Source organism: Pinus tabuliformis, chromosome 2_1 (genome assembly GCF_031772625.1).
Source record: "Pinus tabuliformis cultivar Carrire ecotype Pingquan chromosome 2_1, CPIR1, whole genome shotgun sequence".
In the NCBI taxonomy this organism is placed as follows: Eukaryota; Viridiplantae; Streptophyta; class Pinopsida; order Pinales; family Pinaceae; genus Pinus; species Pinus tabuliformis.
The window spans coordinates 204,962,538-205,106,716 of NC_142299.1; the positions used below are offsets into that span (position 1 = coordinate 204,962,538).

The window sequence follows — 144,179 nt, forward strand, 5'->3', positions numbered from 1 at the left end:
GATGCAGCCACAATACATTGCACTTGACTTACCTTCTCCTACTGAACCACGTATGCAGAGATGGGTTGACCATATGTCTAGGCATGCTGGCCAATCTCAGATTTCATTTTCTGATACCTTCTTCAGGTGGTTTGATCATCAGGAGATGGTTTATGCTGAGTATCCATATGCTGGCATGGATTTACGGGGTGATCCAGATTTAGTACTACCGGATGGCGAGCAGTGGGGTGCTATTGGTAATATCTCTGACCATATTGTTGTTTACTGTTTTTGTTTATAATGTCCTTGTGCTTTGTTCTATCAAGACTCTAATCAAACTCATATGTACATGCAGATGTTGGTCCTGTTCGTCCATTAGTTCGCCTGAGAGTACCAGCTGCTGCCCCAGCAGGAGAGGCCGCCGGAAGAGCTATTCTTCGCGACCTCGATGTGGCTGAGACTCTCACAGCTTTGCAGGAGCAGGTTGAGGGCCTCACTCTTGGTATACCAGATGTGAGGACTGACGAGCTACCTTTGCGGTTACAGCGGCATACTACTGGTCTACCCAGACGATGGACTCGTCTCCTACGCATGATCGCACAGGCTGTGACTTGCTATCATGAGCATCATTAGACTAGGGTGCCCCCTAGAATTTTGAGTTTTTGGGTCACGTGACCGATTTTGTCTTGGTTACAGAACATTATATGTAAACCATAAACAGCTATATATATTTTTGATTTTCGGAGTTTTATTCTGGTTGAGTTATATGATCCACATGTAAAACATTGATGATGTGTTTCTTTTTATAATGTTACAAATGTCTATCTGACACATAGTTTGCTAATGCGTCGGTTAATGTGTTTAAGTTTCTGGAAATATGTTGGTATTGAATAAGATCAAATTGTCTTTCAAAAATCTTAACCCTTAGGAACATGCGATAAATAGCTGGGTTTCGGACGGAATATATACCGTTGAGTTGTAGTATTACGAGCTGTGAGTCTAGCCTGACGATTAGTCAAAGTATACCATGAGTGATGGCATTAGAGAGAAGTTCTATCAACGCGCTATATTCAGCGATATTGTTCGTTGATCGACCAATACATACACCTCTGAAACTTACTAACTCGCCGCTTGGATCAAAAATGGCCCAGGTTGCGAAGGACAGGTTCCGCGAACTACGACTCGCTCCATCGGCATATCCAACACATGGCTCCAATGGGTTTGACATCTGCAATGAAAGGTAAAAAGGTGGATTACTCGACCAAAACAAACACTCTAGTGAAAACAAAAAATATAACAAAAGCATACTGGTTACTACTAGGCGTAGTAACGCTTGAGGTACAACCCATTACGAGGTTGCGCCAGTGGAATTCCATCATAATCTACCAACTCGTAGGCTCCCTTTGCTAACACCCGCTTAACAATATAGGGGCCCATCCATAAAGACTTAAATTTACCTGCTCCCAATTTGTCGGATTCTTAGTCGTAAAGCAAGACCAAGTCACCTTCTGAGAAGACACGGGGTTTGACATTTTTGTCGAACTGCGCCTTGACTCGTTTCTTATGGGCTTCGTTAGCCAAAGCGGCGTCACGATGGGTTTCATCCAATTGGATTAATTCCAAGAAACGAGCCTCTTCTTCTGAAGTTCCGGGGAGGAGATCAATTGCAAGTTTGAGAGACGAGATTTCACACTGGACTGGTAAGACTGCTTCCAAGCCATACACCAGTTGGAAAGGTGAGAACCCAGTCGCATTCCTTACCGATGTTTGGTAAGCCCACAAAGCTGAGTACAGGATTAGGTGCCATCTTCTTTTGTGAACTCCGATCATCCTTTGCAGCATGCGCTTCAGGACCTTGTTGATCGCTTCAACTTGTCCGTTGGCCTGCGGATAATATGGAGTAGAGTTGTCGTGAGACAGCCCTAGTTTGGCAGCTAATTCAACCATCATGTGATTGTGAAAATGCGATCCATGATCTGTGACTATAGCCTGTGGTACACCGAATCTGGCGACTACATGATTGAAAAAGAAAAGGGTAGCTGTTTCACCAGTATTATCTAATGTAGGCATCGCCTCGGCCCATTTGGTAAAATAGTCAACTGTGACTATGATATACCCATGCCCCCTGGTCGAGGTGGGGTTACATGTCATGAAATCGATGCCCCATTTGGCGAATGGCCCAACAGCAACTATTGGTTGTAGAGGTGCGGGTGGTATTCTGCTTTTGCTATCAAAAATTTGACAAGCATGGCAACTTCTGACTGTGGTTATGCAATCTTTGAACATTGTTGGCTAGAAGTATCATGCTCGTAATATTTTTTGTGTTGTAGCATATCTAGATTGATGCCCCCCACACGCGCCTGAATGACACTCATTCAGGGCTTTTTCGGCCTCCTCATGGGCGAGGCATCTTCTCAGAACCGTATCAATACCACGATGGTAAAGCGTATCACCGACGATCATGTAGTCTTTTTCTTGGTATCGAATACGTTTTTGTTCAGAGTGAGAGGTGTTTGGCCTGAATTTTTAGGTTTGGAGATAAATGATTATATCCCCATACCACTCATTGCTTGTAGATATCAAAAACAAACTTTCATCCACGATTGATTCTTCAGATGTTTCATCGTTGGACGACAATGGGAGATCGCATAATAATTCTGCGAAAACTAGAGCTTTCTTTGACTTGGATTTCAAAAATTCCAGATCAAACTCTTGAAGGATTGCTATCCATTTTGTATATTTTCCCCCCAGTAACTGTCGCGACAATATGTAAGTCATGGGGTTGCAATCTGACAGAATGGTAGTCTTCCGAAAGAGGACATAGTGTCGAAATCTTTGTATTTCTTGAATAGCTCCAAGCGCTAGTTTTTCAACGTAAGAATATTTGCTTTCTGTATCATTTAAGTTCTTTCTGTATAGAATGTTAAATTCCATCGACTTCTTGAACTAAAACCATTGCGATGGTCGTATCTGCTGCAGCCAGATACAGGTTAAAATCTCTTTCATAATCAGGGGCGTACATTAATGATGCTTTCCTTAGGGAATCTTTTAAAGCATCAAAGGAAGCTTGCGCGACCTGATCCCAGACAAAGGGTACCTCCTTTTTCAAGAGACGAGTATAACCTTTAGCAAGTTCAACGTAATTTGGAATGAACCTCCTCAGAAAGTTTGCTTTCCCTTGGAGTTTCTGAATCTGAAGCAAATTCGAAGGTGGAGGAAAATTTATGATTGCCTGGACCTTACACGGGTCGAGACGAATCCCATCCTTAGAGACTACAAAGCCAAGTAAACGACCAGAACTGACGCAAAATACACATTTGTGTGGATTGAGTCGTATCTTGTAGTGTCGGCAACATAGAAATATCGCTCTTAAATGTTACGGATGATCAGTCCGCTTTCGCGAATGAGCCGGAAGGTCATCGAGGTATGGTTGAACGATGTTTTTGATGTCATGGAAGGCATAATTCATTTCCCTCTGAAACGTCGCCCCCGCGTTCTTTAAACCAAAGGGTAATTTTTGATATACAAATGTGCCCCACGGACAAATAAATGCAGTCTTTGACTGGTCCTGTGGGCGGATATTTATTTGATTATACCCGGAAAATCCATCCATAAATGAAAAGATTTCGCATCCGGTGCATTCATCAATTATCTGGTCAATGAAGGGTGTAGGGTAGTTGTCTTTTGGACAAGCTTGATTTACATCCCTATAATCAACGCACACTCTAATTGTCCCCTGTTTTTTCATAACACAGACAATATTCGATACCCAATCGGTTAGAGGAATCGAGTAGATGAAACCAGCATGGAGAAGTTTTTCAACTTCTGCCTTAATGGCAGCGGCTTTCTTGGGGTGCACCTGTCTTAGCCGTTGTCGTACTGGTTTGACATCCGGATACATCTTAATTTTGTGTTCAACAATACTCGAGTCGATGCCTGGCATTTCACTGTATGACCAAGCAAAGACATCTCTGAATTCGCGAAAAAGAGCGTTATATATTTCCAGTTCTGAATGAGAACAACATTTGCCGACATAAATATTCTCCACAACATCTGATTTGGTCGAGATATTTATGGCCATAGTCTCCTTAATGTTGGACAAGTTTCACTCTGAATCCACCGTATTTACAGTATTTGATAGAAAATCAACTACTGAAGGATGGTAAAGGTCATTTTGAGTATCTTCTTCATAATTCGGAAGAAGAGAACGATGGTGGGAATCGTTCCATGGTGCTCCTTCAATTACCATAGCTTGGAGAATTCCTTCGTCGGTGCCATGCACTTGCGACCAAGGATCTGAAGGAGTACCGTATTCTCTAGAACTATCTATCCAAACGCTTGATGAGCATTGATTTGGGTTTGCCTCCCATGCCAGAAACATTGATTGCTATAATATTTCTATTGGGCTCGGGGGAAAAACCATTTCATGATCCATGTTGATATCGTTTTCTGAGATCTTTGCGGAAGATATCATGTTGCAGGTTCCTATTGATGCTACTTCCGCCAGATTGATTGGAGGTGGAAGAGCGAAAGTTCCCATTAATATAGGATCTTTTAGTAGGCCTACTCCGATATTCTGAAGCGAATGGGGGCTTCCATGGATCATGGGAATGCTTCCTGTAACTTGAGAACCATTGGGGAGGAAGTTTTGCTGGTCGACGATTGTAATCCCTCCCAGAAAGGGAAATGCAATATTTCTAAAATAGGTCGACACAACAGCTGCCATGGCATATATCCATGGTCGTCCCAGTAGGATGTTGTAATCAAGATTCCCATCGATGACTTCAACATCTATTTCTACTATTTTCCCTCCTAGTTCAACTTTCAAGTTATATAGGATACCGTATGGGGTATATTTCCTTCCATCTAATGCTTTTAATGTCGTCGCAGACCTCGACAAGGTTGGAGATCCTAAAGTTTTCCAGCAACTCATCGACATAATACATGTAGATGCCCCCTCATCAATAATCGTCCGGTGAACAGTTTTGCTGAGAGCTTTCACTTGAACAAGGAAAGCTAATTGAGCTGGTAACTGAGGATCGTACCCTTTGTGGTCGAAGGATACAAGATTGGAATCCTTTGGATCGATCCCACCAATGGCCGATAACAAAGCCTGCCTTTGGGATGGGTAATTTTGTAGTACTTCAAGAATCGACATAGCGGATGGAAATTGGGCCAAATCTTCCACTATGTTATAATGCTGCACCGCTCTAGCGCGTGGATTAAATGTTGACTTGCGTACTACTCCCTTCGGCGGTTTTATTGTTAATTCAGGGATGGTGGGTGGTACAGCTTCTGTCGAAGTTGTTGTCGAACTACTTGGTTATCTTTATCCTTGTTTTTCAACAGCTGCGGATTCCCGTAATCTTTGTTCCTTGTCGAAATCAAAGTATCATTCTGCTGTTTTGAAATTGACAACATTAGCACTTGAGACGGGGAAGCATTTCCACTTTCAACCAGATTTGTTCCTGGATTCGGAAACGGATTAGTTAACACTGCTGAGGTTTTCGAACTTTTAAAGAATTTCTTAAGCTCAGCTTTGTATGGACATTCTGAGGTCCAGTGATCCTCATCGCATATATGACACCCTGCTGGGGGTTTCCTATTTCCAGGAGGTTTTGAAGAAGCTTTTTCAGGAGATTGCTCATCCTGTTTCTTCTTCTTCCCTTTGCCTTTCTTCTTGCTTCATGGTTGTTTGGTTTCTTTGCCCTTATCTGTCGATACGACATTTACTTCCGAAGCAAGAAGTTCGTCTTTTGCATTTTGACCTGAAATCTTACGGGCTTTCTTGGATGTAGCCTTTGTCGATTTTGTGTCTGTCGTGCCAATCACGCCATCGCCGGCATGAGAGTCATTGTTTGATTTAGGAGGAGGAGGAATTGAGAATTCTGGTCTAGGGGCGTCAGGTATTTTGTCATAGAGCATGCCCGACTGAGTGTAAATCAAGTCCAGATATTGTGCACGAGTGATCACTTGCTCTTCCGTTACGATTCCCCCCTTTGCCACATCTTCTGTGATGGAAGGCAGTAACGACTTGATAAACCATTCAGCTAATAGCTGATCGGGAACGTACGTTTTTACCATCCTACGACGACGTCGCCACTCATGTATATGATTAGATATGTGAGTGGCTGTTGTCTGTTTAAAGTTGGGAAGCAGTTCTGTTCCCGTTTCATACCTTATTGGTAATTGAAAATGGGTTAAAAAGGTTGTGGCTAAGGTGCTGAAGTTGTCGAACGAAGATCTAGGCAATTCAATGTACCATTTTGCCGCTAGACCCGTTAACGTCCTCTGAAAAAGGCGAAGTCTTATCGAATCATCATTTAAGGTGTTTAATGAACACCATAGATGAAATGTCATCACGTGATTCGATGGATCTTCACCCGGATTTCCATTAAATTTAGGAATATCTGATGGAAGTTTATGCAGAATCGCTGGCCACCAAGGGGCGTAAGCAATTGGATCGTTTGTTAACCGGTTTAAATCAAGTAACTCTAAAGTTGCCACGAATGGTAACTGTTGATTCAGGTTAGGTGAAGCATACCCAGGATATGATGGAATTGCTTGAGCAGTTGGTCTTTGCATACCGGCATAATGCATTTGATGCTGGTATGTTTGGTAAGGTTGGTGGACTTGACCATTATAAAATGGTTGGTTTTGACCGTCTTGAATGTACGGCTGTCCACTATTCGCAAAGATCTGCTGCTCAGCACCTTGGTATACTTGTTGGAATTTTGGTTGTTGGTATTGCACCAGCCACGGTTGTGAAGCCATATGCTGTTGCCCGATACTAACCGTTTGACCAAGGTGAGGGGTAATTGTACCTGTCTGGACCTGTGTCGCCCCACTAGTCGGCGATTGTGGTTGAGTCATAGGGTCAAGGGGTTGTTTCATTACAACCTGAGAAACCTGAGGTTGGCATACAACAGGCAGTGCTTGAACTTGCGACACCGTCACAATAGCTGGCGTAGTCGGTATGTTCGACACAGGTACACATTGTTGCATCGAATACACAACTCTTGGTTGTTGAGGTAGTATAGGTACCCAACCACTTGAGGTAATTCCAGTATAACCTGAATGCTGTTGTGAATTCCCGTATGGATATCCTCCCAGAGGAGATAATGGAAGGGCATACTACCCCGCATATGGTGGTAATCTAGAACTCAAGGGAATTGTTTTCCCTTGGGGACCGTACTGCCCAAATTGACTTCCAAATGGGTCAATTTGTCGAGACTCAACATAAGAGTTTCCGGATATTATTCCGGATGAACAAACAGGAATGGATCAAACTGTCGTAATAGCCCCTGGGTGGGCTCCTTCTAGCGGTTGTGAGCTAGTCGGGACAGATGGTATGCCGACGAACATTGTCAGAGTGACAGTAGGGAGTTCTGTCGTTGCTGTGTCAGAAGACACAGTCCTAAATGTTGACGGTTGTTCAGACATTTGTAGTCTATCCAAAAGATTACCTAGTGATTCTATAGGGACTTCTGCTGGTGGTAGACTAACTTCTGATGTCGAAGGATATAGAGTGATCCTGACTCCAAAGTGCGTTGGAGTACTTGTTTGAGGATCTTCTACAATTTCTTCTATTGCAATCAGACCAGGTGGAAGGGGAAGACCGTCAGGTCCGTAAAATATTTGGTGTCGAAGAAGTAGCGACAGATGTTTGAAGAGTAAGACTCTCTGAACCGGTTATAGATGGAACTGGTTCAATAACACAAGTGTTTATTCTCAAACTAGGATCGGCACCACCGTCCTTCTGTGGTTGTTGAACTTCTTCTGTTGAGGCAGAGATTCTAGAAATGTTTGGAGTAACCAGAGTCTCGGATGTCGTTGGAAAACTTGTTCTAACTTTGATAGGAGACTTGGATCCGGTTAAACAAGTTCGCTTTGTCAGTACTGGTTTCGCTTCCGGAGACAAAGACGGTTGACTCGTAAGCCTCCGCGAACGACGGGGTTTAAATTGACTTTCTTCCACGATTGCGGATTACTCGATCAACTAAAATAAAAGGGAAAGTATGTTTCCGTATTAAATGAATTTTAGATGCTTTTGACATAACTCGTTTTTTCAGTTTTTAAGAGTCGAGAAAAAACAAAAGATGACTCTAGTCTCCTTCGATTTTTAATGAGCCTGAAGTGACAAGTGCTCAGATGGACCTTTTCTGTTAAGGAGTCTGAAAAGGAACGAAAGGGACTGCTCTGGAGGTCTAGGTAGAGGGAGTACCAAACCAATCGCAAAACTGCAGAATACTTTTTACGGTACGGCAGTCAATCTTCCTGAATGTTGTGTTCGGTGCATTGCGATCAATAGGGCGGCTGACACGGCTTCCTATGGATAAAAGGTTTTAAGCCTATAGGGGTCTCCCAATATATACTCGACGGTACGTGGGAGCACAAGTCCATACTGGCACTTATCGTCTCAAAGTGGAGGAATCACCCAACCATCAGTGAGGACAACAGTTACCAGGCTTTACGACGCCGGAATACGTCTCTAGCCTAGACCTCTAAATGTTGTGCGTTAAGTTACAAAGCGTTGTTAAGTTCATTGAATTTATTTTAAGTTGATCTTTCTTATGAAGTTTGCCTTTTGGGATCACCATGATATTTAGATGTAATTCCTAAAATGAAATCTAAATATTATAATCAAACTTTTATCTCTTTTCAGCAATGAAAATCCTAGCTACAAGGGAAAAGAAAGACACAATCTTTTCGCAAAGAGCAAAGAGCACACTGTAAATGAACTTTTCCTAAATCAAGCCAAACAGACTGTCAATATGCAAATGCACATGCGTGTGTTTTGTTTTTCACTTTCTTAATATTGATGGCTAAAAAGAAAGTTGTTGTACAAATCTGAATTCTCTTTCAAGTGAAAAACACAAACAAGCTTCTTTTCGAAATCAAAAGGTAGAGACGATTACGACACTTTATGATTTTGAAATAAACACTCGTTTCGACACTAGAAAGTCACAAATTGAAACCAAAGGCAAAAGTAAAAGCATAATCGACTGTCAATAGCAAATAAACTTTCCCCTATGATCAAAATCGACACTTGCGACAGATGTGAATCAAAGGACGACAGTATGACTATTCTACTTTTGCAATGGAAAACTGTAAATGACGTAACAAACAAACAAAAACATCTACAGTTTCTTTTATACAACTGAGGTGAAATATCAGCAAAGAAAAGGGGTTTTTAAACAGACACACATACTGATCACAGGCTACAAAAATCAGAGACAAAACTGAAAAAATTGAGCAAAGAACCTCAGCTGCACAAGGCTAGGCTGATCAACGCACCTGCTACACAGAGAAACTGGATTGCAACACAGGTTGCCCTCTCGAGAACTATGCTGAAATGCAGGAACTCTTCACAGTACCTGCGCTGGGGCAGAAACGAGAATTCTATCCGGGTTCTGGGTCACGGTTTGCAGTTTAATCTATGGTTTTTGGCCGAGTAAAAGCAATTAGTAATGCACAATCAGAGGGTAGATTTAATGAAGGTTTAAGAGCTATCACTAAGGGAAATTAGATCATTTGTGAATCAGCTGTTCAAATCATAAACAGATCCAGTGAATGGATTGAAGCAGCAGATGTCTACTTTGCATTCGTTAATGGCAAATGCAGTTCGATTCACTACTTTTAAGTTTATGAAACAAACAACAAGAGAAACACAAACAAACCAACTAGACGATCGTCCCCAGTGGAGTCGCCATTTTGTTAACGGGAAAAGTGTCTATTCAGAACGACCCTATCCCACTAAGGTGTGACAGTGACCTTAGAAACAAACAGAGAAAACTACTTTTATATTCTCCTTTATGAACTATAAACAAAGAGAAATAGGATGAACCAACCTGTGTCTTGCGATAGTCCTTTGATCCAACCTCTCTCCTCTTTGACAGCTCCCAGCTACCCGCTCGCTTACTTGCCCAGCTTCACCAAGTACCTGCAAGATCACAGAAGAAGGAAACTATACAAAGACATGGGTTTATACTCATAATAAGCTTAGGATCAGATTTAAGCTAAACATACAAATGTAACAAACATCAATGATACACAAGCATGTAGGAGAAACCCAAATAGTTTTATTGATATAACAAGAAGGTCCAGGAGGAGTTACAACCGATGATTCCTGATCCAGAATCAACCTCCCAGCAGAGAAGCTCCTCTTCACCTCCAACAAAGCATAAATCACCCAATACTCTGATATCTATCTCAAAACCAACAACAATTCTCTGCAATGTACAATATTCCAGCCTCTGGATCTCTTGGTGAGGGATCCATATATAGATGTATGCAAGGAGGATGAGTCAGCTCATGAATTGATTAGTGGCTTCTCTCTGTCAATTCTTGCTTCCACTTGGAGAATGAGAGCCTCTTACTCATCCCTGGTGGAATTTAGTGAGGCAAGTGTCATTGGAGAAGATTCTGGAAGCTTCCATTGTCTCTCCACCTCATGGAATGACTCTACCACTTGTCATTTCCCGCTCAACGCACCCTGGTAGTGCATTTAGGTGCGTTGCAACGCACCTAGCTCGTGTATTTGGGTGCTTTGCAACGCATCTAGCTAGTGGAGCAGCTGAAATGATCCTGATTTGACTAGTTCTGAGCAGTTTCTGGTGGAGAACTTCTAGCAGAAGCTATAATTTGTTGACCTTGTTCCTTTAGGAGTTATAACAACACTTTTAAGGACTTAGGAGCCCTTGGTTTATGGACATTTCATGCTTGGAGCTGTAAGGCACAAAAATGTCTATATCACCTAGGGTATACATCCAGCTGAAACCTTTAATATGAAGATAATCAGGCTCCACACCCAACAATATCCCACTTGGAGACTGATTATAGCAACTCCACCACTACTTCATTTGCTAGACAATGACTCCACTTTGGACCTGTTTGTTTCTCATCTTCTTCATCATACTTGAAGACCAATTGAAACTAAAAATATTCTCAGTTTTTCCCTGGTTACAACTTTTGTTAGCATATCTGCAGGATTCTGGCTAGTGTGTATCTTTTCCAGCTTCAATTGTCCATCTTCCAATGTTGACCGTATGAAATGGTACTTGAGTTGTAAATATTTAGTCTTGGAATGAAATGTAGAGTTATTTGCAAGATGTATGGCACTTTGGCTATCACTCTATAACCTGCCCAACTCCTGCTTCTTACCCAATTCATCCAAAAACCTTTGTAACCAAATCATTTCTTTACTAGACTCTGTAGAAGAAACATACTCTGCTTCTGTTGTTGAAAGTGCAACAAAAATTTGGATTTTTGAAACCCAACTGACAGTTGTTCCACCTATAGTAAATACATATCATATAGTTCTCCTCCTATTATGTCTATCACCCGCCATATCTGCATCAACATATCCCTGTAGAGCAATGTTTGAACTACCAAAGCATAATGCTTGATTTGTGTTACCTCTCAAATACTTGAGAATCCACTTCACCGCCATCCAATATTCTTTTCTTGGATTGTTTATATACCTACATACAACTTCCACTGCATGTGCAATATCAGGCCTTGTGCAGACCATTGCATACATTAAGCTTCCAACTGCTGATGCATATGGAACTTTAGACATATAATCCATGTCTTCTTAGCTTTTTGGGCACATATCCTTACTTAATTTGAAATGGCTAGCCAAAGGTATACTAACTGGTTTTACATTCTGCATATTAAACCTTTTCAACACCTTTTCTATGTACTCACTTTGAGACAATGTTAATTTTCTATTCTTCTTATCTCTAGTTATTCTCATACCAAGGATTTGTTTTGCAGCACCCAAATCCTTCATTGCAAATGAGTTTGCCAATTTCCTTTTAAGCACATTTATTTCCTGCATGTTATAACCTGCAACAAGCATCTCATCTACATACAATGACAATATAATATAGCTGCCATCATTTTTCCTTTTGAGATAAACACAATGATCAGAGTGACACCTAGTATAACCTTGTTCAGACATAAACCTATCAAATTTTGGATAAACTTCCTTGGAGCCTGTTTTAAGCCATACAAAATCTTCTTCAACCTACACACTAGTTTTTGCTTCCCTTTTACCTCATATCCTTGTGGCTACTGCATATATATCTCTTCCGCAAAATCCCCATGGAGAAAGGTTGTTTAAATCTAACTACTCAAGATGCAAATCTTCAGCTGCTACTAGACTTAGAATAGTTCTGATTGAAGTCATTTTCACAACAGGAGAAAATATCTCATCAAAGTCTATACCATTTTTCTGTGTGAACCCTTTCACCATAAGTCTAGCTTTATACCTCTTTCTACCTCCATCTTCTTCCTTCAACTTGTAAACCCATTTATTCTGCAACGTTTTTTTACCTATAGGCAACCTGACTAAGACCCAAGTCTGGTTATGTGCTAAGTGTTAACACCCAGGTTGTTCCCTATGACTCCCAAGGGAATACGGCCGGGGTAACCACTAACCAATCTTTTGATCACTGTTTCTAGCCAAAATGTGATCAGAGAGGGCTCTCTCTGTATGATTTGTATCTGTTTATGATAGGGTTTTAGGCTAGGTATTATGCACAGGCTTTGTTTGTGTTTTGGTTGAAGAATTTCTTTCAGGTCTCTGTGATGTGGTTTTCAAAGAGCCAAGTATCATTGGGCAATGGAGTCTATGGTTGTAGGTGTCTAGAAACCTTGAGATGAATTGGTGAAACTTATAGGGCCATTTGGATGCTTTATAGAACAAATTTTTGATTAATAACATGAACAGGTAAAACAAGTAGTGAAAGCATTTAAGAATTTTCACTCAGTGTTTAAGTATTTCCACCAAACTAGTTATGAGAAATGGATAGATGTCTCAGGGGCAAACTTGAATCCCTGGGAATGTCTATCACTGTAAAAGATATAGTTTTAAAGTGCAGCAATTAAGAATTACACTTCTGATACTGTATCTGAAGAAAACATGGATAATAGCTTAGTTTGAGTTCAGGGTAATCATAGATTAAATCTTGGAACCATTCTTCTACTTTGCTATTAAGTGTAAAGCATCTAATCAATAAAAGAGAACAAAAGACTCGAAAAACATGTAATACAGAGATTTGAGAAAACTTATTGTTTTATGAAACACTCTGGAATCCTGCAACATTCACCATTCATCACAACGCATCAAGGTACACCAAGCTTTGGAAATTCCATTCTCCCTTTGTATTATTTCTCTGAGAATTTTACAGCAAGTGAGATTTCCAAAAGGAAAATAACAACAACCCCTTAAGCTTCTGTGAGGGGTGAATATATACTTGCGATTGTTTACAAAATATCTAAGTTCTAAGTTATCTCAGACTTAATATTCTCACCAACTTCTGAGATATTATTATCAGAAATTTATTACAGCATTGAATACAAAATAAAGGCGTCTTAATGTTCTGTCAAAAGATATTTTAGCCTTTAAGAGCTGCTGTGGTGAGTAAATAACCCCGCTGAGTTGGCTCAGCATCTGTCTTTTCCTTGTGGACTTATCCACCAAAATTCTGTCTGTGCATGACTGCTCACAAACTGGAGAAAAATGAACGCTACAGGTTCTGGCCTGATAAGATTACCTGTGTCAAATTCCTCCATACTTCCTGTGTGGGCAATTGGTGTCTTATGATTGCCTCCAAAGTTTCATCTGCTTCTATATACTTAAAGAAATTTGGTGGTGTATCAAACAGGTGATCAATTTCATTCATAATAAAAAACAGGTTATCCACCCTATCATACAAATTCTGCCCTGATGCTGGCCCTGTTTCTGCTGAGGTACTGGGCTGTTTTGCAATTTGTGCTGCAGCATGGGCATCAACCCTTTTGATGTAATTTTCCAGTGTAAGCAGCCTTCCTACACTGCTTAATATGCTGGGGAGGCCTCTGTTTTGTAATGCCACAAATTTGTCCAGGAATTTGTTGATCTCGGTCTGCATATCCTGTGTTCTCCTCTCCAGCGTTCCAACTAGGTTTCTCAGTGTCAGGACTCTCTTAGCTACTGAAATTGTTTCAGTCCTGTTAGTAATTCCCATGGTGGCCAGTTGAGAGCTAGTTTTGTTATTCAAAATATTGATCATTCTGCTGGCAGCATCTGGCATGTGGCCAAGGCTTGCTCTAGCTCTCTGTATCTCCCTGTTTGCCTTGGTAATGAGTACTATTTGCTCATCCATAGTCTCAATGTACCGCCACTGATTGGTGATGGACCGACCAATGTTACCCCAGAGGACTGCTTTTAGTTCTGCTGTTACCTTTTCTAGTGCAAGCTCTTTTTCTAGTTCAACTATTCTCTTTTTTAGAGCTTTTACCTCTCTTTCCTTTGCTGCCTCATTCTGCTTGCTTTTGTCAAATTTTTCATTCACCTTAGCCAAAGACCTTTTGACTTCATCAAGCTCTTTCATTTGGGATTCAAGAACTTGGATCTCAGCTTGCAGCTTCTGTATATCCAGACTAGGAGTCTGCTCTGTTGGTGTAGTTGTTGCTGTAGATGGTGCTGTAGTTCCTGTCTGCTGAGGAGGAGGAGTAGTTGTTGGAGGGACTTCCTCAAGATTGATTATCACAGGAGGAGGCTGGGAGGGTTGGCCCTCTTCTTTTTGCTTTAATGCTGTTTGTAGTGCTGCCTTTGTAGCTTCTGATTGTCCTAGTTGGTCTTGAGTCTGAACTAGCTCCTTGTACAGGGATACCATTATATCTGTGGCATCTTTTTCCTGCCTTTGCTGGGCAACCTCGTCTATTTGCGGATGGATGGTAGCTGGGAGCTTGATTTTCTTTCTTAAGGCCGCCATGTCTGCATCCCTTATCTTCAAGAGTTCTTGGATACCTTTAACATCTTTAGGATCATGTCCTATTTCTATAATTACATCTTCCAAGGACTTGATCCTGTTGTCCTTGGCTTGTGATGATGCTCTCTCCAATTCCAGCTGAGAGGCTGTGTTATCAAGGCTGCTCTTCAATTTGTAATTCTCCAGTGTTTCATCTGCCAAGGAGGCATACACCATTTCACCAGTTTGTTTATGCAGTTCGATTTTATCCATAGGGTGTATGTCTTTAGCCAGAACCTCCATGTTGGTTCTTAGATAATCCGAGGTAGATTGAGGATGCAGCGTTGTGGGCATGAAGTGACTCATGATCATCTTGCCTTCACTTACATCAAAGGCAGACATGAGTCTTTGCTGATTGGTAGGAGCCAGGTTCAGCAAGTGATTGTATAGTTGTACTTTAATAGGATCACTCCTCCTCTTAATGTCAATAAATTGTTGTTTGATGCTTGACTGTCCTTCTCTGTGCTGGCTGGAGGAGCTGACCTCTCCTCCTATAGCTCTATCATGTTCATGCTGAAATGAACTGGCTGAGACTTCTCCACTGGGTGGGCGCATGCCCATTGCTTGCCTCACTGCTATGTCATCCTCTTGAGAGTCATTTAGTCTTTGTCTTTTCTCTCCCCAATTGATGGATGAAGTCAGGGGAGTCTCTCTATCTCTTTTCCTGGTCACGTCCTCCTTTTGTGGGGTTTGGAGGACCGAGGTATCAACAGTAGTTTCTGCCCTAGGAGGCACCACTGTCTGAGCCTGTTGCTCAGTGGAGCTTGGGGCATCAATCACTTTTTCTTGCTGCAAGGGCTGCTGTTCACTAAACTATTCCTCTTCTTGTTGCTGCCCTTGTTCCTGCTGCTCCATCTCTTCTTGCTGCTGTAGCAATGTATCCACTTGTTCTTCTGTCAATGGAGGTGGCTGCTCCACCTGCTTCCCTTTATCTTTGCTTGCTGTCTGTGGTGCTTTCTCGGCAGTTTTCTGCTGTGTTGCTGATGATGTAGTAGCTGCTCCAAGCTGTTTTTTGTATGAGAGAGGCACCTGTCCACACATTTCTAAGTCAGCTTCCTTTTGCATATTTCTAGCCTCTCTCTCAAGTAGCTCTTCATTAGAAATTTCCTCTTCTAGGGTACCCTCTTCCCAATTTGATGCATTGGCATACTGTTCAATCTCGGGTTGTCTCTTGTGTGCATAGCTACCCAATTTATATTTTATCCTCCTGAGGGAGACAAAATGATTGGGGTCATAGGGTATCCATTCAAAGCTGGTTTGTAGTCTGAGCCCCTCCAGGATATTGTCTGCCTCCTTCCACCCCGCCTCTTTTCTGTTATATAGGAAAGGACCCAGCTGGCTCCTTACCTTTAGCTGTGATTTCTTGTTTTTGCTCTGAAAATGGAGGTAGTCTGAGTTCCCAAACTGTCTGAAATATTCCAAGGCAAATAGCCTCATGGGGACATACCTTGGTAACCTAAAAGGGTTCAACTCACAGCCATATATCCTGATGACTGTGTGGTTTTGGTAGAGGTACCAATTACCAATGCTATAGGACTTATTCAAATGGAGAATTCTCCTCATGTCATCAGTTAGTCTAGGAGGAGGAGTACCTTGCAACACTGTTAGGGCTGGATAAATGAATAAATCAATGAACTCACAGTATGTATAAGGTGATACAGAGGAGTGATGAAAAACAGATGTCCAGAAGACAACTGACCTTGGACTTCCCTGGGCATTGAGTGGCTTCAAAGGAAAAGAGAAGGTGGCTGGCTGATAGAACAAGAATAGGTGGTATATATATGACGTATACCTGAATAGTCTCTCCCTCCTCAAGTTCATAAACTGCTCATGGATTTTTTCTGCAATGTAGGTTGCATAGTCATAGTGTACAGCTGGGGGCTTACCAGGAGAGAATAGAGACAACATTGCCATTATGTTGTCATCCACATCCTCCATTCCCTTGAATCCTAGGACATAACTGATTAAATCCACTAACATCCTGCCCAATTCATTCAAATATTGATACCCAATAGGAGGGGTTCTGACTGATTCAGAGCCTGGTTTGACAAACAACTGATTGATTTTAATGACTTGGTCACTTGACAGCTTGCTCCCTTTGTTTATCAAATTCTGCATATAGAGGGGGGTCAATTGCTTGGCAGTATGGAAGTGCAGCGTTTCATTTATGCTCTCTAGGGTAATCTGGAACAGGACTGAGCCTGTGTGGCTGATGACAGCTCTTTGGTTTGGGTCATAGCATTCCTGGCAGCTGTAGATCAATTATGGCATAAGATTTACTTGGGGGAGGTTGTAGATGGGCAAATTTGAATCCCAAATTCCCAAGATGTCTGCCCCACTCATGTGCTGGGCTTTCAACTCATTCAGCATCTGGATATTGTATTTGGAGCCCATAAGGAACCAGTCCAACATCTGATAATCCATGTCTCCCAGGGCTTTCCATGCTAATTCCTGGTGAGGAGCATTGAGGGGCTTGATATTCAGAGCAATGGGAGTCTCCATGATTCTTCAAAGTTCAACAATTGTAATAAAATGGCTGTAAAAGCACCAGCACAGAACAGAAGTGCTTTTTTGTAAAAATAGTCTTGAAATTTAAGTATCAGAGGAGGAGTTTATACAGCAGCAATTGAAATACTGCTTATATTAGGAGTCAAGGCTACTGTGGGTCTCACTATGTCCTCTTTCAGCGGGTGAATTGAGGCTAACAAGGAATTTGCCGGGAATACGCAGTGAATGTTGTTTTTGAGCGAAATTACAGGTATTATGGCTCGGCTGGTGATTTTAGACTTCACAGTTGCAAATGTGTACGTGCAGAGGGAAATGGCCGGTGTAAATATAGTTTCTAAGGTGTCCTTAGCCCTCTGAGTAACTTTAATTTGAATAACAGGCGTATGGAGGGCAGCAAACGGTAAATACCTGTTAATTGACGAACAGAGGTCGCATGGGCATGCACGGTTGGAGCTCTGGAGGTCGCCTTGGTTAATTGAGCAGGTTGGCGAAAATTTGGTCGTAAACAGTCATGCAGAGAGAACAGTAGAGTAATGCGCGAAAATGGGAAAAATAGACGTTTTTGGCTTAATATGGGCTTTTTTATGATTTTGGCGCTTTTTAGTGATGACGTCATCATGACGTCATTGGTGGGTCAAGGTCAAGTGACGTCAGCTGACGTCATCGGGTGACGTGGCAGTATACTGTTGGTCCATGAGGGATGGTGAGATGGCAGCCATGTCAGCGGCGAGGTGGACAAATAGCAGCGACAGGACAAGCGGATGTGACGTGGCGATATATAGTTGAAAAAAGGTTGGCGGTTAGGACCGTAGCTGTTACGGTTAAGGCTAGCCACTACGGTCTCTTGGGGCGGTCTGGGTACGGCGCTGAAAGTGTCAGGCATGGCTCCGAGAGCCTTCATTGCTTGACGCGTGGTCTACCCGTGATGTGACGCAACGTCACTTTCTCGGGTGGTAAAGGACGGCTGCGGGGGCTGCTCCGATATTGCTGTGGATCGTCGGATCTTTAAGATCTGATCCGACGGTGGGCGGAGCATCAACATGCTCAGGTTATATGCGTGGCGGAAAACTTTGGGTTGTGGGCTTTTTAATGGTTTTTCAATGTTTTCTATTTAAAACAAACAATGCGCTAACCTTTCGGAAATGTGCCAGAGGCGGGTTTTTTAGACTTTGGGTAATTTTTGCAAAGGTTTTAAGGGTAAAAGAGGGTTTATAAGGGTTTTTTCAATGCAAATGGTGGTTCGAGGAGCAAGTTAACTTGTAGCAAGGGGGAATGGGATGTGATAGGTTCACCAAGGTGACCAGAGGTCACTTTGGTTCCTTTTGAAGAAAATATGGCTATAATGCCAAAGGGAGGAGTATTTATAGAATTTGGGGCTTTATACACCATAGTGTTAATATTATTAGGGGAAAAGGTAAGATAGGGGAGCTATATAGTAGAATTAGAGGTTAATATGAATGAGGGGGGCAGATGAGGGGGATCTCACTGAGTTCATGTGAGACTGCTTTAGTTTAGAGGCTAGATCACAATGAAAAGTTTAGACAAGAAATGTGGTTTCTGAATGAACTAGAACCACCCTAAAACCATGGTCTCTCCATAAATTTCAGCTGAAAGGGAATGTTAGTAATGAGATGAAGGGGGAAAGGGAGGTTAGTCATGCTCCTTGCTGCAATTTGATGGTTTTAACCACTTTGTTCATTGATGGATTTTGCCTTGGCAAAACACCTTTTGACATATGTGCAATGGTGAAAATAGCCTTTCTGCAACCACACTACCTACCCAACTATTTTCCTAGCATTTTTTGTTTCTCCTTGGAGGGTGCACTTGGACTTGCAAACCCTTTGTTGCCTTTTCTTTTCTTTGGCTTTCTCTTTATTCTTTTCTATCTGCTTCTACCCTTATCTCTTCCAAGGTCCCAGATTGAGCTGTTGGGAACCCTTTCTTCTCTACCTGAACTACTTGTCTGCCAAGTTTAAGCTGTTTGGACAGACTTCTTTCTCTATTCTATAACTCAAAATTGAAACATGGCATGATCCAGTTTAAACTGTTGGATCATCCATAAAATTGAAATAAGGTCCTCAACATTTGAAACCATTTACACACCTCTTGTTCTCTAGGAAATATGGGATCTTTGTGCTACCAAAGCAGAGCATATTTGGACTTTCCTTGGCCAATCATGAAATATGAAACCTATTGGTATAGGTATCCAACAGTGGCTCCACATGGGGATGGTTTTTCTTTTGAAAGACCAAGAACAGCAGGTCAGATTGCCTTGTTCTTTGACTGCCCACCCTAATCTTTGAAATCTTCTGCATTGGTATGTCAAAATTGTGTGCTTCTTTCCTGGAAGACCTCTGATTCTATTTGCCTCTTGCTGGTTGGTGAATCACTTGGAAAACTGTATTTTACAATCTAAAATAGAAAGCAATATGTACATCTGCATATATACAATGAATCCTTGGATTCCACTCATAGTGAATAGTCAAAGTAGTGCTTCAGCATCCTGCCATTGACAGGACCTTCATCCAAGTCAGTTTCAGTCAAACTTTTGAGGAAGTAGGTGCTATTACCTTGCACTGCTTGGATAGCAAATGGTCCTTTCCATAACGAGTCAAACTTTCCATGTTTCCCTTTCTCTTCTCTTCTTGCATCCCACTTTAAAACTTTGTCTCCTACATTGAAATCTTCTGCTTTGGTTCTTCTATCAAAGGCCTTCTTCAGTTTCTCTTGTAGTATCTGCACTCTGCTGAAAACTTGTTCTCTGGTCTGCTGTAGGCAAATTACCTGGTTAATCCTTCTTTGCATGTCATTTGGCTCTGCTTGACTTTCTTGCAGAAGCTTCATAACAGGTACTCATAGTGATGAAGGAAATTTAGCTTCTAGTCCATAGACTAACTCATGTGGGCTGGTCCCAATTGATCTTTTAGTTGTTAGTCTATCTGCCCATAAGGCATTTACTAGTTTCTTATGCCAGTTCTTTTTGTTCTCTTCCAGCACTTTCTTTATGATATTTATTAAACTTTTGTTTGATGATTCAGCAAGGCCATTTCCTTGAGGATAGTAAGCAGTAGAATGGCCCAAAGTGATGTGAAATTTATGGCAGAAGTTCACCATTTTCTTGGATCTGAAGGCAGCAGCATTGTCTGTTATTATCTTGTCCGGGAAGCCAAATCTAGCCAGTATATTGTTCTCCAAAAACTGAATAATTACTGAATCATTTGCTTGCCTACATGGGGCAGCTTCAATCCACTTGGTGAAGTAGTCTGTTGCTGTCAAAATCCATCTGTGTTGCCCTGAAGATGAGGGATGAATTTCCCCAATGAAATCCAAGCCCCACTGTTGGAAAGGTCTCTCTGTTGCAATGGGCTTTAAAGGAAGTGGCAGCAACTGTCTTTTGCCTTCAAACAGTTGGCATTTGTGGCATGAGGCTGTAAATTTCTTAACATCAGAGAACATGGTGGGCCAGTAATAACCAGCCCTCAATATCTTGTCCACAGTGGACTTCCAGTACAAATGCCCACCACAGTCTCCAGCATGGAATTCTTGCATGATATTGTTAGTTTCATTCTCCATTAGACAGTGCAGCAATATACCTTCATGGTTTTTCCAAAGTAGATTTCCATCCATCACACAAAATCTGGATGTTTTCATTTTTAGGAACCTACATTTAGTTCTGGACAGTCCTGGGGGAGCACACAGGTTTTGTAACACATAACAGATATCAGAGTACCAAGGAGATTGTTCAAAGGCTACATTGATCTTTGGAGTCGCCAGCTCTGTTTCACTGTCCAGTTGGTTGATATCTAAGGCTTGGAAATTTGCTTCTGTCATTAATTTTGCCAAACCTTGTCCTTTTATCAGCTTCGTAGGTTTTATTTCAATGTCAAATTCTAGTATATTGGCAATCCATTTTCCTCTTCTACCCTCTAAGTTTTCTTGGGTGAGAATGTCTTTGACAATTGGACTTGGTACATAAGCCACAACATGGGAGTAAAGGATGTAAATCCTAAAGTCTTTAATAGCTTTGATCAAAGCATAGGCTTGTTTCTCCATTATTTGGTACTTTAGAGGGGCATCTCTAAGAACTCTGCTGAAGAAGGCAATAGGCTTCTCATTCCCTTGGTCATCTTTCTGTAATAGAACAGCAGCAATAGTATGCTGGGAAGCAAAAGAGAAGATGATAAAGTCTCTGTCAAACTGAGGATTAGTTAACACTGGGGTTCGAGTTAAGGCCAATTTTATACTTTCAAAGGCTTGTTTTGCTTCAACAGTCCATTTGACTTTTGAATCCTTTTTTAGCATATTGTTCAGTAATCTGATTAATTCTGCTAAATTTGGGATAAATCTTCTTAGAAAGTTGATTTTCCCTAAGAATCCTTGCAACTCCTTGACATTCCTTGGATGAGGCATTTGTAGGAGGGCTTGTATCCTATCTGGATCAATTCTTATGCCATCTTTTGAAATGATGTGTCCTAAGAGTTTCCCTTCCTCCAAACCAAATAATGACTTCTTGGGGTTTAAGGAAATACCATATTTCCTGCATGTTATGAAAATCTGTCTCAAATGTTTCAAGTGTTCTTGGTCAGACTTTGAAAAGGGTGTGAGATCATCTAAGTAAATGACAAAGAAGTCATGAATCTCTTTTGCAAAAGCAATGTCCATTGCTCTTTGAAACGTTGCCCCTGCGTTTTTCAATCCAAAGGGCATTTTTACATACTTGAAAGTTCCCCATGGGGTTGTAAATGCAATTTTGTCTTGATCATCAGGGTGTACCAGGATTTGATTGAAACCTGAGAAACCATCAAGCAATGATATCCTTGAAGCCCCTACTACTCTTTGAAGAATGTGATCCATTTTGGGTAAGGGGTAGTTATCTTTGAGTGACACTTGGTTCAAATTCCTTAAGTCTACACAAAGTCTAATCTCACCAGTTTTCTTTCTTGTAGGAACCAAATTTGAAATCCACTCAGAGAACCTGATTGGTGCTATGATACCAGCTTTGAACATTTTATGTAATTCCTTTTCAATGGAAGGAAGGAGCACAGGATTGATCCTTCTCAACTTCTGTTTGAATGGTTTTTGATTAGGCTTGAGGGGAATGGTATGCTGGATGAAAGAAGTATCATAGGACTTTAGATCCTCATAACCCCAAGCAAAAACATCTTGAAACTCTTTAAAGAGGTCAATGTATTTGGGCTTTTGATCAGGGGGCAAAGAAGCAGATAGTTTTATCATTTTGGGCTTGTCAATAGTACCAATGTTGCATTCTTCAACTACTGCATCTAATGGCTGCATCTTTGGCTTCCTAGGGACATCATTTGAATCAAAAATGTCCTCTAGTGGGGTGAGGCCTACTGGAAGGAAGTTGTCTTTGAGTTGTATGATTTCAGCTTCAGCGCTGCTCATCTCTTCACATTCAATTTGGTGAATTTGCTGAATGTTTTCATTGTTGAAAATGGTTGGACTCAGTAGTTCTTTTGCCGTCCTAGGTGACATTGGGTGAGCAGACTATTGAAACTGTATTTGTGATGGACATGCTCCATCAAGTATTTGTGATTGACTTGCTGACTCAAGCATTTGTGATTGACTTGCTCCTTCAATATAAATATTTAATCCTATGAACTCTTGTTGCAAGGTTAAAAAATTGTTTATTTGCATGTCATCCTCAAATACTTGCCATTCTTTGACATTGTTTGGAATAGAGGGTCTGTATTTGACCTCGGCTGTGAAACAGTTATTGGGTTCTAGTGGGAATTTGAAGGTGCTGGCAAATGTTGCTAAGCTATGTGCATGGAGATTGTGGCCCCTTGAAATTTTTGTGATAACAAACTCAGAGAAGGTCTCTAATATTTCAATTACAGCAGACCTGTAGGACCTCAATCTCTTGTCATTGGTGACAAAATTCCCTTTTACTTGTTGAATTACTAGATCAGAGTCCCCCATGATGGAGAGTTTAGGAGTTTGTAGTGATTTTGCTAGCTTTAGGCCCAGCAACAGAGCTTCATATTCTGCCATGTTGTTAGTGCATCTAAAATTCAATCTGTAAGCCCTGCCTTCTGCATAATCTTTCTCTTGGTTGTGTATCCACACTCCAGCTCCTGCCCCTAACTTGTTAACTGAGCCATCAAATTCTAGGACCCACAGGATGTCTTGCTGGACAGGAGATTTGAAGTTCTGTTCATGGGATGGCAATGTGAGCATGAGTTGAGGTTTCTTTTCCCATTTATTTTCTAGGGCAATTTCATCACTTTTTTGACAGTCTTTGACAACTAGAGGAGGGATAATGCGTATTGTTGGGCTGATTGATGTTTGGCAGGTGCTACTTGTTTGATCAATGTTTTGTTCTTGCACGAGTGTTTCGGTCCTGATGTCATTGTTTGAGAGGCCTGTGCTGTCATTGAAGAGGATAAAGGAGTCTATGTCCGAATGAACAACATATATTGGAAAATTTTGAGGCTTTTCTTCACTGCTGACCATATACTTCATGAGTGTTTCCCTGTAAAGTCTTTTTGGTTGCCCAAAGACAGAGATAGTTGCATATGACATATCTAATTGCAGGGAGCCTTGGAGCTTGGCTCCCCATGATCTTGATAACAGCATCCCATATTTGGGTGGGATATCAGCGACTACAACGTCCATTAGAATGGTTTTGTTGGGAAATTGAACCAGGGACACACATAAATCCTTTATTAGGCCCAAACATTTGACTTGGCTAGAATCAAAGGAAAATAGGTCTTTGTATGGTCTTGTTATATCCAAGTTCAATCTTTCCATGACAACTTTTGGCATAAGGTTGTGAGAGGCACCTGAGTCGAACATTGCATTATGCAGTATTTTATCATGTATATGCAAGCTGACATAAAATGGTAAAACCCCTGTGACTACTGTTTTTCCATCTACCTCTGGGCCAAACAGTAATTCTGGAGTATCATCTAGCACATTTACATCATCTTTGCGATTGGTGAGTTGTAGGGATTTCTTTATCTGTTGCTTGTATATGTCATGCTTGGCTAGCTCTGAGAGGGGAATTGCTACCTTTAACTTGCCAATCTCTGTACCTAGGTCAAAAGGCTTGTCAACTTGGGTTTTGGAGTCACGGGTAACAGTTCTTTCTTTGTTCATTAAATCTTCTTGTTGGATTTCATCTTGACTTTGAAACCTACCCCTTATACTCATGTCTTGAGGGGTGATATTTGGATTAGGGTGAGAGGACGAAGTTGCCATGGGCTGTTGTATTGGGGATAGTAGTTCAGTAACCTCCTCAACCACTACTTCTTTTGTAGGCAAGTTTGTTTTGTCATTAGGTTCTGTGACTGAGGTTTCTTTAGATTGCTGTTTCTCCTTTATCTTTTCAGGCTGATTTACATTCACAGTCCTACTCCTTAGTTTGTATTGTTTATGGACTTCATAGACAGCACTATCATATCCTTGTTTAAAATCAAAGGATTCCCCTGATTTAGTTTGGAATGTTTTGCTTTCATCCTCCTCATGGTCTTCTTGTGTTAAGAATACATGGCTTTTACCATCCAGACCCATTAAGTTAATTTCAGGATCTTCGTTGAGCTGATTGGCTGTGGAAGTTTCTGCATAGTTTTCTTGAAAAGGGGGTCTGATATATTGGTCAGCACTTGTCTTTCCTATGTTTGGGTTCTGAGTTCTCCTAAAATTCGGGTTTCTAGGAGGGTTGCTTTGTGATGCCTCCCATGATGATTTTCTTTCCACTGATTCCACTCTTTCACCCAATCTCTTCATGTTGTTTAGTATTGCATCCAGCTTTTGATCAAAACCCGAGGGTTCTTCTATGAAGCCAGTCTTCTTTTCTAACTTTGCCCTGTTCCTTTTGGCAATTAGGTTAGCCTCTACAGTGACTGCAACCCTTTGGGCTTCTGCAAGGGTTGGAGGATCTCTTTCTTTCAACTGATAGGCCATATCAGAATCAAAACCATCAGGGAAGTTATATAGGGCCAAATCAGGAGGGGGCCTTAAGTTCTGTGGGATAGCATTATATACATTATTGAACCTAGCACAATATTCCAAAACTGTTTCTTGGGGACCTCTTTTAATAGTGTTATATTCACCAAGTATGTGGAGTGGATCTTTCTTTTTCTCCCATCTGTTGGTAAACTCTTGGTACAGGTCCTCAGGGGTTGCTATGGAGTTTGCATTTAGGGATCTAAACCAAGTCCTAACATCCCCAGTTAAGCTTTGAACAAAAATTCTCATCCTGACACTGTCATCATCTATTTCATAGGTCTCAAAGTGGTCTTGCATCTTCTTAGCATGTTGGACAGCTGTCAAAGGGCCATGAGAGTCAAAAAATGAGATTTTAGTTTGGTAGTCTTGGGGTAGAACTGGAGCATTAGCTGGTATCTGCAGAGGTGCATACCTGTTAGCCATGTTTATGAGGTTTAAAGGGTTAACAGGAACAAGTGGAACAACAGGGATTACAGGTGTAACAGGGTTAATGGTATGGGTAACAAGCGGGGGACTGGTTGAAAGAGTATGTGCAGATGGTGAAAATGGAAGAGGAGGGCTTTGAGGTGTTGATGATGAACTGGGGGAACCAGGGGTGGACCGGAAAAGAACTTTGCAAGGAGTAGGGATGAGGATTGGTTGATCTAAAGTTATTTCTGAATCAGCAGGTTTCTCCTGCTTTTGATGTCTCCTTATGTTCTTTGGAATGATATTTGGGTTATCAACAATGATGGGTTGATTAGGGTCAGGGTTTGCCCTAGTGTGCCTTGGGTTTCTTTTGGGAGCCAGCTTCTAAGTATTCTTTTAGAACTTTATACAGGAGGTCTTATGTATGCAAGGACTGGATGAAAATTTTGGAAGGACTATATATATTTCAAAGCTAGGATGAAGATTCCCTAATTAGCTCTTCCCTAGAGCTGTCCCTGTGTTACAGAAACAGTCCTAAGGCCTCTTGGCTAGTTTCAGGCTTGATGGCAGCTTTAGAAGGTAGATAGTACTTGAAAAATTACAACAAAAGTCCCCAGTGGAGTCGCCAATTATGTTAACACCCAGGTTGTTCCCTATGACTCCCAAGGGAATACGGCCGGGGTAACCACTAACCAATCTTTTGATCACTGTTTCTAGCCAAACTGTGATCAGAGAGGGCTCTCTCTGTATGATTTGTATCTGTTTATGATAGGGTTTTAGGCTAGGTATTATGCACAGGCTTTGTTTGTGTTTTGGTTGAAGAATTTCTTTCAGGTCTCTGTGATGTGGTTTTCAAAGAGCCAAGTATCATTGGGCAATGGAGTCTATGGTTGTAGGTGTCTAGAAACCTTGAGATGAATTGGTGAAACTTATAGGGCCATTTGGATGCTTTATAGAACAAATTTTTGATTAATAACATGAACAGGTAAAACAAGTAGTGAAAGCATTTAAGAATTTTCACTCAGTGTTTAAGTATTTCCACCAAACTAGTTATGAGAAATGGATAGATGTCTCAGGGGCAAACTTGAATCCCTGGGAATGTCTATCACTGTAAAAGATATAGTTTTAAAGTGCAGCAATTAAGAATTACACTTCTGTTACTGTATCTGAAGAAAACATGGATAATAGCTTAGTTTGAGTTCAGGGTAATCATAGATTAAATCCTGGAACCATTCTTCTACTTTGCTATTAAGTGTAAAACATCTAATCAATAAAAGAGAACAAAAGACTCGAAAAACATGTAATACAGAGATTTAAGAAAACTTATTGTTTTATGAAACACTCTGGAATCCTGCAACATTCACCATTCATCACAACGCATCAAGGTACACCAAGCTTTGGAAATTCCATTCTCCCTTTGTATTATTTCTCTGAGAATTTTACAGCAAGTGAGATTTCCAAAAGGAAAATAACAACAACCCCTTAAGCTTCTGTGAGGGGTGAATATATACTTGCGATTGTTTACAAAATATCTGAGTTCTAAGTTATCTCAGACTTAATATTCTCACCAACTTCTGAGATATTATTATCAGAAATTTATTACAGCATTGAATACAAAATAAAGGCGTCTTAATGTTCTGTCAGAAGATATTTTAGCCTTTGAGAGCTGCTGTGGTGAGTAAATAACCCCGCTGAGTTGGCTCAGCATCTGTCTTTTCCTTGTGGACTTATCCACCAAAATTCTGTCTGTGCATGACTGCTCACAAACTGGAGAAAAATGAACGCTACAGGTTCTGGCCTGATAAGATTACCTGTGTCAAATTCCTCCATACTTCCTGTGTGGGCAATTGGTGTCTTATGATTGCCTCCAAAGTTTCATCTGCTTCTGTATACTTAAAGAAATTTGGTGGTGTATCAAACAGGTGATCAATTTCATTCATAATAAAAAACAGGTTATCCACCCTATCATACAAATTCTGCCCTGATGCTGGCCCTGTTTCTGCTGAGGTACTGGGCTGTTTTGCAATTTGTGCTGCAGCATGGGCATCAACCCTTTTGATGTAATTTTCCAGGGTAAGCAGCCTTCCTACACTGCTTAATATGCTGGGGAGGCCTCTGTTTTGTAATGCCACAAATCTGTCCAGGAATTTGTTGATCTCGGTCTGCATATCCTGTGTTCTCCTCTCCAGCGTTCCAACTAGGTTTCTCAGTGTCAGGACTCTTTTAGCTACTGAAATTGTTTCAGTCCTGTTAGTAATTCCCATGGTGGCCAGTTGAGAGCTAGTTTTGTTATTCAAAATATTGATCATTCTGCTGGCAGCATCTGGCATGTGGCCAAGGCTTGCTCTAGCTCTCTGTATCTCCCTGTTTGCCTTGGTAATGAGTACTATTTGCTCATCCATAGTCTCAATGTACTGCCACTGATTGGTGATGGACCGACCAATGTTACCCCAGAGGACTGCTTTTAGTTCTGCTGTTACCTTTTCTAGTGCAAGCTCTTTTTCTAGTTCAGCTATTCTCTTTTTTAGAGCTTTTACCTCTCTTTCCTTTGCTGCCTCATTCTGCTTGCTTTTGTCAAATTTTTCATTCACCTTAGCCAAAGACCTTTTGACTTCATCAAGCTCTTTCATTTGGGATTCAAGAACTTGGATCTTAGCTTGCAGCTTCTGCATATCCAGACTAGGAGTCTGCTCTGTTGGTGTAGTTGTTGCTGTAGATGGTGCTGTAGTTCCTGTCTACTGAGGAGGAGGAGTAGTTGTTGGAGGGACTTCCTCAAGATTGATTATCACAGGAGGAGGCTGGGAGGGTTGGCCCTCTTCTTTTTGCTTTAATGCTGTTTGTAGTGCTGCCTTTGCAGCTTCTGATTGTCCTAGTTGGTCTTGAGTCCGAACTAGCTCCTTGTACAGGGATACCATTATATCTGTGGCATCCTTTTCCTGCCTTTGCTGGGCAACCTCGTCTGTTTGCGGATGGATGGTAGCTGGGAGCTTGATTTTCTTTCTTAAGGCCGCCATGTCTGCATCCCTTATCTTCAAGAGTTCTTGGATACCTTTAACATCTTTAGGATCATGTCCTATTTCTATAATTACATCTTCCAAGGACTTGATCCTGTTGTCCTTGGCTTGTGATGATGCTCTCTCCAATTCCAGCTGAGAGGCTGTGTTATCAAGGCTGCTCTTCAATTTGTAATTCTCCAATGTTTCATCTGCCAAGGAGGCATACACCATTTCACCAGTTTGTTTATGCAGTTCGATTTTATCCATAGGGTGTATGTCTTTAGCCAGAACCTCCATGTTGGTTCTTAGATAATCCGAGGTAGATTGAGGATGCAGCGTTGTGGGCATGAAGTGACTCATGATCATCTTGCCTTCACTTACATCAAAGGCAGACATGAGTCTTTGCTGATTGGTAGGAGCCAGGTTCAGCAAGTGATTGTATAGTTGTACTTTAATAGGATCACTCCTCCTCTTAATGTCAATAAATTGCTGTTTGATGCTTGACTGTCCTTCTCTGTGCTGGCTGGAGGAGCTGACCTCTCCTCCTATAGCTCTATCATGTTCATGCTGAAATGAACTGGCTGAGACTTCTCCACTGGGTGGGCCCATGCCCATTGCTTGCCTCACTGCTATGTCATCCTCTTGAGAGTCATTTATTCTTTGTCTTTTCTCTCCCCGATTGATGGATGAAGTCAGGGGAGTCTCTCTATCTCTTTTCCTGGTCACGTCCTCCTTTTGTGGGGTTTGGAGGACCGAGGTATCAACAGTAGTTTCTGCCCTAGGAGGCACCACTGTCTGAGCCTGTTGCTCAGTGGAGCTTGGGGCATCAATCACTTTTTCTTGCTGCAAGGGCTGCTGTTCACTAAACTGTTCCTCTTCTTGTTGCTGCCCTTGTTCCTGCTGCTCCATCTCTTCTTGCTGCTGTAGCAATGTATCCACTTGTTCTTCTGTCAATGGAGGTGGCTACTCCACCTGCTTCCCTTTATCTTTGCTTGCTGTCTGTGGTGCTTTCTCGGCAGTTTGCTGCTATGTTGCTGATGATGTAGTAGCTGCTCCAAGCTGTTTTTTGTATGAGAGAGGCACCTGTCCACACATTTCTAAGTCAGCTTCCTTTTGCATATTTCTAGCCTCTCTCTCAAGTAGCTCTTCATTAGAAATTTCCTCTTCTAGGGTACCCTCTTCCCAATTTGATGCATTGGCATACTGTTCAATCTCGGGTTGTCTCTTGTGTGCATAGCTACCCAATTTATATTTTATCCTCCTGAGGGAGACAAAATGATTGGGGTCATAGGGTATCCATTCAAAGCTGGTTTGTAGTCTGAGCCCCTCCAGGATATTGTCTGCCTCCTTCCACCCCTCCTCTTTTCTGTTATATAGGAAAGGACCCAACTGGCTCCTTACCTTTAGCTGTGATTTCTTGTTTTTGCTCTGAAAATGGAGGTAGTCTGAGTTCCCAAACTGTCTGAAATATTCCAAGGAAAATAGCCTCATGGGGACATACCTTGGTAACCTAAAAGGGTTCAACTCACAGCCATATATCCTGATGACTGTGTGGTTTTGGTAGAGGTACCAATTACCAATGCTATAGGACTTATTCAAATGGAGAATTCTCCTCATGTCATCAGTTAGTCTAGGAGGAGGAGTACCTTGCAACACTGTTAGGGCTGGATAAATGAATAAATCAATGAACTCACAGTATGTATAAGGTGATACAGAGGAGTGATGAAAAACAGATGTCCAGAAGACAACTGACCTTGGACTTACCTCGGCATTGAGTGGCTTCAAAGGAAAAGAGAAGGTGGCTGGCTGATAGAACAAGAATAGGTGGTATATATATGAGGTATACCTGAATAGTCTCTCCCTCCTCAAGTTCATAAACTGCTCATGTATTTTTTCTGCAATGTAGGTTGCATAGTCATAGTGTACAGCTGGGGGCTTACCAGGAGAGAATAGAGACAGCATTGCCATTATGTTGTCATCCACATCCTCCATTCCCTTGAATCCTAGGACATAACTGATTAAATCCACTAACATCCTACCCAATTCATTCAAATATTGATACCCAATAGGAGGGGTTCTGACTGATTCAGAGCCTGGTTTGACAAACAACTGATTGATTTTAATGACTTGGTCACTTGACAGCTTGCTCCCTTTGTTTATCAAATTCTGCATATAGAGGGGGGTCAATTGCTTGGCAGTATGGAAGTGCAGCATTTCATTTATGCTCTCTGGGGTAATCTGGAACAGGACTGAGCCTGTGGGGCTGATGACAGCTCTTTGGTTTGGGTCATAGCATTCCTGGCAGCTGTAGATCAATTCTGGCATAGGATTTACTTGGGGGAGGTTGTAGATGGGCAAATTTGAATCCCAAATTCCCAAGATGTCTGCCCCACTCATGTGCTGGGCTTTCAACTCATTCAGCATCTGGATATTGTATTTGGAGCCCATAAGGAACCAGTCCAGCATCTGATAATCCATGTCTCCCAGGGCTTTCCATGCTAATTCCTGGTGAGGAGCATTGAGGGGCTTGATATTCAGAGCAATGGGAGTCTCCATGATTCTTCAAAGTTCAACAATTGTAATAAAATGGCTGTAAAAGCACCAGCACAGAACAGAAGTGCTTTTTTGTAAAAATAGTCTTGAAATTTAAGTATCAGAGGAGGAGTTTATACAACAGCAATTGAAATACTGCTTATATTAGGAGTCAAGGCTACTGTGGGTCTCACTATGTCCTCTTTCAGCGGGTGAATTGAGGCTAACAAGGAATTTGCCGGGAATACGCAGTGAATGTTGTTTTTGAGCGAAATTACAGGTATTATGGCTCGGCTGGTGTTTTTAGACTTCACAGTTGCAAATGTGGACGTGCAGAGGGAAATGGCCGGTGTAAATATAGTTTCTAAGGTGTCCTTAGCCCTCTGAGTAACTTTAATTTGAATAACAGGCGTATGGAGGGCAGCAAACGGTAAATACCTGTTAATTGACGAACAGAGGTCGCATGGGCGTGCACGGTTGGAGCTCTGGAGGTCGCCTTGGTTAATTGAGCAGGTTGGCGAAAATTTGGTCGTAAACAGTCATGCAGAGAGAACAGTAGAGTAATGCGCGAAAATGGGAAAAATAGACGTTTTTGGCTTAATATGGGCTTTTTTATGATTTTGGCGCTTTTTAGTGATGACGTCATCATGACGTCATTGGTGGGTCAAGGTCAAGTGACGTCAGCTGACGTCATCGGGTGACGTGGCAGTATACTGTTGGTCCGTGAGGGATGGTGAGATGGCAGCCATGTCAGCGGCGAGGTGGACAAATAGCAGCGACAGGACAAGCGGATGTGACGTGGCGATATATAGTTGAAAAAAGGTTGGCGGTTAGGACCGTAGCAGTTACGGTTAAGGCTAGCCGCTACGGTCTCTCGGGGCGGTCTGGGTACGGCGCTGAAAGTGTCACGCTTGGCTCCGAGAGCCTTCATTGCTTGACGCGTGGTCTACCCGTGACGTGACGCAACGTCACTTTCTCGGGCGGTAAAGGACGGCTGCGGGGGCTGCTCCGATATTGCTGTGGATCATCGGATCTTTAAGATCTGATCCGACGGTGGGCGGAGCATCAACATGCTCAGGTTATATGCGCGGCGGAAAACTTTGGGTTGTGGGTTTTTTAATGGTTTTTCAATGTTTTCTATTTAAAACAAACAATGCGCTAACCTTTCGGAAATGTGCCAGAGGCGGGTTTTTTAGACTTTGGGTAATTTTTGCAAAGGTTTTAAGGGTAAAAGAGGGTTTATAAGGGTTTTTTCAATGCAAATGGTGGTTCGAGGAGCAAGTTAGCTTGTAGCAAGGGGGAATGGGATGTGATAGGTTCACCAAGGTGACCAGAGGTCACTTTGGTTCCTTTTGAAGAAAATATGGCTATAATGCCAAAGGAGGAGTATTTATAGAATTTGGGGCTTTATACACCATAGTGTTAATATTATTAGGGGAAAAGGTAAGATAGGGGAGCTATATAGTAGAATTAGAGGTTAATATGAATGAGGGGGGCAGATGAGGGGGATCTCACTGAGTTCATGTGAGACTGCTTTAGTTTAGAGGCTAGATCACAATGAAAAGTTTAGACAAGAAATGTGGTTTCTGAATGAACTAGAACCACCCTAAAACCATGATCTCTCCATAAATTTCAGCTGAAAGGGAATGTTAGTAATGAGATGAAGGGGGAAAGGGAGGTTAGTCATGCTCCTTGCTGCAATTTGATGGTTTTAACCACTTTGTTCATTGATGGATTTTGCCTTGGAAAAACACCTTTTGACATATGTGCAATGGTGAAAATAGCCTTTCTGCAACCACACTACCTACCCAGCTATTTTCCTAGCATTTTTTGTTTCTCCTTGGAGGGTGCACTTGGACTTGCAAACCCTTTGTTGCCTTTTCTTTTCTTTGGATTTCTCTTTATTCTTTTCTATCTGCTTCTACCCTTATCTCTTCCAAGGTCCCAGATTGAGCTGTTGGGAACCCTTTCTTCTCTACCTGAACTACTTGTCTGCCAAGTTTAAGCTGTTTGGACAGACTTCTTTCTCTATTCTATAACTCAAAATTGAAACATGGCATGATCCAGTTTAAACTGTTGGATCATCCATAAAATTGAAATAAGGTCCTCAACATTTGAAACCATTTACACACCTCTTGTTCTCTAGGAAATATGGGATCTTTGTGCTACCAAAGCAGAGCATATTTGGACTTTCCTTGGCCAATCATGAAATATGAAACCTATTGGTATAGGTATCCAACACTAAGGAGTCCATCTCTTCTTTCATGGCTTGCTCCCACTTCTTCCTGGTTTCTACCTTCACTACTTCTTCATAACATTATGGTTCACTAGAATCAGTCAACAATACATAATATAATGAAGGAGAGTATCGTTTAGGGGGTATGCTTATCCTAGTAGATCTTCTAACACCACTTTTAGGTGTTTGAAGTGCTTGTTGTTGTTGTGGTTATTGTTCTGGCTATTGATCATTATGATTTTCAGGAACCATCACTTTTTTTGTGATCTTGTCAAACATTATGTATTCTCTGTTTTCTTTTTCCTGTTTCTTTTCCTGTTGTTGATCCTTATACAAAACCTTTTCATTGAATAGGACATCTCTGTTCCTAATGATTTTGTGTTTTTCATAATCATAAAAGCGATAACCAAAATCATTAACACCATATCCAATAAAGGTACATTTCTTTTATTTTTCCTCAAGCTTTGTTTTATTTTCTTTATTAATATGGACAAAGGCTTGACAACCAAAAATCTTTAAAAAGGAGTAGTTTACCTTTTTACCTATCCATGCCTCCTCTGGAATACCACCATCCAAGGAACTTGAAGGCCCTCTGTTTATTAGATAAACAACAATATCTACAACATCTGCCCAAAATTGTAAAGGCAATCCTGCATGCAATCTCATGCACCTTGCACACTCCATGATTGTCCTATTCATCCTTTCTAACACACCATTTTCTTGTGGTGTTCCTGAAACTGCCTTCTCTATGTGAATTCCATTTTCAGAATAGTACCTATCAAACTCTTTGCTACAATATTCACCTCCATTGTCTGATCTGAGACACTTCAACCTTTTTCCTGTCTCATTTTCAACCAAAGCTTTCCATTTCTTGAAAATATCAAATACATCAGATTTGTTTTGAATATAATAAATCTAGGTTTTTCTAGTTGCATCATCAATAAAAGTAACATAATAACAAGAGCCACCAAGAGATGATACCTGAGTAGGTCCCCATACATCTGTATGCACAGGATCTAATTTTTCACTCTTCTTTTTTTTCCCAACTCTAGCGAATCTGACTCTCTTCTGTTTTTCATAAACAAAATACTCACAGAATTTTAAATCAACATGCTTCAAACCTGGCAACAAATTTCTTGAGTGAATAATCTGCATCCCCTTCTCACTCATGTGCCTGAACCTATGATGTCACAATGTCATATCTTCTCCTATAGAGGTTAAAGCATTAACATAATTAGAAATAGCATTGCATACATACAATGTACCAACCTTTCCTCCTTTCGCTATTACCAGGGATCCTTTAGTGACCTTCCAGGTTTCATCTGTGAAACTAGATACGCAACCTTCACCTCCCAACTACCTTGTTGAAATCAGATTTTTCTTCATATATGGAACATGCCTTACCTCCTTCAGTAGCCATTGATTTCCATTCTATTGTTTTATGAAAACTGTACCCATTCCAATGATTTTACAGGGTTTATCATCACCCAATTGAACCTATCCAAAATCTCCTTGAACATAATCATGAAAATGTTTCTTATCAGGTGTGGCATGGAATGAGGCCCCTGAATCTGCCACCCAAGCATCAATAATATTTTCTAATGAAAGAATCAAATCATCTTGCAACACATCACCTGTTACATTCGCTTCATGATTAGTTTCTTGTTGTGCGTCTCCTTCTTTTCCCTTTCGAGACTTGCAATCTTTGTTCAGGTGTCCTTTCTTCCCATATTTCCAGCACACTATCCCTGATTTGGACTTGGATCTGCATTTTCTTGACTTACTATGATATCCCGGGCTCTTTCCTCTTTCTATTTTTCTTCCCCTAGTCTCTGCAGTCAAAGCATTACCTTATGTCCCAACGAAGCTTTTCTGTCGCATTTCCTCACTAAGGATTGTATCGACAACATCATCAAACTTTAAAGTACTAGATCTAGAAACAGAGTTACTAATGGCCATAACTAAACCATTCAAACTTTCTAGTAATGAGCACATAAATAACAGAGCCCTAACTTCATCATCAAAAGTTACCCCTACAAAACTCAAATAAATTGTGACTGTATTAAAATCATTTAAATGATTAGCAAAAAATCCACCTTCTGACATCTTCATAAGAAATACCTTATTTGAGGCCAAGGGTTTTTCATATAGTTTGGCCAATGTCGACATTAAACCCTTTGTTGTAGTTTCCTTTGAAATATTAAACACTACTGATGCCACTAGGCACAACCGTATCATTCCAAGTGCCTTTCTGTCGAGAATATTCCATTTTGTGTCTGTCATACTCGTCGGCTTCTTTGTCTTTCCGCTCAATGGTAGGTACAAATATCTCTGATATAGATAATATTCCATCTGCATCTTCCATAGCTAGTAGTTTTGGCCATTAAATTTTTTGACCCTAAACCTACCATCTTCCGCTATTGCTCCCACTCGAACTAGGAATCCTTCTCTCCTACGAGTTTATTAGCCAAATAGACCTTCAGCTCTGATACTAGTTGTTAGAAAATTATATATTGCAGAAATATAAACACAGAAAATTCATAAAACAAGAGAGACACAAATATATGTGGTTCACCTAGTTTGGGCTACGTCCATGGAGAAACAGCCAGTCCTTCTTTTTATATTACCCAGCAAACTGAAGAGATACAACCTACAGCAGATCCGTTGTAACTCCCCCTTTGCTCAAAATCTCCTCTCTCTTCCTCACTCAAAATATAGATCTACATAGACGCAATACAATTCCCTCATATATAGTGAGGGGTTGCCTTCTAGGGCAAAAAATATAGCTTAAACATAACTTCTACCGTCAGATCATCTGCCTAATTAATGACCCAAATTGACTAGAAATTACTATACTTTTATAAGGAAAATTTACATCTGTTTTTAGCTTCGGGGGTGCTGCCCTAAAGCCCCCGCTGGGGGACCATTGGCTCCCGAACCCCCCATCTAGGGGGGTTATCCCCCCCGCGTGGAGGGGTGTACAATATTCCTAGGTTATACATTCGGCTGAAACCTTTAATATGAATATAATCAGCCTCCACACCCAACACACAGTTTTTGGCCTCATAAGGGTGATGATTCTCAAATTAGGGTTTAAGAGATATTTCCTTCAGGTGAAGCTCAATGAATTTTCCAATCAATGTCTTAGGAAGACTCTAAACTGCATATATGAATGAGTACATTGCATTATGGTCATGTTTCTAGCACTTCGGGGTATGTCATGGGGAAGTGCAGGAGGTGTGACAAAATAATGTATAATAGATGCCCCCTAAAGCATGAAGGAAGAAAAATGAGTGATGGATGAGATTCTTTACAATATTTTTCAAGGACGAGGTCACACGCTATCAGAAGACCTACAAATCAAGGACGCATATACATATACATATTGGAGAACAAGACATGAATCTATAGCATGGGCGCAGCAATCCAGATAATAAGGACTATATGAAAGGATACATGGTATGGGCGTGGCCATCCAATACAGAAGGATCATCTGTAATCTAAGATCGAAGACATGGATGAAACCATTGAATATAGAAGGATCATCATCATAAATATAAAGTCCAATGGTATGGTCATAACCATACGTATAGCAGAAACATGTATACAATCATGAAAAACATATAACTCCATGAAACGTGAGTCATATTAGGCAAGATGCAAGGTCTTGCGCTCCATCCCGACATCAAAATAAAAATTCTGACATGCGAATGAATTTGTTGAAGTCGAACATGCTAGAAAACCACCTGATTACCGTCCAATGATGTGGACCATTAACGGGTACAAGAAAAACCGCCAATAATGACAATGGCTGTCAATGTACGACAATACAATCTTTGAATGTAATAATGAAGCCGAAGTCGAACACTCGTGGAATAACCTGATCAAAGGCCAATAGTGAAAACCTGTCGTTAGATGCGAAGAACTTGACATTAAGCCATGCAATCTCTAAGGTACTGAAAGGGAATTTCTAAGTCATATTCTTGGATAATGAGCTGAATTCGATAGGAAGTAACCCGTCGAAGGAGGGTCATATTGTATCCCCCATAATCGACATGGAATAAGGAATAAAGTGGAATAATTTTCAAGATTGTAGCAAAATACCAGACTATGTATAGGTAGTAAACTTTAGATAGGACTTCTCTTGAACATATTGGCAATACAACTCTGGAGTGTGGAAGCATTAGACTCAAAATAGGACCAAGGGTCATAATGACAAGGTGAAAATGTCATATGAGAGGAAAAAATGGATCACCTAAATCCGGAAGGACAAGTGACTGAGTGAGGATATCCCAAACCCAACACGAGAGTAGAAGAGTGTCATGTTCAAGAGAGACATGCTGCCTATACAAAGGATGTTTCATCCTCATTTTTCCCTGCTATTTCTAGTGAGTAACTCTTTATTTTTACACAAGCTTGAAGAGGATACCATCTGCTTGTCATATAAGTTCATCCATCGGATGAATCCATCCTCATAACTTTTAGGAGTCCTAGGAAGGAGAAACTCGGGATCATCATGGTGACAAGTATTTCGTCATTTTAACTTTTATGAGTCTGACAGAAGAGAAACTTGGTGTCTTTTTCATATTTAGATAGTTTGAAAAAGATACGAAAAATAAAACTCCATCAGGTCCCTTTTCATAATTTGTCTCTCGAATCTAAAAAGGTAGAAAACAATATTTGAGAGAACCTCCAAGCCATGTCCGACTAAGGTGTTCCTTTTTCGTACAATAGTCTATCTCAGTCCAGAAAATGGTTAAACTTATACTAAGTAGATGTCAATTCATTTACTTTTACGAGTTCGAAAAGACAAGTACTCAGTGATCTTTCCATATTTTTGGAGTCTGAAAAGAGTTGAAAGAGGACTCCTCCAGGAGTAACAATTGGTGTAAAAGGATAGAAACTGGTTCTGGTAATGATGGAACTACTCAAAACATGTAACAGTCAAGATACTGGCTAATAATACCACTCATTATAGACGTTCCTCAGGAAAGGGTAAAACAACCAAGTGAAATTGTACGATCAGCCAAAGAGATGATGACGATGGAATGAAATAACCAAGGCTCATTTGGTAAAAATAGGCTGATAAAAATGAAAATCACGAGATGCAAAGAGGGAAATGGTTTCATTTTTTCACAAGATTGAAACATGGGAAAAAAACTATGCTTTAATTTCTTGAAACATGGGAAAAAAATATTCTTCAATTGCTTGAAACATGGGAAAGAACTATGCTTCAATTGCTTGAAACATGAGAAAAAACTATGCTTCAATTGCTTGAAACATGGGAAAAAACTATGCTTCAATTGGTTTCAATTTTACACAAGCTTGAAATGGAAACAAACTATGCTTGGATTTGGTTTCATTTTTAAAAAAGCTTAAAACAAAGATAAACCATGCTTGAGTTTGGTTTTCATGCCCCCATCATAATCACTCAATTCGAGGTACATTCCCCCATGCTTCATTTCATTCACCTAAGTGGATGGAAAGAAGGTTCACTTACGAGATCAAGTGAAAGACTCGACTGGGTTTTTACAAGATATAATAAAAGACTCAAATTGCAAGGGGATTTGTTTCATTTTTTAATGAGCTTGACACAGGTAAAGGAACTATGCTCATGGGACCTATTTCATTTTTTAATGAGGTTGACATAGTAAAAGAACTATCCTCGTATCCCTTGTTTCATTTTTTAAGGAGCTGGACACAAGACAAGGAAATTTGCTCCATACACCTTGTTTCATTTTTTGGCGAGCTTGACACAAGTCAAGGAACTCTACTCCAATCCCTTGTTTCATTTTTTAAGGAGCTTGACACAAGACAAGGAACTATGCTCCTTTTCTTTTTTTCATTTTTTAAGGAGCTTGACACAAGACAAGGAACTCTGCTCCATTCCTTTGTTTCATTTTTTAAGGAGCTTGACAAATGACAAGGAACTCTACTCCATGACACCTTGATCACAACCCAAAAAAGGCCATGGATTCCAAGAGGCTCTCATTAGATGGGAGAACAACACTCTGGAAGGGATACATGTCTAGGGATCCAATGGAAAATTTGGGCTCCAATTCCCCTAGTACATGGTGTACTACATCACCTAATAGATTATTAGTACATGTGGGCTTAGAATAGGTGGCCACATAATTAACCTGTGGCAGGGGTGATACTGATTTCACATAAGAACCATTTAGGGTTGATGGTTGAGCGGGAGTTGATTCGGGACCAATGCAAGTTGATTAATGATCACAATGCTTCCTTCATGTGGGAAACACATCACTCCAAAGAGGGAAGAAATAAGAGCTCCCATGACGTAAACATAGTCATAGCCAACGAGTAGATTAAAATCCAATGGGCCTTGGACAACCATCACGTCTATAGAAATAGTATTCCCTCCCAAATTAATAGGCAACTTAGGAAGGATCCCTAACAATTGATTGGTTCCTCTGTTAAAAGCTAATAAATTCTAGATTACGGGGACAAGCTAAGGAGAACCTAAAGATTTCCAAGCAGTTGAGGATGGGATGCTAACAGATGCTCCCTCATCTATGAATGTGTTAGGTATGGCCATATGGTAAGCTTGTACTATAATTCGAAAAGGCACATAAGATGGAAGGTGATATCCTGTCAGTCAACTCCAATCAAAACAAGTGACTAAACTACTCGAAGGGGGTGTCGTGGGAATGTGAGAGCTTCCCTCTTGCTCTATGGGAATAGGAATATTTCCCTCCGGTTCATTCAAAACTTAAGAAACTAGAAGAACCTGAGCAGTATGAGGTTCACTCTCTACTAAAAAGGTATATTTAACTGAAGGTTGAGTGAAGTCTACCAGTTTCTCAATCAATGGTTGGTCGAGAACGGACTCATGAGACTCTCTTTCAGAGAGAGCAGGGTTGACCAAAGATGAATTTTGATCAATCACTGGATCAACTAGTGAAGGATCAGGGAAAATATTTTGATACCAACCGGAACATGAGGTTGAGAATCTGTAAGATTTTCCAACTCTTTGGAAGCTTCATCCATAAGAGGACAAAGGTGAATGGGATGATTACCTTCACACAACTTACAAGGAAATTTGACTTTTCCCTTTTTTCCATGAGCTTTACTAGTTGAAGGTTTATCACCAGCATGATTGCCAGAGGCTGATGACAAAGGTCAATGTGAACCTGTGGACCACACTTCTAAGACCTTGGGAATACCAGGACAATTCCGAAGAAGGTGGTCACCCTTACATAACATGCAAGGGAATTTTACTTTCTGGGGCTGGTTGGAAGATTTTCCTTCATTAGTTGCATTAGTAGAAATAGTTGTTTGGTTGCCCCCTTGCTTATTTTGCTTCTTCTTCTTTGTCATATTCTTCTTCTTCTTAGCTTCCTGGTTACTAGAATCCAAACTTTCACTAGGTAAAGAGGAAGAATGGGGTGAAGAAACAGGCGAAGAAGGCAAGGGGTCAACTTTAGGATCATCATGATGTTGATGTTGTTTAGGTGAAGGAGAACTTGGTTGAAAAGCAGTTGGAACACTTGGAACCACAAAGGTCAAAAATAACCAAAGTGGTAGACCAATGGTCAATCCAGGAAGGGACAACATCACCATATAGGGAGCACTAGTATTTCCAAAAGAAAGAAAAGGACATGGATTCCCATGAGAGGAGTTTCCTTGACTAGTAGACTTAGGAAATGTTGTCATTGGTATCAAGCTAAGATCTACTAAGGATAATTTCCACAAGAGGGATGTTGTTCCGCTGTCAATTAATTTTAGAATTTGAAACAAAAACTTTTCCTTTTCATGTTTTAAGAGTCGAGAAAAGAATGAAAAGGTGACTCTAGTCACTTTTGTTGGTTTAGCAAGCTTGAAAGGAAAAGTGCTTGATGATATTTTCAAATTTAAAGAGTCAGAAAATATAGAAATGACCACTCAGGTAACTCTAGGTAAAAAGGAGTACCAAGTAACTGTGAACTGCAATATACACCTCAGCAAATAATTTTACCAGGGACTTGACGTACGTGAAGGCAATGTCCTCGAATGCTATGTTCAGTGTATCACGTTTACAAGGTGGTAGACTTGACTTCCTACGGATAAAGGTTTGCAACCTATGAGGGTCTCCCTTTATATACTTGATTGTATGGGGAGCACAATTACATGCTAGAATTGTCTAATGCAAGAGTGAATGATAGCTGCTAAGTTTTAAATACATCAGAACATGTCTCTAGCCTAGACTACTAAGTATGAAGCATTAATTTTTCAAATGCTCCTTATATTGATTGAGATAAATTTTAAAATTAATATTCAATTATGTCTCAGTTTTGGGCTCAAAATGATGTCACATGAACACCTAAGATGCAACTATATGAGAAAAGGGAAACTTTTGTTTCAATGAAAGCTATACTAATCAAGGGAAGAAATTTCAGTCAATAATGCATCATGCAAAATGTATTCCACTAAATTTCTTGTCTTCCAAATGAAAAATGTGAAAATGAAATCTAATCTTTCATTTCACTAAATGCAATGCCAAAAGTAAAAATGATTTCCACTTTTCACTATCCTAAATGCAACTTTTTGAAAGAAAAATGACTTTGACTTTGCTAAGATGCATTTATATGAACTATGCTTTCCTTTTCGTTTTGAATGATTTGATGCACCTAATACAGTTTTTAGCTTCCAAAGATTGAAAAATTTGATCTATTTTCAATGATGAATCTCAGAAAATAACTTTTCAATGCAACTAATCTAATTCATTTTCACGAAAAGTAAATTTCGAAATACAAGCTAAAACAAATGCAAAATGAAGTTTTCAATGATTTCCACCAAAAAAAAAAAAAAACACTCAATCAATAAAAAAAACAAGAATCTCAATGACACCAATAAGCAGCAAGAAATTACCAATTGACTAGAAACCCTAGAACTCGGTCAAATTTCACTTCGAAGCCAATGAGACAAATTTTGCAAATTAATCTAGACAATCAATCAAAACATTGACAAATCCAAGCATACAGGATGGGAAAAGACCTTAGGGGAGAAGACACGCTAGATTCTTAGGAAGAAACCTAAAAAATTCTCACATTCAAGAATCATCGCTACTTTATATACGCAAACCCACGATTATCACTACTTTGTATAGGCAAACCCATGATGGAATCACTACTTTGTATAGAAAAAGTAGTGATGATTTCAGCGCGACAAAAAATGAAGAAGAAAAATTCATCGGGACTATAAAGGTAAAAACCATGATACCATCGCGACTGTTAAGGATAAACCTGTGATGGGCGAGGAATATGGGAAAAAAATTAAAAATATTCAATGAAAGAATCCAGACTTAGCACTCTAAGGCAGTTGTCAGTGATGATATACACCTAGATTGACGCAGACAAGCTGCAAAATTGCCGGTTGGTCAAACTAGACAAAAGATCAGGATGAAGGATTGAAAAGAAAGGATCATAGGCTCCCCAGCGGAGTCACCATTTTGTTAACAATGTTAATCCTATCTGCGGATAGAGATGATCCCTCTAGCCCATTGAGTGGGTCTAGCAACCAATGTGACAATCAACTAGACATCTTCTTAGGTTATAATTGAAAAGTAGAACGAAAGAGATGGCCTACCTCATTTTGATGCTATTCTAATTTCCTTTGTTGAGAGCCTCGAACTGCTTATGTCACGGGCATTTTCTTGCTTCTCTCAGTGTTTATGTACCTTCAAAAGTGACCAAGAGACAATAACGTATGCCAAAACCAATAACAACCTACTTAACTGACCAAGGAATGTCAAGCTAAATAATACATGAACATATATATTTTGGCAAGATGAACCAACAGTTCTATATTATTAAGAAATAAAGGGAAGCTTAAAAGAAAATCCTTGATGTTGAAAGGCTATCCTTGAGTGGTAATCCATGTCACTCTACAATAACTCCTTCTCCAAGTCTAATGAATAGCCTCTAGGCACAAGCTTAGAATAAGGGTGCAAATAGACATAGACCAACCCAGACTCTAACCTGACCAACCATTTGGGAATGGAAGAGGATGAATTTATAGGCTGGGAAAGGGAGATAGGACCTCTCCAAAGATAGGATTAGGTCCTTGTCTCAAGGAGTTATCTCATAGGGATAAGATAAAGAGGGCAAGTTGGGAGGATGTAACCTCCTCTATGTGAAACAACCTCCAGCTCGCTTCTCTGGAAGCTTCTAGATCACGAAGCTTCTCATCCTTGTTGGTTAGTTGAATTGTTTATTAATTAACAATCAAGTACCACATTAAATTGTCAACCTGGGAAAGTATTTTTATTTCAAAGGCTACTGCGTACTGTATGTACTTAACTCTAAAAGCATTAAAAAGTTGTAGTATACGTAATTCTCACGTTATGTCATAACAGTGTACTGTAAAGATAAAATGAAAGCAGTTAATTTAAGATAACAAATCCGAAAAGAAGAGTGATGGATGCTCTGTTATCAGAGGATCAAGACCCTATCCTCCAAGCAAGGACGTTCAGCACCTGCCCCTGTAACCAGATTGCTAATACACACTGAAATTCTAATTCACCGGTGAAGTACAACTTCAAACGATTAAAAAAACAGAGTGCCAACAAAAAGGAAATTATCAGAGGTAATGCTACAGAATCCAAAACAGAGTATCAGCATAAAGAAATCACCAAACACGCTTACACACTTGATAGAAAAGTAAATGGGTGAATCTTGTGAGGAAGGTGGGCCCGGTCCCTCTCACAAGATTCCTGAGAACACAACTGCTAGATTAGGTACTCAGAACAATCTTCTATTCATCTGCCAAAAGATCTAGTACAATAAAAGTTCAGACTTTGTTGTTGTCTTTTAAAAATTCCCCTTACAAAACTATTTCTCCCCTTCTCTAATGTAGATGTCTCCTCTTTATAGAGGAGACATCTATTACAATAGATTATCACAGTTCATTCAGTTAGCCAAAAATAAGAGTTACAGAATGCTGTTATAACAGTGCAACAGTATATTCTTTCTTGAGTTTATTTCTGTTACGCAGCTGGTAACCGAACTTCGACCATCCTCTTAGGATCCTCGTATTATCCTTCGTCGTTTCCCCATGGTTGCTGTTTTAGTAAACCCGTGTTGTTCCTGATACTTTAGCAACTGTAACTGTGTTTTTCCCTTTTTGGACAGTTGTTGATCATGCCGCGTCAGCGTGGAATTATGGAAATCTCCATATAGTTTCCACTTGTTGTTTCCAGTTGTTGCAAAAATAGCATTCTCCTGCTTTAGATGGTTGTCGTTGCTGGCTGTAGCAACTGCGTAGTTGCTGCTTCCGGTGTTGCAGCAACTGCGTAGTTGCTGTTTCTGGTGTTACAACGACTATAAATTATAATTCCTGCAGACTTTAAACAGTCCAGCGATTACTTGGCAACTTAATTAACTTTCCAAAGACAAATATAAAGATATTCATGAATATGCAATGAACAATTAAACATATAGATATGCGGAGAGTTACTTCGTACCTTGGGGTGATTAAGTCATTATACAATCAAATCTTTCAACCTATGACTGAAAAAGGATAATATTATGGCAAAAATATAAGGTCAAAATTGATCAATTCTGAGTCCTAACATCCCCCCCAACTGAAGAGATTGCATGTCCCTATGCAATGCTTACTCTGAGTCTGAGTCGGAGTACTGGGATGAACAGTGTAGATTATTGAGACAATAGTTATAGGAAGTGGCATCAAACTTCTTCCCGAACCCACAGACAGTCTGTATTTGCCTCCATGTTGCTGCTTCTTCCTTGTTGGATAATCCAAACTGGCCCTTATATTGTTCACCAGATAACCATAGAATTGGAAATTTAAATATGTAGCCCATCCAATTTTCAACACTGTGTTGCATCCATCTAACATAGTAAGGTACCCTTGAGAGTGCTACCTGTAAATTAGGTGGATTATAAGGGTGATATTCCTGCCTCTCCTTGGGGTAGTTTTCCCAAAACAAGTTATTTGCCTTGACAGCCAAGGGTGCCTTAGTTCTCACATAGTGTTGACAGTCTCTCAGGACCATTGCTTGTAGTTTCCTGACGTGGTCCTTCATTTCAGGATCACTCACCATTCTTAGATGTTGTGCAATGAAGGTGGCTACGTTCAGCGGTTCAGCTCTAATCCACAGAAGGCAATTCTGTTCATTATGTTGAGCTGAGGTAAAGGCGTTCTGCCATGTAAGTTGGTTAGCTTAAAAGGAGATGAAGGCTCTCAGCTGTATGTCGCCAACAACAGGTATCATATTCATGTTTCTTTCTTCGGACATGGCTTCATTATGGAGATAGATCTCACATAACAAATTTTGATCATTTTTAGGTGCCTCTGCAAAGGTTTGCATAAATTGCTCTGATGTAACCACCTGATGAGGTCTACCTTCTCTAACAGCCTTTATCTGTAAGATGTGAGTCTTTCCCTTAAAAATGTTGCATAATTGAAATAGGGTTTCCTTGTGGCAAGTATTCTTTGGAATAACTCAAACATCTGGGACAATCTGGCTTTCAGCTCCTTAATTTCTTTGTACTGAGCTCTACACTGCTCAAGTGCTTCCCGGTTCTTATATGCATAATTGAACCAGGTCCCCTTTTTCTATTGGAATGCTTTGCCTTGTGACAGCTCATATTCTCTCCACCATTTTCCTTTTAGTTCCTGAAAACTATCTGTTTCTGTGCATGCATCACTAACAGAGGGAAGTTTTGTTTGTGTAAAGGCATCAACAAGGGTAGTCTGCCTTGTGATAATTAGAGTCGGCCGGAATGATCCAATGTCTTCCTTTCCATTTCCAGCTACAATTTCTTCTTCATGTTCTATATTCTGTACTGATTCTTGTGTATTTTCTTCCTGTTCTTGTTCTATGGGGATTCGGGTAGGCCGGGGTGAGTCTGTGCCTTTTTCCTCATTTCCTCCTGTAACTATTTCTTCCTTTTGGGTATGTGGGGGTGAATCTCTGCCTTCTTCTTCATTTCCTGCTGTAGCTTCTTCTTCCTTTTGGATAGGCCGGGGTGAATCTCTGCCTTCTTCTTCATTTCCTGGTGTAGCTTCTTTTCCTTCTCGTTGCATGGGAGTTTGAATAGGCCTGGGTGAGTTTATATTTTCTTCTTTTTCTATGGCAGTTTGAATAGGCCGTGGTGACTTTTCCTCTTCTCTATTTTCGGTTACCTCCTGCATAGTTTCTGGAGAACTTGCTAGTTCTTGTGTGTCAGCAAGTTCTTTTGTTTGCTCTGGTGCAGTTTCTGGAGAACTTACTGGTTCTTGTGTGTCAGCAAGTTCTTATGTTTGCTCTGGTGCAGTTTCTGGAGAACTTACTGGTTCTTGTGTGTCCGCAAGTTCTTCTGTTTGCTCCTGCACCATTTCTGGAGAGCCTGTTGGTTCTTGTGTGACAACAGGTTCTTCTGTCTGTTCCTGCACCTTTTCTTGAGAGCCTGTTGGTTCTTGTGTGACAACAGGTTCTTCTGTCTGTTCCTGCACCTTTTCTGGAGAGCCTGTTGGTTCTTGTGCGACAACAGGTTCTTCTCTCTGCTCCTACACCTTCTCTGGAGAGCCTGTTGGTTCTTGTGTGAAAACAGGTTCTTCTGTCTGCTCCTGCACCTTTTCTGAAGAGCCTGTTGGTTCTTGTGTGACAACAGGTTCTTCTGTTTTCTCAGAGGGTTGTGGTGTTTCCATCTGTGTAACAACAGGTTCTTTTGTTTCCACCACAACAGCAGGAACTTCATTCATTAGTTCTGCCACTACCTTGTATCCTACTTGAGTAAACATCTCACCACAATTGGCACACACATATTCATTGTCCTTACTCGTGCTAAAATATGCAGGTTAAATTCATTTTGATAGGCTTCCTTGACCCTTATTATTTCCTCCTGGTAGTCCTGAATCTGGGACTTCAGAAATTCAATTTTTTCCTGCAGAGAAGCTATGGTAGGCTGAGCTTGTGGAGTAGCAGGTTCCAGTGGAGGCAAAGGTTGTGCTTCATCATTGGTTTGATCCCTTATACCCTCGACAGGTGGTTCTTGTGTGTCACCTGGTGTAGTGGCTGTTCCTTGTGTTGCAGCTTCTTGGCCAATATTACCTTGGGTGTCGGCAGCTGGTTCTTGTGTGTTAGCTGTCTTAAAATATGATGTCACGAAACTGTGAACACTCTGCATCTCAACCTCCGAGGGTGAGGTAGAGGAGTTTCCAGGGCTGGTGAGAGTGCGGGTTTTTAAGGTGATGGGTGGTGAGCTAGGGAGGGTATGGCTAGGAATTTCAGCTATTACAGACGACCGAGTCCTTTGCTTTGGTAGAGAAGCAGGGAATTCAGACATTTTTATTTTCCTGCTGGCTTTCTTTAAGATAGGGATGGTGGCAGAAATAGCAACTGCTTTAGCCGAAGCCCTAGTTCTTCTTCTTTTTGGTGGGGTTCCCTTTTTCTGCTGTATTTTCCGTTTGAGGAGAGTAATAGGGATGTTATCTTCAGAGTCATCAGTAGAAATACCAAGTATGGGAATGGAAGGATTGGTTCTATTGGGGGATGGAATTGTTTCTGCGAGTATTTCTACCGGTGATTGTTCATTTTCAGCAACTTGTGGGGGTGTTTCCTGGAGGACTTCTTTGGACATTTGTTCTGGAATGTCGTCTGTTTGCTGAGGGATTTCTACGGGTATTTGCTCAGGAATTTCCTCTGTTTGCTGAGGCATTTCTTCATCTTGCTGAGGTGTATCTTCAGCTTGGTGAAGAATTTCCTCTTCTTGATGAGGAATTTCATGTTATGGTTGTGGAATTTCTGCCTCTTGGTGGGGATTAATGGGGGGTGGAGGGTTATTTAAGGAGAGGCCTCTATTTATCAGCAATTGGGCTAAACGGTGGTGTTTCAGGGAAAGAAGCGGACGCTTTGCATTGACAATATAACGTGACATATTTTTGAGACATCTCAATAAATAATATGGCATATTTATCAACTGACCATTCCTCAAATGATTCAACAAGACAAAATCATGCTGGTAAATTACCTGGTACCGGCCTTCGCACGTCAGATATTGCTTCACAAATTCAGCAACTTTCGGCCACGATTGAGGTAATGACTGAAGTGCTATGCCTCTACCCTTGGGTTCTACCTGCTCGCCTGGTCGAAGAAAGTCCTACTGCGCATTAAGGATCAAGTGCTTCCTACTGAACCATCGTATGCCATTAGCTGGTAGCCCGGTAACTTGGGCTATGGGTTCCTCCGTGACTGGAATTCAAACTCCTTGAACGACAGAAAATCCCTCTGTTAAATTGCATGCAAACTTGAGGACTTGCTGCGCGTCGAAGTCTGGAAGTCTCGTGAAATAATCTATCCATCCCACTTGCAGAAAGATTTGATAAACCTCAGGATAGAGCTCAAGAAGTGCTGTTGTGCCAGGTTCATGTGTAATGAGGTTTCTTCCCATAGCTGTTATTTCAGTGAATTTCACAGTTCAGAGCCGAGCTTCCGAATTCAGTTCAGAGTAAACCGTTGCAAATGGTAACATGCCGTGATAAGCTGACTTTTACATATTACCGGGAGAGTTAAGGACGGCGGCAGTTGGCGTAGTATGTAATTATGAGAGCGCTTTGGTAATCCTCCCCCCCTACACGTAAGTGATATGATTGGAAGTATAATTATTTGGTAGTCCTATCAGCTTCTCCACATTAACTATTATTTAATGTCCATACATAATCATGCGTACCTTTATGTTTTACCTTTTTGGTTGCTGTGTCAAAAAGTCTTGTCTTATCTTTTGCTGGATCATAATGATTACCGCGGGTCTGGGAACATGGGAATACCGGCGATTTTTAATAATAATGACGGGAAGTGATAGTGGGGTATTGTAATCATCATAATAAGTGGTGTATTTCATAAAAATTCGTTTCTTGGGGGCTGAGGTGATAAGACTGGTGTTTTTGTAAATGAGAGGATTGCTAAAAAGGTATTACGGGATCGGGAAGTGGTGTTGCAGCAACGGGATTGGTGTTGCAGCCACTGGAAATGATGTTACGTCATCAGAAAAAGATTTTGTAATAACGTAAAAAGGTGTTGCAGCAACGGGGATCGGTGTTGCAGCAACAGGAAACGGTGTTGCAGCAACAGGAATCGGTGTTGCAGCAACGGGAATTGGTGTTACAGCAACGGGAGTTCCAAACCTGCAAAGTGATTCCTTTAAAGCTTTCGTTCTCAGCTATTTTCCACAGCTCAAATCTGCAAAATACTGAAACATAATACGGTAACCCTTGGCAGTGATTATTAGTAGTTAAATAAAAAGAATATCTAATCTAAAAAAAATGCATAAGTAAACAAAGATTTAAGTTCTTTGAGGGACAACAAGTTCCCCCGGAAAAGAATACTATTTAATTGCCATGCAAGTGGCTTTAAAATCTTCTTTAGAAACAAGCCTCTGATATAACCGAAGTCGATAGCCATTCACTAGTAACGGTGCTCTGCTTCCATCAATTGTTAAAAGTCTAACCGTCCCATTTGGAAAAGCAGCATTCACTTCATAAGGCCCTAACCACCTTGTTCTTAACTTACCTTGGAAATTCTCAAAACGGGAATCATAAAGTAGAGCCCAGTTACCTTTCTGAAACTGCTTTTGCTTGATGGTTCTGTCATGCCACCTGCTTCTTTGTTGTTGTATCATGGTTGTCTGATGGATGGCATCCAGTCTTTTCTCATCCAATTCTTGAAGTTGTTGTAACCTCACTGTCTGTGCATCAGTCAAATCAAGGTTAACAGCTAAAGCAGTTCTTAAAGTTTTGATCTCAAACTCTACAGGGAAAATAACATTCTTTCAAAAAACTAATTCATAGGGTGAAAAACCTGTGGTATTCCTCCAAGTAGTTCTATAGGCCCATAATGCCTCGGGCAACCTTTGAAACCAGTCCCTTCTATTTTCCTTTATTGTTTTTGTTAAGATGGCTTCTATGACTTTATTGGTGCTTTCTACCTGCCCATTTGCTTGGGGGTGATAAGGTGTAGTCATTTTGTGCTTAATATGATATTTCTGAAGCGTATTTTTGAAGCCATGAGAGTTGAAAGGAGGTCCTCCATCTGTGACTAATTCTCTAGGCAATCCAAATCTAACAAAGATTTCTTCAAATAAAAATGTTAGTACGGCTTCTTCATTAGCTTTCAGGAGTGCCCTAGCTTCTACCCATTTAGTCATGTAATATGTGCATACTAATATGTACACTCTTTGATTGGATGGAGGATTAATGGGACCTATAAAATCTAATGCCCATTTCTCAAAAGGTTCAAGAATTACCTGGGGATTGAGAGGCATTTCATCCCTGTGATTAGGCTGGCCCATTCTTTGACAGCTATCACAGGCCTTGACATATTTTCTAGCATCTTTAAAGAGTGATGGCCAATAATAACCCATTCTGAGTACCTTGTGTGATGTTCTTTTATCTGCAAAATGTCCTCCACAAGGGCCATCATGACAAGCTTTTAGTACATCATAAATTTCATCTTCACCAATGCACCTTCGGATTTCCTGATAAATTCCTGTATGGAAAAGACACCCACTTATCCAGCTGTACCTAGCACTTTGCTGGATGATCTTTCTTCTTTACCTGTGTGATAGGTGTGATGGTAATTTTCCTGCAACTAGATAATTGGCAATGTCTGCATACCAAGGTGAGTGAGCAGATACTGCAAATAAATATTCATCAGGAAAAGAATCATCTACTGGAGCATTTTCATTAGTTTTTGATCGAGAAAGGAAATCAGCAACTACATTTTCTTTTCCTGGCCTATCTACAATTGTGATGTCAAATTCTTGCAATAATAACAACCATCTGGTGACTCGGGCATATGTAACTGATTTATTCATCAAATATTTAATGGCCGAGTGATCAGTATGCACAAAAGTAGTGTAGCCAGTAATATAATGTCGAAATTTATTTATTGCATAAATAACTGCTAGGAATTCCTTCTCAGTGACTGTATAATTTAATTCAGCTGGTGTCATATTCTTACTGATAAAATAAATGGCATAGGGAATACTATTTTCTTCCTGACCCAAGACAACTCCAATTGCAGTGTCTGAGGCATCAGAGGATATATGAAAGGGTAGTGCCCAATCAGGTCCTCTCAAAATGGGAGTTGCAGACAACTGATGTTTAAGTTCATTAAATGCTTTTTCACAATCATCAGTCCACTTAAATTCAACATTCTTTCTTAATAGCACAAATAAAGGAGAAGCTATTTTGGAAAAATTCTTAATAAATCTTCTATAGTATCCAACATGTCCTAAAAAGCTTCTTACATTAGTTTGTGTTTTGGGGATAGGGAGAGTCTGAATTACCTGTATTTTAGCTGGATCGACTTGAATTCCTAGGAATGAGACAAAGTGACCCAATACAATACCTTGATTCATCATCATATGGCACTTTTCAGTGCTTAAGGCAAGGTGTGCTTCTATACACTGCTTAAGTACTTTTTCAAGATTCTGCAGTGCATCCTCAAAAGTCACTCCATAAGGAGTAAAGTCATCCATAAGTATTTCTAATGAATCATTTAGCATATCAGAAAAAATCCCTATCACTGCTCTTTGAAATGTTGTTGGAGCATTACATAGCCCAAATGGAAGTACCCTGTAAGCAAAGGTCCCCCAAGGGCTAGTAAACGTGGTCTTGTCCTGGTCTTGGGGTGCAATCTTAATTTGATTAATACCACTGAACCCGTCCAAGAATGAAAAGAATTTCTTACCTGCCAAATTATCCAATACCTGATCAATGAATGGTAAAGGGAAATGGTCTTTCTGAGTGGCTTTATTCAGTGCTCTGTAATCCACACATACTCTCCATTTACCATTTTTCTTAGGTACAATTACAAGTGGGGAAACCCACTCACTATCAGATATAGGGTATATAAATCCTGCATTCAAGAGTTTTTGAAGTTCCTCCTTCACAATTTCCCTTAGATTGGGATTCATTCGCCGCTGGGGTTGACAGACTGGCCGGGATCCTTCTTTAATATAAATCCAGTGAGTGCATAGCTCAGGGGAGATCCCTTTCATGTCTGTATAGTCCCATGCAAATGCTTCTTTATTTTCCTGGAGTAACTTTATTAATTATTGTTTTTCATTGTCAGTTAAATTAGGATTTATATTTAATGTTTTGCTAGGCTCAATTTCTATTGTTGTACTTTTGGAGGGGCTGCCTACTGTTGTCTGAAATAAATTCTTATCTTCCAAGTTCTGCTGAGTTTCAGATTCCAAGATTGCAGTAAAGTGGCTGTACATTTCTGGGTTAACCGAAGAAGGTTCAGAAATGAAGCTGCTGATCAATTCATCTTCGGTAGAATCTTTGAAAGTTAAGGCTTGTCCGATAGTCAATATAGGTTGGGTTTCTTCATCCTCATAATCTACCCATACAGAGCTGTCATTATTAATCATGGGTGTAGCATGAGGATAAAGGGTAAGCTGTTTTGTTTCCTTCCCATTAGAGATGGTCATTGATCCTGATCTACAGCTAATGAAAGAATCTGTTGTAGCCAGCCAAGGTCTTCCTAGAATCAGTGGATGACCCCCCAACTTTGTTTTAGTTTGTAACACCACAAAGTCGGCTAGGTAATTCCAGGATTCTACGGAAATTATTAAATCTTCAATGACCCCTTCAGGTTTAATTGTAGAGCGATCAACCAATTCTAGGATGGTTGGTGTTTCCCTAATAAAGTTTTTTAACTGAAGCAATTGTGTTGTTTCCAATGTCATAATATTTATTACAGCTCCTAAGTCTACTAGAACTTTAGAGACAAGAGTTTTTCCAACCTGAACTGTTACTGTAGGGTGACCAAGGTCACCATATTTCACAGGAGGATCTTTTTCTATCATTAAAGCAGTCAGTTCTCCCATCACATGAACTGTGAGGGGGTCCTTAGCTTTTCTTCCAGGTTTCTTTATGCATATATCTCTAACAGTCCTAGCATAAATGGGAACATCTCTTAGCGCTTGCAACAATGGAATTTTAACGTATAAATTCTGTAGTTCACCTAAAAGGTTAAAAGCAGGTTGCTCCAGTGTTTTAGTGAGAGCCAAACGTTCAGGGAATGGCAGATCTGCTGTCTGATCATTGTTGTTAGATGTTGATTCCACTGTTTCAACATTATTCTTAGCAGGTTTTTATTTTCTAACTTCCTCTTTATCATAGTCAGTGATGTCATCAATGATGGGTTCAACAATTCTCCCTGAACGAAGATGGATATCGTTACATTGCATGGGGAAGACAGGCTGATTTTGAATATCAATTACTTGCAAGGCTTTATTATTATTTGGGTTGGGGTTGGGTTGCACAAGCAGCTGCGGTCTAATTGCGTGGTTATTTGGAGGAGTATTAGATGGTAAGGAAAGAGATTGTTGTTGTTGAGGAAATGGCATCTGTTGGGCTATCCAACCTGGGTTCCATTGATTGAAATACGGTTGCTGGGGAGCCCAAGGATTCCATATGGTAGGATCAGGAAAAGGGAGATTTGGTTGTTGCATAGGTGGAAAACGCATTGTGTTAAAGGGTGGGTACTGCATTTGGTTTATGGGTGGGTAATTTGTTTGAAAAGGAGAATGATTATTCCAACGATTAAATGCTGTGTTAGAATTCATACCTTGTCTCTGTGGCCATTGCCTCCTCTGTGTCATCAGGTACACTGCTTCAGCCTCTTCTTCAGTTGACTGCAATGCTGCTTTAATTCCAGGCAGAGAGGGGCATTGCTGGGTCTCATGGTCCTTTTCGCAGATCGTGCAGATTGGTACCTTATCTTATGGGCATTCCCTGAGTGGGTGTTTTTCTCTGCATTTGGAACAAAAAATAGCTAGGGCAGCTTCTGCTTCTACCTGTTTCTTCTTTACCTACAGAGCATTAATTTGTGAAGAAAAAGAGCTTAACATCTCAGTTTTAAATTCTTCTAATAAATTACCTATTTCATCCCTTGTTGCTCCTTTGCTTGCTGACTTCTGAACTCTTGAATATACGTTGTCCCTGCTTTTTGATCTGCTTACTGCTCCTCTTGAAAATCTCATGTAGAGATTGATAATTTCATCAAATGGTTCCTTGGAAATGTCCCCTTTTCCCAGCATGTTTAACATGTCCAAGCAGTCATCGCGTACCCCTTTCAGCAATATAGTTTTCAGAATATCTTTACTCATATTAGGGTGGTCGGACCGCTGCAGATTATACTGCAATATTTCCACAAAATCTTCCAGATTCTCGTCCTCCTTCTGAACCATTTTAAACAATTCTTCCTTCCTTTCTCTTGTCCGGTAGTAATCTTGATACTTAGCCAGAAATATTTCTTTCATCTGATCCCAGGTAGTGATTGCCTGAGCTCCTAAGCTCATAAACCACCTTAACGCATTCCCTTTCAGTGTTGCTGGAAAAAGTTTTAGTTTCTGATTAGGGCTCACATAATCATAACTTCTACATAGTATGTCGAATTCAAAGAGGAATTCATCCGAGTCTTCAGAGGATAACCTGTGAAAGTTGGGTAATGCTGAAAGTGGAATGTTTTTCATGGGAGTTGCCCCTCTTGGGAGCTCCCCAATAGGGAATTCTAGGGTAGAGAGCGAATTTTCCCCTCTTCCTTCTGTTCTATTATCCTTCATTGGTATTTTTCCTGAATCACTTGCTTTATCTTCTGTATCTTCTGTTTCTTCAGGTTCTTCTACCGGTTCCTTAGTGTATTCTGGTACTTCCAGCTTCCTTTCATGTCCCAGTACTTCCTCCGTCTGTCGATCTGTTTGTGAGGAATACTAGATCTGAGGTCTCCAGGAACTTGTCCTCTGTGATGTTTCAGCCTTTGAGATGATTTCGTCAATATAAGTTTTTCTTCCTCCTCCGCCTTTGCCGCCTGTGAAATTAGGTTTCCTGCGTCCTCTCATGCACCTGTTATTCTCAAAAAGAAATCATCAATGCTTTTAGAAATCTCTAGTTGCCTTCCCCGGCAACGGCTCCAAAATGTTGGCTAGTTGAATTGTTTATTAATAAACAATCAAGTACCACATTAAATTGTCAACATGGGAAAGTCTTTTTATTTCAAAGGCTACTGCGTACTGTATGTACTTAACTCTAAAAGCATTAAAAAGTTGTAGTATACGTAATTCTCACATTATGTCATAACAGTGTACTGTAAAGATAAAATGAAAGCAGTTAATTTAAGATAACAAATCCGAAAAGAAGAGTGATAGATGCTCTGTTATCAGAGGATCAGGACCCTATCCTCCAAGCAAGGACGTTCAGCACCTGCCCCTATAACCAGATTGCTAATACACACTGAAATTCTAATTCACCGGTAAAGTACAACTTCAAACGATTAACAAAACAGAGTGCCAGCAAAAAGGAAATTATCAGAGGTAATGCTACAGAATCCAAAACAGAGTATTAGCATAAAGAAATCACCAAACACACTTACACACTTGACAGAAAAATAAATGGGTGAATCTTGTGAGGAAGGTGGGCCCAGTCCCTCTCACAAGATTCCCAAGAACACAACTACTAGATTAGGTACTCAGAACAATCTTCTATTCATCTGCCAAAAGATTCAGTACAATAAAAGTTCAGACTTTGCTGTTGTCTTTTCAAAATTCCCCTTACAAAACTATTTCTCCCCTTCTCTAATGTAGATGTCTCCTCTTTATAGAGGAGACATCTATTACAATAGATTATCATAGTTCAATCAGTTAGCCAAAAATAAGAATTACATAATGATGTTATAACAGTGCAACAATGTATTATTTCTTGAGTTTATTTCTGTTACGCAGTTGGTAACCAAACTTCGACCATCCTCTCAGGATCCTCGTATTATCCTTCGTCGTTTCCCCATGGTTGTTGTTTTAGTAAACCCGTGTTGTTCCTGATACTTTAGCAACTGTAACTGTGTTTTTCCCTTTTTGGACAGTTGCTGATCATGCCGCGTCAGCGTGGAATTCCAGCAATCTCCAGATAGTTGCCGCTTGTTGTTTCCAGTTGTTGCAAAAATAGCATTCTCCTGCTTTAGATGGTTGCCGTTGCTGGCTGTAGCAACTGCGTAGTTGCTGCTTCTGGTGTTGCAGCAACTGCGTAGTTGCTGTTTCTGGTGTTACAGCAACTATAAATTATAATTCCTGCAGACTTTAAACAGTCCAGCGATTACTTGGCAACTTAATTAACTTTTCCAAAGATAAATATAAAGATATTCATGAATATGCAATGAACAATTAAACATATAGATATGCGGAGAGTTACTTCGTACCTTGGGGTGATTAAGTCATTATACAATCAAAGCTTTCAACCTATGACTGAAAAAGGATAATATTATGGCAAAAATATAAGGTCAAAATTGGTCAATTCTGAGTCCTAACAATCCTATTTGTGAAAATTTCCTTTTTGGGATCATCGCAGGTACATGAGAAAAAAGAATGATGCCATCATGGGTCTGGTATAGTGCAGTATGCGACCATCATAGGTTTTAGCCTCATAAGGGAGATGATTCTCAAATTATGGTTTAAGAGCTATTTCCTTCAGGTGAAGCTCAAGGCATTGTTCCAATCAATCTCTTAGGAAGGCTCTAAATTTCATATAGGAATAATTACAATGCAATATGGTCATGTTTCTGCCACTTCGGGGTATGTCATGGGGAAGTGCAGGAGGTGTGACAAAATACTGTGTAACAGATCTGGATATCGACGACAGGATTAAATCAGAGATCAGCGGAATGATGTGTGAGCATATTACAATGTCGACGGGATTAATGTATCTAATATTAGTTATTGAATGGAATCATAGGTCGTAGCGGGAGACGTATCACAAGTCGGAAGTCGGAGAGGAATAAATATCGCATATCAGAGCAGAGGCCTTTATCGCATATCACAGATCAGAGTTTTAGCAATATCACAGTGTTTGTGATGTCACATATCGGAGGATGAGTGGGAACTGCCAAAAGTCAGAATTCAAAAGTCTGAGTTGAATGGATATCAAATATCAGAGATAGGAATGGGAGGTGCATCACAATATCAGAGTAGGGGACTTTATCGCATATCGGCGATCAGAGGTTTTGCATGGTGTCACATAACAAAAATATCGATATGGTATCTCTGATATGCTTGAGCGGAAGAGGATTACAATATATTGGGAGTCCTCTCATAGTGCTTATTATAATATGTTGAAATCTTTTAAAAGGGATAACACTATTGTCTCTTGGAGTTTATGTGTGTTTATCATTATAAAGGGCCAATATCATATGTATCAAGGTTTTGGTATCAGAGAATTCTAAAAGAGTTCCTCTAATGTCATAACTCTGAAAACTCCGATATGACTCTATTATAAAAAAGTTTCCCAACCAATAAACTACAACCACTTTATCAAAAGACACATCTCCTTATAAGCTAAAAGCCACTATTTGGAAAATATAGCCACTAATAAATAATGATGAAAAGCCACTATTTGGAAAATATAGCCACTAATAAATAATAATGAAGATCTTGGTCTCGGGGGCTATGTTTTATTCATTAATCTAAGATGTTTAGAAAAACTTAACTACAAAGTTTATAATCAAACTTAGGAAAACTATAAAAATAAAACAAATGTAAATAAAAAGAAAATTAGACTATAAATGAAGTAATCACATTCAAAGCCTACATGAAATGCAAAAAAGGGTCCACATGCCTATTATGATAAAATAAAATGGGGGTGTTGTGTTCTCACTACAACAAGTTCTTTATAAATATTTCTTTTCAAGTCAATTATCGATTGTAGTATAGTGAAGAATGAAGGAAACACAAAAATATTCAGTCAAATTAAACAAACCATATAATTATGAATTATGTTACATAACTAATGACTAAATATTCAGAAGAAACATGACAAAGCAATAAAAAATTCTATCATGTATGAGATCCATAATTATCCTTACCATCTAAGGATGAATTCACGACAATGGTTCCACAAATGAATATTAGATTAACATAAAAGAAACACAACCTTGAAACCACACACCACAGAAATCTCTGAAACTAGTAACAAAGTCTGCTCTGAACTTTTTTATTAAAATGTTTAAATACAGGGCCTCCGCCTATTCTCAACAATTCCCCCTCTTTATTACATTGTATACTTAGCCTTTAAATACCCTTTTTCCTAAGGACTATTGATATATCAGTGTTTTCATTCATGGCCATATGGATTGAATATATATATATATATATATATATATATATATATATATATATATATATATATATATATATATATACAGAAGAGAAGCAGTGGACCTAAGGAACAAGAGAAGCAAAACAATTGGAAGAAATCAGAAAAACATCAGAAGCCATCAGAAAGCCATCAGGGGCCAAATAAAAGGCATTGGAAGTTAAGAACAAGAGTGACAAGCCAAGGAGAAGCAGATCTAAAGAGAAGACTGCATATGCCCAAGAGTAAGAGCCAAAGGGAAGAAATAGTAATATTGTAGGAGCAAAGAGGAACATATCAGTGAACCCTAACCTCCGATCTCTGATCTCCAACTCCAACTCTGATCTCTGATTTGCGATGTGGACCTCTGATCTACGAACTGCGATATGGACCTCCAACTATCAATATGTGGACCCAATTGTTTTATCATATCAGTCTTAAATGTAAAATTGCATCCACCCTTTATCAGAGCTTTTGGAATGGGACCGCCGATAAGATCCACCGATCTCCAATTGAGATATGCCTTGTAGACCCGATTGACTTTATTATAACAAATTTAATGTAATGTTGCATTCGCCGCATAGGAACTTTCATATCACAAGTTTAAAGCCATGTCATGTTGAAACCTCCAATTGTGATATGCGTTGTAGACCCTATTACTTTATCATAACACGCTTAAATGTGATCATATCCCTCATGGAAGAACTTTCCTATCACAAGTTTTGCAAGAATGACATATTAAAACCTCCAATTGCAATATACTTGTGGACCTGATAGGCCTATCAAAACAATTTAATTGAAATATCACATCCATCAGAGGCCAAAGTATGATGCAGACCCGATTGGAGTATCAAACCAAATTTGTCAAAATCTCGCATCCACTACTTCAGATATTAGAGCTTGTGTAAAACTTAAAAATATCTTATATTCTTGAAGTTACAATATGCGGGATTAAAGTGATGATGTGGCATGTTGGACCTCCCGACATCTATTGTAATCCATCATAATATGGTTTTGATATTCTTGAAGTTGTGCTATGCGGGATTAAAATGATGATGTGGCATGTGGGACCTCCCGACATCTATTATAATCGATCGTAATATGGTTTCACATTTTTTAAAACCTATCCAAAGAGAAGACCACATATGCCCAAGAGTAAGAGCCTGTTGTCGTGAAAACACAACACCCCCATTTTATTTTATGATAATAGGCATGGGGACCCTTTTTTTTCATTTCATGTAGGCTTTGAATATGTTTACTTCATTTCTAGTCTAATTTTCTTTTTATTTACATTTGTTTTATTTTTATAGTTTGCCTAAGTTTGATTAAGTTGTTTGTTAATAGACTTTGTAAATAAATTTTTGTTTTAAACATCTTAATTATTTAGATTAATAAAACATAGCCCCCGAGACCAAGAAGTGTGCATAAACTTTAGGCCTTACTCATTAAACAAGTGGCTATTATATTATATCAGAGATATCAGAGCTTTGACATTATAGGAACCCTTTTAGAATTCCTAGATGTAAAAACCCTGATTCATAATAATGTGGAAAACCATTTTTATAAGACTCAGGAGTCTTTATTCAAACGTATTATACAACCAAATTTTGACCATTATAAAGTTGTTGTATTTTATTGGATAGGAGACTCACATACCACGTAACCCTTCTCTTCTCCCTTTTATCAGAGAAATCACATATCAGAGTTTTGTTATCTGTTACCACTTAAAATCCCTTATCTTCAAACTCCGATATCTTATAATCTCCAAACTCTGATATATCCATTCCTCTGATATCCCTTCTCGCTCCTCCTCTGATCTCCGATATCATGTAATCTCTGATCTTCGAGTTGCGATACGTCTCCTGCTCCGACCTCTGATTCCCTTCAATCGTCGATATTGAGATATGATAATCCTGTCGATATTGTGATATGCTGACATATGCCTCCGATTTACTCCCATCTCCGATATTCGGATCTGATATGCGAATTAACTTTAGTTTAATTAGAATGTTGTGTCCACTCTCATATCGAAGCTATTGAAATGTTACATATCTCAAAATTGTCGATTGTCGATTTGGTTACGGACTCGATATATGTATTAATGTTGATTAATAAGAATTTCGCGTCCGCCTTAATATCGAAACTTTTAATCGGAACTTTTGAATGAAAACCTCCAATATCAAATCACTGAAACAAAGTTGTGATATTATGGACCCAATTTTGATTTATGTTACGATTTAATTCTTAAATCGCATCCACCCATATCGGACCTTTTAGTGACACCTCTGAGAAACCTCAATCTCTAGTTATTGATATGGTTATGGATGTGATTGGTTTTATTATAATTTTGTGTGTCTTGTATCAAAGCCTTACTATATCGCAAGTTTGCAAAGTGTGTCATGTTGCGACTGTTTCAAAACCTTTGATATTATGGATCCGATATATTTATCAAAAAGAGTTGAATATAATATCGAATATGCTCCATATCGAAGCTACTCAATATCACAAGTATTTTGTGTGGTCTCATTTTAAAAGTTATGATATCCATACCTTTGATACCACTCCACATCTGACACTTGTCACTTCCATCTGGGGCCACTGCCATAATAATTAAACAGTATGTTTTCATTGGTTTTGCGGGAAGTTTGTTATGTTTAGATTTCAATACAGTTTTTGGCTAAGTTTAATAATAGAACTAATAAGCTCTGTTTGACTGAAACATGGATGAACTCAGGGTCCGCATATCCTATTGGCGTTGCTTTGCGCCTCTCAGTGCAAATGCTAGCTTATTATTGTGTAAAAAATCATACTACATAATGATTTCAAATTTTGTATATTTATTATAAATTTACAAGTTTTTAAATCATTTTTTCATCTTTTCTATGTACATATTAAATACTTTTTGAAGGTTTTCACAATTTGAGGAAAAAAAATTAATCTAGACCATGCTACAAATAAATCAAATTCATTCCCTCTAAACTTCTATACCAATGTATCTTGAGTGCTTGGTAGACTTCTTGGTAATCCCATGCAACTTGAGGGTGGGTCGTAACTTGAGGGTGCACTGATATTTTACTATTAAATAGCCATGGCTCTAGAGTTGAAAATCATGAAAAATTATGGTTATAATGGAAGGATTTTATTATTTTTTTTAGAGACGAGTATGATAATTTTATTAAAAAAAGAGTTGGGATCAGGCTCATAACAATCCTATTTTTTCAACAGAGTCAATATATTTTTTTGGTTTGAGATTGAGCATAAAGGATCAATCCAAACCCTCAAATGGTTATCCCATGAAACAAAAAAGTTTAATCCTTTCTCAATTGGTTAATTCATGAAACAAAAATTTTAATATTTTCTCATGAAACACGACCCTTATAAGACTTGTGAGTACCCGTAGGTCTTGATAGGTCTTATAGCAAGACAGGTCATTCACATAGAACTCGTGATTCTTAACCATACCTCTGAATACCCACAATAAACTCGTCTACCGAAATTAAACTCTAATTGAACCGCATAAGACCTATGAAGAACATTAAAATTTGACTCTTTTTGTTTTTATTTTTATTTTTTATTTTTATTATTTTTCATATATCAATTTGTTTTTGTATTTTGTCAAGTCTTATATGAGTATTATAAGGGTCATTCCTGAGTCTTATATGGGTCATTGAATCAATAACCAGACGAGTCTTATATGAGTACGAGTCATGCAACATTGATCCTTTCGAAATGAAAATTTTCCAAAAACCTCCTAAAAGCAATATGCACTTACAGTCCATTTTCCAGTACTTTAATTTAGACTAACTTTTGGTTTTTCTTGGCGAAATATTTTTCTTTTTCTTCCCTACTTTAATCCAATCTTCAATTTTTGTTGCATTGGGTGAATCCTTTGATGCATGAACCTTGTTATTTTCCATATCTTCCTTATCTATCTGATTTTCCCAAGAAATGGATTTTCCAACAATTTTACTTGTGGCTTCAAGGGGATGTTCATATTTCACTATAGTTTGTTGTTCTTGCACTGTTGTTGACTCTAACGAGCCCCCACGCTCTTCTCCCTGGCTGATTTTTGATTGCTTTGAAGAGTTCGCTTTATCAATATTTTCTTCTTGGATTTCATTTTCTTCTCCCTCATTCCGAGATTCTTTTTCCTTATATACTGTGTAATGCTTACATTGAGCTCCTTCTCACCATATAGATCTTTGGTTAATTTTCTAGAAATTGTTGTTTTGCAAATGCTTTGGGTAGTTTTTGAGTATGTGCCTAGTTTCATAGCATACTCTACAACGAAAAGATACATTCTCATAATCAATATTTTGGTTCCACACATAATATAGGGCCAACAGATTAATATCAGTAGGAAAATGCTTTTTAAAATCCATCTCCACACAAATTCATGCATAAGTATTTTTATAATATGTTTTTTCTTTTGGACTACAGCAATAAATCTTCCCTAATTCATTTCCAATAAAGGAGAGCGTTGAGAGATTCCAAAAATGTAGGGGAAGATTCGATAGCCTAACCCAAATAGGAGCTGAGGAAATATGTTGAAAATGCAGCAAGAAAACCTCGGTTTGACTTTTCTTAGTCAAGTTAGAGAGAAAATTTTAATTTCCATTTCAACAGACAACTTGAATGAGTTAGCTTCAGTTACATGGCTTGTGTCACCCAGTTAGATTAGATAATTACAGTTAGAAGACTTGATTTTAGTTCAATAGGAGTGATTATTAATTTCTAGCAATCTAAATCAGTGAAATTGAGTTATTGTTAGTTAAACTAGTTACAATTGTTGGAGGAACTAGTGGAAGGTCTAGTAGTGGGGTGTGACTTTAGTCACAACTCAGTGATCAACCAGTTAACTAATCAATCAGACCATAATAATTATTGCATGCAGATAATACGAGCTACCTAGTTGAGATGGATATTCCAAGGCATTGTACTATTAGTTGTAGACTACTTTGAGGTGTATAGGTGGTGCACGTAGTTGGAGAATGAGCCTACATGAACTGCGCAGTTCCTTGGAGGAAAATTCCTATGAAATAGGGGCCTAATTCCTCATTGAACTATGCAAGGATATAAAAGCTTAGAGGATAGGAAAATTGGCTAAATGTTGGCCAGAGTAAGTCAGTCAGGGAAAGAAATAGCTTATACACTTGTAGAGGTTGCTTATGCTTGAGCAAGAACTATATATTCATTTCTATTCTTTGATTAATGCAATACACATAGGAAGGGGTTTTGAGTAGTTGATTTCCCTTAAATAAATCTTTGTGTATGTGTGTTTAATATTGATGCATGTTTATGATTTGTTCTATTGATTGTGAATTGAATTCTGCAGATGAGTAGAGTCACATTTTAGTCTTGTGTTTTAGTAAATTACATGAGCAATTTCATATCTACACATTAAATTTGTACATGGTATCAAATCAAGATTCACAGCAGAGTAAAGAATTTGAATTTGTTATTGCAGGAGGATCAAATTTACAGGATCAATTCTTCAGAGCTAGCAATATGGAATTCTATAGTCTAAGGCTTGAGTACGCCCTTAAGAGTATCTCTAACTTTGTTGCTTGGAACGACCACATGGAGATGGTACTGGAGGAAAATGGGTTGAAGGAATTTGTCGAGCATGACCTTCCAAAACCAGGATCATCTGACATCAAGGATCTAGAATAATGAAGGAAGTGTGTAGCAAGGTGAGGAGAATCATATTGGAGGGTGTGAAGGAACACATTGTACCCAATATCCATGGGAAAGAAACCCAATATGAAATGTGGCAAGCACTAACAGATTTGTTCCAGAACAAAAATGACCACAAGAAATTGATGCTTAAAGATAATATTTGAAGTATCAAGATGCAAAAAAATGAATCTATTCAATAGTACCTGAGCAGGTTCACACAATGTCATGTTGAACTTGGAGGATTTGTGGTTACCACTATAGAGGATGATCTCGTAAGACTAACCCTTCTATTCCTTCCCAAGAGTTGGCACATCTACCAAGATTTGGTGATTGGGAGGTAGAAACTACCAAATTGGGAACACTTATGGTCTAATCTGGTGTAAGAGGAGATAAGGCAAAACACCAAAGATGGGACCTCATCCAAGTGTGAGGATGAGGAGAATTGTGCCTTGGATTGAAAGGAAAAGAAAGGGAAAAGGAATAAATCCCAATCCAAAATAGAGTCTAGTCAAGGGGGTAAGAAGAATGCCTTGTCCAAAATCAAATGATTCAATTGTCATGAATTTAGGCATTATGCCATGAAGTGTCCACACAAGAAGACAAGAAAGAAGACCTCAGGAGGAACAACAGGTGAAGCCTTGGCTTCACAATTCAAGCTTGATTTCTATTGAGTCTTGAAAATGTCATTCATTTGCATTACACTTTCGCTATTATGTCCATTATATCACCTCCATTTCACCTCCATTTCACTACTATGTCACCACATTCATCCCACTTTCATTATCATTGGGCTACCTTTATGTTTTTCCAATATTTATTATTTCTAAGCCTTTTAAGTGAATTTGTGGTTAAACATTAGAAAATAATGTGCATATTCTTATACCTAACAAATGGGTTGAGTTTGTTGACATGTGTAGGTTGAAAGGAGACTTCTAGAAGACCCTTATGTGGCACTCTAAGGCCAAATTCGAATTTGGTTGGAAAGAATCATGGGATCATGAGGATATGTGTCACCTCTCCTAATTGTATTGTAACTCTAAAAGACATGTGTCTTATCAGTTCCTATTTTGATTAGGACTCTAGAGGTAGAGGGAGATATTCATGGATTATCATTAATGAGATGGCTCTCATCTTTTTGTATAAATAGGAGATCTCTCTCCTTCATTAGTTAGTCTCTCTTTAGTCTTTCCTTTAGTCTTTTCTTAGTCCTTTTAGCTTGTTAGTCTCATGGCTTTTGAAAGCTTTTGTACTTTGCACTTTTGAAGAAATTGAATAAAGCTTTGATGTTCTCAACATGGAAGGAGATGTGAAGTAGATGTCATGGAGCATATTAGGATGTAAGTAGATTAGATTTCATTTTGTAAATATTGCTTTGTAGAATGTAAGGTAGATTAGATTTTCATTCATGCAATTTTAAGTATGCTTTGATTTCATAGGTAGAAGGGGGCCCCTGCCTTGTACAGTTTGAATTATTGCATTTTATTTTCTCCTGGGATTTGTTTTTATGTTTATGTATTTGCTTTACAAACTAATGGTATTTGAAGTTGACAGGTTCAAGCTACTGCCTTTGTTTTTATAGCTGATTTTTAGTCTTATTTCTCAAAGTTCTGCTAACACATGAATGATCTTTTATCATAAACTGTTATCTTTTAAGGATCAGAATACCACTAACTTGCAGTTGGCTTTGAGTGCTTTTTAGACTAATCTTTCACTACTTTCTAATCATACTTTGCATAGTACATATGGCTGAAGTAGAGAGTTAGAAAGAGCAAAATATTATTACTAGTCTTTAAAGTAGATTTTTGGTTTTAAGTGCTTCTTAGACTAATCTTTCACTACTTTCTAATCATACTTTGCATAGTACATATGGCTGAAGTAGAGAATTAGAAAGAGAAAAATATTATCATTAGTCTTTAAAGCAGATTTTTCTCACTTTTCTAATTCAACTTAAGCTACTTTCTATCCGTGCTTTACACAGTACATGTGCTTAGAAGCATCGAGTTAGAGAGAGATAATCTTTATCTTTGGTTTTAAAAGTGACTTTCTTTTCTTTTATTTGCAGCAGCATGAATGGTGTCTAGTGCCATTGGAAGTGGTCATTTACTTTCAAGTCATTTCAAGTTCTTTGCTTTCAGTTTCATTTCAATTTATTTCTTTCAAGCTCTTTCTTTGCAAGTTTAAAAGTTTGATTACTTTCTAAACTTATTTCTAACTACTTCCTAATCGTGCTTTACACAGCACATGTGTTTGAAGCTGAGTTTTAGGAAGAGTTGAACATTATAACTGGTCTTTAAAGTGGTTTTTCTTACTTGTCACCTTAGAGCTTGACTACTTTTTGGACTTATTTCTGACTACTTCTTAATCGTGCTTTACACAACACATGTGTTTGAAGCAGAGTTTTAGGAAGAGTTGAACATAAACTATAAAACAACGAAGTAAGTGAAAGGTTAACTAAGCACATATAGTGCACCACACTTCATCAGTTTACGATACCCGGATTGATAATTTATGTAGAGCAATTTAAGACATTAAATTGACTAAACAATTTCTCCCTCATAGCATGCATGGTAAGCACAATGATGGCTAGTGTATGGTACTTTGAAAATGGTGACTCATTCCATATGATGTGCAATAGAGAACTTTTCAGTGACCTGGAGGATAAAGACCTCCAGATGCACATAGAGATAGGAGATGATGGAATGTATAGTGTGATTGGAATTGTTACAGTCACTTTTCAGAGGGTAGTTTGGCCCCTATCTAAAACTAAATGATTTCATGTATATTTCGGGCCTAAAGAAGAACCTCGTTTTAGTTTCTATGTTGGAAGGATGTGGTTATGATGTGATCTTCAGAAAAGGGAAAGAATTCCTAAGACACATATCCATGGGACAAGTGAAGTTGATCGGGGTTTGTGCAAAGAACCTATACAAGCTAGATGTGGAAGGTTGTGTTGCATTAAGCACGAAGGCAGAGAAGGTGCAGAGTCATGAAATCGGTGAACTATGGCATAGAAGACTCGATCATTTTCATCATGGCACGCTGAAGATTATGTAGCAGATAACTAAATGCCTCCCCAAAGGATCACTTGATTAGAAAGATACATGCAAAGGGTGCACCTTGGGGAATTACACAAAAGCCTCATTCCATGATCGAGACAACAAAGCACATACAGTCCTTGAAAGAATCCACTCTAATGTTTGTGGAACTTTCTCAACAACCTCCACTGCCAAGCACAAATACTATGTTATCTTTGTAGATGAATTCTCATGGAAGTGTTGGATCTTCTTCATGCAGAAGAAGGATGAGACATTCTCCAAGTTTGTAGAATTCAAAGAACCAGTAGAGAAGGAAGCTGGAAAGAATGTGAAGGATCTTATGAGCAATAATGGAGGTGAGTATGTGTTGAATGAGTTTTAAAAAAATGTGAAAAAGAAGGAATTGGACAGGAATTGATAACACCCCACAACCCACAGCAAAATGGGTTGGATGAGAGAAATAAATGTAGTGTTGTGGGAGAAGCGAGGGTGATGTTGCATGACCAAGGCCTACCACTGCATTTGTGGACATAGGCATGCAACACAACAGTATACTTGCAAAAGCGAAGTCCTCCTCGGATTCTAGGAATGATTACACCAGAAGATGCTTTCTCGGGGAGAAAGTTGGATGTGTCTCACTTCAAGATCTTTGGATAATTCTTTTACTACCATGTCTCCAAGGACTCTAGGAAGAAGCTTGAGCCAATAACTAAGTTGGGGGTATTTTTGGGTTACACAAAAACTCCTCACAATTACCATGTATACTTTCCATCTCTCAAGATGACAATTTTTTGAAGAGATGTGAAGTTTGAGGAGGAGAAGGAAATGAGATGTTCTCTTGAGAGGGAAATTCAGTTGCAACCAGATCAGGATCTTTTGGCTCCAAAGGAGGAACCTCAAATTGTTGTGTATCATCCACAATTTGAGGAGCATAGAGTGGAGGCAACCATGTAAGAAAACGAACCAGAGAAGCTAAGAGCCTGATGCATGATGCTAGAGAGACTACGGGACCACCCACTTCTCAGTGTAGGTAGAGAAGGTCACTAGATCGGTACACTGGCTACATGGCTCTCATAAGATATTTGGTTGAGACTAAGCCATCGTATTTTGAGGAAGAAGTAGAGAAACCAGTATGTGTTGATGCAATGGTTGAAGAGTATGATTCCATTATCAAAAACATTGTTTGGGAAGTGGTCCCAAGACCAACAGACAAATCAGTGGTGGGTTCGAGATGGATTTACAAGGTAAATCATGCAACATATGGAAGCATAGAGAAGTATAAGGCCAGATTTGTGGCCAAGGGTTTCTCTCAAGTTGATGGAATAGACTATGAGGAAGCCTTTGTACCAGCCAAAAGGTATTCATCCATTAGATCTATACTTTCTTTGTCAGTGCAGATGGGGTGGAAGATACACTAAATGGATGTGAAGACATCATTCCTCAATGGATTTATTGAGGAAGAGGTGTAAATTGAACAACCTGAACGTTTTGAGACCTATAACCGAGAGTTGCATGTGTGCGGAATCAAACCAACGTTATATGGACTCAAGCAAGCACCCCATGGTTTTTACACTAGGATTGATAATTATCTTACTAGGTTGGGCCTCGCCAAAAGTAAAGCAGATGTGAACCTTTATCATATTATGGTTGAAGGTAAATTATTGATTTTTGTTTTATATGTCGATGATTTAATTTTAACTGGTGATGAGAAGTTAATTAGATCTTGCAACAGAATTTTAAATGAAGGAAATGGGACTCATGAACTACTTCCTTGGATTGGAAGTATGGAAAGGAGATGGGGAACTATTTGTCTCTCAAGGTAAGTATGTTGATGATATGCTGAAGAAGTTTCACATGGAGAGTAGAAAACACATGGAGACACCTCTAGCCATCAGTTGGAGAAAAGATGTTGCTACTTCTGGTGAAGTAGTGGAGGATATCATCTATAGGCAACTTTTGGGTTCAATAATGAATTTAGCGAACACATGACCAGATATGTGTTATGCAATTAACCAACTTAGTCAAGATATGGTTAGGCCAACCAAATTTTTTTGGAGGGCATCTAAGCATGTTCTACGGTGCCTCGGAGGCACCACCTAGTTTGGACTATAGTACAGACAAACATAGGGAGTGAAGTTGTGTGGCTTCACAGATGCAGATTGGGTGGAGATTCCATCAGACAGGAAGAGTACATCAAGAGGAATTTTCAGTGTTGGGTCCGCATCGCTTTCTTGATACAATAGAAACAAAATATTAGGGGCATTTATCTCAGCAGAAGTAGAATACATGGTTGCAAGTCAAGTAGCATGTGATATGTTTTGGATGAAAAATATTCTTGTGGGACTTTTTGGTCTATGGATGGATGTTAGGTCCCTATAATACTAGTGATGCCCCCATTACTATTGTAGTTGTATCCCTTACTAATATTTGTGTGCCCCTATTGTCCCCATATTGTTATTACTGTGCCCCATAGAATCCCTCTATTGTTATTTTTGTGCCTTTATATTGTTACTGTTAGGTTGGCTTGGTTATATTGTGACCCTTTAGACTCCTATATATAGAAAGGAGGTTTTGTCATTTGAATCATCCAAGAATTGTTCATTTCTGTAATGTAAAGGAGGTTGCCCACTCAAAGAGGCTGAATTCTAAGGCGTTCAACTATCATTTCTATCTTTTTGTGAGCTGGTTTCATAACAGTTGGTATCAAAGCTTTGAATTCTAGGGTTTCGCTGCTCCAAACAGGTCATTGTGGCATTTGTGCTATAACTTTTTTTCTGTGATGTTTCAGATGCTAAAAAAAACCCATTTGGGCCAAAATCGTTATGAACCTCAGGTCCAAATTTCAGAGCTTTTTACGATATATTTACAGAGATATGATCTGAGGAAGTTGGCTTTTTTGGAGACTCCCGAATTTCATTCCAAACAGGTGACCTGGGGAAAATCGTCATAACTTTTGTTTTGTGCATCAGATTGAAATTTCATAAGAATTTATAGAAACAGGATGGAATGCAGTTTCTTTTGTATATTTTTCGGATACTAAGGTCGAAATAGTGACATGTGGCACTTCATACAAGTTCTCTCTTCTGGAAAGGTCTATAATTAGGTCATCTTGGGAGATTGTGCATAACTCTGCCTTGGAGAATCTAAATTCGATCAGACTAGTGGCATTCGAAAGAGGACACAGAGGGCTACTGCAGATCATAATTTCAGAACTGGATGATTCGAAATTACATAGATACATTAGATTCAATATCGAGCTCCTACAAAGTGAAAAAAGGTGTGTAGTTTTTTTTTAAGTTTTGCATAAGCTTGGTTTGAAAAATTAGTTTGAAGGAATTCAAAGGGCATAGTAAAGCATTATTATCAATAATTGATGCCCTGAGGAAAGAAAATGCAAACACCTAGTAAGCAACCTGAAAGCTCTAGCATGACTCATGAAGAAGAGGAAGAAATGCAACATGATATATCAAAATTACGAGACCGAGTGGAACAAATGTCACTTGCACAAAAAGTAATAGAATCTAAGATGGATGGTTTAATGTAAGATGTAGAAGCTAAGATGTATGGTGTGCAAGCTAAGATGGATGGTTTAAAGAAAGGCATAGAAGCTAAGATGGATGGCATGGAAGCGAAAGTGAATGGCATGGACGCTAAGATGGATGGCATGGATGATAAGATGGAAGAATTGAAGATAAATTTGAATACATTGCTACAAGAAATAGTCACTAATGGTTAAACGGTAGTAAAGGAAACTCGTGATGAGAATAAAATAAATGTTAATCATGATTTCATAGACTCTAATGTTGGATCGAAGACCCACCATATTCCAAAAATCGATATGAGGAAGTTTGATGGCAAGGATCCCGCAACATGGATACTATAGATGGAGCAATTTTTCGATCTCCATAATGTGCAAAACACACAAAAGGTACATATTGCAACTTTGTATTTGGAACCAAATCAGTTTGCATGGTATCAATGGCTTTGCTCGCATAAACAAATTGTCACTTGGGCAATTTTTACGGAAGAAATGAAAACACATTATGAGGATACAAAAAGCAACACCGTTTTTAGCCAATTGATAAGTCTCAAAAAAAGGGTTCAATTATGGATCACATTGAGGAGTTCCAAAAATTGAACATAAGGGTAAAAAATATTCTAGAGGAGCATAGGATTGATGTGTTCATAGGGACTTTAAAGTATAATATCCAACATGATGTTCACCTTTGGGAACCTGATTCATTAGAGAAGGCATTCAGGTTAGCAAGAAAAATGGAAAGCAAAATTATGGCAATGAGGAAGCCTACCACTCACAACTATAAAGATGGAAGTGTTGTTGCCCCTAGCCTTCCACAACCTATAAGGTTGAAACCATAACAATTGGAAGAAAAAAGAGCAAAAAGGCTTTGTTATAGTTGTGATAGCAAATACACTAAAGGTCATAAGTGTGCTAAGAAGAAATTATTTTACTTAGATTGTGAAGAGGAAGAAGAAAAGGAACAAGAAAGGTCAAAATAAGAGGATATACTCCAGGAACAAAGCCTAGATAAAGAAGAAATGAATCCGAACATATCTTGTAATGCATTGGCTGGAATTACCACTCCTCAAACCATATAGATAGAATGACATATCAAGAAGAAAAAGGTAATAGTGTTGATTGATTCAGGAAGTACCCACAATTTTATTCATTGTAAGATAGCAAAAGAATTGAATTGCTTCCTATATCCAGCACCACAGTGTCAAGTGATGGTTGCAGGTGAAGGAACGATAAATTGCTCTGGAAAGTTCCATAATATCAAGCTATCCATGGGAGAATATGTATTGAATAGCCCAATGCTTTCCATTCCAATGGGAGGTGTTGATGTTGTACTAGGAGTCCAATGGATACAATCCTTGGGTATAATAACTTTTAACTTTCAAGAACTTTTCATGAAATTTTTTGCAGAAGGAAAGGAAGCTGAATTATGGGTATTGCAGGGAAACCAGGAAAGATAATTAGCTCTAACGGTATGACAAATCTTCTAAAAAATGAACAACGAGGTGTAATTGGACAATTATGTTCGCTAGATGTTTCCACATCGAAATCATCTATTTGTCTAAATCTCCAAAAAGTCTTGGACAATCATTCCAAGGTATTTGAGACTCCCAAATGTCTCCCACCTATTCGTGATCATGATCATACTATTCATTTGATTCAAGGAAGTGTTCCTCCAAAAATCAGGTCGTATAGATATCCCTATGCCCAAAAGAGTGAAATTGAACATATGGTTGCAAAAATGCTCGAGGCTAGTATAATTCAACCTAGCCAAAGTTATTTCTCTACACCAGTAGTATTGGTGCACAAGAAGGATGGATCATGGAACATGTGTCTGGATTATAGGGAGCTCAACAAGCTCACTATTAAAGATAAGTTTCCCATTCCGTCATTGATGAATTATTGGATGAATTGCATGGATCAATTTACTTCACCAAATTGGATCTTCATTCAAGATATCATCAAATCAGAATGAAGACTGAAGACACTCTTCATGAGGGTCACTATGATTTTTTGGTCATGCCTTTTGGCCTTACAAATGCACCTTTTACATTTCAAGTTATGATTAATTCCATTTTCAAACCCTTCCTTAGAAAATTTGTGTTAGTATTTTTTGATGATAAACTAATCTACAACAAGTCTTGGAAGGATCATGTTGAACATGTTGATAGGGTGCTACAACTATTGGAGGAGAAACAATTATATGAGAAAAGATCAATATGTTTCTTTGGAGTACAAGAGGTGGAATATTTGGGTCATATTGTATCTCATGAAGGAGTTAAGGTAGACCCTAGAAAAATTAAAGCCATTAAGGAATGGAAAATCCCCACATCCATAAAGCATTTGCGAGGATTTCTCGGGTTGACAGGGTATTATCGCAAGCTTGTTAAGAATTATGGGAAAATAACAGCACCTCTAACAACATTATTGAAGAAAGATGCACTTTCATTAACTCCAGAAGCAACAAAGGCCTTCGAACATCTTAAAGAGGTTATGTGCCAAGCACCGGTCTTAGCTACACTAGACTTCACAAAAACATTTATTGTGGAATGTGATGCTTTAGGAAATGGAATTGGTGTTGTTTTAATGCAAGATGAAAGACCCATTGCTTTCGAAAGTCATCCAATCAAGTGAAACTATTTACAAAAAGCTATTTATGAGAAGGAAATGTTGGCAATACTACATGCACTTAAGAAATGGAAACCCTACCTAATGGGAAGACACTTCAAGGTAAAAACGGATCATGATAGCCTTAAATACTTTTTAGAACAAAGATTATCCTCTGAAGAAACACAAAAATGGGTCACAAAGATGTTGGGTTATGACTTTGAAATCATATACAAAAAAGGGAAGCAAAATGTTGTGGTAGATGCACCCTCAAGAAAGGATGAGGATGTGGAAGCATTGTTGTGTGCCATTTCTATTATCCTACCAGATTGGATAAACGAAGCAAGGGAGGAATGGAAGAATGACGAAGAAATGTGGGAACTTATTTGAAAGTTACAACAAGATTCCAGTACATCTAATACATTTAGCTGGAAAAATGATTCGTTATGGTACAAAGATCACTTATACCTTTGTAATAATTCCCAACTCAAACAAAATATTCTTCTGGAATTGCACGCTTCTCCCTTAGGAGGGGACTCAGGATTTTTAAGAACTTACCACAGGGTTAAGAATGAAATTTTTTGGGATGGCCTTAAATCAGATATTCAAAAGTTTGTGGCAAAATGTTTGGTTTGCCAACAAAATAAAGCTAAAACAATTAAGACACAAGGTCTATTACAACCTTTATCCATTCCAAACCAACATTGGGAGGAGGTTTCAATGGATTTTATCACGGGTTTACCCAAGTCTGAGGGAAGGAGTGTCATCATGGTGGTAGTTGATAGACTTACCAAGTATGCACACTTTTGTGAATTATCACATCCATTTAAAGCCAATACAATTTTTACTACATTTATGGAAACAATTCAAAAGCTACATGGAAACCCAAAGATTGTTGTAAGTGATAGAGATCCCATTTTTACTAGAAATTTTTGGACATAATTATTTTCTTGTCTTGGTACTCAATTATCTCATAGCTCATCTTATCATCCTCAATCTGATGGTCAAACTAAGATAGTAAACAAATGTTTGGAAGGATATCTTTGTTGCTTTTTATCTGATAAATAGACACAATGGGTCAAATGGTTGCCTCTGGTTGAATGGTGGTATAACACTTCCTTCCATACTGCAAAAAAAATGGCCCCATTTATGGCACTTTATGGATATCAGCCACCATCCATCACATCATATTTAAGAGAAAATTCTAAGGTTCAAGCAATGGAACATCACACCGAGCATCAACAACAAGTTCTCCAACTCTTACAGGATAACCTCGTGTTGGTGCAAAATAGAATGAAACAACAGTCAAATCAACATCACAGCGAAAGAAGTTTTGATGTAGGTGACTGGGTATTACTACGGCTACAACCATATAAAAAAATATCCCTCAAGCAAGCTAAGAAGGATAATAAATTATCACCAAAGTATTATGGTCCGTAAAAGGTGTTGCAAAAGATTGGTACTATGGCATACAAATTGGAGCTTCCTGCAGCTTCTCAAGTGCACCTAGTTTTCCATGTTTCATGTTTAAAGAAGGTTATAGGCGACAAGATCCCAGTTCAAACAATATTGCCAAAACTTGACGAGGAAGGAAAAATTATATTGGAACTGGAAGTAGTCATAGAAATAAGAACTCGACAACTATGAAATCGATCCATTTCAGAGTATCTCATCAAAGAACTTATGCACTGAAGATTCCACATGGGAGGATGAGAATTTTATACAAAAGCATCCAGAACTACTCAAGCGTTGAGGACAACACTTTTTTGAAGGAGAGGGGCATGTTAGGTCCCTATAATACTAGTGATGCCCCCATTACTATTGTAGTTGTATCCCTTACTAATATTTTTGTGCCCCTATTGTCCCCATATTGTTATTACTGTGCCCCATAGAATCCCTCTATTGTTATTTTTGTGCCTTTATATTATTATTGTTAGGTTGGCTTGGTTATATTGTGACCCCTTAGACTCCTATATATAGAAAGGAGGCTTTTTCATTTGAATCATCCAAGAATTGTTCATTTTTGTAATGTAAAGGAGGTTTCCCACTCGAAGAGGCTGAATTCTAAGGCGTTCAACTATCTTTTCTATCTTTTTGTGCGTTGGTTTCATAACAATGGATCCTATTGTCATATACTGGGACAATCATAGTTGCATTAAGATCTCTTAAAATCCATTCTTTCATGATCAATCCAATCATATAGATATATGGTATCACCATCTACGAGGTTGTGTGCAAAGGAGGATCATGTTTTTTTATTACATTCCAACATAGGAACAAGATGCATATATATTGATAAAGGCTTTTTCAAAGGGTAAATTCAATTTCCATAGAGGTGGGATTGGGGTATATGATAATTCCTTTCATGAGGAGAGGGAGTGTTGAAAATGCAGCAAGAAAATCCCAGTTTGACTTGCCTTGGTCAAACTAGAGAGAAAAATTGATTTTCTGTTTCAACAGACAACTTGGCTAAGTTAACTCCAATGAAATGGTTTGTGTCACCTAGTTAGCTTAGATAATTCGAGTTGGAAGGCTTGAGTTCAATTTAGTATGATTTATTTCTAATTTCTAGCAAACTAAATCAATTAAATTGAGTTATTGTCAGTTAAATTGGTTCTAATTGTTGGAGGAACTAGTGGAAGGTCTAGTAGTGGGGTGTGAGTTCAGTCACAACTCAATGATCAACTAGTTAACTGATCAATCAACCTAGAATAATTGTTGCATGCAGATAATATGCGTTACCCAATTGAGCTGGATATTCAAATATAGTGTACTATCAATTATAGAATATTCTGGGGTGTATCAGTTGTGCATGCAGATAGAGGATGAGCCTAGATGAACTGCACAATTCCTTGGATGAAAATTCCTATAAAATAGGGGCCTAATTTATCATTAAACATGCAAGAAAATTGGCTAAGTGTTGGCTAGAGTCAGTCATTTACGCAAAGAAATAGCTTATACATTTGCAAAGGCTACTCATGCTTGAGCAAGCAAGCATTGTATTTTCATCTCTATTATTTGATGAAAGCAATACACATAAGAAGGGGTTTTGAGCAGTTGATTTCCCCTAAATAAATATTTGTGTATATGTTTTTAATATTGATGCATGTTTATTATTTGTGCTCTTGATCATGAGATGTGCAATAAAGGTACCTAGCCTAGAGAATCTATCCTAAGATCTCGTACATGAAGCTCAAAGTACTCAACCACTAAAGTTTACTTACTAGATTGTTATACCTTCATTCTTGAGTTAGTGTTGTTTATTTATTGTTCTAACTTATTCTATAGATCTAGTTTTGTTTTCTTTATATTCTTTTAGGTTGGATGCTACATGGATTTAATATCTCTACATCAAAACTTGTTAATTCCTTGAAATGAATATAGATTTAGTGTCACTAGTTCTACATTTAATCATACTATATACTACAACATTGATTCTATATGGAAATACATGATGGTCACCACCCCTATTGTTGTGAAATGCATTATTCACCTCTATAATATAGGGTTGTGCATCATTAGTGGTAGGAAGAAGTTGGTTAGCATGTTTTTCACTTTTTAAAATCTTGATCCCAAGTCTATGTTTTCTTAACATGAACATTTCATGATTTCTCATCCATCCATTATCTTACTTTTATTCACTCAAAATCTTATTGACACTACACCTATCATGAGGTTACAAATTGTAATGTATTGAATATTGAACACAATCTCTACGCACACCTTCAAACGTCCCTATGTTTGTGTTAAGTCCAACTATTTTAGTGGTTAATGCTCTAATTACCAATACTAAAACCCTTCCACTTGTTATTGTTCCTTCATATAATGTGACCACTAATTTTAGTGAAAATTTAACGTTGATGGGGTCACCCCACCCCACCCCTTCATCCCCTCTACACCCTCTCTCCCCCACCAACCCATTCAGCCCCCTCTCACCCCTCCTATATCCAATTATTTCCCCCTAAATAAGTTATGGGTCTTAACTTGTCCATTTAACATTGTATTATGGGAGGGGCATGCTCCTCCCATAACTCCATTCTACTCATCTAAAGAGAAAAAATGTGTTATGGGAGGGGCACGCCCCTCATATAACTCCTTCCTACTCATTAATGTGTGTTCATTGGTTATGGGAGGGATAGAAGGAGCTAGGGAGGGGAATGAGGGGTGTTAGGTCAAGGTGGGGGATAGTGAGGGTTAGTCGAGCAACTCAAGTTGATAACTTTTTTTAAATAGAAAATATGGAAAGAATGAATGTTTGAGGTGACATCATTAATGGTACAAATTAAACAAAAATGCAAGGGATTTTTTTTCTCAACATCATTGCCTCTATAAACTACATTGCAGTAGTTAGTTTAGTGGATGGAACATATATAAATCTCTCATAACTTCTCTCAAGTTAGTGATTTCAAAGAGTAGGATATATTTGAATTAGTTTTAGATGAGATCCAAGATTTGTTGGAAATAATACTGAGAGGGGGGGGGGTGAATCAGTATTATCAGAACTATAAAACTTTTTCAATGCTTAGAAACATATACGCTACTTTCGTTAAGAGAACCAGCGTGTACACGCAACTGTGAATAAAGAAAACAGCGTATAACTAGAAATCTTATAATTCAGTCAGTTTATCTTCAGTTAAGTGCATGAGGACATTATTCACCATATTAAGAGTAAGCAGATGCAGTAGAAAAAATCACACAGAAACCATACACATGAACACCAAGATATAAGGTGGAAACCCAATGTGGGTGAAAACCACCTGTTGTAGGTTGTCTCTATCTTTCTTTAATATGAAACTTCAGTTTACAATCTTTTTGTACTGGTGCAGCCTTATACCAGTACGCAGGCTACAACCTGCAGAAGGCTACAACCTTCTCTCGTTCTCCAAACTTCCTTGGAAGGGAGCTCCAACCCCCCTTTGCTCTTGTACTAGCTAAGATACTAGTACATAGGTGCTGACCTACAATCTTCTTTCTTTCAGGTACCACCTTTCATACATTTTCAGACTGGATATTCCTGAAGCACAACATTACAATCTGTAGACCACAATTCATTCAACTTTCACAACAGATCATTGAAGCATAAAACAACCAATACTAGCATCATCAAACTTTGAATCACTGAACCACTGAACCCTATCAATCACCAGATACTAGAACACAGAGCAGTCTACAGAACTCTGCAATAACAGTCAGATCCAACTACAAACCCAAAAATCAAGCTTCAAGAGATATACGCTACTTAAATGAGCGAAACCCGCGTATACACGCGCTTTTACCTAAGCCAACCTGCGTACAGATCTAAAAATAAATTCTCTCAACTTGCAGCTGTACCGGACATCAGTTAGACCCAGAACATAATATTGCGACAGTATGCAGATCTAGAAATACGCATAATCAACCATATCATAATAGTGCATTTCAAACCATTAGATCCCGATTTATCCTTAGATCTAGTCTTCCATCAACCGATGTGATTTCTCCTTAGCTCAGATCAAGCAACCCAGACCCTGCATATCAGATCTCTTTCTCTTTCAGATATTCAAGCCTTGTCGAAAGATGATCTTGCCTAATGATCTTCTTCTCCTTATATAGCCTTAGGCCTTGCTCAATACCAAGAGCCAAAACCATAGTAACACAATACCATCAACTTCAAAACTAGGGATCGACATGCCCGTCGAGACACAATGGTCCGAAACCATAGGCACAACTTCCAAGGACTAACCGTCATAGACCAAAGGTACTTTTCCACATACACGCGCTTTTGCTGAAGCCAACCTGCGTGTACACGCGACTTGGGCTTAACGAACCTGCGTGTATGAACTTCCTTGGCATGCTGTACCAGGATCTGTCTTCTGATTAAGTTGCCATCACCTGTACCAACCTCTGAGCACCTGTACCAACCTCTGAGTGAGTTGCCATCAAGGACAACACTTGAATCATAATGCCAACAATCTCCCCCTTTGGACTTGATGGAAACCACCACACCAAGTCACTCTCCCCCTTTGACATCAAGGGCAAAGGGCTGTGCTCCCCCTGAGGACATGCTGATACCTCTGCTTGGCTGTGCTGACTCATGCTCCCCCTGACAGTAGGCCAGATCTGCAAAAGATGTTCTTCAACAAGAACCAAGACTTATACACCATAAGGGACCTTCCTATCACCAAAAGACTCAATACATACATCCATACTCCCTACCAAGAGGGGACATATCAGAAACAACTAATTATATTACATCATTCATCCCAGGCATAGTGGGGAAACCAACATAGGCCGTTACATGACCTTGACACCATAAAAGAAATATCACAAAAGAGAGGCATGACATAGAGACAACAGATCTAGACCAAGACTTATGAAAGATACCAGCAGCATCTGATAAACATCTTTTAGATCAGCAACCAGGATTTCTTTCTGAGAAACCAATAATCAAAACATCGAAATGCCAACAATGCTTTATGAGACTTTTAAGCTGCTCCCCCTGAACCTGTGCCTGCTGCACCCCTTGAAACTGTGTCTGAAGAATTCTGACATACCCATCTCAGATCTTTTAAACCAGAGTTTGCACTTGCTGTTCAGAACTCCATATACACGATTTCTCCTACATAGACCAGCGTATGTACGCGGATATACTCTCTGCAACATGCGTACAACATACACGCGACTTACCCCCCATAAATCTACGTATATACGCGGATATCCCTTACGTAACTTGCGTATACCAACTTTTCTATAGAACAGACAAGATTTAACAGTAGGATGAAGCATCAACTACTCCCAGCTTTTGTCTGAGATATTCAAAAGTTTCCCTGGGCAGTGGTTTTGTGAGAATATCAGCAACTTGTTCCTTAGAAGGAACATACTCCAACTTGACCTTCTGCTCAAGCACTTGCTCCCGAAGAAAATGGTACTTGATTGGTATGTGCTTGGTCTTTGAGTGCATGACTGGATTTTTTGAAATGCTGATTGCACTTGTATCATCACATAAGATAGAGACTGGTGGAGTGCAAGTGATTTGAAAGTCCTGCAAGGTTTGCATCATCCAAAGAAGTTGTGTACAACAAGATGCCGCAGCCACATATTCTACTTCAGCTGTAGATAAGGCAATCAAACTCTGTTTCTTGCTGAACCAAGATACTAGTCTGGAACCCATGAAGAAAGCACCACCACTTGTGCTTTTCCTATCATCCACACTTCCAGCCCAATCTGCATCTGTGTAAGCATGAAGAGTGAGATCTGTATTTCTAGGATACCATAAGCCATAGTTTTGTGTCCCTTGAAGATACTTGAAGATTCTTCTGACAACCTGAAGATGAGTTTCCTTTGGGTTGGCTTGAAATCTTCCAACAATTCCTACTGCATGTGTAATATCTGGTCGGGTACCTGTCAAATAAAGCAAGCTCCCAATCATGGATCTATAAGTGGGTTGATGAACTGCTGCTGATCCATCATTTTCACTGAGGCTGCATCCTGTAACCATGGGTGTACATACAGGCTTTGACTCTTCCATGCCATACTTCTTCAAGATCTGCTTGAGGTATTTGGTTTGAGACAAGAAGATACCTCCTTCATTTTGTTGGATTTGCAATCCAAGAAAGTATGTCAATTCTCCAAGTAGTGACATTTCGAATTCTTTCTGCATAACCAAGGCAAATTTTTGACTCATAGTCTCTTCATTGCTGCCAAAGATAATATCATCTACATAAACAACAAGAATTAGTAATTTGTTATTTTCAACTTTTATATAGAGATTGCTATCTGCTGATCCTTTTGAAAAGCCTTGTTGGTGAAGATATTTGTCCAACCGATAGTACCAAGCCCTTGGAGCTTGTTTGAGTCCATAGAGAGCCTTTTTCAATCTGCATACAAGGTTTGGATCATTCCCAAGAATGAAACCATCTGGCTGTTCAATATATACTTCTTCTTCTAAGTCCCCATTCAGAAAGGCTGATTTCACGTCCATTTGAAATACCTTGAAGTTTTGAAAGCTTGAGAGAGCAAGGAACATTCGGATGGCCTCAAGTCTTGCCACAGGAGCAAAGGTCTCTTCAAAATCTATTCCTTCTTGCTGCGCATACCCTTTACAAACAAGTCTGGCCTTGTTTCTAATTACTTCTCCATTTTCATTTAATTTGTTCTTGAAGACCCATTTTGTTCCTATTACATTCTTATCTTTTGGTCTAGGAACTAATTCCCAAGTGTTGTTCTTTTCGATCTGCTCAAGTTCTTCATCCATTGCTTTGACCCAACATTCATCTTTGCAAGCCTCTTTAACATTTTGTGGTTCAGTGGAGGAGAGTAATGCCAAATAGCTTGAAGCTTCTGCAAGTGTCCTTCTTGTTTGTACTCCTGCTTCTTTCTGCCCCACAATCTGAGATTCTGGATGATTCTTTTGAACATATTTGGATGGAGTCTTCTCTTCTATTCTTGTCTGCTCCTCTGGTTCTTCCTGAGGTTCTTCTTCTTCTTGAGGTTCTTCTTCTTCATCATTCTGCCTTTGGGGGTAACCTTCATCTTCTTCAATGTCTTCATGATGAACTTGCCTAGGAATATATCCCTTCTCGTCAACCACTACATCAATGCTGTCAACAATTCTGCCAAGTCTTTTATTGTAGCACTTGTATGCTTTGCTATGTGGAGAATAACCAAGAAGAATGCCCTCATCTGCTCTTGGTTCAAGTTTTCCAAGTTGCTCATCAGTATTCTTGATATAACATTTGCTTCCAAAGATTTTGAAGTGCTTCACCGAAGGAGTCTTACCACTCCAGAGCTCATGAGGTGTTTGAGTGCTGTTTACTCGGACATTTGTTTTGTTAAGAATAATAACAGCAGCATGTGCAGCTTCACCCCAGAAGGTTTCGGGAGTACCTGATTCATCGAGCATAGCACGAGCCATTTGTTGGATAGTTCTGTTCATTCTTTCCACAACCCCATTTTGCTGAGGAGTTCTAGCTGTAGAGAATTCTCTTCTTATCCCATGTTCGTCACAGAAATCGAAAAATTCATTTGAGGTGAACTCCCCACCTCTGTCAGATCTGAGGCACTTAATTTTGTGTCCTGATTCATTTTCAACCAAGGCTTTGAAGGATTTGAATTTTTCGAATGCTTCATCTTTGTGCTTCATGAGCCCTAACCAAACAAATCTGGAGAAATCATCAATGAATAATATTAGATATTCTTCTCCTCGAGGTGTCCTCTTCCTAAATGGACCACATACATCTGTATGGACTAGCTTGAGAGGCATGCTAGCTGATCCTTCCTTCTCTGGAAAGTTAGTTCTGGTTTGCTTTCCAAACTGACAAGATTTGCATATGGTATTGTCTGGAATTTTGATATCTGGAAGACCACGAACTGCCTGATATTTGCATGCTTTCCTTATTTGTGAAAAGCTTAGATGTCCCAACCTTCGATGCCATAACCAGTGCTCTTCATCCTTGCTTAGATAGAATTGTTGTTGTCCTTCTTCAAATATGTACAGATTATTTGGAGTTCTTTTGCCTTTGAGTACTGTTTTACCTGTATCAAGATCACGAACAAGACATCCATTCGATCTGAAAATAACCTCGGTTCTTTGATCACACATCTGGCTGACACTTAGAAGATTATGCTTCAATCCATCAACATACAAAACATTTCCAGCTTTGACCTTTCCTTTTAACTGAGCAATGCCTTTTCCTTTTATAGTTGCAGGAGTATCGTTTCCAAAAGAGACTTTCTTTCCTTTTTCTAGAACAGAATAAGATTCAAGTTTTTCTTTATCACCTGTCATATGCTTCGAACATCCACTGTCAATGTACCATAGATTTTCCTGTCCCTCTGCATAAAATGCTATTCCACATCTTTCTGTTTGAGGTTCCTTTATTCTCCATGTTTTGGTGCTTGAGGCTTGCTCCTTTTTCTGTTGAAACCTGCTCCTGCATTCAGATTCTTCATGACCAAATTTATTGCAAATAGAACATTCGACTTCATTTTCAAGAACCGAAAAGTTGTTATAGGTCCTTTTTGCCATCCCTGTCATACTTCTTTGTTTTTGAGCTTCCCTAGTCATGATTGTTTTATATGCAACACATTGAGCTGCTTTGTGACCAAAATTATGGCAAGAAAAGCATTGTCCATTGAAGAAGCTTCTGCGGTTATTGAATCTACCTGCCAACTGATTGTAATTTCTATTTTCATCTTTTCTTGAACCAAACTGAGAAGATTTTACCTGTGGCTGGTTGTAGCTTTTGTTCACCCTTAAGATGGATTGCCCCTGATAGTTTCTGTTTGTATTTTATCTCTGCTTTACCTGATTATCTTCATTGTTCTTCTGCTCATTTCTTCTTGCCGCATCAAGATAACTTTTTGAGGTGGATGCTTGAGAGGTTTCTCCATTGTAACCCAAACCTGTCTTGTTTAGAGGAGACCGTTGCACATTGATAATCTCATCCAAAGTTTCAGATCCTTTGACAAACTTAAGATTAATAGCTTTTGTTTTCTCAATTTCTTTTCTGAGACCAACAATTTCACCTTCTAGTTTTTCAAGATGTTTTTCTTTTTCATCAATTTGAAATTGTAGAGTATCAATGATCACATTCTTTTCTTCTATACATCTCTTGAGTCTAGTAATTTCATCATAGAGGGTATTCACATCTACAGCATCCTCATAATCATCATCTTCAAATGCCATTAACAACTTATATTTATTACCTTGTTCATCTTCATCACTGTTTGATAAACCATCACTATCTTCATGGGTGTAGTAGCTTTTCTTATTTGCACTTTGTTTCTTGTTCCATCTAGCAGGTTCCTTTCCTTTATCCTTATAAGGACATTTTGCAGCATAATGACCTACTCTTCCACAAGCAAAGCATTTGAAAGGTAGCTTACCTCTGAACCTTCCAGAACCCCTTTGAAGATTTCTGACAAAATTTGATTCTTCTTCCTCTTCTTCTGGAACATGGCTTGCTTCATAGTAATCTTCTTTGCCTGATGCCTTAAAAGCAGCTTCCCTTCTGTCTGATGGACCTCCCTTTCTCATTTCATAAGCAGTTAGAATTCCATGTAGCTGAGACATAGTGAGAACACGAAGATTTTCCTTTTCTTCTATTGCAGATACTTTAGATTCAAACTTGGGGGATAATGATCTTAGAATCTTTTGAACTACTATAGCCTCTTTTATTTCTTCACCCAAATTTTTCATACAATTAACAATCTCATCTACCCGAAGAAAATAATTAGCCACACTTTCATCATTATACATCTTGAGAGTCTCATATTGAATCCTGAGAGTTTGAAGTTTAGCTTGTTTTACCTGTTCATCTCCTTCATAGCTCGTGACCATTTTGTCCCATATCTCCTTTGCTGATTTGAAGTGCATTACCTTCATGAATTCTGTTTGGGATATACTTCCTAATAGAGTACTGACTGCTTTTGCATTTGTTTCATACTTCTTTTTCTCAGCTGGATCTGTAGGAGTAGCTGAAGGAAAAGCATAGCCTGTTTCTACAATGTCCCAAACTTCTGTACCAAGAGATTGAAGATATGCAGTAACTCTTACCTTCCAATAATTGAAGTTTGTCCCATCAAAAACGGGTGGCCTGATTGATGCTTCTCTCTCGTAGTTGCTCATGATGAACGATCTACCTTCAAGCGATCAAGCTTCTCTGAAGGACCTGCTCTGATACCAATTGTTGGAAATAATACTGAGAGGGGGGGGGTGAATCAGTATTATCAGAACTATAAAACTTTTTCAATGCTTAGAAACATATACGCTACTTTCGTTAAGAGAACCAGCGTGTACACACAACTGTGAATAAAGAAAACAGCGTATAACTAGAAATCTTATAATTCAGTTAGTTTATCTTCAGTTAAGTGCATGAGGACATTATTCACCATATTAAGAGTAAGCAGATGCAGTAGAACAGATCACACAGAAACCATACACATGAACACCAAGATATAAGGTGGAAACCCAATGTGGGTGAAAACCACCTGCTGTAGGTTGTCTCTATCTTTCTTTAATATGAAACTTCAGTTTACAATCTTTTTGTACTGGTGCAGCCTTATACCAGTACGCAGGCTACAACCTGCAGAAGGCTACAACCTTCTCTCGTTCTCCAAACTTCCTTGGAAGGGAGCTCCAACCCCCCTTTGCTCTTGTACTAGCTAAGATACTAGTACATAGGTGCTGACCTAAAATCTTCTTTCTTTCAGGTACCACCTTTCATACATTTTCAGACTGGATATTCCTGAAGCACAACATTACAATCTGTAGACCACAATTCATTCAACTTTCACAACAGATCATTGAAGCATAAAACAACCAATACTAGCATCATCAAACTTTGAATCACTGAACCACTGAACCCTGTCAATCACCAGATACCAGAACACAGAGCAGTCTACAGAACTCTGCAATAACAGTCAGATCCAACTGCAAACCCAAAAATCAAGCTTCAAGAGATATACGCTACTTAAATGAGCGAAACCCGCGTATACACGCGCTTTTACCTAAGCCAACCTGCGTACAGATCTAAAAATAAATTCTCTCAACTTGCAGCTGTACCAGACATCAGTTAGACCCAGAACATAATATTGCGACAGTATGCAGATCTAGAAATACGCATAATCAACCATATCATAATAGTGCATTTCAAACCATTAGATCCCGATTTATCCTTAGATCTAGTCTTCCATCAACCGATGTGATTTCTCCTTAGCTCAGATCAAGCAACCCAGACCCTGCATATCAGATCTCTTTCTCTTTCAGATATTCAAGCCTTGTCGAAAGATGATCTTGCCTAATGATCTTCTTCTCCTTATATAGCCTTAGGCCTTGCTCAATACCAAGAGCCAAAACCATAGTAACACAATACCATCAACTTCAAAACTAGGGATCGACATGCCCGTCGAGACACAATGGTCCGAAACCATAGGCACAACTTCCAAGGACTAACCGTCATGGACCAAAGGTACTTTTCCACATACACGCGCTTTTGCTGAAGCCAACCTGCGTGTACACGCGACTTGGGCTTAACGAACCTGCGTGTATGAACTTCCTTGGCATGCTGTACCAGGATCTGTCTTCTGATTAAGTTGCCATCACCTGTACCAACCTCTGAGCACCTGTACCAACCTCTGAGTGAGTTGCCATCAAGGACAACACTTGAATCATAATGCCAACAAGATTTTTAGTGTTGGATATCTTATGTTCACCCCAAAATGAATAATCTAATGTAGTTTCTAACTTTCCCTTAATTTCAAATGATTAACATGCCATTATGAAGATTGCATGCTTTAGTTACAATTTGTTAGTCAATGAAGTGGGTTGTAAAAAAATATCCTCCATATTAAAATGATTCCCCATATTAGGTCCTTATCTCCTATAATCCATAACATATCTTCACCTTCCTCACTTTCATATACCTTACTCTCATTTTTCTTTTGATTGGTTATTAGTATTTTTATTCTTGTTCCTTTTTATTTTTATTTTTAATTACGTAGATAATTTATTACTTTTTAGCATTTGGTGTTCTTTCTCATGTTTGTTACCTTATAAATTTTGGAGTGTTTCAACTCAAGAGAGACATATCTTCAAAGAATACACCAATGAAGTTAATGTGGATGCTTTTTTTTACTATGAAAAAATAATTTTGAGTTCACCAAAACATCATCTCATGGTCATTATTTCTATATACTAGATTTTAATGGCCTACCTTTTGTTGGGTGTGTGTTATGTTATTTCAATCACTAGCCCCAAGTGTGAAGCCGACGGGTTAGAGGGGGGCCAGCTAGCCCACCCTTTATTGTGCGGGGTGTAGTGGGGGGGTCATAGGGGGTGCCGTAGCCCCCCTCTATGGGGTCTAAGGCAGTTCCCTAGGAAACAAATTGGACCCTATATAAGGTGGGCGGACCTGCCTATGATTTTGTGCATGGGTTTTGCACATGGTTTTGGGCATGATGGTTTTCTGCCCATGGTATTTTGTAGATCTCGTCAAGGGAACTACAGTTATGTTCTAATCTAGGGTTAGTGGATTGGGGTTTATGGATGCTTTGGCATGTATATATGTATTGTAACATTGAAAGGAATATAATGAAAAATCAATCTGGTAGTTTGGGTTTTGGGATCTAGGGTAAAATATTTGTGTATATATGTTTTATGTTTTATTCTCTTGCCGATGTTTATTTTCTGTTTTTAGAATTCATATGCAGTTAATTTATGTATAGGGTTAAAACCTACATTTAGTATCGTATTTGTTTAAGCTTCAAGGGGGCGCCTTTGCTACTGAGGGTTTTTGCTTGGCCCTATGGTATACCCTGTTCAATGGGAGATCTATGGGATCAATTCTTGTGGTGAAAGAAGACAACGAGCTATAAGGATGGATTTTGACAGCCAAAGTACAATTTTCTTCACAAAGAACCCTGCTTAACATTCAAAGATAATGCCCATTGATGTTCAGTATCACTTTGTGAGGGATATGGTTGAGGAAAAAAAGGTGTTGCTAGTAAAGGTCGACACTTTGAAGAATATTGCAGATGCATTGAAAAATTTTGTGAGCACTGAAAATTTCTCTTGGTGTAGAGAAAAAATGGGTGTTGTAGGGCTAGACCAATGACCAAGCTCTCTTGTGGAACCCTGTGGAAAGAAAACAACAAGTGGGAGAATGTTGGGTGTGTGTTATATTACTTCCACGACTAGCCCCTGGTGTGAAGCCGGGGGTTTAGAGGGGGTGGGCAGCCCCCCTTCGTTGTTTTAGGCACAGTGGAGGGTCATAGGGGGGTTTGAAGGGGGTGAGATCCCCCCTCTATAGGGTCTAGAGTAGTGCCCTGAGAAAAAAAAATTGGACCCTATACTAGGCGGGAAGACTTGCCTATGGTGTGCATGGCTTTTGCACATGCTTTTGGGCATGATGGTTTTCTACCCATGGTATTTTTCAGATATAGTCGAGGGAACTATGGTTATGTTCTAATCTATGGTTAATGCATTGGGGTTTATGGATGCTTCAGAATGTATGAACATTGTTGCAATAAGATTTCCAACAGATATGGTTGTGTATGAACATTGTTCAATAAGATGTCTAATACATATGGTTGTGTATGAACATTGTTGCAAATTATCAACAAATTTATGAATAAAATAATGAAATTAGGGAATTTATGGTAATATTCACTTAATTCCCTAAAATACATGAACCACTTTATTTTCAAGAGAATATTGTTTGAATTCCATAAAACCCACACATGCACACACACATATATATAATTTTAAAAATGACCAAAATTTTTGTGAAATATAAACATAAACACTTTCGAAAGTTTGAAAATTATAACCATAATAGAATGGTCTCGATTAAGGTTAGAAAACGAGTAGATTTTTGGGAATTCCATTCAGATGCTTGTTTTTCCACCATATCAGTCATCTTATGGATAGTTTTCCCAAGAAGACTCAATTTCGATCTATCGGTGTAAATATGGTGACTGAACGAGGACAACATTTGTATGGTTATTCTGATATGTACATGGCTTATTTGCAGCAAATTATAGCACATCCCCCTATATCTAATGTTCATTTTCACAATTCGCACCATCTCCCCTCTACACCTTCCTCCCTTCCTTCCTCGTCGAAGGACTTGGGTGTTTGTTTGGATGTTGGCACCTCTCGGCATGATGATACTTTGGACCACAATATACCACCAAATCAGGACCCTCACCCAACTTCCCCAGGTCCACTAGCTTCACATGCACCTCTTATACCTTCTTTGATTACGACACTGGGTAAGTCTTGAGGTTGACATAGCTTTCATTCACCTGAGCCTCCCTTGTCTCGCAGATCTGGGGTATTCCACTTCATAGATACTCACATCTCAAGGCTACTAATCACAATATTGACCCTCCTTCTGTTGATAAGCATGTCCCCTCATCTACGTACATCTACCCATTATATTCCTCTCCCTACAACTTTGTTGGTAGTGACATTCAATTCTTGATGAAAAATCTTTCCATGGACCTAGTGACCCTTTCCATCCACAAATATGATGATGTCCATCTAATCCCTTCCATTAGTCTTGGATATCCTTTAAATATTATGGTTCATAAGTGGGGGTAGGGGCAGTTAACATTTTTGTTGTAAATCGACTATTAAATCCTTAACTTGTGGGGTGGAAGGTGACCATCAAGAGGTTCCCATCATTTCCTCAATTGATTCTCGGGCCCTCATTGTTGTTGGGAAAAGTATCCAATACGGAATGACCCTATCCCACTCTAAGGGTGATAGTACCTCAGCAACAATCAAAGCAAAGCTATTCGACATTACTTCTTTATGAGATGTAAGAGAGGGAAGAAGGAGATCCACTAACCGTTGTCTTCCGCTAATGATTGATCCAATCTTCTCTCTTTGTTGCTTGCTCCCGGCTCCTTGCTCTTTCACTAGCCCAGCTACACCAAGATCCTGCAAAATGGCAAGAAAGGGAAACTACAAGAAGCATACATTCATAATTGATTCAAGGATTAGAATAAATCAAATACACAAGTATAGCAATACACCATTGAGACACATGCATATAGAAGAACCTCAAATGCTTTATTAATGGAAGAAGTAAAGTTCAGGAAGTAATACAACCATAAAAGGCCCAATCCAGCATCACCTCCTAGCAGAAAGAAATCTCCTCTTCACCTCCTTCAAGCAAATCACCCAATAGTTCTATACTCAAACCAACAGCACTTCCTTACATTCACAAGATTCCAGCCCCCATAGACCTCATGAGAGAGCTCTATATATAGGAGTTTTGGAGAAAGGATGAGTCAGCTTGTAGCTGGCATGAAGCTGACTAGTGTCCTCTCCCACTTCAGTTATTCTTCAGTTCTTGAGTCCACTTGGAGGTTCTTGCTTCCACTTGGAGATCTAGACCCTCTTACTCATCACAAGTCGAATTCCCTGATCCAAGTGTCATTTTGGAAGCTTCCTGGGCATTGACACCTTGAGGAATGACTGTGCCACTTGGCCAAACTCGCCCAGCGTAGGTAGCCTTCTTTTCAGTTGACATTCAGCGCATGTATACAGTGTAGCTCTTGACATTCAGCGCAGATGCTCAGTGGAGCAGTTGACATGATCCAGAATTAGCTTGTTTTTGAGTGTTTTCAGGTGGAGAACTGATATTTAGTGTTGTGGTTTGCTGACCTTGTTCCTCTAGGGGAAGGAACAACATGTTTAGGGACTTTGGATCCCTTAGATTATTGACATTTCATGCTTCATGCTGTAAGGCACAAAAATGTCTATAACACTCATAGAATATGAGCCTTCCTGTGGATTTCTCTTATGAATATTCTATCTCTCAATCTAAGGGGCTAGGGGATGCCTCAAAGAAATTATACCTAGAGCACCTTATCACCTTTGTTTGACCTTTTATTATCTTTATTTAGGAATCTATGTATTCAAAGGATAAGGCCAAAGAATAGTTTTTGTCTATCAGTCTAAATTGGTATTTTGTGGTTGTTTATTAATGTGGTTTATTTGGTGGCTTGGTGGCGCTTTGGGACCCTCGATGGGTGAAATTAAAAGCATACAGATTTTTTGCAGGTATCCTGTTGTCCAGTTGTGTTAGGGGTATCTCATGTTGTTTTCATTTTCTTAATATTTATTCTCTATGTCAGGGCAGATTGGCTTTTTGGAACATAATTGATAACTATGGGATCCTTAAGATTGGTTATTTAATTATTTTTGGGGACCTAAATGTCATTATTTTAGGAGAGGAAAGATAGGGTTCGTGATGTAGACTAGATCCCTTGGGTGAACACTTTCAAGACCTCTTTGCAGAGAATCTCCTTGTGGATGTTTGTCCATATTTGCTTGTCCCTACTTGGAGTAATGGTAGCGTTAGGTTGGATCAAATTGGGAAAAGACTCGATATATTTTTTATCATTGAAAATATTTTTGAATAGCTTGGGAATAATAGATCTTATGTTTCTCGAAAAAAAATAAAAAATCTAACCATTTGTCGATTATTCTACAATGGGGAGGGGAGGAGATGTGGAGGAATCTCTGGTCCAGGTGGCTCTAGAGATACACATAGGACAAAGAAGACTCAGGAAAGCTCAAAAATCAAAAATGTTTGGATTATGCTCAAACTAGGACCAAAGCGTAGATCTCATCGTCTTAATCATGGTGGTGCTAACCGTTCATCAATCCGAGTCTGGATGAAGGAGATAGAGGTAGTCAAATTTGGGTTGATTTTTGTTGTCTGGATAGGCTTAAGGAGGCCGCAATTTGAATTTTTCCAGTGGATAGAATTTGGCCAACTCCAGCCAGATTCCGGGTGAAATTGTGGCCTATTGAAAAGGACTCCTTTGGTCCAAAAACCGAATTTCAAAAAAAATCATATTGTTTTTTTTAAATGAAAAAAATATAAAAAAAGGGGGTGGGGGCCACCAACCTCGCCACCCCCTCTGCACATAAACTGCAAATAGAAAAAAATTGGTGGAGTGTTATCAAAGCGGTCTTTGCATTGATTTGAATTGCAATGTTAACAATGGAACGTGCAGCAACAGAGGATGAAAAAATGATGTATGAGACCATGCTCAAAATTTCCAAAAGGGTAGAGATAATGTATGAAACTCTACAAAAATTGACAAAGGAAAAGGAGCAATTGCAGCTTCAGTTGCAAGCCACAGAAGAGGCTCTGGAAGAACTGAAGCATAACAAACCTAATCTTCAAATAGAGAACACTGAATTCAAGATGCGTCTACACGAAGAGAAAGAGGAAAAACAAAGTTTGCTACGCCAGCTGCAAGCAAAGGATGAGGCCTTGGAAAAGTTGCAGCGTGACCCATGTGAGGTAAAAAGTAGCTCTCTGAACTCATGTATGTGTCTTGATGATGATTTCACTGTTTTTGAAAATCATACCATAGGAATTGGCTCCAAACTATTGAAGAAAATGGGGTATGAAGGAAAAGGCTTGGGTGTGAATGGCCAAGGCATTGTCAACCCCATCAAAGTAGAAGAATTACCCCGTCAGGCAGGACTTGGGTATGTCAGAAAGGAAGTTTGGGTATGCACCAAGACAGTAATAAAACCACCAACAATGGATGATGAGAAGCCCTCATCAGTTCTTTCCAAATCAACAGAGGAGGTAAATGATGCTGATTTCCTTTCAGTTTCATTGTCACATAGTTTGATTTATGTTAGAGATGTGGAGATCCCAATTATAGGGACAAACATGAGGCTCCTTACCAGGACGAGGAACGAGGAGGAAAAAGAACTTGGTGTTAGTAACCAAGGCATAACTAAACCATTGGAGGTTGTGAAGAGACCTCAATTTGTAGGCATGGGATACACCAAAATAGAATGCTCGAAGGTGTCATATGCTTCTGAGACATCATCGAAATCGTCGAGGAAAGAGAATGATGGGAATACATTCACATCATCCCATTGCAGTGCCCATTGCAGGGAAAGAGCTGAGGCAAGCTCTCATCACCATACTTACACTAGAGACAGCAAGGAAAGGTATAACCACTTTTGAAGTTCGAATGTTCATTTCAATTATAATCATGTTTTAAATTATGAACGTAAACATGGCATCGAAAAACATGTACCTTTTGTGGATTACATAACCATACATTTTCTAATTGTTGGAAAAGAATGGTAGCACACAAAAGGATGAGGCGTGAAAGACCCTCTCAATAGCAGGTAAGGAAACATGTTAAACAGATCTAGAGGAAGAAAAACTATTGCAGTCATTGCAAGAGAAGTGGCCATCAAAGAGCCACTTATTGGAGGCTCCATCCAAAGCAGTGCCTTGAAGACAAAGTGTCAGTGCATGAACCAGGTGAAATGATTGTTCGATAAGAAAAACCACCACAAGGAGGCGATCCATTCACATTGGTAAGTGAAAATGGTTTCTAGATATGTTAGTGTTTCATGGTCGTACTTTTGTAAATCATTTGTTGCACTTTAAAATGTAAAAGTGATGATGTGTTTTCCATCACTTGTTCATCAACAATGATGTTTGATCTTTGTTTTTTGTTGCATGATGAACTATGAAAGTGATTTCGTGTTTCCATCACTTGTCAAAGAAAATAGTGTTCGGCCTTATCTTTGTAAATCATGTGTTGCAGTGATGATGAGTTTTCTATCACTTGTTGAAGCAACAATGATATGTTGGCTTTGTTTTTGTAGTTGAGGTATTGTGCCCATCTTGTTGTAAACTTCACCACCAAGTATGTGTTATAAACTCGTGGCAAGTGTGGGATGCTTGGGTCATTAGTTGGTCAGTTAAGACAAGCATGTAATTTTGAAAACAGTGTACTACAAGTTACAGAGGTTGCAGGTGTCGGCTCATCACTTAAGGCTTCGAAGAACAAAGGTGAAGGGGATGGAAGCGAGACCTTTCAGGATGCTTGTGATGTAGATAAGGTACAAAGAAGTTGCATATTATTTTTCATGCTTTTGGAGGACAAAAAGCTCCTTATTGGAGAGGATTGATCCAGGTGGCTCTAGAGACACACAAAGGACAAAGAGGACTCAGGAAATCTCAAAAATCAAAATGTTTGGATTATGCTCAAACTAGGACCATAGCATAGATCTCGCCATCCTGATCAGAGTGGTGTGAACGGTTCGTCAATCTGAGTCTGGATGAAGGAGATAGAGGAAGTTAAAGTTGGGTTGACTTTTGTTGTCTGGACAGGCTTAAGGAGGCCACAATTTGAACTTTTCCAGCAGACAGAATCCGGTCAACTCTGGCCAGATTCCAGGCAAAATCGTGGCCTATTTAAAAAGACTCCTTCAGTCCAAAAATCGAATTTCAAAAAAATGCATATTGTTTTTTTTAAACGAAAAAAATTAAAAACAAGGGGGTGGGGGCCATCAACCTCGCCACCCCCTTTGCACATAAACTGCACATAGCAAAAATTTAGTGGAGGGGAGGGCCACGACTGCCAACCCCCTCCCACGGAATTGTCTGCACAATCAACCACAAATGGGTGGTGGGTCGGCCCTTGGGGCACGGACCCAACCACGCCCAAACAAAATAGTGCACCAGCCCACACGGAACGACGGAGGGAAGGTACGAAGGTGGGTCACCCAAGGCGGGTCCAGCCAACTCCAAAATTGTTTTTAAAACAAAATTTCGTTTGGTTTGTGTAAAAAAAGGAGGAGGCAAGGTTTGACTGCCTAACCTCATCCCTACTAAATTGAATCTCAACGATTACACCAAACCAACTTATTTTGAAATATTCCCACAAAATTATATTTAAATGAAGTTTGTCAATGCGCTCAAGAGGAAGACAGGGCATGCAGTTCAAGGCATAATTTTTCATGAAGGCCGAATTTTCACTTTGTCAGATTTTGACAAATTTTATATGGTTTGAGCACTTCTCAATGCCACGAACGCAATGGCGTTGTCCGTTTCTACATCAGTGTTCTAAAGTTTTTGGCCATTTTTCAGTATGCAGGTGGAACCATGATTGCTACAAAAATAAGGAGCGGAACCATGATGCTTGAAATTTAGCCGAGGAGGTAATTTTTCTCCATGTCGAAATATAGTCAAGTTTATAGTCATTTTTCATGGTTTTCTGTAGGGATCACAATGGCGAGGTTAAATTTTCCTTTGGAGTTGCAGATTTCTAGTCCACCTATGGAGTAGAATCTTTGAGGAATCTAGTGGGAATCTAAAATATTCCTTGAGCCCTAGATTCTCAATTTCTCAGAATTCAAAAATTGGATAGTCGATTTTGCACTATTCGATGCCACAAATCTGATGGTGCATTCAGATTTCTCATTTACTCATTCTATTCTTCAACCACTTTTCTAAGTGGAATGCAGGTGTCAGCGTTCATGTGTCAGTAGCCATTTCCATGTGATTGATGTCGTGAGATCGATGGCACGAACAGCTTCAACAATTTGACATTTGCTTCTTCAGATGGCCCTTGGTTGTGAGGTATATTCTGTGTGTACATGTACTTCTTTTTCCATGCATTGTGTTGCACAGATCTCTATTTGATGTTAATGAGGCATCTTGTTTATTACTTTTTTTCATGATTCCTGATTGATGTGACATGGAATCGTCTATGTGATGTACTTGTTGTCATGATTTGTCATGTTATGTTTTTAAATCCCTTTGTTGTATGTTGATCGGATACTCATGTTGTCATCAAGCATGTTTGCATTGCGATCCCTTTTATGCCATGTTGGTGGGATGCTCATCATGCATGAGTTTATGTCATACTGATAGGAGTCTTTTTTATTGAGATTTTTTGGTAGTGGAACATCTCTTAGAGGCACTCATGCGTGAGGGCATTTTCCTTGTATAATCGTGACATCATTTCTTGTTTACATCATCACTATTGACAACACTTAATGCAATGGCCTACACCATCTTGACACTGGGGCCTAGAGATGTAGTCCCTCCTAAACAAACTCCATTATTTTTGGATTATTTTTTATATTGCTGATGATTGTCATGTTACTCTTCTTTACAAGATGCAACTGTATTCATTAATGTTCTTTTAGAAATGCAATTTAACACATCACGAAAGTAAAAGGTCTTGGAAGGGTCCTTTGTCACACCCGAACCTGGATCATTCTCCCTTTCAAATTTAATAGAGTCTGGATAGAAGATGAAGACATAAATAAAATGGTGTGTGAATCTTGGACATCCATGGAATCCCCTCAGGTGGACTCAACAATGAGCCTGATTTCGATGAAACTAAGCAGATTAAAACGTGAGGTTTGAAAACAGGAGCAGTTAAAAAAATATAAAATGAGGATGGATTTATAGCGTATTTATGAGGCAATGAAATGTCTTTGGAATGATATGGATCTTATGGCCCTATCCCCTTTACACCTGAGTCACGTGAAAGAGTTAGAGACTGAAAAATAAATATTTTAAACATCCAGGATGCCTTAAGGCACTAAAAATTCAGGCCATTTGACGAAGGAAGGGGATCAGAATACCCAAATTTTCCATCAATTTGATAATCGTAGGACGAACGTGAATGTTATTTGGGAAATGGAGTCACCATTGGTAGATAGAATCACTCCAAAATAGACATTCAGAAGGAGGTTGCTCTATATGTTGAAGGCATGTTCTCGACTTGAAATGGGTTGACATTTATGATCAACTCTGGGGGATTGAGGCCTACCCTTGCATGTCCTCGAAGGATTTGAATGTTTCTTCAAGTAGACCCATTTCTATTGATCATATATCCTTTGTTCTAAAATCCTTCATGAAGGACAAGTGTTCAGGCCCAAATGGCTAGACGATAGAGCTTTTTTGCACTTTTTTAATATTATGGGGCAACATCTCTTGAGCATGGTTGAGAAATCTTGCAAATCTGGCCAAGTCTGAGGGAAAATTAAATCCACCTTCATTTCACTCATTCCAATATTCTCTCACCCATTTTCTTTCTCATATTTTCGATCGGTTTTCCTTTGCAACATCACAAACAAACTAATTTCCAAGATCATTGCATGCATGATTAAGGAATCTCTTTCAAATCACATATCTCCATAACAATTTTGTTTCCTCTCCAAACATTATATACATGATGTTGATATGAGGTGCCAGAAATTCCATAATAGACATTTTTAAATGTCAAATTTTCGAGTATATATCAAGACCCATCGTCAGGACAAAGGATGAGGAGAAGAAGAAGGGAAACAAAGAAAATAAATAGAGAGTGATCAAAATAATGGGTCCAAAATGTTTATTGGTCCTTTATGCACATGATTCTTGCAAGATTGGGTTCTCTGTGGAAAACATTGGCTAGATCATGGCATGTGTAACACTATAAATTTCATTGTTTTGATAAATGGTTCTCCATTGAATTTCTTTCGAGGCACGAGAGGTCTACAACAAGGATGCTCTTTGTCCGCATTATTATTCATTCCGGTCATGGATGGGGTGAGCAAGAATATTTGGGAGGCACATATGCGAGGATATTTCTGCAACTTACATGTATCTCATCGAGTCTTTGTTACACGGTTGTGTTTTGTTAATGATGTAATAAAATTTGTCCAGGTCTCTAGGCTCAATGGATTTTTTACATTCCATCTTCATTAGATATGATGTAGCATCTGGATTGGTAACAAATTAATATTTATTCACTCCTTTGGTGATATGGAGGAAATTTCTAATATAGTTGGGTTATTTGGAGTTGAGGTTTCGCACATTGAATATGGACTCACTTATTTGGGCTTCAGATTGAAACAAAAAAATTACAGGATTGTGCACTAGAGCTATTTATGGGAGAAGTTCCAAAAACGACTCTCTTTGTGGCTGTGTCATTGGATCTCTCTAGGAGGAAGGTATACTCTTATTCAATAATTCTTCCAACAGATTTTAGTTTATTCGATGTACTCATTCTTGCTTTGGGTGAAAATTATCCAACGTATTAAGGCTATCATGGAGCATTTCCATTTGGTTTGTCTTAATGCTATTAGGAATGGAAAGGAGTATAGTGGATGGGGCATTTTGGACCTGCAACTTTTTGGATGGGCATTATTAAAAAAATCCCTATAGAGATCTTTTCTTGGAAAAGGCCTATGGTAGGATATCATCTTTGAAAAATACATGAAGTGCAAGATGATTTTGGAATGGTTCAAGAGGGGTGAGATTATGTGCAGAAAGGGTCTTATATATCGCAGAGTTTTTATAAAGTTGGAATATGGTTCCTTGAAAACCTACCATGGTATTTTTGTAACGGTGATAAAATATTGATTGGGATTGACTCAATTTTAGGGGTTTGCAATTCGCAAAAGACACCTGTTGGGGTTATTGATGCACTACATGCAAATGGTTTTTTCTTTCTCAATCAATTCATTAGACACTAGAATGATATGTATCCAACTTGGAAAAATGATGTGGAGGTTGGATTGTCTGGTGCAAATACGGATTTTTGGAAACTCTTCGTATTTAATCTTCATCTAGACGATCTTGTTCGGAAGACTCATGGTGATGCTTTATTCTAAAATAGTGTTATACATAACGAATCTGTGATGGTCACAGACTTATATAAATATACTTCTTGCAAGATTAATCCCTTTTCTAATATGTGTTGATACCAGAAAGCTCCGTTGTGTTCATTATTGATAGTGGGATTTAAAAGAACCTCATCGTAGCAGAGGTGATTAAGTGGTTGGGCATGTCGACAACACCACGCCCATAGCCATACACTATTGAGTGGCTCCACCAAGGGTGAGATCTACACATCATCCAATAGTGTCGCTTTCCCTATAACATCAAGCCTTTCATAGATTGGGTATTGTGTGATGTTGCTCCCCTTGAACTTTGTGATGTTTTGTTGGGACAATCATACTTGTGGAAGTGTCATGTTGTGTATGAGTGCAAACCTTGTACTGTTATTATTACTTCAGGTAGAAAATTGTATAGGATAGCATAGGTACCCTTTCCTAGAGATATCTCTCTTATCTCTACTAAGCAGTGCAATAAGATCACCTCCCAGACTAGGAAATTTATCTTCCTCTTGGTTTTCTCTTGGAGTAAAAGGAATATTGTGGCCACATCCATGGCCCCCACACATGGCTCCTCTACATGGAAAAGAAAAATGGGTAAGGACGTGGAAGATTATAGAGACATATTCTCCTCACCCAAGAGGGTTTTGCACTGCCAATTCAAGCATTCAATCGATCTAATGCTCGATGCACCTCTACGCAATGGGCCAATCTATCACTAGTATCTTTTAGAAAACGAGGAAATCGAGTGGAAAATCCAGCAGCTACTACAAAAAAGGGAACATATAACCAAGTTCCTCACCTTGTGGGAGCCCAATTATACTTGTGCAAAGGAAGGATGGGAATTGGAGACTCTGTATTGGTTATTAAGCCTTGAAAAAAATCACAATCAAGAACATGTACATGATTCCATATAATAATGACCTTCTTGACCAATTCAATGGGACCAAATACTTTAGCAAGATTTATTTGAAGTTTGGCTATCACCAAGTAATAATAGAACCCATGGATTTGTGGAAGGTTGCTTTAAAGTAAGTTCAAGGAGGGTGTATTTGAGTGGTTTTTCATGCCTTTTTGTTTGACGAACTCCCCCACAAATTTCATGAGATTGATAGATGACATCTTGTGGCCTTTCACCAACTTGTTCTATTAGAAATTAATTAATAGAGCAATGGAACACACAAAATATTGTGAAATTGAAAACACATAAAAGCATAAAATAAGAGAGAGACATATATACGTGGTTCACTCAATTTGGGCTATGTCCACAAAGAAACATCTAGGTCTTCCTTTTATATTATCTAGAAAAATGAAGAGATACAACCTACAACAAATCCATTGTAATTTCCTCTTTACTCTCACACAGTCTCCCTTCTCTTTCTCACACAGAATAATAATAATATACATTCGTAATACAATCCCTCATATAAACTGAGGGTTGTCTTCTAGGGAAAAGAACCCTAAATTAACATAACTTCTACCATCAAATATTTCACCTAATGAACAACCCAAATTGAATACGAAATCACAATATTTTACAAAGAATTTTTTTATCAAAATTTTACTTCGGGGGGTGCTACCCCCTGATCCCACTATTAGGAGAGGAGCTCATAAAATCGTAATCACCCCCCATGATAATGATCCTATGGGTGAAATTTCTTCCCTATTAGGAACTGGGGTCCAACGTAGCTAAGATGAGACCTCTAAATCAAGAATATAATCAGGCTCCACACTGAATATGTTCATGGTTATATCTCTCGATGATATCCTCATCTTTAACAATATTTGGAAACAACGCTTGCAACATATTTGGTAGGCCTTGGATACTTTGCAATGACATAAGCTATGTGAAAACTTGGAAAGTGCTCCTTTGGTGTGGACAAGGTCCAAAATATGGGTTACATTATTGATGAGCAAGGTGTGCATGTGGATCCAACTAAGATCCCAGTCATTCAGGAATTTTCAGTCCCAACAAATCTCACGGAGCTTCACAACTTATTGGTTCTTGCTAATTTCTACCAAATATTTTTGTTCAGGTTCTCTCATATCACTTGGCCCTTAATTCAAGTAACCAAGGGTGGAGAAAAACAATTTTTTTTGTTTGAATCACAACAGAAGACATTCATTTAACTGAAACACCAACTTTTCTCTACACCAATCCTTACATTGCTATACTTTCCACAACCATTTGATATTGATAGAAATGCCTTTGACCATGTCATTGGTGCAATCCTCACTTAGTAAGGGAATTCGTTGGCCTATCATAGTAAGAAACTCTCTAACATTATTCGAATATACCCCACCTATGATAAGGATATGTATTCCATCGAATAGGCCTTCATACAATGGAAACAATACATTATGGGGATGGACATGATCATCCACACAGATCAATGACCTCTTCAATTTCTGAAGACACAGGGGAAGTTACAAAGTGGTCGCCATCATAAATGGTTCACATATATCCAACAATTATATTTGAACATTAAATATAAGAAGGGTGGCACCAATCATATTGAATATTACCTTAGTTGGCCCCCAATTACGGTACTAACTATTATTCTCAACTCTTTTGGGCAAGATACTTCTTGATGGCTACAGTTATACAAAAATGATCCAAAATTTTCAAACACATACCAAATGTTGATTGAAGGCAAACAAGTTCCAGTGTTTCGCCTCCAGGATGCATTGTTGTGCTACCTGGGACACCTTTGTATTCCTTCAAACAAGCGTGCGAAGATGATTTGGGAGGTGCATTAAAATCAAGTAACAAGGTAATTTTGAATGGAGAAGAGAGTGTTAGTACTACATAAGTATTTTTATTGCCCTAAACTATGACATGATGTTTACAAATATATTAGATCATGCATTTTATGTGCCATTCCCAATCAAACCATTAAGAAGCAAGGCATGTACACCCCTCTTTCTAGCCCTAGTCAGCCTTGGGAATCCATCTCTATGGACTATATATTTGGCGTTACTTGGAATTACTTCTACCAAGCATGGTAATTACTATGTTTTTGTGGTTGTTGATTTATTTTATAAGATGTTCGTATTAGCTACATATAAGAAGACTATCACAGTAGAATCCACTACCATGCTCTTCCTCAAATAGGTGTGGGTACATTTTGGAATCACGAACCATCATATCATATCAAGATAGTAGATTCCTAAGTGCATTATAGTCTATTCTTTGGTCTTTGTTTGATACCAAGCTCACAAGTTGACTGCCTTCCACCCCTAGACTGATGGCCAAACAAGCTCATCAATAGGATGATCATGCACATATTTCGCACATACAACCCTAAGCATTAATGAACATGGGATGAGAGTCTCCCCTATGTCAAACATGTTGAGCCTCCATTTTGTCCAAATTTTCATGATTTAACTGAATAATTTTATGTCTGTACTAAGTGTTTATAATCATTATTATTTGTTTTACACATTATTAAGTTATCATTTAGAGGCATTTAGAGCTAACAGTTGTTGATCTATGAACTCTTCTTGTTTTGTTAATTTAATGTGAAAATATCATTAATGTCAAGATATTTTGTGGCAGGTTCTAACATTCCTGTAGTAGTAGTTCCTATACTAGTTGTGCCTACACCAACATTCTTGCACCAGCTCTACCTGCGCCAACATGCCTGCACTAATTTGGGGCTTTCATACATTGACACATATCTAAGGAAATATGAAAGAGGTTCTTGCTCAAAATATTGTTTGAACACTTCCACATAAGTTAATATACACCTAGGTCATACAGATTTATGTTTAGGAAATAATTAATGCATCAGCCCCAAATTCGCAGCAGTTTCCAAACTACCAACTCCTGCCTCGTTTTTCGTGCAGGTGAAGGAGAATGAATACATTTTAGAACATGGGTTTTTGTCCCAGTATAGCAAATTGACAAAGCCGCAAACCAATTTCTAAAATTCATAATATTCTAAAATTTACATAAGTCTTTGAGGCAGTTTTCTAAAAATAAATTGTTTTTCCAGAATCTTAGCATCTCGGATTTCAAACAGTGATTTTTAGGCACAATTTTTGACGCAATGGATGTGAACAATAAAATTCTGAGATAGGTTATTGTTTCAAATATAACAAGCTATATTACCTCCAAGTAGTTTTACGAAATTTGTAATGGTTAAGGAGATAGGAAAAGTTCCTTGGAGGAATTTTGTTAAAAAAACCAATTTTTCCAGAATTGTAGAAAACGGCTAGGTTTGAGAAATTCATGTCACATCTTCATTCTTGTACTGGGTAAATGGTTGTATAGATATTCTATTGATGAATATCAGTTGGGATTCAATCCCCATGTTATTTTCTAAAGAAACTCTCATGTAAAAGCCAATATAAAAAGAGAGGAACTATGTAGGTGTGAGGAGGATGGTGGTTTGTATTTTGTAAATTGTATTTCAGTTGAAGAATAGAGAATTAGATCTTTCTGTGCAGGGAAAAAGGAGTTGCGCACTAGTGGGATGATCCCTGAAGGGGACCATTGGAGCCAGCGCTGCATTATTTAATGAATATGTAACATGACTTCTGAAATGAATTTCCTTGGCATTAAATTCTAAATTCTGGTTTTTACTCTGAAATGAGTTTATTTGACAATCACTTCTGAGTAATTTTGTTCTCCATATTGTTTCGAAGATTGTGACTTAATCACTACAAGGGAAATGAGCTGGATGGTTGGGCCCACCAACCAGTCCATTGCCCCAAACCTCTTAACTTTCTTTTGCTGCATTTTAGTTTGCTTGCTATGAGTATAATCTTAGATAATTTCACAATTTTTATTTCATAGCTTTTCTTTCAGTCATTTCATTTTCAATTTCATTCCAAAAGCTTTATTTTACTACTCTGGTTATTCAAGTTTAATATCAATGCTTTTGGATGTATTTTGATAAAGTTTGAACTCAAATAAACGGTGAATGTTTTCACTGCATCTCTTATTTATTCTTACAAAGATTTACCTTGATCTCATTGATGCATAGCAAAGTTTGTTTCCATAATGTAATGGTGAAATAATTGCCAATGAAGAATTCTTGTTAACTTAACTTAACATGTACTCATAATTTCCTTTGAATATTATATGAGACATATTCATGCACTTTTGCAGAAAAACATTTATTCCTGCACTTTTGCAGAAAAACATTTATTCTTGCACTTTTGCAGAAAAACATTTATTCATGCACTTTTGCAAGCAGATGCTCGAATCAGCATAAGGAAAGATTGTGAATCTTGTTGAAAAAATGCTCACAGAATTCTTCGTTATAATTAAATGTTGCATATATTATAAGGAAGTATTCAATAATATTAGGGTAAACAACATGAATTATATATTGGTTCTTATTGCATATTTCTCTTACAACTAAAGTACTAAATTTTCATTAAGAGAAGCAATGCATTATTATCTTGATTCTTCTTAAAGCATTCAATTATTTCCTTAGATTAGTTGGAATTAAGTTGTTGTGTGATTTATAGTTTAATTTCATGTTTGCAACATAGCAATAATGTTTTAAGAGGTTTCAAATTCTTTATTTCTTGAATCACTTTCTTTTGAATGGGGCCTACATTCCCTTGTCCCTTGGACAATTGAGGAAGACTTACTGCAGGAGTCAACTCAGCCCAGAAGAGGAGGCAGAAGTAGACTCTCGGAGTATGTTTACTTTGCTTTAAAGAGTGTTGTTTATTTTTCCTGAATGATGCTCCTTTTGAATTTCTTGCAAGAGTTTTGTTTTTATTTAACAGATCTCTGAGGTTATATTTTGACATATATTGTGCTATGCCTCTAAGTTTACTTACCCGGATTGAAAAAATAAATGTTGGTGTAAATCTTGCATTTATACTGCACAACATTTTGGTGTCATTGTCGGGGAGGCGTTGTAGGATAAGGCCTCAAAAATTTGTCATGCTTTTCCCTTTACTTCACAATTGAATTTCTAGATTAACGAGATTCCCATTGCTTGCTGAAGTATATTGGATGACATTCCCAGAGAGCTCACAAGTCAGGTTTTCCTTTCTGCAAATGAGTGGTTTACTTTACTGCAAAGTGTGATGCTTGATTTGTTTCTTTTACTGTAATTTAGTTTTATGAGTAATTTTTCTTTCTGCAAAGTGTGATACTTTATTTACTACAATTGAGTTTTTTATGAGCAATTTATTTTACTGCAAAGTGTGTTACTTTTTTCTGCAATAGAGGTTATTTAATTTCTGCAAGTGTGATTTCTTTAGTATACAATCTTGGTTTTTTCTTTTTACTGCAATTGATCTTTTGAGTTTTTCAGGTGCTAAAAGAACCCCCCACCCTACATATACATTATTCATGTGCTAATGAATGTACCAGTTGGCTTGCTAAAAACAGGAAAATGGTATTTGGAGGAATCATCTAATGAGGAATTTTTATGTTGCTACAGAGACATACAATTCATTTGATGAAGAACTAACAATTGAAAAATTTAATATTTTGATTGAACATAAAAATGATATTATTAAATCTTTGATTTTGAGATTGGATGATTTGCAGGAAGAGTGGGAGTAGGATGAAAACCCACCACTTATCTTTTGCACCAACTGTAGAAAGAGAAACTTCCTTGGAAAGTGTCCACTTAGTAGCCTGAAAATTTGCAAAATTTGTGAAGAGGATCATCTAACATGACATTTCCCATTACTACCAAGGTTACTAAATGTACTTAGGAAATCAAGTAAGGAATCAAATCGACTACCAGGTATAACTCAAAACCCCTTATCATTTGATACTTGGAATAATGCTTATTTTCCTGAGCAGGGTTCTCAACATGTTTATAATCCTGCAATTTCATGGAAAACGTTTAATCCTCCTCCAACCAAATATCCTACTTCATGGCCGTAATGGCCCTCTCCCTGGCCCTCATCCTTGAGCCAGATATCACCATGGCCTCAATAATCGTTTGGATCCTTATCTATAGGGCAATATCCCATGCAAATTCAATCATAGGAGCACCAACAACAACCACAATTTCTTTCCAATGCACCATTAAGTTATTCTCCCCCATGGTATGAACTTCATGTTCAACCTTACCCTAGTCTCAATCCATACCCTACCCCTTATCCTAATCCTTACCCTACTTCTTATCCTCACCCATATGCTAGCTCTCATTCAAACCCTAATCTGTACCCTAACCCAATTCCATACCCTAGACCTAACCCTAGTCCAAACCCTAATCCCAATCCAAACCCAAGCCTTAGTCAAAGCACTAACGAAAACCCTAGCCCAAACCATATCATAAACCCTAATCTAAACCATGAGGTTGCACAGCAGTTGGAACTACCTATTCTTCCAGTTGATTCACATGTTGAATAAAATACTACATCCTCCATGTTTGGAAAGGGAATTAATTTGGAAACTTCCCCCATTACTGCTGAACATTCACCCCAGGAAGTTATAATTCAAAGACCATCAGAGGAGCAATATTTCATTGAAACTAGTTCTCAAAATGTTTTTGAAGCTCAAAACCCTAGAAGCTCTCTCAACCATTCTTTTCAATTTGAAAATCAAATATTTGAGCTTGAATTTGAGGGATTTATCTTTTGTCTTTCACCAAATTCTTTGTGCCTACAGGAGAGTAACTATCAAACTATGGAAGACTTGCATCAGTCATAGAATCATACATATGTGGATTTCATTGAATCTTGGTTTTGAGAAGTCATCAAGCTACCTTATTTCCTCATCATTTGGAAACTCTTGGTATCATATCAATTGAAGAAATTGGTTTCTCACACTTTGGTACGTCTTGATATCTATTCTTTAAAACTAAGTGTGAGTATAATCAACATTTTTTTGCGCACTTGGTTGCATTGGAAGTCCTCCTATACTTAAAAGGAAGTCTTCCACTTCTTAGGGTAGAGTAGGGTAGAATAATAAAGAAATGTCATGAATAAAGTTGTTACAACAATGCACTTGGGGTTTTGACTTTCAAAGCATAGCCATTGAAACTACTTTTAATCCACATCAGTTTTTAACACACACATTTGTGACAAATCTTGTTGAGTATGATTCACTCTAATTGTTAGATGATCCAAAAATAATTTATTATCATAGGTTATAAAATTGAAATAAAATAATTATTAATTTAACAAATTAAATTAATAATTATTATTCTAGAATGATTAATTATTTAATGGACACAATTAGAAATTAGTATATTGTTGTAACAAGATATGGCTCTCCAAATGTGTCGTATCTTAGGCTCTATTTTAGGAGATTAGTTAGCTAGTTGGTTTGAATAGCATTTAATGTAAATGGACACTTGTTATTTAATAAGTGATCCATAATTAGAGGTAGTTAGGACATGGAGCTTATAAATAGCTCATTGCAAGAGTGTTTGGTTGTTCGGGTGTAAACTCTTGCAAATCAATTATGTAATTGTTTTTTTCTGATTAATAAAATTATGTGTCTGAGGACACTTCTGCCATTATTGTGGTATCAGAGCTCCAGTAATGATGCAGTGGATGTGAGGAGGATATTCCAGCTCAACAAAGTCCTGGAAAACTCCATTCAATTGATCAGCAAATGATTGGTATGGTATTTGTCAAGTTTTTTGTTTAAAAGGAAAATTTTTTTTATTAATGATTGAATTGGCCAAAGATAAGAAAAGAACATTCGATTTGTGATTGTCACAAATGAGGAAATGATCAAATTTATTGTAATAAGACCTATTGGTTTCGTTCTTGGACATCCCCTTCAAAAGAAATAAAAGTTTTGTACTGCGATTTCTGGCCTGGTGATTACTGTAGGGTCCACCTGTAGTTCCACCAGCAGCCCAGGCTCGCATTCCATAATTTTTAAGCTCTGCTCTAAGTTTCTCAACTTCGCTGGCCATAGAAATCAAGTTCTTCTCCATAGCCTACTTGTTCGGACTGCTCATTATTTGCCTTCTTTTCATATTCAATCACTGTCCTGGATCGTATCAATTCCTGACGTAAACTGTCAAGCTCTGCCCTCAATGTCGGAACCTGCTGGAGATCAACTTGTGCTCTAGACAATTCTTGATTCAGAGTTTGCACTTGCACTGAAAATTCTTGATGAGAGCCATTTAGATTTTGAGTACCAGCACGCAATCGCATAACGTCGGCCCTCAAGGGCTCCACTGCCCATAGTTCTGCGTCTAAACTCTACATTTGTCAATCAGATCCCTTGCTTGCCGATCTTTATCATCTCTTACATTGCCTATAATCTGATACGAGCCAATTGTCATTGAACTAGGTTATGGACACAAACTGAGCTCGGTTTCGCTTGTGTATTGAGCGCGATCTTTGTGAGCTTTCACGCAGGGCAGTCCACATGATAGCAAGCCACAACCCGAGCACTTCTATTTCCAAGGGTGTTTTCGCAATGCTTGCAATTTGGCCGTTTTGTTGCTGTTCGACAGTTTTCCATTCCATTTTCTTGAGGATCTTTCATTTCGTTTCCTTCTATTCGCTGCTGGACTAATATTGCTGCTATGAATTTTCAGGCTAGTCGTGATAAGTATGCTTAACAAATGTTCATATATGAACGCTTTAGGGCAGTGTATATGAATAAGCCAATCAGCAAAGCCAGCCGAAGCCAGCGAAGCCAACCTGCCAGCCAAAGCCAGCCGAAGCCAGCTAAGCCCAAGCCAGCCGAAGCCAGCTAAGCCAACCTGCCAGCCGAAGCCAGCCAAGCCAGTCAAAGCCAGTAAAACTAGCGGAAGCCGGCGTGAAAACCAACGAGAGTTAGTCAGCAACCCACGTGAAAGTTGCCAGCCTGAAAGTCGATTGAAGAAAAGTGAATGAATGTGTTTAAGATTTTAATTCAGGTTTAAGACTTTCACAAAGTTCTTTTAAATGAATGAGTTTAAAAGAAATTAAAAAAAATAAATAAGAAGTGTTTTGATTTGTATTTGGAGTAATAAGGAGATTTTTATTTGTAATTTGTAAATTGGAGAGATAAGGTTTGTTGGGTAATTTGTTTCAAGAAGTTATTTTTTATTTTTTTTTTCAATTGGGATCATCACATTGTAACTCAAAGTAATTTTACTTTGAGGGGGGGTATTTTTTTTTTTTTTTACCAGATTGTGCAAAAGCACCATTGTAAAAATCAAATTTTGAAAGTTACCTTGTATAAATTTGAGAAATTGACTAGAGCCAAGTGCAAAGCTCAGTCAATTGTCTCCTGTTTTGACGACTATTCAAGGGTCAAGGCCAAGCCCCGATAGATCGTGTTTTTTGCGTGTTGTGTTGACTATCTTGTCATTTCCGTTCTGATTCTTGGTGCGAAGCTACAACGCTAAAATGTCTAAGTTGATTAATTTGTTTTTTGATTCCGACAAACTAGAACGCACCAAATCTTATAAAACATGGCATCGTCTCATCGAAAGCAAACTCATTTACAATGAGTTATGGCAAGGAATATGTGATGGAGATGTTAAGCCAAATAAACCCACAGATGCAGCTGCACTAGCAAAATGGGAAATCAAGAATGCTAAAGCCTTAGCTCTTATTAAATCGTTTGTAAATGATGAAATGTATGTCCATATAGAAAATGCTATAGATGCATGGACTGCTTTGAAAACTTTTAAAGACCTCTTTGATACTCAGCCTGAATCAAAGAAAGTCGATCTACAATTAAAATTGTTGCAAAAAAATTAACTAAAGGCGGTGATGTTCTTGAATATCTCTCAAGACTTCAGAATATCAGGCAAGAAATTATTAATGCTAGTTTTCCCGCAATTGATGATAGATTTATGGTCACAATTGTAATTGTTGGGCTTCCTTCTTCCTATATGCATTTTTTAGAGACTCTACAAGTAACTGGGAAATTAGAAAAACTAAAGTTTGATGAACTTTGTGAAATGTTGAGTGAACATGATAAAACGTTTGGTAGGAAGAAGAAAGTTGGTGAAGATGTTTTTCTCACAGAAGCCAACACTATTAAGTCATCAACAGATAGTTCTCGAGGAAGAGGCAAAGGGAATCAGAATCAAGCAAAACATAATCGAGGTCGAAGCCAAAGCAGAGGCAACAATTTTAACAGAGGAGGAAGAAATAATTTTCAAGGTAGAGGAAACAACCAAGGAAGAGGCAATTTTCAAGGACAAGGATATAATAATCAAGGTAGAGGACAATCTCAAAATAGAGGTCAAAGCAGAGGCAGAGGACAATCTTCAGGAAGAGGAAGAGACTTAAGTCAAATTGTGTGTCGAAGATGTAACAAAGTTGTCCATTATGCTGAAGATTTTCGAACATCACTTAATAAAATTCCCAAGTTTCAGCAGCATTCAGCACAATTTGCAAATGATCAAGATGAAGATAACTCAGAATATGTTTTTACTTCCTCACCAGCATCACAAATTTCATCCCATCTTAGAAGTGACTATGAAGATGCCTGGATCTTGGATTCCGGGGCAACTCAACACATGACTTGTCGACGTGATTTTTTCTGGAAATTTTAAGATTGCCAACTTAATTCCATTTTTCTTGTTGATGATACAAAACATACTCCTTATGGAAAAGGAGTAGTAAAAGTTTTTCTCCCTGGTATTGGAGAAAAAATGATTTCCAATGTATGGTATGTACCTAGTTTCAAGAAAAAATTTCTCTCTTTAGTCACGATTCTACAAGCAGGACATCAGGTGATTATGGAAGATGGTTTAGTGAAGATTAATTCAGTGAAACAGAACTTGAAAACAGCCATGATAGTTTATGAAGATGGAAAACTGTTACGGATGAAAGGGACAGTTATTCCAAGACATTCTGATTTTGCAGGGGCAGTGACTACAGGTATTTCACCTATAAGACTATGGCATGTAAGATATGGACATTTGAATTTTGGCAGTCTTTCTCAATTGCAGAAACAAGGAATGGTTAAAGGACTTCCCACATTCAAAAGGGAAAATGAAAAATGTGAAGCTTGCATTTATGGCAAACAAAATCGAGAAAGTTTTCCAACAAGTTCATGGCGTGCAAACAGGCGGCTACAACTAGTTCACAGTGATGTTTGTGGTCCACTACAAACTTCATTTGGTGGTTGCAAATATTTCGTACTATTCATCGATGATTTCAGCAGAATGACTTGGGTTTACTTCTTGAAGAACAAGTCAAAAGCATTTGATAAGTTTAAATTTTTCGCCAACTTGTTGAAAATGAAGTCAAAGAAAAGATAGGTACTCTCAGGACGGATAATGGGGGAGAATTCACTTCAAATGAATTCAAAACTTATTGCAGTGAAAATGGCATAAGACGACATCTCACTAATGTTTACACTCCACAGAAAAATGGAGTAGTCGAAAGAATGAATCGCACTTTGTTAGGCATGGCAAGATCCATGTTAACTTTCAAAAGGTTAAGTCCAACATATTGGGTAGAAGCAATCCATACAGCTGTCTACTTAAGAAATAGATCTCCAACTGCTTCTTTAGACGGAATCACACCTTATGAAGCTTGGTTTGGTTTCAAACCTCGAGTTAAACATCTTAGAGTTTTTGGGTCAGTGTGTTATGCCTTAGTTCCAAAAGAAAAACGAACTAAGCTTGACTCAAGAAGTTTAAAATGCACAATGATTGGCTATTCTGATGAGAAGAAAGGGTATCGTCTTTTGACCAATGGAAAATTCATTGTAAGCAGGGATGTAACCATGATTAACCACTATAACAAAGTTGTCATATGAGATATATATTTTCATTTTCCTTGAGAAGGTACTATTGGAGAGCCCCCTATGGTGGACCACTCTTGTAAAGATCATAATAAGCTATTCATGATAGATAGCATTATTAACTTAAGGAATATTTTAGTCATTATTTGGGATATTTTTAATAAGTCTTTAAGGTAGAGGAACTAGCCAGTAATTATTAGTCATTTAAAAAAATTTCATGCCATCCCGTACTCTTAAGGAGTAGATCTGTCTCCCCACTTGTTAAGTAACAATAAGAATTTATAAAATATTTAGGGGAGGATAGGAGGTCTTGTGATGAGCCGACCTACCACGATCATGAGACCTAACATGCATGACATTACTGTTGTTGGTCACCAAGCCAAAGTAATGGCTTTCAGCTGGAAGACAAGAGGTCTCATCACGAGCCAGCATGTTCATTTGTGTTATTTATTGTGAGTGGCACTGCCATCAATTGGTTACCAAGCTAGGACAGTGGCCTTCATCTAAGTTAAAAAAAAAAAAGGTCAAATAAGCTAACTTTGAATCTATATCTAGTAAGTGGGACACAAGCATTTCGTTGGGTTAAAAGACATCCCTACTGAGGTTATAGACACCTACGGGTAGTAGGGCCATGTCTATGGTATTAAAGTTAATTTCATACTATGACTCACTCAGTTATCTTTCTCTTTCCCTAAAATTCGTCATTTTATTTCTTGGATAATGTTTTTAAGATGATTTGAGCATGATGCTTTGAGTTCTTTCTTTCAAAAATTAGGAATATTTAATGATGTCTTAGTGAAGGTAATTCCTTGTACTGGATTAAGGAGAAATTTACTTTCGCATTTGCATGACAAAAAATTTATAGTGTTCAATTTGTTGATCGGTCCACGAAGGTATCATTTTGTTCTATTTTTATCTCCCTTTTTTGGTATCATAACTCACTTAATTTTTTATGGTATTTAGAGTGATGAATTACTCAACGATGATTACTCACCATGTGATTGATTGACAATAATGTGTATTGATTGTGGCTGCCTCTAAATAAGCACTATGTTACCTAGGTACAAGACTGTTGTATTAGGTGCAAGAATCTTATGGTAATTTTCTTGAAATTGCATCTTTTCAACAAAGATTTGATTTTTTATGATGATTGTTTATAAGACTCTGGACATAAATAAGAGCTCTGAAATCTATGACAAGAAGGGAGTTCATTTGAAATAGGATAATAGGTATGTGATTTCTATCATAAAGGTGTAGTACACTTTTTCCATAATGTTGGTACAAAGCATTTCTTTTCTATACCTGATCAGTTACATTGCAATTTTACCATTTCTGCACTTGATACCTTCATGAGTACTGTAACATGGTTTTAGTTGCCACAATAAAAATAATGTTGTAGACTTAATGAATGCTTTAAAAAAGATGACATACCATGATATCTTCATATTTCCTTACTAATATTTCTTTATCGGGAAGCATAGTATGATCTTTAAACATCCCCCCTACCTTCTTCCATGGTTTTATAATCTTATGGTTTGGCTTGCATGAGGACATGCAAGAAGGTCAGTGTGTGGGAGTGTTGAGCCTCCATTTTGTCCAATTTTTCATGATTTAACTGAATAATTTTATTCTTGTACTAAGTTTTTATAATCATTATTATTCATTTTACACATTATTAAGTTATCATTTAGAGACATTTAGAGCTGATAGTTGTTGTTCTACAAAATCTTCTTGTTTTGTTCATTTAATGTGAAAATATCATTAATGTTAGCCTATTTTGTGGTAGGTTCTAACATTCCTGTAGTAGCAGTTCCTATACCAACTGTGCCTGCACCAAAATTCCTGCACCAGCTTTGCCTATGTAGGTTTTAACCCCATACAGAAATTACCTGCATACGAATTCTAAAACATAGAAAATAAACAATGCGAGAGTATAACACATAAAACACATATACACGAAGTTTTCCCTTGGATCCCAAAACCGGGACTACCATCTTGATTTCATTATCTTCCTTTTAATGTTATAATACATATTTATACATGTCGAAGCATCCAATACCATGGACCAAAAATCATCGCGTCCAATACCATGGACCGAAAACCATTGCATCCAAAAACATGTGCGAAAATCATGCACAAAACTATAGGTGGGTCCGCCCAACCTAACATAGGGTCCAAAACCAAAATTTTCTGGGGTGCTGCCCTGGTGTTATAGACATTTTTGGGCACTGCAACACCAATCATAAATGTCCATAAACTAGGGGCTCTTAAGTCCCTAAAAGTGTTGTTCCAACCTCTAATAGAACAAGGTCAACTGATTACATCTTCTCCTAGAAGTTCTCCATGAAAAACTGCTCAGAACTGGTCAAAACTGGACCATCTCACCTGCTCCATGGTCAAAGTGCACTGCATCCCACCTAAATACTCACGGGAGGTGCGATGCATCTTGAAAAGCCCTTCTATGGGGTGCTATGGGTGAGAATGGACAAATGGCAGGGTCAATCTGTAAGGTGGAGGATCATGGAATCTTCTAGAAACTTCTCCTGTGACACTTGCCTCTCTACATTCGCTAGGGATGAGTAAGAGATCATCAATCTCCAAGTGGATTCAAGAACTATTAGATAGAGTACACTAATCAAATCTCAAAAGTTGACTCACCCCCTTGCAAACATCTATATATGGATCCCTCATCCCAGAGATCCAGAGGCTGGAATTTTGTATCTTGTAAGGAAGTGCTGCTGGTTTCTTGGTGCAACATCAGAATGTTGGGTGATCTAAGCTTTTCATGAGGTGAAGAAGGGCTTTCTTGCTTAGAGGATGATGCTGGGTCAGAAAAATTGGTTGTAATCCTCTTTTCTTTTTCTTGATTATCAATAAAGCTATTCAAGTTCTCCTCTACATTCTTGTATGATTGATGGTATATGCATTTGTGTGGTCAATATATATCTGGTCCTATATTGTTTATGATAATAGATCTATGTTCTTGGAGGGTGTTATGCTGCTTTGATTCTACAAGTGCTCTTTGAAGCTGGGTAGACAAGGAAGCAAGCGGCAAAGATCTATCAGAAGAGAGAGGAATCAAGCAAGGAACCAAGCACAAGACAGAGGTTGGTCTCCTTTATTCCCCTCTTATCTATTTCTCATAAAGGAAAACAAAAGTAGTTTTAATTTGTTTGTTTCTAAGGTAGCTACCAGCCTTAGTGGGACTAGCAGCTCTGCATAGACACTAGATTTCCCGATAACAAAATGGCAACTCCACTGGGGAGCGAATAGATTGTTTGTTTATCTACATTTGTTTACTTTATAAACTCACAGACGGAGCCTGATGTCAACCCAGCTAGCCTTCGAACTGCATTTTCTATGCAAGTGCAAAGTAGATCAATGTTGCTTCAGTCTATCTCCGGGTTTTGTTTATGAACTGAACAATTGATTTACAAGCTCTTTAATTTCCCTTGTGGTGGCTCTAGTAACCTCTTTAGATCTACCCCTGTGATTGATTTACTGATTACCACTTACTCAGCCTAAATCCCTGAACTGAGCTGCCAACTGTGATTCGGAACCTAGTTAAAGTCTCGTCTCTGGTCCAGCGCACTGTCTCTTCTGTGAATTCTAGATTCATCGCACTTCCTGAGTGTAGTAGGTGCGTTGCATCTCTTTTTCACTGTGTTACAGGTGCGCTGATCAGACAAGGCCTTTCCTGCTCCTAGATTTTGGTTTCTGTGTTCACTCTTTTCAGCTCTATTCAAGAGTTTTGCTACTTGTAGTTAGTACACCTCTGTTGAAACCCCCTTCCTTGCCATTATTCCACCTCCATTGTGCGAAGAACTGTAAATTTTTTATGCATTTTGGGTCATTTTCAGTTCTCCTTTACAAAGAAGTAGTGTAATTGAACTATTGTTTCTTGATTTGAAAGTGTCGCAAGTGTCGTTTTCAGTCATAGAAGAGAATATGATTGTTCTTGATAGTCGATTACACTGTTACTCTTGTATTTGATTTGAATTAGTAGTTTTTCAAGTGTCAAAAGCAAGTATTCGATTCCAAATCGCAAAGTGTCGTCATTGTCTTCATTTTGCCTTGAAAAGAAACTTGTTAGTAATGTCTCTTTGAAAAATAATTCAGATTTACGCTTAGCTTTATTTTTATCATTCACACATAAGAAGGTTGAACACAAATACATGCATGTGCATTTGCATTTACATTGTTTGTTGGTTTGATTTAGGACAGTGCATATAGTGTATGCTCTCTGCTCTATGTTGAAAGAATTCCATCTCTCTTTCCTTAGTAGCTAGGATTTTCATTGCAAAAAGAAGATTAAACAATTGTTTATCATCTTAGATTGCATTTTAGAATTGTACATCTACATCACACGGTGAACCTAAAAGGAAAATTTCTTAAGCAAGATCAACTGTAAAATAAATTTAATGAATCTAAAAACGCTTTGGAACCTAACGCACAACATTTATAAGTCTAGGCTAGAGACGTATTCCGGTGTCGTAAAGCCTGGTAACTGTTGTTTTCATTGCTGGTTGGGTGATTCGTCCACTTTGAGACGATAAGTGCCAGTATGGACTTGTGCTCCCACGTACCGTCGAGTATATATTGGGAGACCACAATAGGCTCTATCCTTTATCCATAGGAAGCCATGTCTACCGCCTTATCGATCGCAATGCACTGAACACATCATTCGGGAAGATTGACTGTCGTACCGTAAAAAGTATTCTACAGTTTTGCGATTGGTTGGTAATCCCTCTGTCTAGATTTCCAGAGCAGTCTTTTTCGTTCCTTTTCAGACTCCTTAAAGGAAAAGGTCCATCTGAGCACTTGTCACTTCAGGCTCATTAAAAATCGAAGGCGACTACAGTCAACTTTTGTTTTTTCTCGACTCTTAAAAATTGAAAAAACAAGTTGTGTCAAAGCGTCTAAAATTCATTTAATTCAGAAACATATTTCCCCTTGATTTTTATTTGATCGAGTAATCTGCAATCGTGGAAGAAAGTCAATTGAAACCTCGTCGTTCGCGGAGGCTTACGAGTCAACCGTCTTTGTCTCCAGAATCGAAACTGTTATAGACAAAGCGAACTCATTTAACCGGTTCCAAATCCCCTGGCAAAGTCAGAACAAGTGTTCTGACACCTTCAGAGACTCCCGTTACTCCAAACTTTTATAGTATCCCTGCCTTTACAGAAGAAGTTTAGCAGCCACCAAAGGACAGTAGAACTGATCCTGGTGTGAAGGTAAACACTTGTGTTACTGAACCAGCTCCATCTACAGCTGATTTGGAAGGTGTTATTCCCCAAACATCTGTCGTTGCAGATTCTATACCTTCTTCGGCACTAGAAATATTTTACGGACCTCACAGTCTACCTCTTCCACCTGGTCTGATTGCTATAGAAGAGATTGTGGAGGATCCTCCATCTAGTACTCCATCGTGATTTGGAGTCGGGATCAATCTATATCCTTCTTCATCAGAAATTAGTCTACCGTCATCGGAAGCTCGTATAGAATCACTAGGCAATCTTTTGGATAGACTAGAAATGTCTGAACAACCGTCGACATCTAGGACTGTGTCATCCAACACAGCGACGGCAGAACTTCTGGCTGTCACTCCAACAATGTTCGTCGGCATACCATCTCTCCCAACTAGCTCTCAATCGCTAAAAGGGGCCCACTCAGGGGCTATTTCGACAGTATGGTCCGTTCCTGTTTTTTCATCTGGAATAGTATCCGAGAACTCTTATGTTGAGTCTCAACAAATTGATCCTTCAGGGTGTCAATTTGGGCAGTCTGGTCCTCAAGGACAAACAATTCCTTTGAGTACCGGATTACCACCGTATGGGGGGCAATATACCCTTTCATTGTCTCCTCCGGGAGGACAACCATACGTGAGTTCACAACAAAATTCAGGTTATGCTGGAATTACATCTAGCAGTTGGGTGCCAATACTGCCTCAACAGCCAAGAGTTGTATATTCGATGCAACAATGTTTACCTATGTCAAATATACCAACTATGCCGGCTATTGTGACGGTGTCGCAAGTACAAGCGTTGCCTGTTGTATGCCAACCTCAGGTTTCTCAAGTTGCAATGCAACAACCTCTTGTACCTGCAACTCAACCACAATCACCAACTAGTGGGATGGCACAGGCCCAAACGGGTACAATTACCCCTCATCTTGGTCAAACGGTCAGTATTGGACAACAGCACATGGTTGCACAACCATGGCTGTTGCAATATCAACAACCACAATTCCAACAAGTGTACCAAGGATCTGAGCAACAAATCTTTACAAATAGTGGGCAACCGTATATTCAAAACGGTCAAAATCAACGATTCTACAATGGTTATGCCCATCAACCTTACCAAAGTTACCAGCATCAGATGCATTATGCTGGTATGCAAAGACCAACTTCTCAGGCAATCCCATCTTATCCTGGGTATGCTTTGCCAAACCTGAATCAACAGTTACCCTTCGTGGCAACTTTAGAGTTACGCCCCATGGTGGCCAGCGATTCCGCATAAACTTCCGTCAGATATTTCTAAATTTAATGGAAATCCAGGTGAAGACCCGTCGAATCATGTGATGACCTTTCATCTGTGGTGTTCATCAAACACCCTAAACGATGATTTGATTAGGCTTCGCCTTTTTCAGAGGATGTTAACTGGTCTGACAGCAAAGTGGTATATCGAATTACCGAGAGCTTCATTTGACAACTTCAGTGCCCTAGCCACAACCTTTTTAACCCATTTTCAGTTACCAATAAGGTACAAAATGGGAACATAACTTCTTACCAATTTCAAGAAAACGACGGCCACTCACATATCTGATCATATTCATGAGTGGCGACGTCGTCGTAGAATGGTAAAAACGTATGTTCCTGATCAGCTTTTAGGTGAATGGTTTATTAAGTCATTATTACTTTCCATCACAGAAGATGTGGCAAAAGGAGGAGTCGTCATTGAAGAGCAAGTTATTGCTCGTGCGTAATATTTAGACTTGATTTATACCCAGTCTGGCACACTCTACGATAAAATCCCTGACGCTCCCAGACCGGAATTTTGCGTCCCTCCTCCTCCTAAATCAAACAATGACTCTCATGTCGGCGATGGCATGATTGGTGCGATAGACATGAAATCGACAAAGGCTACATCTAAAAAGGCCCGTAAGATTTCCAGTCAAAATGAAAAAGAAGAACTTCTCGCCTCGGAAGTAAATGTCGTCTCGACTGATAAAGGCAAAGAAACCAAGAAACCAAGAGGCAAGAAGAAAAACAAAGGGAAGAAGAAGAAACAGGAGGAATCATCACCTAAAAATTCTTCTGCATACCCTCCTGGAGATAGGAAACCAAAAAGTCCATGCTTAATATGTGATGATGATCATTGGACAAGAGAGTGTCCACATAAAGTTGAGCTTAAAAGATTCTTTAAGAATTCAAAAACCTCGACAGTATTGACTGATCTGTTTCCAAATCCAGGAACAAATCTGGTTGCTAGTGAAAATGCTTCCCCATCCCAAGTGCTGATGTTGTTGGTTTCGAAATAGCAAAATGATGCTTTGATATCGACAAGGAATAAAGATTACGGGAATCCACAGCTGTCAAACAACAAGGATAAAGATAAAACTAGTAGTTCGACAACAACTTCGACAGAAGTTGCGCCGCCCATCATTCTAGAGCTAACAATAAAACCGCCAAAGGGAGTAGTACATAAGTCAACATTTAATCCTCGTGCTAGAGCAGCACAACATTATAACATAGTGGAAGATCTGGCCCAATCGCCATCTGCTATGTCGACACTTGAAGTACTACAAAATTGCCCATCCCAAAAGCAGGCTTTATTATCAGCTATAGGTGGGATAGACCCAAAGGATTCTAATCTTGTGTCCTTTAATCACAAAGGATATGATCCTCAGTTATCAGCTCAACTAGCTTTCCTCATTCAAGTGAAAGCCCTCAACAAAACTGTTCATCAAACGATTATTGATGAGGGGGCATCTACATGTATTATGTCGATGAGTTGCTGGAAAACTTTAGGATCTCCAACCTTGTCACGATCTTTGACGACATTAAAAGCATTTGATGGACGAACCTATACTCCATATGGTATTCTAAGTAACTTGCAAGTTGAACTAGGGGGGAAAACAGTAGAAATAGATGTCGAAGTAATCGACGGAAACCTCGATTACAACATCCTACTGGGAAGACCATGGATATATGCTATGGCTGTGGTTGTGTCGACCTACTTTAGGAAGATTGCATTTCCTTTTCAAGGAGGAATTATGATCGTCGACCAACAAACATTTTTCCCCAATAGTTCCTAAGTTACGGGAAGCATTCCAATGATCCATGGAAGCCCCCATTCGCTTCAGAATATCAGAGTAGGCCTACTAAAAGACCCTATATTAATGGGGACTTTTTCCCTCCCGCCTCCAATCAATCTGGCGGAAGTGGCGATGGTAGGAACCTGCAATATGATATCTTCGATTCAAAAGATGTCAGAAAATGATATTAACATGGATCATCCGCAGGTATTTCCTCCAAGCCCAATAGAAATATTGTAGCAATCAATGTTTTAAGCATGGGAGGCAAACCCGAACCAACGCTCATCAAGCGTTTGGATAGATAGGTCTAAGGAATATGGCACCCCTTTAGATCCTTGGTCGCAAGTGCATTACACCGACGAAGGAATTGTTCAGTCGATGATAATTGAAGGGGTGTCATGGGAAGACTACCACCATCGTTCCCATCTTCCGAACTGTCAAGAAGATACTCCTGATGACTTTCATCATCCTTCAGTTTTTTATTTCCTATCAAATACTGTAAACACGATGGATTCTGAGTGAAACTTGTCCAATATTGAAGAGACTATCGCCATAAATATCTCGACCAAAACAGATGTTGTAGAGAATATTTATGTTGGCAAATGTTGTTCTCCTTCAGAACTAGAAATATATAATGCTCTTTTTCGTGAATTTAGAGATGTATTTGCATGGTCATACGATGAAATGCTAGGCATTGACTCGAGTATAGTTGAACATGAAATCAAGATGTATCCAGATGTCAAACCAGTATGACAACGGCTACGGTAGGTGCACCCCAAGAAAGCTGCTGCCATCAAGGTAGAAGTTGAGAAACTTCTCCGTGCTAGTTTTATTTACCCGGTTCCTCTAACCGATTGGGTATCGAATATTGTTCCTGTGATGAAAAAACAAGGAACGATTAGAGTGTGCGTCGATTATAGGGACGTAAATCAAGCTTGTCCGAAAGACAACTACCCTACACCCTTTATTGACCAGATAATTGATGAATGCACCGGATGTGAAATTTTTTCATTTATGGATGGATTCTCCAGGCATAATCAAATAAATATCTGCCCACAGGACCAGTCAAACACTGCATTTATTTGTCTGTGGGGCACATTTGCATATCGCAAATTACCCTTTGGTTTAAAGAACACAGGGGCAACATTTCAGAGGGAAATGAATTATGCCTTCCATGACATCAAAAACATTGTTCAACCATATCTCGATGACCTTCTGGCTCATGTGCGAAAGCGGACCGATCATCCGCAGCATTTGAGAGCGATATTTCTACGTTGCCAACACTACAAAATACGACTCAATCCACACAAATGTGTGTTCTGTGTCAGTTCTGGTCGTTTTCTTGGATTTGTAGTCTCAAAGGACGAGATTCGTCTCGATCCATGTAAGGTTCAGGAAATCAGAAATTTCCCTCCACCTTCAAATTTGCTTCAGATTCAGAAACTCCAAGGGAAAGCAAACTTTCTGAGGAGGTTCATTCCAAATTATGCTGAACTTGCTAAAGGTTATACACGTATATTGAAAAAGGAAGTGCCATTCATCTAGGATCAGGTAGCGCAAGCTTCCTTTGATGATTTAAAAGAATCCCTAATGAAAGCATCATTAATGTATGCTCCTGATTATCAAAAAGGCTTTAACCTGTATCTGGCTGCAGCGGATAAAACCATCGCAATGGTTTTAGTTCAAGAAGAAAACGGAATTGAACATCCTATATATTATTTGAGTAGGAACTTAAATGATATAGAAAGCAAGTATTCCTATGTTGAAAAGCTGGCTCTCGCAACTGTTCAAGCGATACAGAGATTTCGACACTATGTCCTCTTTCGAAAACCTATCGTTCTGTCAGATTGCAACCCCATGACTTATATATTGTCGTGACAGTTGCTGGGGGGCAAATATTCAAAATGGATAGAAATTCTTCAAGAGTTTGATCTGGAATTTGTAAAATCCAAATCAAAGAAATCCCTGGTATTCGCGGAATTACTATGCGATCTCCCATCGTCATCCAACGATGAAACATCCGAAGAAACCATCATGGATGAATATTTGTTTTTGATATCTTCAAGAAATCCGTGGTATGGAGATATAATCATCTATCTCCAAACCCAAAAATATAGGTCTAATACCTCTCGCCCAGAACAGAAATGTATTCGATACCAATCAAAAGACTACGTGATCGTTGGTGATACACTTTACCATCGTGGTGTCGATACAGTTCTAAGGAGGTGCCTCACCCACGAGGAGGCCGAAAAAGTCCTGAATGATTGCCATTCAGGCGCATGTGGGGGGCATTAATCTAGTTATGCTACAACGCAAAATTTTTTACGATTAGGATACTTCTGGCCAACAATGTTCAAAGATTTCATAACCGCAGTCAAAAGTTGCCATGCATGTCAAATTTTCGATAGCAAAACCAGAAAACCACCCACACCTCTGCAACCGATAGTTGTTGTTGGGCCATTCGCCAAATGGGGCATTGATTTCATGACATTTAACCCCACCTCTACCGGGGGGCATGGGTATATCATAGTCGCTGTGGACTATTTTACCAAATGGGCTGAGGCGATGCCTACATTAGATAACGCTGGTGAAACAGATGCCCTTTTCTTTTTTAATCATGTAGTCGCCAGATTCAACGTTCCATAGGCTATAGTCACAGATCATGGATCGCATTTTCACAATCACATGATGGTCGAATTGGTTTCCAAATTAGGGTTGTCCCACGACAGCTCTACTCCATATTACCCGCAGGCCAATGGACAAGTTGAAGCAATCAACAAAGTCCTGAAGCAGATGCTGCAAAGGATGATTGGAGTCCACAAAAGGAGTTGGCACCTAATCTTGTACTCAGCCTTGTGGGCATACTGAACGTCGGTAAGGAATGCAACCGGGTTCACACCTTTTCAACTAGTGTATGGCTTGGAAGCAATCTTACCAGTTCAGTGTGAAATCTCGTCCCTCAAACTCGCAGTCGACCTTCTCCCTGGAACTTCAGAGGAGGCTCATTTCTTGGAACTAATCCAATTGGATGAAACCCGTCGTGATGCTGCTTTGGCTAACGAAGCCCATAAGAAATGAGTCAAGGTGCAGTTCGACAAAAATGTCAAACCCCGTGTCTTCTTAGAAGGTGACTTGGTCTTACTTTACGACCAGGAATTCGATAAATTGGGAGCAGGTAAGTTCAAGTCTTTATGGATGGGTGCCTATATTGTTAAGTGAGTGTTAGCAAAAGGAGCCTATGAGTTAATGGATTATGACAGAATTCCACTGGCGCAACCCCGTAACGGGTTGTACCTTAAGCGTTACTACGCATGATTCAGTGTGGTAACCCATATTCTTTTGTTACATTTTTGTTTTCGCTAAGAGTAATTGTTTTGGTAAAGTAATCCACTTTTCACATTTGTCGCAGATGTCAAACCTATTGGAATCTTTTGTTGGATATGCGGACGGAGTCTTTCGTAATTCGCGGAATCTATCTTCTGCAGCCTAGGCCATTTTTGATCCGAGCGGCGAGTTAGTAAGTTTTAGAGGGGTATGTATTGGTTGGTCAACAAATAACATCGTTGAATATAGCGCATTGATAGAAATTCTCTCTAATGCCATCACACATGGCATAAGCTGACTTGTTGTCAGGCTAGACTCACAGCTCGTCATACTACAACTCATTGGTATCTACTCCGTCCGAAATCTAGCTATTTATCGCATGTTCCTAAGGGTCAAGATTTTGGAAAGACAATTTGATTTTATTCAATATCAACATATTTCGAGAAACTTAAACACGTTAACAGACTCATTGGCAAATTATGTGTTAGACAGACATTTGCAACATTTATAAAAAGAATCATTTCATCAGTATTTGCATCAGGATCATATAACTTAACCAAAATAAAACTCCGAAAATCAAAAATATATATATATATATATATATATATATATATATATATATATATATATAACTGTTTATGGTTTACACATAATGTTCTGTAACCAAGACAAAATTGGTCAAATGACCCAAAACTCAAAATGCTAGGGGGCACCCTAGTCTAATGATGCTGGTGATAACAAGTCACCGCCTGTGCAATCATGCATAAAAGCCTAGTCCATCGACTCGGCACGCCGGTAGTATGTCACTGCAACCTTAGAGGTAGCTCGTCAGTCCTCACATCCGAAATACCAAGAGTGAGGCCTTTGACCTAATCCTGCAATGCTGAAAGAGTCTCGGCCACATCAAGGTCGTGAAGGATAGCCCTTCCCACAGCCTCTCCTGCTGGAGCGGTAGCGGGCACTCTCAGGCGTACTACTGGCCGTACTGGTCCAACATCTGCATGAACATGTGAGTTTTGATTAGTCTAGATAGAAGAAAGCACAAGAACATTATAAAAAGAAACGATAAACAGAGATATGGTTAGAGAATTTACCGATGACACCCCTCTGCTCACCAGCAGGCAGTACCAAATCCGGATCACCCAGGAAATCCATACCAGCATATGGATACTCGGAAAAAACCATCTCCTAATGGTTGAACCACTCGAAAAAGGTATCAGAGAAGGAAATATGGGACTGACCAGCATGTCTAGCCATAAGGTTGACCCATCTCTGCATACGTGGCTCAGTCGGTGAAGGTAAACCAAGTGAAACATACTGCGGTTGCATCAGCGGGATCTTTTCCAAGGTGAAAGCTGTCAAGATAGAACCATATCCAAAGTTCTTCAATCTTCAATTTTTCACCTTGGTCAATTGTTCTTTCATCACAGAGAGTACTGCATCACACCAATTGAACACCTTTGGCTCAAGGCATTCCAAGGCGTACTGCATATAAGACCTGTTGGCCACGTGAAGTGCCGCACTACTAGCCAGTCTAGCAAAATTAAACAGAATGGTCCTCAGGGACCTATCAGTGACATCTCAGATAATGATCTTGCCATCCTTACTTGGCTGAGATCCCTCTCTGCAATACCTGCGAATGTAATCTCTCACAGATTCACCCCCACGGGCCGAACCTGATAATGAGATAGGGGCACCTTGCCTCGATAAGCCAATCAAAAAATAGATGTCCACGAAAGTCAAGGGGATGGACTTGCCCCTAATCTGGAACTCCTGGGTGGTAGGATCCCATGCATCAAGAAAATATTGCAACAGGTTGATTTGTTGCCTCATGCAAGAGATGCGGAAAAACTTGAACAGGCCACAGTTCCGCAGTGTATTTACCGTAACCGGATCATGTAAATCAAGCATGTCCTCTTCTTCATGCTCACGTTCTTGCCATGTAACAGGAATTTTTCTCCAATATATCTCTGAAACAAAAAAGAGAAGAGTCAAGATCCTGATTTGAAGGAAAATTTTCCATGAAAAAACTGTGCATAAATTGCCCTCTTTGCGCCCATCACACCCCCAGCAGTGTTCTAGGTGGGATGCATGCTGACTAGCCAATGGCCAAGCCAGCATGCATTGCACCTTTCGATGTAGAAGAGGTGTGATGGAGCCAGGGCGAGTTTTTCAAACCCCAGGGGCTCAGAAAAACCAGAAAACATGCTCAGAATGAAAAATGGAAAGGATGAAATTAAAGAGCTCAGGTTTAGCTCCTACCTGGTCCAGACGGTGCCAAGAATCGTCCACAGAATCTCCCAGAATCAGCTGGTGAAAATCAAGGGGGAAAGCACCTCCAAAGCTCCAACAAACCAAAGTTCAAATGAAATGGTAAAATGAGAGGTAAAAACACTTTTAAATTACTTTTCACGTAATTCAAGTAAAATATTAGTGTCTTAACTCATTTTTCAAACATTTATTGTTCGTTTCTAACTAGTTTGATGAAGAAATTGAGCAGGCAGTACAACCTTTGAAAGAACAAAGATGTCAATCGTAAAATCAAGACAATCAATGTCCATTATATTGAGCAATTTTAACATGGAATTCAAGCTCGTTAAAAAATAAACATAAGCAATGAGCAAATGTTCCCCCAAAGTTTAAGCTCACTAAAAATTGAACCATTTTCCAGTAAATAACCGTTGTGAATGTATTACCATCAGCCTTTGAAGCCTTGGTCGTGTTCTCATCATCACCTCCACTTTGTTTTGGCCGATCATTCACCTCCATTTGATTGTTTACCCTTTTTGAGGAACAGCTCCGAAGAGTGATCCTGCTAGCCATCCTTGTGACACTGTCGTGATTGGAAAATTCCAAACCTTACCTGGAATCAGCTACTACCCAAATTTATCACTCGTTCCTCAAAAAACGAGTCTCCTTTAAGCTCTTTTCAACTGACTCGTAAAATATGAAAAGATTGCCGAGCGATTGGCCTCTACAGCTCGTTAAAGGGACTGGAAGTGCTATCCCTCCTTTAGATTTTAATCTTTTTGGACTTGAGGGATTATTACACAAAACGATCGAGTGCTTGTTTTGTTCGGCTCGTTAAAAGTACCGAAAATTCATCCCTTTTGTATTTTTTTATACTTTTTCGGACTCAAGGGATTATATGACGAAAAAGGATAATCAAAGTTTTCTTTACGTCCCTTTTTCAGACTCTATAAAATTGAAAACGATCGAGTTATCCTTGTCGTTAAACTCGTTAAAACCAAATAGCGACAAACTTGTCCATACAGACAAGAACAAGTTTCACTATCGCTAGGCTCGTTAAAACATAGCAATGGGTTTGCCCAAAGGGCAGATTATAAAACAAGCATATGTTATCCTCCTCAAGCTTGACAAAAATAAAGAGGTACTGGTCAGCAATGACTAGGGAAAAATTGGGAAGAAAATTTGGAAAAACTTTATTGGTAGCAAGTCGCTCTTGAACATGACACTTTCACTCCGCATCCGAGTCGGGTTGGGTTGTTCCATTCACTTCTCACATCACCATGGTTCCTTCACACCATCCATATTTGGGGTTAATGCTACCAATCCATCATGTCAGTGTCGCCGATATGTTCAAGAGAAGTCGCTCAGAGAATTCACCTGTGTCTCACCCACTGCAATACATTCACGCTCCATTCTTTCACGACCGCCACCCTGAACCTTATATCACCAGATCGTTTTCACCTACATTAAAATCATTTGCTCCATTCCGTGTCATTGATGTGGGATTCACTAAGGCCCTCCTATGACAGATCGCTTCTTGTCGACATCAGCTCATTATCCAAGAAGTCGATCTAGGAACAACCCTTTCAGTACTTTGAAACTTGCATGCCTCAATGGCAAGTTTCTCACTTCCGGCGACAGGTTTACATCAATGGACTTCGACCAAAAGATTTTGTGTGGTGTTTGACGCCAAGTCCCTTATTCACACCACGTGAATTTTACTGTAGTACCTTGAGGGTCATCATCATTATCGGTGATTCCTCTCGTGCCTGTTAACAGCTTACATCATTGGCTGGTAATCAGGCGATGTCTTTCCATGTTCGACTCCAGAACATCTCTCACATGGATCGACTTGTACTTTGAATGAAGATCGAACGATATTGAAGACCCCGGATCTAGTTTCATCCATCCAGGCTGCAATATATATTCAGGAAAATAAAGACATCAAATGTACATCATTACTGCACAGATAATCATCCAACCTAAGGGATGATGGCTCTACCAGAATCATCAGTCTACACTCAGACGATTGTCTGTCTTATGTACATGAAAATGAATTTATAAAGCTGAGCATGGGAATGCCCGCCTCAGCTAGATCATGAAAATATTATGAAGATAATGTATTGTATTGTATCTTATTACAGGTCACCTTCCAACTTGAAAAAACTTCAGATCCTCATGATAAAGCATTTCACCCGACATTAAAACAGATTAACGACCTCATGCTTTAGGGGGCAACTGTTATAGAAATTTTTGGGCACTGCAACCCCAATCATAAATGTCCATAAAACAGGGGCTCTTAAGTCCCTCAAAGTTTTGTTCCAACCTCTAAAAGAATAAGGTCAACTGATTACATCTTCTCCCAGAAGTTCTCCATGAAAAACTGCTCAGAACTGGTCAAAACTGGACCATCTCACCTGCTCCATGGTCAAAGTGCGCTGCATCCCACCTAAATACTCATGGGAGGTGTGATGCATCTTGAAAAGCCCTTCTATGGGGTGCGATGGGCGAGAGTGGACAAATGGCAGGGTCAATCTGCAAGGTGGAGGATCATGGAATCTTCTAGAAACTTCTCCTGTGACACTTGCCTCTCTGCATTCACCCAGGGATGAGTAAGAGATCATCAATCTCCAAGTGGATTCAAGAACTATCAGAGAGAGGACACTAATCAAATCTCAAAAGCTGACTCACCCCCCTTGCAAACATCTATATATGGATCCCTCATCCCAGAGATCCAAAGGCTGGAATTTTGTATCTTGTAAGGAAGTGTTGCTGGTTTCTTGGTGCAACATCAGAGTGTTGGGTGATCTAAGCTTTTCATGAGGTGAAGAAGGGCTTTCCTGCTGAGAGGATGATTCTGGGTCAGAACAATTGGTTGTAATCCTCTTTGCTTTTTCTTGATTACCAATAAAGCTATTCAAGTTTTCCTCCACATTCTTGTATGATTGATGGTATATGCATTTGTGTGGTCAATATATATCTGGTCCTATATCGTTTATGATAATAGATCTATGTTCTTGGATAGTGTTATGATGCTTTGATTCTACATGTGCTCTTTGAAGCTGGGTAGACAAGGAAGCAAGCGGCAAATATCTATCAGAAGAGAGAGGAATCAAGCAAGGAACCAAGCGCAAGATAGAGTTTAGTCTCCTTTATTCCCCTCTTATCTATTTCTCATAAAGGAAAATGAAAGTAGTTTTAGTTTGTTTGTTTCTAAGGTAGCTACCAGCCTTAGTGGGACTAGCAGCTCTGCCACGCAAATACTTGAAAACCCGCTTCACTATTGTCCAGTGCTCCTTCCCTGGTTTTGACTTAAACCTGCTCAATACTCCCATTGCATGTGCAATGTCTGGTCTAGTACAGACCATTGCATACATCAGGCTACCGACTGCACTTGTGTATGGAACACGGGACATGTCCTCTTCCTCTTCTTGTGTCTTGGGACACTGTTCAGTAGATAACCTCACACCTACAGGAATAGGAACCTTCACTGGTTTACTATCTTGCATATTAAACTTCTACAGTATTGTCTTGACATACTTCCTCTGGTTTAACTAGAGCTTCCTCTTTGCCCGATCTCCTTTAATTTCCAGCCCAAAATATAGTTTGCAGCACCAATATCTTTCATGTCGAATTTGGAGGACAATTGGGTATTCAAATCTTGGATAATTTCTTTGTCATTTCCAACCAACAACAATCATCCACATACAAGACCAGATAAATAACATGGTCACCAATTAATTTAAAATACACATAGTGATCTTCTTTGCTTCTGGTGAAGCCAAGTCCTCATATAAATGTATCAAAATTATAATACCACATCCTTGGTGACTGTTTTAACCCATACAGAGACTTCTTTAACTTGCATACCAGTTCTTTCCTACCCTTCACTACAAAGCCTTTAGGTTGCTTCATGTAGATCTCCTCTTCCAGATCCCCATGAAGAAATGCTATCTTCACATCCATCTGTTCTACCTCAAAATCAAAAGCAGTAGAAACAGATAAAAGTAACCTAATAGAAGTTACCTTGGCAACAGGAGAAAAAATATCACCAAAATCAATTCCCAACACCTGGGAATAACCTTTTGCTACCAACCGAGCTTTGTATTTCTCCACCTTTCCTTCTGCATTTGTCTTCTTCTTGAACACCCATTTGTTACCAATTGGTTTCCTTCCAACTGGCAACTCCACTAGATCCCAAGCCTCATTTTTGTGCAAAGATGCCATTTCATCAACCATGGCCTCTTTCCATAGTTTTCCATCCTCTGAATCTACTGCTTCCTTCATAGTTCTAGGATCATTGTCAGTAATAGATAAAGAAAAATTTGAACAGAAAGCAGATGGACTATACCTTTCTGGCTGCCTTCTTTCTCAAACTGATCTTCTCACACTCGGAGTTTGTGGCTCTTCATCTTCTAATTCCTCCTCTGCTGTAGAGTCTGATTCTTCCTCCTTAAGCTCAAACTCTATCTTCTCAGGTTCCTTTGGTTGGACTTCATGTTTAATAACATCTTTTACCTCTTTGAACACCACATCTCGGTTGTACACAACCTTCCGTGTGACTGGGTTCCAAAGCTTATAACCCTTTAAACCATCCTTATACCCAATAAAGATGCACTTTTCAGATTTACTATCCAACTTGGTTCATTTCTCCTTTGGAACATGTACATATGCATCACATCCAAATACCCTCAGATGTGAAAGAGAGGGTTTCTTACCAATCCATACCTCTTGTGGAGTCTTATCATCCAACGCTAATGAAGGTGACCTGTTGACCAGGTAACATGTAGTATCCACTATCTCTACCTAGAATTCCTGTCACCCAGCACCATTGAGCATGCTTCTTGCCCTTTCCATCAATGTCTTATTCATTCTTTTTGCAACTCCATTTTGCTGAGGTGTATATGGAGTATTCTTATGTTGTGCTATACCACACTTCATACAGAATTCTTCAAATTCCTTGTTGCAAAACTCTCCACCATTATCTGTCCCTAGCACCTTTATCTTCTTGTGTGTCTGATTTTCCACGAGAGCCTTAAATTCTTTAAACCTATCAAAGGCTTTAGATATTTTCTTAAGGAAATATATCCATGTATTCCTTGAGAAGTCATCTATAAATGATACATAGTACACAAACTTACCCAGTGATGGAACCTTCATAGGTCCAAACACATCATTGTGCACAAGTTCTAATATGTGTTTTGCCCTCTTACTACCAGAGGGGAAACTCACCCGATTCTACTTCCCATATACACAAATTTCACAGAAATCAAAATCCGGAGAGCTATTACTCATACCTTCTACCATACCTTTACCATGAAGTCTTTGAATGCCCTTCTCTCCAGTATGTCCAAGCCTTTGATGCCACAGCATGGTCTTCTCTCCAGAGACGACTAGATTTTCTGCTCCACTTTCAGGAACCATAGAACTGTTGCACCCATCAATAACAGTGCTACCTTGCAGCTTGTATAGAGTTCCAATTCGAACTCCCCTCATCAATACCGGTGCTCCCCAAACCATTTTGCAGGTATCCTTCTCGAACACTGTTTTTACACCTGCATCATCCAGCTTGCTTACAGAAATCAGATTTCTGGCCAATGCAGGAATATGCAGAACACCCGAGAGTGTTCTAATCCTTCCACCTTGCAACTTCAACTTTACTTTTTCGCGAAAAATGATTCTAGCCTTCCTATCATCCCCTAAGAAGACATCACCACCATCGTATTTCGCATACTCACAGAACCACTCTCTATGGGGAGTGAAGTGAAAGGATGCACCTGAGTCAATCAACCATGCCTCATTATTTACATGTGTACTTGAAGAAGGAAAGTACACATCCCCACCTTCATTTGAGGTGGTTTTTGCCTCTGCAGAAGGAGCATCATCAGATCCCTTTCCTTTATTAGGAGCTTTATATTTACAGTCCCTTTTGTAGTGCCCTTCCATTCCGCATTTCCAAAACACCACCTTTACATGTTTTCCTGGAGATTTAGATCTCCCTCTAGATTTAGATCTCCACTCAATGACTTATTATTGTTTATGTTCTAGGACCGTCCTCATATAGACAAGGCATCACCATTCTGGCTCTTCATATTTTTCCGTCTCATCTCCTCCGTCAGCAAGGATGAGACTATTTCATTAAACTGCAAGGTAATTGCATTGCTACCTATTGCAATAACTAGACTATCCCACGAATTTGGTAGAGAACACAACAAACTGATGCACTTATCTTCATCTGAAATTTTAATATCAACAGATGCTAGCTAACTTACCATAGTATTAAATGCGTTTAAATGCTCTATCACTGAGTCTCCATCTTTCATCCTTAGGTTATACAGCTTTTTCCGTAGGAAAAGTTTATTCACCAGAGACTTAGATTAGTACAAAGTCCCTAACTTGTCCCACAAAGCCTTCGTTGTAGCTTCCCATGATACATTTAGCAATATTGAATCTGAGACACACAATCGTATTGTGCTCTTTGCCTTTCGATCCAACTTATTCCATTCTTCATCGGACACTCCTGTTGGTTTAGTATCCGGATCTATCGCAATCCACTAATATTTATCCACCAACATATCCTCCATCTTAAGTTTCCACAACTCAAAACTCTGACCATTAAATTCCTCAATCTCTATCTTTCCACTGCTCACCATCTTCTTTCACCAACAGAATCAATCTTGCAGATCTCCCACTGGACAGGGTCTACCATTGGCCCAAGCAAAACCCCTCAGCAACAAAGGCGTCCCCTTGAAGCCAAAACTGCTCTGATACCAAATGCAAGGTTTAACCCCATACAGAAATTACCTACATACGAATTCTAAAACGCAGAAAATAAACAATGCAAGAGCATAACACATAAAACACATATACACAGATATTTTCCCTTGGATCCCAAAAACGGGACTACCAGCTTGATTTCATTATGTTCCTTTCAATGTTATAATACATATTTATACATGCCGAAGCATCCAATACCATGGACGAAAACCATCGCGTCTAAAAACATGTGCGAAAATCATGCACAAAACCATAGGTGGGTCTGCCCAACCTAACATAGGGTCCAAAACCAAAATTTTCCAGGGCGCTGCCACGGACCCCATAAAGTGGGGTTACAGGTACGCCTCAAACCCCCTGTGACCCCCCCCCCCCACTACACAATCGGTGCAACGAAGGGGGGCTTCGCCCCTCTCTAACCCTCCAGTTAACTACGTGGGCTAGTCGTGGAAAGAATATAACACAACCCAATAGCCTCCACTAGTTTGGGGCTTCCATACATTGACACATCTCTAGGGAAATATGAAAGAGTTTCTTGTTCAAAATATTGTTTAAACACTTCCACATAAGCTAAGATACACCCAAGTCGTACGTATTTATGTTTAGGTAATAATTAATGCATCATCCCCAAATTCACAGCAGTTTCCAAACTACCAACTTCTACCTCGTTTTCCATGCAGATGAAGGCCGATGAAGAGATTATAGAACATGGGTTCTGGTACCAGTATAGAAAATTGACAATGCCTCAAACCTATTTCTAAAATTCGTAATGGTCTAAAAGTTACATAACGGTCTTTGTGGCAGTTTTCTAAAAATAAACTATTTTTCCATAATCTTAGCATCTTAGATTTAAAACAGTGATTTTCAGGCACAATTTATGAGGCAATGGATGTGAAAATGAGAATTATGAGAAAGGTTATTGTTTCAAATATAACAAGCTATATGACCTCCAAACAGTTTTCCGAAATTCGTAATGGTTAAGGAGATAGGCAGAGTTCTTTGGAGGCATTTTGTTAAAAAAAACCAATTTTTCCAGAATTGTAGAAAATGGCTAGGTTTGGGAAATTCGTGTCATATATTCATTCCTTTAATGGGTAAATGGTTGTAATAATATTCTATTAATGAATATCAGTTGGGATTCAATCCTCATGTTATTTTCTAACGAAACTATCATGTAAAAACCAATATAAAAATAGAGGAACTATGTAGATGTGAGGAGGATAACAGTTTGTATTTTGTAAATTGTATATCAATTGCAGAACAAGGAATTAGATCTTTCTGTGCAGGGAAGGAGGAGCTACGCACCAATAGGATGATCCTTGGAGGGGAGAATTGGGGCCACACTGCATTATTTAATGAATTTGTAACAAAACTTATGAAATGAATTTCCTTGGCATTAAATTCTGAATTCTAGTTTTTACTCTGAAATGAGTTTATTTGGAAATCACTTCTGAGTAATTTTTTTTCCATATTGTTTTGAATATTGTGACTTAATCACTACAAGGGAAACGAGTGAGATGGTTGGGCCCACCAGCCAGTCCGTTGCCCCAAACCTCTAAACTTTCTTTCGCTGCATTTTAGTTTCCTTGGTGTGAGTATGATTTTAGATAATTTCGCAATTTCATTTCATAGCTCTTATTTCAGTCATTTCATTTTCAATTTCATTCCAAAATATTTTTTTTACTGCTCTGGTTATTCAAGTTTAATATCAATGCTTTTGGATGTATTTTGATAAAGTTTGAACTAAAGTAAATGGTGAATGCTTTAACTACATCTCTTATTTATTCTTACAAACATTTAACCTTATCTCATTGATGCATAACAAAGTTTATTTCCAAAATGTAATGGTGAAATAATTGCTGATCAAAAATTTTGGTTAACTTAACTTAACATGTACTCATAATTTCCTTTGAATATTATATGGGACATATTCCTGCACTTTTGCAGAAAAAAAATTTATTCCTGCACTTTTGCAGAAAAACATTTATTCATTCACTTTTGCAAGTAGATGATTGGATTAGCATAAGGAAAGATTGTGAATCATGTTGACAAAACACTCATAGAACTCTTCATTATAATTAAATGTTGCATATATTATAAGGAAGTATTTAATAAGATTAGGGTAAACAACATGAATTATATATTGATTCTTATTGCATATTTCTCTTACAACTAAAGTACTAAATTTTCTTTAAGAGAAGCAGTGCATTATTATCTTGATTCTTCTTAAAGCATTCAGTTATTTCCTTAGATTAGTTGGAATGAAGTTGTGTGATTTCTAGTTTAATTTCATGTTTGCAACATAGCAATAATGTTTTAAGAGGTTTCACCTTCTTTATTTCTTGAATCGCTTTCTTTTGAATGGGGCCAACATTCCCTTGTCCCCTGGACAATTGAGGAAGACTTACTGTAGGAGTCAACTCAACCCAGAGAAGCCAAAAGTAGACTCCCAGAGTATGTTTACTTTGCTTTAAAGATTCTTTTTTATTTTTTCTAAATGATGCTCATTTTGAATTTCTTGCAAGAGTTTGGTTTTTATTTAACAGATCCCTGAGGTTGTATTCTGACATATATTGTGCTACACCTCTAAGTTGACTTACCCTGATTGAAAAATTAAATGTTGTTGTAAATCGTGCATTTATACTGCCCTACAAAACATAGATACAATAGATCTCTCAATAGCTCAATTGGACGCAACCCCTTTCTAGTGGGCCTCGGATTTCAATCATTGTGTCCCACTAATGTTGCAATTCCCTTTGCAACTACATAGGCAGAATTTTCACATGTTCAACCTGAAGTTGATAAAGCCATCACTTTTATTAAATTCACTTAGCATATCTTCCAGTAGGTTCATGATATCTTGAATAAAACCAATACTAAGTACAAACAACATCATGATCAACATCGGGTGCCACATAATTTTAAAGTGGGTGACAATGTTTTGTTTCATTTGCAGAAGGAATGTCATACAAGAGACCACTAGAAGCTTTAACCACTTTAATATGGGGTTTACACCATCACTAAGGCTATGGGTGAAAATTATTTTGAGCTAAGTGTTCCCCCCATTCATTGGCCTACACCTAGTACTCAATTTAGACCACCTTCGACCATACTTTCCACCATTTTTGGACACATCAGACATTGTCGAGTAGATGACACCAACATAGCTGAACCAATATTGCATTGAAAATTCCACAAATGATTGGATCATGGACACATAGACTAATAACACTCACCAACATATGATCCAATTGTATCGTATTTTCAAAGCCGACCAACTCCTACACCAAGGCAAGTGGCTCACTAGGGACCAAGTTGAGCAGAAGTTTCCTCATCCCATGGAGGCACCCAATGCAATGGAGACCATTGCTTGCTAAGTGGGGAGGACTGATCCAAGTGGATACTGGTGGCCACCCACATATTCTACTTAGATCCCCAACCCTTTTTCGTATCAATTTCCTATTTTTTAGTACAGTTTTTTATTTCAACAATTTTAGATTTTTGGCAGTTTTCAGATCCTAAACTTCCATAGTCATTTTAAGGCCATAAATGACATTGTTTGGGGAAACAAGAAAATATGAGACAAATACCACGTTTGCAGTTGAAATTTTTTATCCTTAGATAGACCTTTATAATCGACTATCATGTGTTCCAAAAATAGATCGTGTGTGAAATTACAACCTTGGGAAGCTGACATTCCAACTAACTCGATTAGGGCCCAAAAGCTTTTGGTGCTTAAACTCGTAGGGCTAGGGTTTTGGATGTTTAGGGTTTATCATTGTCTCTTCATGATAAAAATGTATTAGATCCTCATTGTGGCATAGTTCAAAAAGTTTGTAGCCATCACATCTCTTCTCAGAGATAAGCTACCACCATCCAAGCTAGTTTTCTTTCAGTCTGCATGTAAATAGTTTTCAGTATGATTTGTTATTGATTAATTGAAGTTTAGTTTCACTATATCTCTATGTTTTTTATTTAAATCTATCTTTCATTTTGTTCCTTCATGAATCTAGATCAATAAATAAGATGAATATTTTTTTGAGCTTCTTCCTCTGAATCCATCGTAATGATGAATCTCGAGGAAGAAGCCCAAAAATTTTCAAATCACAAAGCCTCAATTCTTAAACATGAATAATGGAAGAAAGGAAATAATGGATATATGTAGGGAAAATAAAGATGTCTTTCACATATGACCTTTTTTTTTTATTCTGCAAAATGTTGGATTAATATAAGAAATATCCCTATCAAACGAGAAGATGAACGAGCAATTTATTTATTTTTTTATGTCTTTTCTCTTATTCTCTCTTTTCAAAAGGAGAAACCATTATTTTTAGCCTTGCATGAAAAAGAGCTGCAACATTAAGAATGAATAAAAACTTTTTGTTTCAGTATCACTCTATTTTATGTGTGACATGAAAACAAATGAACTGCCCCTAAAAAGAAAAATAGAATTGGATTGTTTATGTCCATTTGTTTACCTAATTTTGAATGTTTTTCGACCAATGATTTTTGGTCCTTTGTAATATGTTTTTTGTTAAAGAATTAAGGTTGTAATGTTATCTAAGTTAAAAAATAAAGGTTTTTAATGTTGCAAAATCCTATATATTGTATTGTAAATGGTGAAATTAATATAATGAGAAATAGGAGTGTCATTCAAAGGTTTATTGGTCTTCCCAATTCAAGTTTTCCATGGTACATTTTTCAGGAAGTATGTGAATGTTATTGTTACTCTTTCTATTTTTATAACAAATATATATACACATTGCTTTATTGTAAAGGTTTAAAACTTACATAATATAGGTTTTAACCCTATATAGAAATTACCTGCAAATGAATTCTTAAAAAGTAGAAAATAAACAATAGCGAGACCATAAAACATAAAACAGATATACACAGATATTTTCCCCTAGATCCCAAAATTGGGACTACCATATTGATTTTTCATTATATTCCTCTCAGTGTTACAATATATATATATATATATATATCTACAACCATAAACCACAATCCATTAAACCTGGATTAGAACATAACCATAGTTCCCTTGACCGGATCAACAAAATACCATGGGTAAAAAACCATCATCACAAAACCATAGGTAGGTTCATGCACCTAATATAGGGTCCAAAAAAAATTCCTCAGGGGCGCTACCCCGGAACCCGTAGAGGGGGGCTACCACTCCTCCTCTAACACCCTAGCTTCACTACTGGGGCTAGTCGCAGAAATAATATAACACACACCCAACATTCTCCCAGTTGTTCTTTTCTTTCCAAATGGGGCCACAGGAGAGCTTAGTCATTGGTTCATCCCTGCAATGCCCATTGTTTCTCTACACCAAGAGAGATTTTCAGTGCTCACAAAATTTGTCAATGCATCTACAGTATTCTTCAAAGTGTCCACCTTTACCAGAAACACATTTTTGTCCTCAACCATATCCTTCACAAAGTGATACTAAACATCAATGTGCTTTATCTTTGAATGATAAGCAGGGTTCTTTATCAAGAAAATTGCACTTTGGCTGTCACAGTATATCCTTATAGCTCTATTTACTAACCCCATACTTGAACATAATCTCTGCAACCAAACTGATTCCTTGCTTGCATGAGTGGTTGCCATGTATTCTGCCTCTGTAGTTGAAAGTAGCACTATAGAATATATCTTATCCATCTAGCTGAATGCACTTCCAAATAGGTTAAACACATACCCACTTGTAGATCTTCTCTGATCCAAATCTCCAACCCTGTCTGCATCATCAAAGCCATAGATATCCAAAACTCTGTCCAATCTTGGTCTTCCTTGGTATCACAGGCCATAATCACTAGTGCCATGCAAATACCTGAAACCCCTCTTCATTGTTGTCCAATGATCCTTCCCTAGTTTTGATATAAACCTGCTCAATACTCCCATTGCATGTGCAATGTCTAGTCTAGTACAGACCATTGCATACATCAGTCTATTGACTGCACTTGTGTATGATGGGACATGTCAGCTTCCTCTTCTTGTGCCTTGGGAAACTGTTCATCATATAACTTTACACCTACATGAATAGGAACGTTCACTAGTTTACTATCCTGCATATTAAACCTCTGCAATATTTTCTCGACATACTTCCTCTGGTTTAACCAGAGCTTCCTCTTTCCCTTTTCTTGTTTAGTTTCCATGGCCAATATATAGTTTGCAACACCAATATCTTTCATGTCGAATTTGGAGGACAATTGGGTCTTCAATTCCTGGATAATTTCTTTGTTATTTCCAATCAGCAACATATCATCCACAGACAATACCAAATAAATAACATAGACACTAACTGATTTAAAATACACACATTGATCTCCTTTGCTTCTAGTGAAACCAAGTCCCTATATATATGTATCAAATTTTTGATACCACATCATTGGTGACAGTTTTAATCCATACAGATAATTTTTTAACTTGCATATCGGTTCTTTCTTACCTTTTGCCGCAAAGCCTTAAGGCTTCTTCATGTAGATCTCTTCTTCCAAATCCCCATGAAGAAATGTTGTCTTCAGATCTATCTGTTCTACCTCAAAATCAAAAGTAGCATAAATATATAAAAGTAATCTAATAGAAGCTACCTTGGCAACAGGAGAAAAAATATCACCAAAATCAATTCCCGACACATGGAAATAACCTTTTTCTACCAATTGATATTTTTATTTCTCCACCTTGTCTTCTGCATTAGTCTTCTTCTTAAACACCCATTTTCTACCAATGGTTTTCCTTCTAGATGGCAACCCCACTAGATCCCAAGCCTCATTTTTGTGCAAAGATGACATTTCATCAACCATGGCCTGTTTCTATAGTTTTCCTTCCTCTGAATCTACTACTTCCCTAACAGTTATGGGATCGTCATCAGTAATAGATAAAGAAAATTTTGAATAGAAAGAAGTTGGCCTATACCTTTTTGGCTACCTTCTTTCTCAAACTAGTCTTCTCAGAGCTCGAGTTTGTAGCTCTTCATCTTATGAGTCCTCTTCTATTGTAGAGTATGATTCCTCCTCCTTTAGTTCAACCCTATCTTCTCAGCTTCCTTTGGTAGGACTTCATGTTTAATAACATCATTTACCTCTCTAAACACCACATCGCAGTTGTACACAACCTTCCTTGTTTTTGGGTTCCAAAGCTTATAACATTTTAAACCATCCTTATACCCAATAAAGATGCACCTTTCATATTTACTATCCAACTTGGTTCTTTTCTCCTTTGGAACATGTACATATGCATCACATCAAAATACCCTTAGATGTGAAAGAGAGGGTTTTTTACCAGTACATATCTCGTGTGTGTAGGTTTTAACCCCATACAGAAATTACCTGCATACGAATTCTAAAACACGGAAAATAAACAATGTGAGATCATAACACATAAAACACATATACACAGAGATTTTCCCCTGGATCCCAAAACCGGGACTACCAGCTTGATTTTTCATTATGTTCCTTTCAATTTTACAATACATATTTATACATGTCGAAGCATCCAATACCATGGACCGAAAACCATCGCGTCCAAAAAAACATGTGCGAAAATCATGCACAAAACCATAGGTGGGTCTGCCCAACCTAACATAGGGTCCAAAACCAAAATTTTCTGGGCCGCTGCCCTAGACCCCATAAAGTGGGGTTACAGGTGCCCTTCAAACCCCCTGTTAACTACGTGGAAAGAATATAACAACCCAACATTGTGGAGTCTTATCCTCCAACGCTGATGATAGTGATCTGTTGACCAGGTAACATGAAGTCTCCGTTGCCTCTACCCAAAATTCTTTTCCTAACCCGGCACCACTACTCATGCTTCTTACCTTTTAAATCCATGTCATTATCATTATTTCTACAACTCCATTTTTATGAGGTGTGTATGGAGTATTATCCTGTCATGCTATACCACACTTCTTACAGATCTTCAAATTCCTTCTTGCAAAACTCTCCACCATTATCTATCATCAATACCTTTATCTTCTTCTCTGTCTGGTTTTCCACCAAAGCCTTAAATACTTTAAACCTGTCAAAGACTTCAGGTTTCTTCCTAAGGAAATATATCCATGTATTCCTTGAGAATTCATCTATAAATGATACATAGTACATAGACTTACCTAGTGATGGAACCAACACAAGTCCAAACACATCATTGTGCAAAATATCTAATATTTGTTTCACGCTCTTAACACCAGAGGGGAAACTCACCCAATTTTTCTTCCCATATACATAATTTTCACGGAAATCAAAACCTAGAGATAAATTCAACATACCTTATACCATACCACTACCATGAATTATTCGAAGGCCCTTATCTCCAATATGTCCAAGCCCTTTGATGCCATAGCATGGTCTTTTCTCCAGGGACCACTATATTTTATGCTCCACTATCAGGAACCACAAAATGGTTGCACCCATCAATAATAGTGTTACCCTGAAGCTTGTAAAGAGTTCTAATATGAACTCCCCGCATCAATACCAGTGCTCCCTAAACCATCTTGCAGGTATCTTTCTCGAACAATATTTTTACACCTACATCATCCAACTTGCTTTTAGAAAACAGATTTTTGGCCAATGCAAGAATATGTAGAACACCTAGAAGTGTTCTAATCCTTCCAACTTGTAAATTCAACTTGAGTTTTCCACAACCGATGATTCTAGCCTTCCTATCATCACCTAAGAAGACATCACCACCATCATATTTATCATACTCACAGAACTACTCCCTATGGGGAGTGAAGTGAAAGGATGCACCTGAGTCAATAAACCATACCTCGTGATCTACATGTTTTCTTGAAGAAGAAGTCAAGTACACATCCCCACCTTCATCTGAGTGTTTTTTGCCTCTGCAGAAGGAGCATCATCAAATCCATTTCATTTCTCAGGAGATTTAGATCTACAATCCTTTTTGAAGTGCCATTCCTTTTCGCATTTCCAGCACACCTTTACAAGTTTTCCTTGATATTTAGATCTCCTACTCGAGGATTTATTTTTGTTTATGTTCTAGGACCGTCCTCGTATAGACAAGGCATCACCATTCTAGCCCTCCATATTTTTCCGTCTCATCTCCTCAGACAGTAAGGAAGAGACTATTTCATCAAACTGCAAGGAAGTTGCATTGTTACCTATTGCAACAACCAAACTATCCCACAAATCCGGTATAGAACACAACAAACTGATGCACTTATCTTCATACGAAATTTTTATATCAACAGATAATAAGTGTCTTACCATACTATTAAAAGCATTCAGATGCTCTGTCACTGAGTCTCCATCCTTCATCCTCAAGTTATATAGTTTTTTTCTGTAGGAATAGTTTATTCACCAGAGACTTAGATTGGTACAAAGTCCCTAACTGATCGAGGTGGATCTCCGGACACCAGTGGCATGGAAAAGGCTCAAAATTCAAAGTGGTGGAGGAAGATAGAGGCACTCCAATACGAGTGCGGATGAGGAAGATAGAGGTAGTCAAATTTGGGTTGACTTTTTGTTGACTCGGCAGGATTAATAAAGACACAATTTGAACTTTTCCAGCAAACGGAATCCGGCCAAATCCGGCCAGATTCCGGGTGAAATTGTTGCCTGGTTAAAATGACTCCTTCGGTCAAAAATCCAATGTTTCAAAAAGGGCCCATCATTTTATTTAAACAAAAAAAAATATTAAAAAAGGGTGGAGGGCCACCAACCCTGCCACCCCAACCTTATGACATATATAATAGTGGAGGGGTAAACCACTACCCCCGCCCCCTCCACAAAACCATTGAAACCACAAGCGGGAAATGTGGGTCGTCCCTTGGGGCATTGACCCAACCTCCCACCCACCAACTATTAATGAGGGCATCACTTATTAAAATAAATAGGCGTTAATATATGTGGTAAAAGAGGAGGGGTGGGCTTTGATCCCCTGACCCCTCCACAACAACTTTCCAATTTTAACCAACTACGCCAAACCAGAATTATTGAGAAATCTATCACCTTTTTATTATTTAAATGCAATTTATCAGTGCGCCCAAGTAGAGGAGGGAGCGCATGTAGTTCGAGGCAGATTTTTGCAGGGGGGCCGAATTTTCACTTTGTCATATTTTAACAAATTTAATATGGTTTCAACATTTCTCGACGCCATGAATGCAATGGCGCTATCCATTTCTCCATCAGAGTTCTGTATTTTTCGGCCATTTTTTAGTATGGAGTTATAAGACTCATTTTTTGTAATCGATGCTTGTACTCTTCTTTCTCATGCTACTTAGTGAATGAATGCCTCCCCATTGATTGAGCAGGGCTCGGAAATGTTGCCCAAGTCAGATAAACTTTGTTATCAAGTCTTGTTGACTTCTTTCATGCTTTTTGTGTTTCTCCTCTTCTCTCATGTGCACATTAAATTTCTATGTTAAGCTACAATTTATGCATGTAATTCTTTAACATATCTATAAGCAAAATATATTGGATCAAGTGGTATCAAAGCAGGTCTTTTTAGATGTGAATTGCATGTTTGAATGCTAACAAGAAACAGGCTTCGAAGAGGCGAAGGGAAACTAAAGCCTTTTGATCCTGAAGTAGTGAATGCACATCGAAGGAGAAACATGACAGATGAAGAGGCTCATTATGAAGAGGAACTCAATTTCTTCAAGACCTTCTATATAGTGGCAAAAAATGTCAGACAATTTCTTTCAAGATTGGAGAAAGTAGAAGAACAAGGTTTAGTGCATGGAAATGGTGAAGAAGAACCCCCTCCTTCTCCTTCCACGAGTGAAAGTTCTTCCTCTCATCACCATCATCGTAGAAATTCAAGGGATGCATCTAAGAAACCTTTCTTTAAATTAGATGTCAAATTTGATCTTCCCATGTTTAACGATGAAAGTAATGCAGAAAATCTTAATAACTAGATTAGGCAATTGAAATCTACTATAGGATTTAGCAGATCAAAGAGGATGAGGCAAAGATTCAGTTGGCCTCTCTTCGGCTGAGTAGCACCACTCTCGTTTGGTGGGAGAGAAAATTGTGAAGCAGTAAGAGTGTGCATAATCTTCTTTCCTCATGGCCTAGTTTCATTTCTGCATTAAAGGAACAATTCTATCCATTGGGTTATAAACAAAAAGTCTTAATGGATTGGAAATACTGAAGGCAAGGCAGAGGTCAGGGTATTCCAATCTTTACAGAGGAATTTAGAAAACAGGCACTTAATTTGGGCATTGCACTTGACTCACCTGAAGTAGTAACTAAGTATATTGGATCATTACTTAGTTACCTTAGACATTCATTATTATTGTTTGAAACAACTACTATTGACTCGGCTAGTGTAAAGGCCATTCATCTTGAGAACAGGGGAAAAAATGAAAGAGATGATCATTTCAAGAAACCACCTTTCAAACCTCCAAATGGAAAACCAAAAGTGAAAGGAAACGGAAAGGAGAAGAGGACAACATCAACCAAGAAAGATGAAGGAGAAAGACCTTATTGCACTCACTGCAAAAAAGAAGGTCATGACGACGATCATTATTCGAAATTGTACCCATAAAAGAGACCAAAGAAGTATGGAGGAAAAGGCAAGCAAAAGATAGTGGTAACTGTGCAACAAGACCTTGGATCTGATTCAGGAGATGAAGCATTGATCACAGTAGTGGGAACAAAAGGTACTCTTACACCTCATGATAATTCTGAATCACACAAAGTCACTAGTTCAATAGATGAGTCTCTTCCTAATGAATGAAAGAGAATTGAGCTATTTCATATTAGAGTTATCATAAATCATACAAAAGTAGAAACTCTATTTGATATCGGATCCCAAGCAAACTTAATTTCAGAGTCCTTGGTAAAGAAGCTAGGCTTGGAAACCAAACCACATCCAAAACCTTACCCACTTGGATGGATACATGATAAAGCAAAACTAAATGTAACTAAGAAGTGTAAGGTTAAATTTGTGATCGCTTCTAAGTTAATGGATGAGGTAAAACTTGATGTGATACCATTGGATATCTGTGGAGTCTATATCTATATGATAGAAAGGAAATATTATTCTGTCATGAAAACAAATACCAAATCACAAAAGATGGGGTAGAATATATTGTAAGGCATCATCAAACTAAATTCAATGATATCCTTGTAAGTGCAGGACAAATGAAGAGATTGGTGAATTCTAGTAAGGGTTGCATGCTTACGATTGTAAGGGGGAAAGATGAAAAATTATCCAATGCTTTCCAGGGTTATGATCATGTGCATAAAAAGGAATTATGTGAATTAATTTCTAACTATGATGAGATGTTTTAGGAACCAAGGGGATTACCTCCGAAGAGGGAAATCCAACATGAGATCCATTTGTAGCATGACGCTCCTTTACCAAATATTGGCATGTACAGAACGTCGACCATTGAGATGGAGGAGATCAAAAAGAAAGTGCAGGAACTATGCAACCAAAGGGTCATCAAACCGAGCACTTCTCCATGTGGCTCACCGATTGTCTGAGTGCCGAAGAAAGATGGCACATGGAGGATGTGCATGGATTATCG

At 38.8% G+C, this 144,179-nt stretch overlaps 1 pseudogene; it reads right to left on the bottom strand.

Moving 5' to 3' along the window:
* Positions 1-60,292: 60,292 nt before the first annotated feature.
* LOC149199451 (protein FLX-like 3) lies at positions 60,293-107,600 on the bottom strand (annotated as a pseudogene).
* Positions 107,601-144,179: the final 36,579 nt, after the last annotated feature.